This window comes from Oncorhynchus tshawytscha, linkage group LG09 (genome assembly GCF_018296145.1).
Source record: "Oncorhynchus tshawytscha isolate Ot180627B linkage group LG09, Otsh_v2.0, whole genome shotgun sequence".
Taxonomy (NCBI): Eukaryota; Metazoa; Chordata; class Actinopteri; order Salmoniformes; family Salmonidae; genus Oncorhynchus; species Oncorhynchus tshawytscha.
The window spans coordinates 19,182,255-19,326,433 of NC_056437.1; the positions used below are offsets into that span (position 1 = coordinate 19,182,255).

General features: G+C 42.6%; 3 protein-coding genes and 2 pseudogenes across 3 annotated transcripts; 1 reads left to right on the top strand and 4 right to left on the bottom strand.

Moving 5' to 3' along the window:
• The first annotated feature begins 21,619 nt into the window (after positions 1–21,619).
• LOC112259316 (relaxin-3 receptor 1-like) lies at positions 21,620–23,195 on the top strand. Its single transcript, XM_024434031.2, has one exon. It carries the CDS (start codon positions 21,716–21,718, stop codon positions 22,976–22,978), a length of 1,263 nt encoding a protein of 420 aa, XP_024289799.1. The 5' UTR covers positions 21,620–21,715; the 3' UTR covers positions 22,979–23,195.
• Positions 23,196–29,476: 6,281 nt separating this feature from the next.
• Positions 29,477–75,557, bottom strand: LOC112257271 (annotated as a pseudogene).
• A 395-nt stretch (positions 75,558–75,952) lies between these two features.
• On the bottom strand, positions 75,953–87,320 carry LOC112257272 (alpha-methylacyl-CoA racemase-like). The gene is made up of 4 exons (XM_024430767.1): positions 87,314–87,320; positions 86,441–86,578; positions 83,958–84,118; positions 75,953–76,171 (listed from the first exon to the last, which is right to left on the bottom strand). Exons 1-4 carry the CDS (start codon positions 87,318–87,320, stop codon positions 75,953–75,955), a joined length of 525 nt encoding a protein of 174 aa, XP_024286535.1.
• A 28,372-nt stretch (positions 87,321–115,692) lies between these two features.
• On the bottom strand, positions 115,693–121,761 carry LOC112257517 (probetacellulin). Its single transcript, XM_024431145.2, has 6 exons — positions 121,443–121,761; positions 119,802–119,906; positions 118,214–118,340; positions 117,470–117,616; positions 116,829–116,983; positions 115,693–116,168 (listed from the first exon to the last, which is right to left on the bottom strand). The coding sequence occupies exons 1-5, from the start codon at positions 121,480–121,482 to the stop codon at positions 116,833–116,835; spliced, it is 570 nt and encodes a 189-aa protein (XP_024286913.1). The 5' UTR covers positions 121,483–121,761; the 3' UTR covers positions 115,693–116,168; positions 116,829–116,832.
• Positions 121,762–135,859: 14,098 nt separating this feature from the next.
• Positions 135,860–144,179, bottom strand: part of LOC112257516 — a 10,752-nt pseudogene continuing 2,432 nt past the window's right edge.

Sequence of the window (144,179 nt, forward strand, 5' to 3'; positions counted from 1 at the left end):
CATTTCGCTACACCCGCAATAACATCTGTTAAATATGTGTATGTGACCAACACAATTTGATTTGATTTGATTTGAGCTGCTGTTAGAACCCACTGGTCTCGGAGTCCCTCCACAAAGGTGACTATATCGACCTGAAGGGACACCATCTTTATAGACCTCATTATAGACCTGAAGGGACACCATCCATGGCTTGGAGTGAGGCTTGACCTCATGTCCTCCCACGATGGTAACCTCAGAGCAAGCTGTGTCACAGTAGATACAGTACAGCACAGTGCTTTAGAGTAACACAACGTGACAGCGACTGACAGATTGAAAGATGGACATAAAGGTAACTACTTGCTAATTTCCAAACAGAGGCAATCAAGAGGGTGGTTTGCACTAGTGTTCCCCAAAACATTTGATTCTGCTGAATCTCTCCATCCTGTGGCCTGGTAGAGCAGCCCACTGTGTCCATGGAAGAAGGCACCTTGTATGTGTTCAGCACGAGGGGTGAGGGGGCTGAGATAAGACAGGGCTCTGCTTTTACTGTGGTTCTTTTTTTTCTCTTGTGGTTTTGATTTTCAAGTTTGGAAAATACAAACACATAGCCAATATGCTGTTCACACCACCTGCAGACGATGCCTTGGTTTTGACAACTTTGACTTGAAAGATGTTTTCTCAAGACTGTGTTTCTGGTCTCTTTCTGACTGTTACACTGCTTGCAAAAAGTGTGAACTAGCTGGAGAAACGTGTCATGTGTTTTAGCACGTACAGGATTTACAGTGCCCTCCGTAATTACTGGGGCAGTGAAGCATTGTTTGTTATTTTAGCTCTGTACTCCAGCACTTTGTATTTTAAATCATACAATGACTATAAGGTTAAACTGCAGACTGTTAGCTTTACTTTGAGAGTATTTTCATGCATATAGTGTGAACCGTTTAGAAATGACAGAACTTTCTGTACATAGTCCCCCCATTTTCGGGGAGAAAAAGAATTATGGCAAATTCACTTGTGTTTTTTCAAGTATTCAAAAGTTTAGTATTTGGTCCCATATTCCTATATTCCCATAAATCAAGCTTGTGACTCTACCAAGTTATTGGATGCATTCGCTGTTTGTTTTGGTTGGGGGTTTTTTCAGATTATTTTGTGCCCTAGAAATTAATGGATAAATAATGTATTGTGTAATTTTGGAGTCACTTTTATTGTAAATAAGAATGGAACATGTTTCTAAAGAGTTCTACGTGAATGTGGATGCTGCCATGATTACGGAAAGTCCTGAATGAATTGTGAATAATGAGTAGTGAGAAAGATACAAATACATAGATAGCAACTTGTCAAGACGCTGACTGTCCACGTGGTCACTTTTAAATGTTTCTAAAGAGTTCTACATGAATGTGGATGCTACCATGATTACGGATAGTCCTGAATGAATTGTGAATAATGATGAGTGAAAAAGTTACAGACGCACAAATATCATACACCCCCCAAAATGCTATCTTCCCCTGCTATTGCAATGGTGAAAGGTTAGCGTGACTTGAAAGTATGATATTTGTGCATCTGTAACTTTCTCAGTCTTAATTATTCACGATTAATTCAGGACTATCCGTAATCATGGTAGCATCCACATTAATGTAGAAGTGTTTAGAAACATTTAAAAGTGACCACGTGGAGAGTCAGCGTCTTGACAAGTTGCTATCTATGTATTTGTATCTTTCTCACTCATCATAACTGTTTAGAAACATATTATATTCTTATTTACAATAAAAGTGACTCCAAAATGACACAATACATTATTTACCAATGTAAACTGGGTGGTTCAAGGGTGCATCGTGCCTAAACATGTATTTTTACTGCTCTAATTACGTTACTAACCAGTTTATAATAGCAATAAGGCACCTCAGGGGTTTGTGATATATGGACAATTGTCACGCCCTGACCTTAGAGATCCTTTAAATTCTCTATTTGGTAGGTCAGGGTGTGACTAGGGTGGGAAATCTATGTTCATATTTCTTTGTTTTTGGCCGAGTATGGTACCCAATCAGAGGCAGCTGTCTATCGTTGTCTCTGATTGGGGATCATACTTAGGCAGCCCTTTTTCCCACATTTAGGTTGTGGGATCTTGTCTTTTTGTGTTGCTTATGTTGCACTCCTAGCTTTACGTTCGTTGAGTTGTTTATTGTTTTTTGGTGGAACATGTATAATTAAAGAAAATGTACGCCTACCACGCTGCACTGTGGTCTTCATTTAACGACGGACGTAACAGAAGATCCCACCAAAAACGGATCAAGCAGCGTGGCCAGGAGGAGTGGACATGGGAGGACATCCTGGATGGCAAAGGATCCTGGACGTGGGAGGAGATCCTGGCCGGAAGGGATCGCCTCCCATGGGAACAGGTGGAAGCAGCGAGGGAGAAATGGCGACGAGACCAGGAGTCACGGCAATGACGGAAGCCTGAGAGGCAGCTCCAAAAAAAAAATTGGGGGGCACACAGGGAGATTGTCGGAGTCAGGGTTTAGACCTGAGCCAACTCCCCGCGCTTACCGTGGGTAGCGTGTGACCGTTCAGGCACCGTGTTATGCGATGATGCGCACTGTGTCTCCAGTGCGCATTCACAGCCCGGTGTGCTTGTTGCCGGCTCCTTGCATTTGCCGTGCTAGAGTTGGCATTCAGCCAGGACGGATTGAGCCGGGTCAGCGCTCCTGGTCTCCGGTGCGTCTCTTTGGCCCAGGATATCCTGCGCCGGCTCTGTGTACTGTGTCTCCGGTGCGCCTTCACAGCCCAGTGCGTCCTGTGCCTGCTCCCCGCATTTGCCGGGCGAAAGTAAGCATCCAGCCAGGACGGGTTGTGCCAGCTCTACGCTCGAGACCTCCAGTGTGCCTCCACGGTCCAGTGTATCCGGTGACGGTCTCCAGTCCGGAGCCTCCAGTTGATGGTCTCCAGTCCGGAGCCTCCAGTTGACGGTCCCCAGTCCAGAGCCTCCAGTCGACGGTCCCCAGTCCAGAGCCTCCAGTCGACGGTCCCCAGTCCAGAGCCTCCAGGGTCTCCGGTCCCCCAGTCCAGAGTCTCCGGTCCGGAGCCTGCAGCAACGATCCGCAGTCCAGAGCCTCCGGCGATGATCCACGGTTCGGTTCCTCCGGTAACAATTCACGGTCCGGAGTCTCCGGCGACGATCCATGGTCCGGGTCCACAGAAGCAGAGGGGTCAGCGTAGGGAGCGGGGGCTACGTCCCGAACAGGAGCCACCACCGAGGGTAGATGCCCACCTGGACCCTCCCCTACAGGTACAAGTTTGCGGCCAGGCATCCGCACCTTTGCGGGGGGGGTATTGTCACGCCCTGACCTTAGAGATCCTTTAAATTCTCTATTTGGAAGGTCAGGTGTGACTAGGGTGGGAAATCTATGTTTATATTTCTTTGTTTTTGGCCGAGTGTGGTTCCCAATCAGAGGCAGCTGTCTCTCGTTGTCTCTGATTGGGGATCATACTTAGGCAACCTTTTTCCCACATTTAGGTTGTGGGATCTTGTTTTTTTGTGTTGCTTATGTTTCACTCCTAGCTTCACGTTCATTGAGTTGTTTATTGTTTTTTGGTGGAACATTTATAATTTTAAAAAATGTACGCCTACCACGCTGCACCTTGGTCTTCATTTAACGATGGACGTTACACCAATATACCACGGCTAAGAGCTGTGTCCATGCACTCTGCGTTGCATCGTTCGTAAGACCACCCCTTAGTCGTGGTATATTGGCCATATGCCGCACCTCCTCTGAAATGATTGCCCTAATCATACCATGGCATTGTTGAATACTCCTTTCTGATTGCCGTTCTAGAGCATGTATTATTTCCCTATAACACACAGTGTATTTGCATGGTAGAAGTCAAAGGCTATAGTTCATTTTTACATGTTTTGTTTGAGCTGCTTTTAAAAGCAAAAGTCAAATTGAAAACAGTATTGGTATTGTTGAATTTGATTTTCATAATAGCAAACTAGGACTGATGGTTTGGTAAGCCAAACTAGCAAGTCTATGGTTACCACGGCAACTACTGTAGCCATCTAGTAAACTTTCTAGCTACTTCAGTGGATGTTGAACACATTTCTACCAGCAAATGAACACATTTCTAGTGGAAAATGAGTTAAATTATAGCCATGGTATAAAAGGGATAATCAACTCGGGGCTCTCTGCGTTCTCTGGAAAATAATGCAACTCCGTGGAAGGTCAGTTACACACCTTCCACGTTTTTCATTATTTTCCATAAAACAAACACATAGCCCCTCTTTGATTATCCCTTACTTAGTTTCCATTGCGAACCAAATAATCTGCAGCACAACCAAAACAAACTGCAAAGGCATTCAAACCTTTGGAGTATAGAGCCTAAAGAAGAAAACATTCTTCACTGTCCCAAAAATTACAGAGTGCAGTGTATACATTGCATTCGGAAAGTATTCAGACCCCTTGACGTTTTCCACATTTTGTTACGTTACAGCCTTATTCTAAAAAATCTACACACACTACACCATAGTGAAAAGAGAAAACAGGTTTGTAGAATTTTTTCCAAATTATTTAAATAAAAACAGAAACACCTTATTTACATAAGTATTCAGACCCTTTGCTATGAGACTTGAAATTGAGCTCAGGTGCCTCCTGTTTCCATTGATCATCCTTGAGTTTCTACAACTTGATTGGAGTCCACCTGTGGTAAATACAATTGATTGGACATGATTTGGAAAGACACACACCAGTCTGTATAAGGTCCCACAGTTGACAGTGCATGTCAGAACAAAAACCAAGCCATGAGGTCGAAGGAATTGTCCGTAGAGCTCCTTGACAGGATTCTGTTGCGGTACAGATCTGTAGAAGGGTAGCAAAACATTTCTGCAGCATTGAAGGTCCCCAAGAACACAGTGGCCTCCATCATTCTTAGTGGAAGAAGTTTGGAACCACCTAAACTCTTCCTAGAGGTGGCTGCCCGGCCAAACTGAGCAATCTGTGGAGAAGGGCCTTGGTCAGGGAGGTGACCAAGAACCCAATGATCACTCTGACAGAGCTTCAGAGTTCCTCTGTGGAGATGGGAGAATATTCCAGAAGTACAACCATCTCTGCAGCACTTCACCAATCAGGCCTTTATGGTAGAGTGGCCAGATGGAAGTCACTACTCAATAAAAGGCCCATGAAAGCGCGCTTGGAGTTTGCCAAAAGTCACTTAAAGACTCTCAGACTATGAGAAACAAGATTCTCAGGACTGATGAAACCAAGATTCAACTCTTTGGCCTGAATGCTCAGCGTCACATCTGGAGGAAACCTGGCACCATCCCTACGGTGAAGCATGGTGGTGGCAGCATCATGCAGTGGGGATTTTTTTCAGTGGCAAGGACTGGGAGACTAGTTAGGATCAAGGGAAAGATGAGCGGAGTAAAGTACAGAGAGATGCTTGCTGAAAACCTGCTCCAGAGGAAGGTTCACCTTCCAACACGACAACGACCACAAGCACACAGCCAAGACAACGCAGGAGTGGCTTCGGGACAAGTCTCTGAATGTCCTTGAGTGGCCCAGAAAACCCCCGGACTTGAACCCGATCAAAACATCTCTGGAGATACCTGAAAATAGCGGTACAGTGACGCTCCCCATCCAACTTGACAGTGCTTGAGAGGATCTGCAAGAAGAATGGGAGAAACTCCCCAAATAAGGGTGTGCCAATTTTGTAGCTTCATACCCCAGAAGACTCGAGGCTCTAATTGCTGCTATAGGTGCTTCAACAAAGTACAGAGTAAAAGGTCTGAATACTTACATAAATGTGATATTTCAGTTTTTATTTTTAATACATTTGTGAACGATTCTTAACCCAGTTTTTGCTTTGTCATTGTGGGGTATTGTGTGTAGAAAACCATTTAATTCATATTAGAATAAGGTTGTAACTTAACAAAATGTGAGGAAAGTCAAGGGGTCTGAATACTTTCCGAATGCACTGTCTCATTCAGACCAGACTCAAATTGAAATAGTGTACATGATAAATTGATAAAAGTTTGATTTAAGGTGGATTGTCACGCCCTGACCTTAGAGATCGATGCCCACCCAGACCCTCCCCTATAGGTTTAGGTTTTGCGTCCGGAGTCCGCACCTTTGGGTGGATGGTACCGTCACGCCCTGACCTTAGAGATCCTTTTATGTCTCTATTTTGGTTTGGTCAGGGCGTGAGTTGGGGTGGGCATTCTATGTTGTGTGTTCTATGTTTTCTATTTCTGTGTGATTGGCCGGGTGTGATTCTCAATCAGAGGCAGCTGTCTATCGTTGTCTCTGATTGAGAACCATACTTAGGTAGCCTTTTCCCACCTGTGTGGTGTGGGTAATTGTTTTCTGTTTTGTGTCTTTCTGCACCAGATAGAACTGTTTTTTGTTTTGTTCGTGCTCTTCGTTGTTTTTTTGTTAATCAATGTTCAGTTCAAATAATAAAGATGAACCGGTACCACGTTGCACCTTGGTCCTCCACTCCTTCCAACAGCCGTTACATGGATCTTCTGAAACAACACTTGTCTAAGGCTGTTACTTAAGGTTTAACACTGTTGTTTTAATAAATGTAACGACATGTACTCTAAAATGTAATCTACGCAGTGCTGTAAAGTACTTAAGTAAAAATACTTAAGTCATTTTTGGGGGTATCTGTACTTAACTTTACTATTATATTTTTTGACAACTTTTAGTTTTACTCCACTACATTCCTAAAGAACATGATGTACGTTTTACTCCTTACAATTTCCCTGACAGCCCGCAATTGACTCAGCATCGTCAGAGTTAGGGGAGGTTTGAGTTGGTTCAGTCAGGAGTTGATGGACAGTCAGAAGAGAAAATTAAATGGTAGGAGGGACATCCCAGCATCAAGTGGTTTCAGATTTCACATCCTACATCAGACAGGTGCAAAAAATGGGAACCAGGGCTTTCGCTCAATGCAAGCCATTTCGATCTAAGGTGTCCACAGTTTATAGGCTCATCAATTTATTGGTTTATAAGCAGAAATTCAGGTCTGAACCGGTACCAGATTCACGCAGGTCGCATAAACAGGGAACTTTACATTTAAAAGGTGTTAAAAGCTTTTTGAGAAAAGGGCTTTCTCCCCAGTGCACAAAGGAATAAACCCCACCCATTTCCACAATTTATGTTCTTAAAATATTATTTTAAACCTAACTCTAACTCTAACCTTAACCCAAACCTTAACCACACTGTTAACCTTATGCCTAACCGTAAACTTAAATTAAGACCAAAAAGCACATGTTGACTTTTTGGCTGTACAATCTGACTTTTTGGCTATGGAAGCTAGTGGACTCAACCCAGTGCTTGCTTCTCAGTCAGACACAGCAGAGCAGAGATACTTCCTGTCAACACTGTTCACTCAATGTTTATTTTTATTTTTATAACAGAGAGTAATGTACAATTTTCAAGGCAATGCAGTATGAGTTTGAAGATTTGATTTTGTCTCAGAGGATTTTCTAAATCTCTAATGTGTCATGTTAAATATATTGTCTTGCTTAATCCATTGTCGTTCTTGAAATGTTAGCGCTGTGTAAAGACATCAAACATTTAAAGACACAACTCTTACACTGTAAAATGTGGCACTTTTAACAGTTTTTGACACTGACAATCAAACTTAAGTTTAGACCTAGGGCTGAGTTGTTACCTTTCTATCAGTTCAGAGACAGGGGTCTTGTGCAACAGTAGATCACCTTTCATCATATTTCAGAATTCTTTGAAGAAGAGTAGCCCGAAGAAGTATATCTTATCAGCCGCACTACCTGAGATAAAAGTGTCTTGCTTAATCCATTGTTAATTAACTTTGTCTCTGTTTTAGGCCTACCTCATACCTGCATATTATACACATATTCATCTTTATACTTTCTGTGGTGATCTTTTAAACTTCAAGACAGTTGTATTTTTGTTTTCCCATTAGTTCTATCATAGACAAGCAAACAGACAATTAATGGCCAGATTGTTCTTTATGCACTGTCAGAGATGTACAGCACACCATCCAATATGGTTCCTTGGGCACTCAAAGTTGACATCTAAGACATTGTCTACTCAACTGTCCTTGAAAATGTTTCCAGTTGTAGACACGGATATGGACTGTTTTGTTTTTGTGCAATTAGAAATATAATTTCTGTCCTATGTAGTCACACAAACACACACACACACACACACACACACACACACACACACACACACACACACACACACACACACACACACACACACACACACACTTCATTGACAAGGAAAATACTAAGCAACTACAGTTCAGTATGTCTTTGTTCTACTTTAACTACAGATGCTCCGGGTGTATGAACAATGGTTGGCGAAGAAAACTCACTGGAGGAAATGTACTGCAGACAACCTTTATAAAAGATGAAGAAAGTCAATTGCAACTTCTATAACTGTTGCAACTGCTTTTGAACGATTGAAGGGGCCAAATGTTAGTTGCTGTTAGACACAAAAACATGTCAGATGACCTGGGACCAAGAAAACTGCCATATGACAAAGATAATAATAACTGGGGGGGGTGCTTATATTAGTCCTGTTACACACAAGTGTGTAATGGAAAAATTTGCTTTGCATATTTCAACTCCCAGGGGCTCCATTGTACAACACCCCTGGAGCAATTAGGGTTAAGTGCCTTGCTCAAGGGCACAGCAACACATTTTTCTAATCGTCAGCTCCAGTATTTCAACCAGCAACCTTTCAGTTACTGGCCCAACGATCTAACCTCGAGGCTACCTGCCACCAGTATAGAGCGTGAGGTTAACTGTCCAAACAAGGTATAGGGACTATGTGGTGTGTATGAGTAACTTGTGGTCATCAACCCTCTTCCCAACTTCTGAGTTGAAGATGACAGACACATAGAAACTAAGAGTTTACAAAACGTTCACAGTATCTTTCTCTCACTGTTTTATCTGATGACAATAACAGTACAACTAAAATCTCACAGGTGGCACTAGCTGGCATTATACCTTATAAGAAACCTCATAAGAAGCTGATAGCAATACACAAAATAGTGTTAGAGCATTGGGCCAGTAAGTGAAAGTAAACATCTGTTGTGCTGCCTCTGAACAAGGCAGTTATCCCACTGCTCATAGGCTGTCATTGTAAATAAGAATTTGTTCTTAACTGACTTGCCAGGTTAAATAAAAATAAATAAAAAATAGTGTGGGGGGGAGTATATGCATTTTTTCCTAAGGAGAGAACAGGAAGGATAACAGTCCAAAGTTTGGAAGAAGAAGATAAGAGATACATTTGAATGCCCATGGGACACAGCTCCTTTTTTGACTGACCCTATTACCATGATCATCCGTTAGCCTCGAGGTAAAACATTTTTTAGAATAGTCTGAGTGAATTGACTAGGCTGTCGATCAAGAGTCCTAGGGGGGTGGGGTTATTCTTTTTCTTCTGTTTTTGAGAATACCAATTATTTTAATTGGTCCAGTATAAAAACTACTAAGCAGAATACAGATTGGCAGCTGAAGATGTTTCACCTGAATATCTGTTTTCAAAGCAAGCTGCTGTTTTCAAAGCAAGCTGGAACAATTGAAGCAAGGTGACATATTTTTTGTTGCAATGCCTCAAGAGTATGTGACATAGGTTGCCAGGTGACAGTGTCAGAAAATAATGTTGCTGGATGTGATAAATTTTTAGAGGCCATTCTCAAGAGGAAGCGATGATAAATGATAACAAGCATGCTTTCATGTAAGACACCTACACAATGTCCTTCAAACCCTTCTGGGACTGGGATTGCTGTGTGTGTGTGTGTGTGTGTGTGTGTGTGTGTGTGTGTGTGTGTGTGTGTGTGTGTGTGTGTGTGTGTGTGTGTGTGTGTGTGTGTGTGTGCGTGCGTGTGTGTGTGTGTGCGTGTGTGTGTGTGGTGAATAATAATAATAATAAAAAAGCTATTATTTTAACCTGTGTTGTATCACCTGAAATTCATTTAGACTTTCTCTTCACTACTGCCAAATGCGTTACTTAATTGCTAACAAAATATTACAAATTGGGAAAAATGAACAAAAATAATGAGTAATAGGAATAGATCAAGCTAACTACCTCTAGGGTATAATTTTGCCATGGAAATATTATCATTTATATGTGAAATAGTAAATCATGCCTCACACACTGTATTTTGCCTCTAGGTAATTCATATCATGTAAATTATTAATGTAGTTTTCTGTACTCACCTGAATAGAAACAGCAGAGAAAGCACTCTATTCAACTGAAAAAGTTATATTACTTTTTCTCTTCTTCCAAGTCTCTCACTGAAAGTATTTTCAAAACAAACTGTCATCTTCCTAGGGCTCATATCTAGACCCATTGACTTGTGGTTGATTTTGCATAGCGAGTAGAGCAAAAGCACACTGGCAAATCTTCAATTTTACATATCAGCTGGGTGTCTCTCCACAACATGCTCTTAGATGTCCCTGTGTTCAGTGCTGTAGCAGAATTCACTGATTATTCTCATGCTGTCATGACATATTCTTGAATAAATAATGCAGTCTGAAGGAGAAAAAACTTGTTTGATATTTTTACTGCATTAGGCGCTAGTAACACAAGCATTTCGCTGCACCTGCTATAACATCTGCTAAACTATGAACGCGACCAATAAACATTGATTTGATTTAAAGATGAAGGTACGATGTCACCTGAGAATTTAAGTGTTAAAAAGAGTGCAGCATAGAGGAACATAAGGTGATATAACAGAGACTAGGATCAAATTGTCATAAATGTAATACATAGTTTAAAGTTCTAAATCATATTCATGATAACCTTGGGTTGGCATTAGGAAAGAACTCAATTTAAGTGTAACTAAACTTTACAATCTTTCACCTAAGAGGCATTTTTGTAAATGGTTGTATATAACGTACACTCAGGGATGGGGAGTAACAGATTACATGTAATCTGTTACATGTAAGGGATTACAAAAAAACGGTAACTGTAATCCGTTACATTACCAGCAAAAATATTGTAACCAGATTACAGACACTTTTGAAAAACTAGATGATTACTTCAAGGATTACTTTTAAATTCAGAAAGGATGTCTACGGAAAAAAATATTTGACACTTTTCTGTTTTCTCAATGACATTCAAATCAGCATTGGAAAAAAGGGCAATTTTAAGTTTGTTGCACCTGAGCGGGTCTAACCACAAGTCAAAGACCACTACGATGACACACCAAATGTGTTTGATGGATCGCGGGAAAAGAGCAGGAAAAGGCTTTTGTAGGCTACAGTCCAAGCTATGTCTTCCAATGGTACGACTGCTGTCAGCATCCAAAGATTATCCAACTTGAATAAATGCTTGGTGATAAGAATGAAAGCAGAGGTTTAGTCTACGGCGATATGGATATCACTTATTATTGATATACAGTGGCGGATTTAGGTATAGGCGACATGGGCGGCCACCCGGGGCGGCATCTTGCGTGGTGCCCGCACAAAAAAAATCCTAATGGTGGCATTTGCACAATCGGTTTTCTATCGCTCAGGGAGCCATACAAGCTAGAACCGCCGCTGACTACATACAGTAGCGCACTGATGTGAATCACACTGCTGCTCTCTCATTTAACTATTTGCGCATTACTGATTGTGGTTGTTGTGGATGGCTGTTCACAAATCTAAATGTGTTTTTGACCACAATAATTGTTGAATTCAAGAAGTTTAAACTGCCTGTCAATCAATGTTTTGACACCAGTGGACAGCCAGTGAAAAAAATGGGCTCTTGCATCAGCTGCATAGTGCGGTTCCAAGCCTATGGAATAAAAGTGGGACTTTCATGCTCAGTCTAATTCATGCTGATCTAAATAATAATAATCCATCAGCCGAATGGACTCATGCTCAAACTTGCACACTTTTGATAGACTTACAAGAGCAATCCGTAATTGCTACATACATTTTTAGACGTATAAATTATAGATATATAAACATTTATTCTTGAAGAATATAATTTACATATCCCTCTTGAGCTTAGATCAACTTTCACACTCCATGAGAACCCAAAATATAAGCTTGTTTTATTCCAATGTTTGTAAACATTATACATGTAAACAAGCACTGTATAGCCTCATAACATGGTTAAAACAATACTTTTTATATCATGGATGGTCAGTCCTATTAATCTGAAAGTGGTTACATTTCTCCAGGCACATCCCTCAGCTTTTTACCAAAACAGAGGTGGGACAACCGTTTTGTTATTGTTTAATCTCTGGATTTGCCCTCTAAACAGCTGCATATTAACTAGATATCAAAGTTTCACCAACAAAAGGTAAACAATAGGCCTCTAGCAAATGCAGCATTTGGCATTCTTTTTTCACGTGTAAATAGCACTTTTCAGTAGTGCACAATTCATGCCATTCCATGAGCGCAGCATTCATTTTTCGACTTGAATCAATGAGCCCAATCAGTCCTCCATGACAAGAAAATCACAAACAACAGAGTAGGGCTGGCTAATAAGTCCTTAATTTTGGGGTCATGCTCATGTAAAACAATTTGGCGAATCTATACTTCCATATTTCCAAGTCCTATTCTTGAAGATCAAGGGGTATAACAATTATTGGAAGGACTGGAATACTGATAGACTTTGGATTTTAATGTAAAGATTAATCGTATTATTTAATCGTATTATATGTAGTAGAAAGCGATGGGTTAGAAGAAGCCTACTATACATAACCAACCCATAAAGTAAAATATAACATCCATATATGGCCAGCTATGTAAACTTTAACATTGATGTATCCTGCAATAGATGACATTCAATTGGTAACATACATTTTTGTCTTCTTCTAATGCCTCTTAAGGGGAAAGTAATCTAATTACGTTACTGAGTTTGGGTAATCCAAAAGTTACGTTACTGATTACAATTTTGGACAGGTTTTTTTGGACAGGTGAAACTAGTAACTGTAACAGATTACATTTAGAAAGTAACCTACCCAACCCTGTGTACACTTACAGTTTGTGTCACAGTAAAGGCATTATGCTCCACAGGTGACAAGGGGCTTTATGTAAGTAAGAGTGCCAAAGCCCTTATTCTGGCTCCTGTGATGTGAGACCCTCAATAAGTATTGTGGTAAAACAAGAAAATAAAAATGATTTCCTACTAAGCAGAATACAAATTGATTCGACTGAGTATGTGTATTCAAAGCAAGCTAGGACAATTGAAGGAAAGTGACTTATTTTAAGTTGCAATGCCTCAAGAGTATGTGACAGAGGTTGGCAGGTGACAGTGATAGAAAAGAGGATTGCGGGATGTGAACTTTTGTTAGAGGCCATTCTGAAGAGGAGACGATAAACGATAACAAACATGCCTTCAAGTGAGACACTCACACCTACATAATACACAAAGTGTATGTGTGTGTGTGTGTGTGTGTGTGTGTGTGTGTGTGTGTGTGTGTGTGTGTGTGTGTGTGTGTGTGTGTGTGTGTGAACGCAAGAGAGATGTGGGGGTCTTGATATGGCTTTTGGACATGTGTTTCTATAATCGAGGAGCAGGTATCATGCATGTTTTTCACCCCGGGGCTAAATCAAAGCTTTTTATTCAGAGGTGAATATAATCACACTGTGTCGCTCAAAGGTTTTACCAACAAAGCACAGTTCTCTGTTAACCCATATGTTAGCCTTTCGCTTTCTTTTATTTGAAAAACAAATGCTTTCTTCTTCTTTCAACCCTTACTTTTCATCACTGCTCAAAGTATAACAGAAAGGACAAACCACCAATAGCCACGGGAAGTAGGGGTGCTGAAAAATTGTGATATAAAATATATTTACAGTGCATTCGGAGCGTGTACTACAGTTTTTTAGATCACAGCCTTATTCTAAAATGGATTAAATTAATAATGAGGGTAAATGAGCAAGACAAAATACATAAGTGCTTTTGAACGGGGTATGAATCAACTGTTTCCAGTGAGTATCAAGAATGGTCCACCACCCAAAGGACATCCAGCCAACTTGACACAACTGTGGAAAGCATTGGAGTCAACATGGGCCAGCATCCCTGTAGAACGCTTTGACACCTTGTCAATAATAGGAACGTGTTCCAAATGATTGGGATACTCAGCGTATATAAATGGTTTGTATAGACAATATGGACAGATATGAATAGAAAAGGTGTGTACAGCAGTAGTTATATAGGATGAGCCATGACAGAATTCAGTATATTCATAAACAGTGGGTAAAACAGTATGTAAACATTATTAAAGTGACCAGTGTTCAATGACTCTATTTACAGTGCATTCAGGAAGTATTCAGACCCATTACATTCTTGCACATTTTGCTACATTACAGCCTTATTCTAAAATGAATGAATAAGACTGAGTTTTTTTAATAAATTAAAAAACATGTCTAAGCAATCTACACACAATAGCCCATAATGACAAAGCGAAAACAGTTTTTTTTAAATGTACAAATGTCAAAAAATAAATAAAACAGAAATACCTTATTTACATAAGTATTCAGACCCTTTGCTATGAGACTCGAAATTGATCTCAGGTGCATCCTGTTTCCATTGATCATCCTTGAGATGTTTCTACAATTTGATTGGAGTCCACCTGTGGTAAATGCAATTGATTGGACATGATTTGGAAAGGCACTCACCTATCTACAGTGGGGCAAAAAAGTATTTAGTCAGCCACCAATTGTGCAAGTTCTCCCACTTAAAAAGATGAGAGCTGCCTGTAATTTTTGTCATAGGCACACTTCAACTATGACAGACAAAATGAGAAAAAAAAATCCAGAAATTCACATTGTAGGATTTTTAATGAATATATTTGCAAATTATGGTGGAAAATAAGTATTTGGTCAACAACAAAAGTTTATCTCAATACTTTGTTATATACCCTTTGTTGGCAATGACAGAGGTCAAATGTTTTCTGTAAGTCTTCACAAGGTTTTCACACACTGTTGCTGGTATTTTGGCCCGTTCCTCCATGCAGATCTCCTCTAGAGCAGTGATGTTTTGGGGCTGTTGCTGGGCAACACGGACTTTCAACTCCCTCCAAAGATTTTCTATGGGGTTGAGATCTGGAGACTGGCTAGGCCACTCCAGGACCTTGAAATGCTTCTTACGAAGCCACTCCTTCGTTGCCCGGGCGGTGTGTTTGGGATCATTGTCATGCTGAAAGACCCAGCCACATTTCATCTTCAATGCCCTTGCTGATGGAAGGAGGTTTTCACTCAAAATCTCATGATACATGGCCCCATTCATTCTTTCCTTTACATGGATCAGTCGTCCTGGTCCCTTTGCAGAAAAACAGCCCCAAAGCATGATGTTTCCACCCTCATGCTTCACAGTAGGTATTGTGTTCTTTGGATGCAACTCAGCATTCTTTGTCCTCCAAACACGACGAGTTGAGTTTTTACCAAAAAGTTATATTTTGGTTTCATCTGACCATATGACATTCTCCCAATCTTCTTCTGGATTATCCAAATGCTCTCTAGCAAACTTCAGACGGGCCTGGACATGTACTGGCTTAAGCAGGGGGACACGTCTGGCACTTCAGGATTTGAGTCCCTGGCGGCATAGTGTGTTACTGATGGTAGGCTTTGTTACTTTGGTCACAGCTCTCTGCAGGTCATTCACTAGGTCCCCCCGTGTGGTTCTGGGATTTTTGCTCACCGTTCTTGTTATCATTTTGACCCCACGGGGTGAGATCTTGCGTGGAGCCCCAGATCGAGGGAGATTATCAGTGGTCTTGTATGTCTTCCATTTCCTAATAATTGCTCCCACAGTTGATTTCTTCAAACCAAACTTCTTACCTATTGCATATTCAGTCTTCCCAGCCTGGTGCAGGTCTACAATTTTGTTTCTGGTGTCCTTTGACAGCTCTTTGGTCTTGGCCATAGTGGAGTTTGGAGTGTGACTGTTCGAGGTTCTGGACAGGTGTTTTTTATACTGATAACAAGTTCAAACAGGTGCCATTAATACAGGTAATGAGTGGAGGACAGAGGAGTCTCTTACAGAAGATGTTACAGGTCTGTGAGAGCCAGAAATCTTGCTTGTTTGTAGGTGACCAAATACTTATTTTCCACCATAATTTGCAAATAAATTCATTAAAAATCCTACAATGTGATTTTCTGGATTTTTTTTTCTCATTTTGTCTGTCATAGTTGATGTGTACCTATGATGAAAATTACAGGCCTCTCTCATCTTTTTAAGTGGGAGAACTTGCACAATTTGTGGCTGACTAAATACTTTTTTTTGCCCCACTGTATATAAAGTCCCACAGTTGACAATGCATGTCAGAGCAAAAACCAAGCCATGAGGTCAAAGGAATTGTTCGTAGAGCTCAGAGACAGGGTTGTGTCGAGGCAAAGATCTGGGGAAGGGTAACAACAAATTTCTGTAGCATTGAAGGTACCCAAGAACACAGTGCTCTCCATCATTCTTAAATGGAAGAAGTTTGGAACCACCAAGACTCTTCCTAGAGCTGGCTGCCCGGCCAAACTGGGCAATCGGGGGAGAAGGGCCTTGGTCAGGGAGGTGACCAAGAACCCGAAGGTTCCAGAGTTCCTCTGTGGAGATGGGAGAACCTTCAAGAAGGACAGCCATCTCTGCAGCACTCAACCAATCAGGCCTTTATGGTAGTGGCCAGACGGAAGCCACTCCTCAGTAAAAAGCACATGACAGCCTAATTGGAGTTTGCCAAACGGTACCTAAAGGACTCTCAGACCACAAGAAGCATAGGTGGTGGCAGTATCCTGCTGTGGGGGTGTTATATCAGCGACAGAGACTGCGAGACTGGTCAGGATCGAGGGAAAGATGAATGGAGCAGAGTATAGAGAGATCCTTGATGAAAACCTGCTCCAGAGTGCTCAGGACCTCAGACTGGGGCGAAGGTTCATCTTTCAACAGGACAATGACCCTAAGCACACAGCCAAGACAATGCAGGAGTGACTTCGGGACAAGTCTCTGAATGACCTTGAGTTGCCCAGCCAGAGCCCGGACTTTAACCTGATCGGACATCTCTGGAGAGACCTGAAAATAGCTCTGCAGTGACATTTCCCATCAAACCTGACAGAGGTTGAGAGGATATGCAGAGAAGAATGGGAGAAACTCCCCAAATACAGTTGTGCCAAGCTTGTAACTTCATACCCAAGAAGACTCAAGACTGTATTCTCTGCCAAAGGTGCTTCAACAAAATACTGAGTAAAGAGTCTGAATACTTATGTAAATGTGATATTTCATACATTTGCAAAAATTTCTAAAAAGCTGTTTTAGCTTTGTCATTATGGGGTATTGTGTTTAGTTTACATTTTTTTTTACCCATTTTAGAATCAAGCTGTAACATGACAAAATGTGAAAATGTCAAGTGGGCTGATTACTTTCCAAATGCACTGTATATATAATTATTTTTTTATAAATATTTGTTCACAAAAGTAGTGCACTGAGTCTTGTATTAATGGACAGATATAGACCTTGTAGCAGGCCCCCCAAAAATGTTCAGCATCTCTGCTTTGGCAAAAACGGTAGTTGTGTAATTAAGAATAGTATCTTTCAGGATGCAATAGTTTGAATTGTAAGAGTTATTGCCTTGTCACTTTCTCTGCGATTGTCATTCTAATGGAATCCATAATGAACAAAACCCTGTCCTCAAACAATTACATCAAAAGGTGCAAAGTTATGGGCAAAGACACAAAACATCCACCTCAAATTAAATATTTTTCTTCATCAAATAACATTGAAACAACCACCTTTTCTGCAGTATTAATTTACCAGCCTCACAAACCACGTAATGTAAATGTGTATTACTGTATTGTACATTGGATGGTCATCTAGGTTTGGAACCTGTAGACTTTCCATCACCATGAAGAAAAACATGTGCAATACAGTAATTGAGTAGGCCTACAATGAGACATCAAGTGGTTTGTGATGATGTGATGTGATGATGTGGCTCAGATGGTAGAGCATGGTGCTTGCAATGCTAAGGTTGTGGGTTTAATTTCAACAGTGGGGCAGTACGAAAATATATGCATTCACTACTGTAAGTAGAGTGTTTAGTAATAGGAATGAATAGACCATTTCATTTTTTCATAAGTTTCATTTGCATAGTATTTCAAGAAACTGGAAAACCTAGTGGGGAGAACAAGTATTTGATACACTGCCGATTTTGCAGGTTTTCCTACTTACAAAGCATGTAGAGGTCTGTAATTTTTTTTATCATAGGTACACTTCAACTGTGACAGACGGAATCTAAAACAAAAATCCAGAAAATCACATTGTATGATTTTTAAGTAATTAATTTGCATTTTATTGCATGACATAAGTATTTGATCACCTACCAACCAGTAAGAATTCCGGATCTCACAGACCTTTTAGTTTTTCTTTAAGAAGCCCTCCTGTTCTCCACTCATTACCTGTTTGAACTGCACCTGTTTGAACTCGTTACCTGTATAAAAGACACCTGTCCACACACTCAATCAAACAGACTCCAATCTCTCCACAATGGCCAAGACCAGAGAGCTGTGTAAGGGCATCAGGGATAAAATTGTAGACTGGGCTGGGATGGGCTACAGGACAATAGGCAAGCAGCTTGGTGAGAAGGCAACAACTGTTGGTGCAATTATTAGAAAATGGAAGAAGTTCAAGATGACGGTCAATCACCCTCGGTCTGTGGCTCAATGCAAGATCTCACCTCGTGGGGCATCAATGATCATGAGGAAGGTGAGGGATTAGTCCAGAACTACACGGCAGGACCTGGTCAATGACCTGAAGAGAGCTGGGACCACAGTCTCAAAGAAAACCATTAGTAACACACTACGCTGTCATGGATTAAAATCCTGCAGTGAGCGTAAGGTCCCCCCCTGCTCAAGCCAGCGCATGTCCAGGACCGTCTGAAGTTCGCCAATGACCATCTGGATGATGCAGAGGAGGAATGGGAGAAGGTCATGTGGTCTGATGAGACAAAAATAGAGCTTTTTGGTCTAAACTCCACTCGCCGTGTTTGGAGGAAGAAGAAGTATGAGTACAACCATGAAGCATGGAGGTGGAGACATCGTTCTTTGGGGATGCTTTTCTGCAAAGGGGACAGGACGACTGCACCGTATTAAGGGGAGGATGGATGGGGCCATGTATCGCAAGATCTTGGCCAACAACCTCCTTCCACCAGTAAAAGCATTGAAGATGGATCGTGGCTGGGTCTTCCAGCATGACAACGACCCGAAACACACAGCCAGGGCAACTAAGGAGTGGCTCTGTAAGAAGCATCTCAAGGTCCTGGAGTGGCCTAGCCAGTCTCCAGACCTGAACCCAATAGAACATATTTGGAGGGAGCTGAAAGTCCGTATTGCCCAGCGACAGCTCCGAAACCTGAAGGATCTGGAGAAGGTCTGTATGGAGGAGTGGGCCAAAATCCCTGCAGCAGTGTGTGCAAACCTGGTCAAGAACTATAAGGGAACATATGATCTCTGTAATTGCAAACAAAGGTTTCTGTACTAAATGTTAAGTTCTGCTTTTCTGATGTATCAAATGCTTACAGTATGTCATGCAATAAAATGAATGACTTAAAAATCATACAATGTGATTTTCTGGATTTTTGTTTTAAATTCCGTCTGTCACAGTTGAAGTGTACCTATGATAAAAAAAAATACAGACCTCTACATGCTTTGTAAGTAGGAAAACCTGCTGTATATCAAGCAAGTATTTTTATATTCCACAAATATTATTAGATTAACTGTTTTGTACAGATAATTATCAGACTCAAGCCACAAATGCTGGTAAACACTCAAATAGATTTCGTATTTTAAAAAATTACAAAAGTAGTGCACTGGGCCTTTACTAGTCTATATTAGTGGACCAATAGACTTCTTCAGCAGGGGCAAATATTTGTTTTCTGCATCGCAACACCCCCAACTCTAAACTACTTCCTGCTGCTATTAAACCACAAGTATAAAAATAATGGATACATTTTTATAAAGCGTTGAATCATTTAGCATGGAATGTCTTAAAGAAGATGAAAATGTCCGTTGATGGGATTTTATAGTTGTCAGCGTTTGATATCTTCCCTTTTCAAGGCTGTATGACTGCTATCAAATGTCAAAATCATTTCAAAACCTTGCCATCCAGTTTTCCTAAAATCTACTGATCACTTTATCTCATTATATGCATATGATATTTTACTCTATCTAGGCAATGCATATTAACCACTCCCAAACGCTTTGAAGAGCATAGATAAATGCAGCTTCATCTCAAGAAAAGTTATAAAAGGAATCTAAACAAGTCAGCCCTACTGCCTCTCGGGACTTCCTTAGATAAAACAGACAGAAACATTAACAGAACAGTCCAATCAATTCAATCGGACCTCTGTAGATGGAATAATGTAACAGTTGCTTTAACCGGCATAACATCTATTGTCAAAATGAATACGCCACGGCAAAATGACTGTAATTCAATACATGCCATAGATAATTTAGCCTTCAGGTATCAAGATTTTTTTAAACAAATAATTTAATAAAATATTGAATTTCGCCTGAATAAGACATTCATAAATGGCTAAAAAGACAGTCAAAAAATAAATTATAAGAATAAGGTTTTGAAGTGTCTGTCCTATATCTAGGAAATGTTTTGGTTTTCTTGGACACATATTTAAGGTAACATTTAACCCTTTATTTTGTTGCCACAAAACTACCTCCATATTTCCATTTGTTTGTATGGATTGCCTTCAGAAGGAGAGTACCATCGTGTTCGTGAGAATCTCCCCTTTCCATAGTAGGTCATATTAGTTTGTAGCTCAAACGGTTCATACGCTACAGACAGAAGTTGCCATATCAGCTTTACCCACTTCATACGAGTCCCGAGACAGTGTTGGGGATGTGGAGCAGGGCGACGTGCCTGGTAAAACTGATGAGGAGGATAAAGATAATTATTGTTTTATTATCTCACTTCATCAAATCAATCAATTACATTATAAGTAGTAATCCCTTTTGCATCAACAGTTGTCAAAAAGTGGTTTACAGTTGATGATTGAGATAACATTTGTATTTATAATCAAAATAAATGTATGTAATGTACTGAAAAGCCTAACTGGAAGGCATGGCTCTCTCACACAACTGCAGATCACGTGGCAGTGGAATTGAAGCCACAAACTTAAGTTTACCTCATACGTTTTTCAGGTAATATGGAGCTCTCCAGGATTAATGGCAGAGTAATACAATTATGGGTCTATGATATAATGCATGAGCTCAAATGGTTTATGACTCCCTTTTCGTTCCATTAAAGATGTACTGCAGCGGGGAGAAGAGATTTGGATAGATCCATTTGATTTGGATAGATCCATTGTCGCTCATGTTCACAAACTCCCTAAAACCAACACTGCTGCCAGCGCCATAAATGCACATGCGTAAAAAGGCACATTGTCCAATCCCTGCGGCGATGTTTAAATAAGACACGTCCCAGGTAGATCCTTTCAAGTCATACCCCACTTAACACTCAGAGGAAGGGTCCCTTCATTTCTTCATGATGGTATAACCGTTCACACAATATTAATGCTTTTACGCATTATGTTTTATTGATATTTAAAAATTTTAAAAAATAAAAACATGATAATGCTCATCTGGGATCGTGATTCGACCATTTCAAAGCGGATTTGGCATCTAGCAGGTTGTTGTGTGTGTTTCTGCAAGACTCAACCAGAACACCACCCATAACATTGTGAGAGAGACCAAGCTGCAGCAGGTGCGTCTCGACACTTGGGACACCCATAACATCCGAGGCAACTGTCAGGAAAAGAAATGGATTTTCTGAGCGGCAGCGGTGCGGGGCTGAGGTCGGAGATGCATGGGGAACAAAGCGAGGAAGGTTCAGGATTATATCCTGTGGCGGACTTCAACTTCTCGTTCATGCTTAACGAAACGAACCAGTCCTTTGGAGAGTACGCTCACTTGTCTGATTTGGAGAAAAGTTATTTATTCGGGGATGGATCCGCCGTCCTGAGAATAATAATCTCTGTAATTTACTCTGTGGTCTGTACCTTGGGGTTGATAGGAAACATCCTTGTCTTATATCTCATGAAGTCTAAACAAGTATGGAAGAAATCGTCCATTAACCTTTTCGTGACGAGTTTAGCGTTGACTGATTTCCAGTTTGTATTAACTCTTCCTTTTTGGGCAGTGGAGAACGCTTTGGACTTCACCTGGCTTTTTGGAAAAGCCATGTGCAAGATAGTGTCTTACGTGACAGCGATGAATATGTACGCAAGTGTGTTTTTCCTGACTGCTATGAGTGTGGCACGGTACTGGTCGGTTGCATCGGCTCTCAAGAGCAGGCGGCGCCGTCACCGCTGCTGCTCCGCGCGCTTTATGAGCATTGTCATATGGGTTGCTGCTATATCCGCAGCTTTGCCCCATGCGGTGTTCTCCACAACCGCGACTGTCTCCAACGAGGAATTGTGCCTTGTTAAATTTCCAGACACCGTTGACGCACAATTCTGGCTTGGACTTTACCATAGTCAAAAAGTACTGATCGGGTTTCTAATACCGCTGGGGATCATCTCCGTCTGCTACCTGCTGCTTTTGCGCTTCATCACGTCCAGGAATGTGAACACCTCCAGCGCAAAGAGGCGCTCCAAAGTGACAAAATCTGTGACTATAGTGGTTCTGTCATTCTTCCTCTGTTGGTTGCCGAACCAGGCACTAACGGCTTGGGGGATTCTCATAAAACTCAACGTTGTGCATTTCAGTTGGGCATATTACACCACGCAGGCATATGTATTCCCAGTGTCTGTCTGTTTGGCGCACTCTAACAGCTGTCTAAACCCCATATTGTATTGTCTAATGAGAAGAGAGTTCAGAAAGGCTTTGAAAAAACTTTTTTGGCAAATAACTTCTCCATCCGTGACCAACATGAGACCATTTACGGGGACGACCAAGCCAGAGCAAGACGAGCATGGACATGCGTTGGTACCGTTAAGTCCGGCAGAGCCAGCCTTGGTTTTCTATCCACCTGGTGTTGTCATTTACAATGGGAGAAACGATATGCTCCCGAACAGTACGTAGCCTGTCTTAATACAAGCAGCCTACCAAGCTGTCAACGGTGCCAAGTCGATTTATTTGGATGTATTAATGTGTTGATCGATTTATTAATTAATTAAATATGTATACATGTATTTATTTATTTCTATCAACACTATTTTTGTCAATTTTCACATCAGTGAGAAGCGTCATGCCCTGGACTGATTGAAGCCAAAACTTGCCTAGACAGATTCAGAAATATATTGTAGAGACCTTTTCCAATGCCACTCAATCGTGTTACAACTGAATAACGGGCATTTCCCTCTTCGAAATGTGTTTCATAGATGCACATCATTCATGTGTAAAACAAGTCAGTCGGTTAATTTGATGTAAATTGTGGGCTTTAATGTCTATGTGTGGCACATCAAAATAAAGACCTGGATCATCTTGACATACACAGCTTGATAGATTACAACTGTGATGTGGTAAATAAATCTTACACATGCTCCTTGGTTTTACATGACTTGCACTGCCTTTTTACAATTACTGTGATATATCTAACCGGTAGGGAATGTATTCAGTTGTGCAGAATCTATTTAAGTTGCACAAAGATGTTAGAAGTCAGTAATTGAAGTGGAAAAAAACAGTGGGCTATCTTACCCTCTTCTCTCCCCCCACATTTATCTGAATGTTCTGTCCTTCATTGTCTTTCAGAGTTCAATTTAGACGTGCAATGTGTGAGATAGTTATTTCACATCACTTGTAATCATGACTATTATAAGAGCATACACCAGCAGTTAGTCCTTTATTCTGAGCTAATTGCTTCTAGGAAAAATTGGCATGCCAGAGGTGTGCAGTGACCTGTAAAGTTGCTTACGAAAGGTGGGGGGTTGACAGACACCTACTCACTCTGCACCAACTATAAATAGCACTGCAAGGGGCACATCATTGACAATAACCCTCAGGGTAGACCGCATGACAAACTGCATCTCTGTGGATGCATACCACGCGATAAACTGCACAATACAAATCAAAATCAAATCAAATTTTATTTGTCACATACACATGATTAGCAGATGTTAATGCGAGTGTAGCGAAATGCTTGTGCTTCTAGTTCCGACAATGCAGTAATAACGAACAAGTAATCTAACTAACAATTCCCCCCAAAAAACTACTGTCTTATACACAGTGTAAGGGGATAAAGAATATGTACATAAGGATATATGAATGAGTGATGGTACAGAGCAGCATAGGCAAGATACAGTAGATGATATCGAGTACAGTATATACATATGAGATGAGTATGTAAACCAAGTGGCATAGTTAAAGTGGCTAGTGATACATGTATTACATAAGGATGCAGTCGATGATATAGAGTACAGTATCTACGTATGCATATGAGATGAATAATGTAGGGTAAGTAACATTATATAAGGTAGCATTGTTTAAAGTGGCTAGTGATATATTTACATCATTTCCCATCAATTCCCATTATTAAAGTGGCTGGAGTAGAGTCAGTGTCATTGACAGTGTGTTGGCAGTAGCCACTCAATGTTAGTGGTGGCTGTTTAACAGTCTGATGGCCTTGAGATAGAAGCTGTTTTTCAGTCTCTCGGTCCCAGCTTTGATGCACCTGTACTGACCTCGCCTTCTGGATGACAGCAGGGTGAACAGGCAGTGGCTCGGGTGGTTGATGTCCTTGATGATCTTTATGGCCTTCCTGTAGCATCGGGTGGTGTAGGTGTCCTGGAGGGCAGGTAGTTTGCCCCCGGTGATGCGTTGTGCAGACCTCACTACCCTCTGGAGAGCCTTACGGTTGAGGGCGGTGCAGTTGCCATACCAGGCGGTGATACAGCCCGCCAGGATGCTCTCGATTGTGCATCTGTAGAAGTTTGTGAGTGCTTTTGGTGACAAGCCAAATTTCTTCAGCCTCCTGAGGTTGAAGAGGCGCTGCTGCGCCTTCCTCACGATGCTGTCTGTGTGAGTGGACCAATTCAGTTTGTCTGTGATGTGTATGCCGAGGAACTTAAAACTTGCTACCCTCTCCACTACTGTTCCATCGATGTGGATGGGGGTGTTCCCTCTGCTGTTTCCTGAAGTCCACAATCATCTCCTTAGTTTTGTTGACGTTGAGTGTGAGGTTATTTTCCTGACACCACACTCCGAGGGCCCTCACCTCCTCCCTGTAGGCCGTCTCGTCGTTGTTGGTAATCAAGCCTACCACTGTTGTGTCGTCCGCAAACTTGATGATTGAGTTGGAGGCGTGCATGGCCACGCAGTCGTGGGTGAACAGGGAGTACAGGAGAGGGCTCAGAACGCACCCTTGTGGGGCCCCAGTGTTGAGGATCAGCGGGGAGGAGATGTTGTTGCCTACCCTCACCACCTGGGGGCGGCCCGTCAGGAAGTCCAGAACCCAGTTGCACAGGGCGGGGTCGAGACCCAGGGTCTCGAGCTTGATGACGAGCTTGGAGGGTACTATGGTGTTGAATGCCGAGCTGTAGTCGATGAACAGCATTCTCACATAGGTATTCCTCTTGTCCAGATGGGTTAGGGCAGTGTGCAGTGTGGTTGAGATTGCATCGTCTGTGGACCTATTTGGGCGGTAAGCAAATTGGAGTGGGTCTAGGGTGTCAGGTAGGGTGGAGGTGATATGGTCCTTGACTAGTCTCTCAAAGCACTTCATGATGACGGATGTGAGTGCTACGGGCGGTAGTCGTTTAGCTCAGTTACCTTAGCTTTCTTGGGAACAGGAACAATGGTGGCCCTCTTGAAGCATGTGGGAACAGCAGACTGGTATAGGGATTGATTGAATATGTCCGTAAACACACCGGCCAGCTGGTCTGCGCATGCTCTGAGGGCGCGGCTGGGGATGCCGTCTGGGCCTGCAGCCTTGCGAGGGTTAACACGTTTAAATGTCTTACTCACTTCGGCTGCAGTGAAGGAGAGACTGCATGTTTTCGTTGCAGGCCGTGTCAGTGGCACTGTATTGTCCTCAAAGCGGGCAAAAAAGTTATTTAGTCTGCCTGGGAGCAAGACATCCTGGTCCGTGACTGGGCTGGGTTTCTTCCTGTAGTCCGTGATTGACTGTAGACCCTGCCACATGCCTCTTGTGTCTGAGCCGTTGAATTGAGATTCTACTTTGTCTCTGTACTGGCGCTTAGCCTGTTTGATAGCCTTGCGGAGGGAATAGCTGCACTGTTTGTATTCAGCCATGTTACCAGACACCTTGCCCTGATTAAAAGCAGTGGTTCGTGCCTTCAGTTTCACACGAATGCTGCCATCAATCCAAGGTTTCTGGTTAGGGAATGTTTTAATCGTTGCTATGGGAACGACATCTTCAACGCACGTTCTAATGAACTCGCACACCGAATCAGCGTATTCGTCAATGTTGTTGTCTGACGCAATACGAAACATCTCCCAGTCCACGTGATGGAAGCAGTCTTGGAGTGTGGAGTCAGCTTGGTCGGACCAGCGTTGGACAGACCTCAGCGTGGGAGCCTCTTGTTTTAGTTTCTGTCTGTAGGCAGGGATCAACAAAATGGAGTCGTGGGCAGCTTTTCCAAAAGGGGGGTGGGGCAGGGCCTTATATGCGTCGCGGAAGTTAGAGTAACAATGATCCAGGGTCTTTCCACCCCTGGTTGCGCAATCGATATGCTGATAAAATTTAGGGAGTCTTGTTTTCAGATTAGCCTTGTTAAAATCCCCAGCTACAATGAATGCAGCCTCCGGATAAATCGTTTCCAGTTTGCAGAGAGTTAAATAAAGTTCGTTCAGAGCCATCGATGTGTCTGCTTGGGGGGGATATATACGGCTGTGATTATAATCGAAGAGAATTCTCTTGGTAGATAATGCGGTCTACATTTGATTGTGAGGAATTCTAAATCAGGTGAACAGAAGGATTTGAGTTCCTGTATGTTTCTGTCATCACACCATGTCACGTTAGTCATAAGGCATACGCCCCCGCCCCTCTTCTTACCAGAAAGATGTTCGTTTCTGTCCGCGCGATGCGTGGAGAAACCCGCTGGCTGCACCGCTTCGGATTGCGTCTCTCCAGTGAGCCATGTTTCCGTGAAGCAGAGAACGTTGCAGTCTCTGATGTCCCTCTGGAATGCTACCCTTGCTCGGATTTCATCAACCTTGTTGTCAAGAGACTGGACATTGGCGAGAAGAATGCTAGGGAGTGGTGCACGATGTGCCCGTCTCCGGAGTCTGACCAGAAGACCGCTTCGTTTCCCTCTTTTTCTGAGTCGTTTTTTCGGGTCGCTGCATGTAATCCACTCCGTTACACTGGTTGTAAGGCAGAACACAGGATCCGCATCGCGAAAAACATATTCTTGGTCGTACTGATGGTGAGTTGACGCTGATCTTATATTCAGTAGTTCTTCTCGGCTGTATGTAATGAAACCTAAGATGACCTGGGGTACTAGTGTAAGAAATAACACGTAAAAAAACAAAAAACTGCATAGTTTCCTAGGAACGCGAAGCGAGGCGGCCATCTCTGTCGGCGCCGGAAGTTGCAATGCATGCTTCTGTGTAAATCTCTTTCAGAGGAGTTTAACTTCTTAATTTTTATTAATTACATTTCGATTTATGTGCCTGGCAGAATTGATCTGGAGCCACTTGGTTCACGGTTTAGGCTTTAATAGATGGATTGATGTTGGAGAGTAGTCAGGTTGAAAGCCTTGCCTAAGGGCACAACATTAGAATGCTTCATATGTTTTTATCAAGATCTTTTTGAGAACATCTACACCGGAAGAGAGGGAGGTGGAATGGAAATCATTGATCTGCACACAGTTAGTTCTGCCATGCTCAGTAACATATACTGTACAGTTGAAGTCAGATGTCTACATACACTTAGGATGGCGTAAAACTAGTTTTTCAACCACTCCACAAATGTCTTGTTAACAAACTATAGTTATGGCAATTCGGTTAGGACATCTACTTTGTGCATGACAAAAGTAATTTTTCCAACATTTGTTTACAGACAGATTATTTCACTTATAATTCACTGTATCACAATTCCAGTGGGTCAGGAGTTTACATACACTTAGTTGACTGTGCCTTCAGACAGCTTGGAAAATTGCAGAAAATGATGTCATGGCTTTAGAAGCTGCTGATAGGCTAATTGACATAATTTGAATCAATTGGAGGTGTATCTGTGAATGTATTTCCTACCTTCAAACTCAGTGCAAGTAATTTTGCTTGACATCATGGGAAAATCAAAAGAAATTGTAAAAAAAAAAAAATGTAGACCTCCACAAGTCTGGTTCATCCTTGGGAGCAATTTCCAAAGCCTGAAGGTACCACGTTCATCTGTACAAACAATAGTACGCAAGTATAAACACCATGGGACCACGCAGCCGTCATACCGCTCAGGAAGGAGACGGGTTCGGTTTCTCCTAGAGATAAACGTACTTTGGTGCGAAAAGTGCAAATCAGTCCCAGAACAACAGCAAAGGACCTTGTGAAGATGCTGGTGGAAACAGCTACAAAAGTATCTATATCCACAGTAAAACAGGTCCTATGTCAACATAACCTGAAAGGCCACTCAGCAAGGAAGAAGCCACAGCTCCAAAACTGCCATAAAAAAGCCAGACTACAGTTTGCAACTGCACATGGGGACAAAGATCGTACTTTTTGGAGAAATGTCCTCTGGTCTGATTAAACAAAAACAGAACTGTTCGGCCATGAAGACCATTGTTATGTTTGGAGGAAAAGGGGGGAGGCTTGTAAGCCGAAGAACACCGTCCCAACCGTGAAGCACGGCGGTGGCAGCATCATGCTGTGGGGGTTCTTTGCTGCAGGAGAGACTGGTGCACTTCACAAAATAGATGACATCATGAGGAAGGACAATTACGTGGATATATTGAAGCAACATCTCAAGATCTCAGTCAGGAAGTTAAAGCTTGGTTGCAAATGGGTCTTCCAAATGGACAATGACCCAAAGCATACTTCCAAAGTTATGGCAAAATGGCTTAAGGACAACAAAGTCAAGGTATTGGAGTGGCCATCACAAAGCCGTGACCTCAATCCTATAGAAAATTTGTGGGCAGAACTGAAAACGTGTGTGCGAGCAAGGAGGCCTACAAACCTGACTCAGTTACACTAGCTCTGTCAGGAGGAATGGGCCAAAATTCACCCAACTTATTGTGGGAAGCTTGTGGAAGGCTTCCCAAAACATTTGACCCAAGTTAAACAATTTAAATGCAATGTTACCTAATACTAATACTAATTGAGTGTATGTACATTTGATGAAAGAAATTTAAGCTGAAATATGTCATTATGTCTACTATTATTCTGTCATTTCACATTCTTAAAATAAAGTAGTTTTAACTGACCTAAAACAGGGATTTTATACTAGGATTAATGTCAGGAATTGTGAAAACTGAGTTTAAATGTATTTGGCTAAGGTGTACTTAAACTTCAGAATTCAACTGTATAATGCACCGTTTGAAGCCATTTACAAAACCCTTCAAAGGATTTAAAGAATAGAGGGAGGCCAGGTTAATACAGGGTCTTCGTAAATATCTTTATTAAAAGAGATTATTCCACGTATCTGATGTGGAGAGCGATGAACAGACAACCAAGTAAAGACATTGTTGATGTGAAGAGGACCACCACAATCACACTTCTTGCCATGTTGACCAATGACCCAGTCCCGCCCCTACGATGATCTGAGTCAGCTGCATCATACACGTGAGCGCTGCACAATCCATGCCGGTACCTCGATCCTGTCCAGCAAGATTACCTTTCCCCAGGTTCCTCTGCACCTGGTGGGAGGATGGAAAACGTTCAATTTTTATAAGTATAATGTCACAAGAGGAAAAAATTCATTTCAGAAATTCCATAAGAAACACTGTCACACTCAAGTGTGCACACCACACAAATATGCACATATGCACACACACACATGTGCACACATATGCACACACACACATGTGCACACATATGCACACACACACATGTGCACACATATGCACACACACACACACATATGCACACACAACAAAATGTATTCATGGCAAACGTATTCACAGTTCACACTATAAAACATGTAGTGAAAATCATGTGGTAAAACTGAAGGGAATGGGAGACATGGTGACACAATACTTGAATAAGAGTGGCTGGGGAAGAGTCTTGTGAACATGCCTGGTAAGCAGAATTAGAAGCAATGCCTCATCTCCAAATCAATAAACTAGTTAACACAAATCCCCTTCATGTCCTGCTCTATTCTGTAGGTGACACTTCTGCTCCTGCTCCTCCCCTCTGGCATACGACATGGCCAGAATATTAACCACCGGTCCTGGGATTCATCATTACGCACACCTGGCACTCATCATTACGTGCACCTGGGAATCATTATCATTATGATTCACACCTGGACTCCGTTACTTTCATAATTTCCTCCTCTTTATATGTCAGTCCCCATTTCATTCACCAGTTTGCATTGTTCTTGTGTATTGATGTCCTGCCTTATGTTAGTGTCTTGTTCTTGTTGTTTTATTAAAACATTTCATCTGCACCTGTTTCTGACTCACTGCCCCATCAATACAATGGGGAGTAAATAAATTGATAACACAATAGATTACTAGGCAATGGAGCTGAGTTTGAAATAAATCTGTGTAATTGACTAATCTATCAGAGGGGATAGTGGAAAGCAGGCACATTACAAATGTGTGCTCTATGGTAGTGAAATTGAGGATTTTTAAAATGTGTTTATTTATTTAACTAGGCAAACCTGGACAATGCTGGGCCAATTGTGCCCTGCACTATGGGACTCCCAAGCACGGACGGATGTGATACAGCCTGGATTTGAACCAGGGACTGTAGTGACACCTCTTGCACTGAGCTGCAGTGCCTTCGACCGCTGACCACCTGGGAGCAAGGGTAGGAAAACTTTTGCTTTGTCACTTATGGACTTGTTTGGAATCATTCCATCTGTTTTATTATGCAGTATTAGTATTTCCCCAATTTATAGTGAAAGCAGTGATTTAAGGATTATCTCTACTAAAATTAATCAGCCTCGTGCATCGGCAGACTGGACTACAGTTAGTAATTTGGGACTTTATTGCGGTACATTATGTTCTCACGTGGATAATATGGATATTATAAGATAATATTGATAAAATAGTAGACATCTTTAAACTCAGGAGAGTTTTGTTCCAAATCTGAATTTGATCCAAATCATTTAGATTGATTATGCTAATTAAATCTCAAAGAAAATAGATTTTCATTGAGATATATTACCATAATCAATCTAAATGATTTAGATCAAATTCAGATTTGGATCAAAACTGTCCTAAGTTTATAGATATTTTCACTAACCAGTGAAAAGTGCTGTCCAGAGATGTCCTTACTGAAGGTGACAGGAAGGGTTGAATATAAGGTAAAGTGCAGATTGGCCGAAGATAATCTCATTAATCACTTTTTCCATCCAAAGCCAAACCTTTCCCTATTTACATCCTAAACCAAAACACTAATAGAAATGCATTATGTCTTAGCGAAGCCTGTTTCACATCTGGGTAGTTCCATGTCATTTCAGCAAATCATGACACCCACCACTTCAGATTGTTCTGAAATCGTTTCTGTAGTTAGAAAGAGATAAGATTATCATTTCTGAAACGTTATCATTTTGAAATATAATATAAAATGTAATTGGCCATTTTAATAGGATTCATATAACATTCAATAAATATAGTACCTATCATCCAAATTGGGCCAAACGTTTTTTTCTGACAATGAGTAAGACATGAGGAATCCAAAGACATGGTGAAAAGCCATCCACGGACCCCCGCATGCCAATCTCACCCCAACAACAAGTATATATACACTGAACAAAAATATAAACACAACATGTAATCATTTAAAATATTTGACTGAGTTCATAAAAGGAAATCGTCAATTGAAATAAATTCATTAGGCCCAAATCTACGGATTTCACATGACTGGGAAAACATGCAGCGCGACACACACTTCACACAGCATAGTTGATCAGGCTGTTGATTGTGTCCTTTGGAATGTTGTCCCACTCCTTTTCAATGGCTGTGTGAAGTTGCTGGATATTGGGTGGAACATGCTCAATGGGTGACATGTCTGATGAGTATGCAGGCCATGGAAGAAATGGGACATTTTAGCTTCCAGGAATTGAGTACAGATCCTTGCGACATGGGGCCATGCATTATCATACTGAAACATGAGGTGATGGCGGTGGTTGAATGGCACAATAATGGGCCTCAGGATATAGTCACGGTATCTCTGTGCATTCAAATTGCCATCGATAAAATGCAATTGTGTTCATTGTCCGTAGCTTATACCTGCCCATACCATAGCCCCACCACTATTGGGCACTCTGTTCAAAACTTTGACATCAGCAAACCACTCGCCCACACGCTGCCATACACGTGCTCTGCGGTTGTGAGGGCGGTTGGACTTACTACCAAATTCTCTAAAATGGCATTGGAGGTGGCATATGGTAGATAAATTAACATTAAATTATCTGGCAACAGCTCTGGTGGACATTCCTGCAGTCAGCATGCCAATTGCGAGCTCCCTCAAAACTTGAGACATCTGTGGAGTTGTGTTGTGTGACAAAATTGCACATTTTAGAGTAGCCTTTTACTGTACCCCATCACAAGGTGCACCTGTGTAATGATCATGCTGTTTAATTAGCTTTTTGATATGTCACACCTGTCAAGTGGATGGATTATCTTGGCAAAGGAGAAATGCTCACTAACGGGGATGTAAACAAATTTGTGCACAATGAGAGAAATAAGCTTTTGTGCATATGGAACCTTTCTGGAACCTTATATTTTAGCTCATGAAACATGGGACCAACACTTTACATGTTGCGTTTATATTTTTCTTCAGTGTAGTATTAGTTTGCTATGTCTGACAAGTAGTATGGAGCTGTGGCAAATAGTATTGTTTCTTCATCCTATGTCCTGTGTTCTCAGTGAGTTGTGGGATTTGTTTTCCTCTGTTCAGATGACTAATTTCTCTGAACCCCCCATATAACCTGACAGAGCTTGAGAGGATTTGCAGAGACGAATGGGAGAAACTCCCCAAATATAATTTAGGTGTGCCAAGCTTGTAGCGTCATATCCATGAAGACTCGAGGCTGTAATCGCTGCCAAATGTGCTTCAACAAAGTAATGAGTAAAGGGTCTGAATACTTATGTAAATGTGATATTTCATTTTTTTTTAAATAAATGTGCAAAAATATCTAAAAACCTGTTTTTGCTTTGTCATTATGGGGTGTGTAGTTTGATTGTGTGTAGTTTGATGAGGGGGGGAAGTATTGAATCCATTTTAGAGTAAGGTTGTAACGTAACAAAATGTGGAAAAAGTCAAGGGGTCTGAATACCTTCTGAATGCACTGTATGTACAGTTGACTTGTGAAACAACATTTGAAACAGTGGCCAACAAAAGTGTCAGATTTTCACCTAATAGAGGGAACACCACCATCTATTGGTCAGAACCTGGTAATATCAGAATGTGGGGTGGGACAAAAACCTAACAACTTCAATTACTATTTTCTCTGAACATCACCAAATTCACTGAGAATATGTTACATAGGGTGAAGAAACAATACTCTGAGCTGCAGCTCCATACTACTTGTCAGAGATAGAGAACTGATACTATATACTGGTTGTTATGGTAGGATTGACGTGGGGTGTCATTGGGTGGCTTTTCACCATTTCTTTGGATTCCTAACTCATTGTTAGAAAAATCAGATGTTAGGTACTATATTTATTAAATATTATATGAATGCTATATATTAAAATGGCCATTTTGGGTGCAATCAATTAGCTTAATTTCTCAGAATAATGTTGCAGTAATGCTAATCTTATCTGTATCTAACAGAAACGATTTCAGAACAATCTGAAATGGTGGGTGTTGAAATCCTCTTTATTGTACTTTTTGAGCTGGGATGACCCATCTGCGTTAAAGTCAAAGGGTCAATGAGCCACATACATTTTTGGACCACATTTTTGGATTTTTGGACTGGATATGTACCCATTGATTCTTGAAGAATATAACTTACTTATAAATGCCTCATGAGTTTAGTCCATCAGAACACCAAATAACATCTGGTTTTATTTCAACATTTTTGAACAAAGAAAATATAAACGAACACTATATAGCCTTAAAACATGGTTAAAGCAATAATTGTGATATCATGGATAGTCAGTCCTTGCATCCAAAGCTCTGTCTATGAATTTTAGAGTGGTTAAATTTCTCCAGCCCATCCCTCAGCTTTTTACCGAACCAGGGCCTGGGAGACGGCTTTGTCATTGTTTCTACAGCTGACTGCTGATTTAAGGAGAGGAAGAGGTTGTCCTCTCTGTCTGAAGAGAGGGGAGGGTTTTTGGGACGTGTGTCTGTTGTGAAGGTCACACCTGCTCTTAGCTTAGGTCACATACTGACCAACAAATTGTTGATCACTCAGCATTGACAGGCTCAGCAGGTAACGCTGAACTATGGCCAGACTATTATAGTAATGACAATTGGGAGATGAGGGTTGTAAGGACAGAAAGGGGTCGGGGGGGGACCTCCACATTCTATGACCCTCCACATTCTATGACCCTCCACATTCTAAAATTGCATTTTTGTCTCCCCCAGTTTTTCATTGCACTGTGATACCAGAAGTCCCACTGGTGTGCTCTAGGACCATGCAGATGCGACAGAGCAGTCGGATAGGCTGTTTGGCGGTTTCAGCAGGCTGGATAGATTTAGTACCACGCGGACACCACAGAGCATGCAGATAGGCTGCATGAAGGCAAAGATTCTGAAAGACACTCTGCAGCTGCTGTCGCTGTGTGTGTTGAGCATTTTCTCTTAGTTGTAAAAGCGAGCAGAGCAGAAACTGGCAACTCTTTATTTGACTGATGTAGCTGGCAAGGTAACTGCTGAACTAGTAGTGTAACTAACATGTAATTTTAGCTATGGTGATGTTTCATCCTTTCTCGATTGAAGTTCTGTCTGAAGAGAATGAACTACATAGCTAGTTAGTAGCTACCACAGCCAGTGCAGCTTGAGTTATCTGTCTGGTAGCAGTATCTAACAGCTGGGGTGTGTATGAAAATGCTTTGTATCCTTTTTGTCCCGTTTCAACAGAAGGCAATTAACTTGGCTAGTTTTCGTCAGTTGATGTACCCTTAGAGCTAGCAATAAGTTGGCAAACATTAGGTAGCTATCTTATTAACTTTAGCTATTATTTTTGCCTCAATCACACTAGACCTGAATCAAACAATGAAACCAGCAGCCAAATGATTGTAAAGCAATGTAACGTTTTTGATCTTTCGGTTTCCCTAGCTAATTCCCTACTTTTCACACTGACACAGTATAAACAGCTCTACAGGCTATGCTGTCATGGTGCACAGTCAGTCTTAGCAGGATCAGATGGTGACAGGTGTCCCAGCAGGGTCAGACAGCCAGGGAAGAGCAGTCTACGGAGAACAGGTGAATTTTGCAGTATATTATTACAATCAATGAATGTATAAAGTTCCTTCTTGAGTTGATGGGTGGGCTACAGTCTGGGATCTGGGAATAATGCTTATTTCAATTATAGAACCATTGATTATATCATTGGATAAAACAATGTATAAATGTACACCAAGGTAATTATTTGTCATGCCTCATCTGAGCAGGATCAGATGGTGACAGGGGTCTCAGCAGGGCCAGGCAACCAGGCAAGACCAGTCTGTGACGTCGCTGAGGTGAACTTTTGCAGATACAACACTTTATTCTCTCAGTGCAGAAAACACTGGACAAGCCAGAAACTTCAAAGATTGAAACTATTTTAAGGCAGTCTGACAAACCTCAAGTTGATTTCCAAACTGTATTTAAGGTTGATAGAGGCTTTTCCCAATAACACAAAACATGTCAAACTAAAATGTGAGGAAGACCTGGGAGACACTATTGATGATGGTGAGTGGATACAGATATTTTTGAATGCCCAGTCATGTTCATATCATCTCAGACATACATTACTGCAGTTAAGACCATCTATAGAACATACTACAGTATCTGCCAGTGAAACTGAATATCATGCACTCAGAAATGTTATTACGGGCTCCTGAGTGGCGCAGCGGTCTAAGGCACTGCATCTCAGTGCTAGAGGTGTCACTAAAGACACCCTGGTTCAAATCCAGGCTGTTTCACAACCAGCTGTGATTGGGAGTCCCGTAGGGCGGAGCACAATTGGCCCAGCGTCGTCCAGGTTTGGCCGGTGTAGGCCGTCATCGTAGATAAGAATTTGTTCTTAACTGACTTGCCTAGTTAAATAAAGGTTAAATAAAATAAATAAATAAAAAATATCTCTGCTGTAGGTGTAAAACACATAATGGGACACATTTGCATGTTATGATCTTGTGAAGGCTGACTGAATTCTGACAAAGAGGATGTTCTTTTATCTCAGCATGTCTACAGATACGACCTTCTCCCTGTTTTTGTTTGCTTGGAAATGATGATACTGGAGACTGTTATTATAAGAAATTGTGTAACCTAGCATTTATTGCATATTAGAAATGCATTGCCATTAATTGAAAGGTTGGTTGTCCTCCCACAATCTCACGATGGATGGCAGAAATGTCAAGTTAAGCATCACACAAGACCTGTCTGATTTGCGCCTGTCTCAGTGGACTAATCCATTGAAGAAGCCGCAGGGATGACACGGACCAAGAATATGGGGATTGTGGCTCAGATGCACAAGGTACGTCTCTCTCCAGGATGTGCTCACTACCTCCTTTTTGTGCGTATTCATTGTTTCATAACTTCATTGTGTGTGTTGTTTGCTGTCTATCAATTCCCCATTACATATATCACCAGTAGTAGCCTACAGTTACCGTTACTGTCCATCATTTCTAATCTGCAATGTTTGTTTGGTTTTGGTCATTTCTGTTAAAGCATTCAATATAGTATTATCAGGGCCAAAAATGTATTTTTTTTGTCCACCAGCCACTGTGTCAGGTAGATTTAAAAGTCTACCAGCCACTCAGATTTTTACCAGCCAAAATCTTTTTTTTTCAGCAAAAATTACACCAACAAAACAAAACAAAAATGGGTGAGCATGCTTCGTAATGTTTCTAAAACAATAAATGCATTACTAATAAGAAGTAATGTGGTATATTGTTTAACAGATGTTCACCTGTCCCTGTAAGGGTGGGAGATTACCGTGGCAATGCGACTTGAGTCATTCTCCTGTGAGAATGAGTCTGACTGCGTCAAAGATTTGTATAAATAAACCAAGATAGACCCCAGCCTGTCATTTCCAATGGGAACAAATGAATCATCGTGGGCAGAACAAGCAAGGAGGTCCTATTAGCCCATTCTAGCATACATCTGCATATTTCCACTAGGGAACGCCTACTCTGTGAAGTGCACGTGTGCAATAACTAAATTCGCCTTTGCACTCCTAAACAACACATTTTTTTTTTGACAAAGGTTAAATAATTTAAAACGTAGCCAACTCTGTTCATAACAAATTTTAGTTTTGCAAACAGAAAACTAGGGAAGAGTGGGAACTATCGATGAGAACAGTTACAGAATGTTGGCCAAAATCCATCTTCTCCCACTGCCAGCCACTGGGCTTTCTCTCATTACCATATTGGGTAGTGAGTGGAAATGCCAAGCGGATGCTTGGGGCGGCAGGGTAGCCTAGTGGTTAGAGCGTTGGACTAGTAACTGAAAGGTTGCAAGTTCAAATCCCCGAGCTGACAAGGTACAATCTGTCATTCTGCCCCTGAACAGGCAGTTAACCCACTGTTCCTAGGCCATCATTGAAAATAAGAATTTGTTCTTAACTGACTTGCCTAGTTAAATAAAGGTAAAATAAAGGTAAAATAAAATTTAAAAAATGCGTCACATTTACACATCCGGTGAAATATCTGTCTCATTGTTCTATCTGTGGCTGCGTTGTCTTCTCTTCCCTATCAGTTGAAACTCAAACATTGAAAAACAACCTAGCTTGTGAACATAACAATGTAAATAGCCAAGAAACACAAGGACAAAGTCTCATTGCAGTAGACTTTTGTTTCAAGTAAATTATACCAACTGTCATGCCTGTGCACAGAGCTTCTAAAAACAAATATTCACTCAGCTCTTCAAGTGTGGACAGCCCCTAGCCTGTCAGTGTTGCAGCTCGGGGTGGGATAGGCTGTGGGATTTTTCGTTCTTTGACTTTGTGCGATTCATTTACCAAGCATTGGAGCACCTTAAATACTGTAAACTGTTATGGTGAAAACATATTGCTAAGATAGGGAGAGGTCTGTCTGTAATAAAGCGCTGCTCTACTTTCTTGACATTGCTATCAACAAAACCAGACCTACAGGCCATATTTTTCTTGCACCCGGACTACTGTCCAGGCATATGGTAAAGTGCCACAAAGAGGGACATCGGCAAATTACAATTGGCCCTGAACAGAGCAGCACGACTGATCCTTAAATGTACACGGAGAGCTAACATTAATAATATGCATGTGAATCTCTCCTGGCTCAAAGTGGATTTAGAAAAGGGTCTAAAAGGGCCAAGAATGGCCACTTTCAGCATGAATTTCCCAAACATTGTTTGTGTTACAAATGTAAAAAGCAAGTTACACATTCCTCACAATGAAGTTTTTATGTGAGAACTGCGAGAACAATCTGTGATACCCAAAAATATTTTCGGGCCAAGCTGGCGGGTAAATTTCCTCTTTTTTGGAGGGTGATGGGTATTGATTTAGACAGTTTTGGAATAAACTCAAAAGAAATTAGGGTAAAAAGTAATTTGGCATAGATGATATTCAAGTATTCCATGGACACCAACCTACAGTGGGATTACATTTGCTATGTGAATTACAAGTGATTTATGACACTTTGGACAGAAACCAGACTATAGAGGCAATCAATAAAGGTAATTGAAAAGTACCTTTACACCTCCATCAAAAGGAAAAGGGGAGTTCACCTCTCCACTGTGGTAAATGACATGGTGAGCATTCAAGTTTAAAAGGGCAGCTGTTCGCATCACTCCATATTTGAGCTGCAGACAGTTGGTGGATGAATTTTGAAAGAGAGAGAGAGAGAGAGGGGGGGGTACTGACGACCTCTTGCCGATGGTACTCTGAGATGAGGTTGAAGGGTATGGTGTACAAGGTGCTGGACATGACTCCGAAGACAGGATGAGGGTGGTGATGATGTTGGGGATCAGGCTGATCAGACTGATGCCCAGACCAAACACAAAGTATCCCACGAAGTAGAGCCCCTTCAGATCAACGAAGGGCTGCAGCAGCCTCTGGACATCTGAAGACACATCAGACGTAGAAAGAGAGAAGGAAGAGAGGGAGGGAGATTTCATCTTTACACGGTATGTGGATTGGTACTACTTTTTTATTTACAGTATATACTACTGTGTAAGAACACGCAACATGTCTAAGAAGACTGCAGATATAACTAAATAGAGAAGTGATTTCTTACTCAAGGGCACAACAAAAATTCTATCTGCTTGGGATTTGAATAAGCCATTTCTTATCCCTCCATATCTATTTTAGCAAACTGTTGCGATAGTGCTCCTTATTACTTTACTTTCCTCGTGTCAAAAATGTGAATGCCACTGAATAAACAAACATGTCATCATTGGTAATTCAGTTACATGTGATGACGATGGCCTGCTGTTCTGCTTACTGGCATTGGATCTAATGCATGCAAATGTATGTCACTATTCTCCATAGACAGAAGATCAATTTGGTTTGTTCTCCATGCTCTACTTTCAGTGATTGGAGTTTAACTATAAGACAAGTCTTAATTAAATCAATTACCGAACAATAATGAAATTCTAAGCATCTGCTATGCACTTATGCAGTGAATGATTGAATACGTTCTGTGACTTAGCTTAATATGTTATTACCACAGTCGCCAAGCAGGCTCGGAGCAAACTTCTGTGGAAAGTTCCCTGTGTTGGTTGGACATGAGCAGACAAGATATGAACTCATAAGCTTTAGAATGGAGGAGTGAAGTAAGTCTCTTTACAACAAAACAAACATTCGCAAAGGATATTAGCTACTGCTCTATTGTGGACATTGGGTGACTACACATATACCCTTGAGCTAAATCACATGGTGGACATTAGGTGACTACAATTACATTTACGTTTTATATTTTAGTCATTTAGTAGACATTCTTATCCAGAACAACATACAGGAGCAATTAGGGTAAAGTGCCTTGCTCAAGGGCACACCTCCATGCTCACCAAGTCAGCTTAGGGATTCAAACCAGCAACCTTTCAGTTACTGGCCCAATGCTCTTAACCACTAGGCTACCTGTCAATAATGTCTTACTTATGAATGCTGCGACACAACAGGAATAGAGAGCAGAGGAGACAGAGTTGATACAGAGACCCCAGCATCCAATATCCACCCCCTCTCATAGGCTGTAGAGTTATGGTCCGCATACAGGTTGCCCTTATACACAATCTGTCATCACACACAAATAACCATTATTACACACACTAACTGTTTTCTTGAGTTGAAGGAGATGCGGACCAAAACGCAGCGTGGTTGAAGTTCATGGTTTTTAATAAGACAACTAAACATAATACAAAACAACAAACGTGGAAAACCAAAACAGCCCTATCTGGTGCAACAAACACAGAGACAGGAACAATCACCCACAAAACCCAACACCAAACAGGCTACCTAAATATGGTTCCCAATCAGAGACAATGACTAACACCTGCCTCTGATTGAGAACCATATCAGGCCAAACATAGAAATAGACAAACTAGACATGTAACATAAAATGCCCACTCAGATCACACTCTGACCAAACAAAACATAGAAACATACAAAGCAAACTATGGTCAGGGTGTGACACACACTTTATGAAGTATGATGATTATCATAATTATGATAATTACATGCACAATGGAGACAAAGTCACCACCACAGCTGAATACGAATTGAACTAGTTACTTACATAAATGTGGTGTTTGATTCAAAATGTCTCTCCAATCTCTACCCACTCCTCTGACATATAATCAATAAGTGATGGTATGGTGGTTGAGGGTTAAGATAAAAGCCTGTGCCTGCATGAAGTGATGGAGGACGATGATGTATTTATCTTATAATGCATGTGCTGTACAGTAGCTTGTAACAGTTAACAAGTCCCATCCCATTTGTTATTATAGCTGCCAAAGCCTGTGTCAACAACATAAAAAAACATCTGCCACTGCTCTCTATTGATACAGTGAAAGCACGGTATGTTTAGGTCTGACCTGCTGCTTAGTTTGCCTCAGTCTGAACCACTAAATCACCACCACCGTGTGACTGCAGCCTGCGTAACAGCAGTCATCAGCATACAGATCAGATGAGACCTGACCACCATAAAGCCGGTCTGTCAATGTCTTCATTACTGAGCAATTAATAGCTGGGCACACAGAACCAAATCAGCCAAGGCTGTGACGAGAGACTACCCACCAATCAGGGCATGTTGTGATGGTGCTAAATAAATAAACAGGAAGCCTTTTAATGAACACAGTGATGAACCTCGATCGCATAATGGAGTGAAAACATTAAGTTCTCTTATGACCACTGTCAAATAAGGGCAATCATTAGTAGTCTGAGTGATATAATTAGTTTGTCCTTTAATGGTCTCTCTCTCTCCCTCCCTCCCTCTCTCCCTGTCCCATGAAGTCTGTGAAGAAGAGCATGTTGCAGAGGAAGATGGTCCATCCCAGCAAGTGAGTGACACAGAGACAGCGGTAGTGACTGAGTATGTTAATCATAGCCAGGAGACAGGACTTCAGAGTTATCCTCTTCTTCTGCAGGCAGAAACAGGGTAGAGACACACACATGGCAGATCATTAGATCATGAGACTTCTGCTGCAGGCAGACAATAGAGAGACACACACATGGCAGATCATTAGATCATGAGACTTCTGCTGCAGGCAGACAATAGAGAGACACACACATGGCAGATCATTAGATCATGAGACTTCTGCTGCAGACAGACACAATAGAGAGACACACACATGGCAGATCATTAGATCATGAGACTTCTGCTGCAGACAGACACAATAGAGAGACACACACATGGCAGATCATTAGATCATGAGACTTCAGAGGGTCTCACACGGAACAGCAGGGAGTCAGTGAATGTCAAGAACAGAGGAAATTTAAAAAAGAACAAGGAACAGCAGGGTGTCAGATAAAAATAAAGACGTCAGATGAAAGCTAGTAGCTAATGACAGATACACTAGCCTTATGCTGTTAAAAAATATTTTTTAACAAGTCAGGAAGAGAGGGAATTTAAAAAATAAAATATTTAAAGAAATGGGTGAGAAAAAAAAGTAAAACCATGTGCTCTTTATTTAAGCTTGTTCTGGTTTAATATACCATAGTTCTGTGTTCTGTAGGATTCAATGTTTTTCTATTGCTTAAGTGTACACAGATTGTCATGACAGCATACATTTATTCGAATCATCATCCCAAAATACATTCCCCATAAACCTTTACAGGAATGCTTCTGCAAAATCGAAAATGAATATGAGAATCTATATGGTTGCACCAAAGTGCCCTGTCTGGCTACTGTGATAATGGAGAACCTTGCCTGCTATAAGAGTCTCCTTTAGCAAGGATACATAGTAATTACTTCCTGACTCTTTTCATAGATTTTTGAATTACTTCTGCACAGTCATCATTAATTTCCAGCTATATTTACATACTGGGCATACATATCCATCATCATTAAATTACCCTTGTTAAATGCTATGGTGCTGAATTGAATTGTTGAATGCTAGTCTGAGTTTCAATGAATCTCATTCAGAGTACTGGTTTGAATGACTGTCTGAGCCTTAGAGATCATATCATTCATTTAATTCCAGGATGTGAGCTACCTATACATGTAATATAGTATAATGGCCATTTCAATTACTTTATCTTTGTGTACGAGGTGACATTATAACCTTTATTTATTTATTTATTTATTTATTTTCACCTTTATTTAACCAGCTAGGCCAGTTGAAAACAAGTGCTCATTTACAACTGCGAACTGACCAAGATAAAGCAAAGCAGTGCAACAAAAACAACAACACAGAGTTACACTTTTAATGACTGTCTTACACCCTGATGACTGCCTGGTCTCACCAACATCAAGGTATCCATGCATGCAATCCAGCTGCCGCCGGTAACTAAGAATAACTACATGACACTTGCCCTCTAACAATCCTCCCATCTCGCAATGACTGGGGAGTGGTCACCATTGCCACACACCAGAGCTAATTTCAATACTACACATGTAGGATCTTAATTTGACCTGAATTATAACAGCAAAATAATCCTGCAACAAGAGGATTTTAACATGTAGTCCATAATGTTGTTTGATCAGTGGTTAGGCTATTAGCTGGTCAAAATGAGTCTAGACCGTGTGTTAGTGCCAGTGGTGATTTTAGCATCTAAATCTTGGTGGGGCAAACTACCCAAAATGTTTTTTGATGCATGCCAGCAAAGCCGCTACACAACACTAAACAATACATTAATTGTACTAGAACGGTGACAAACGGTGCCCACAAACTGTTAGGGCCTACATAAAGCTGTCCCACAGCAGGGCTTTCTTTTCAGCACCATGGAGTGAATCTTTACCACTGCTACACCTGGCTATCAGCAAAACCTTGTGTGGCAGCAAAACAGATCATTCAGCCTCATTTACCGCCTTTGTAAAAAACATAGCTGATATGGCTGACTTGCTTAAAGAAATGTGGTTTCTACTGACAATTGAGATGTACAAACTATGGCATAAGAGGATGACGAGCAGATAAGAGGCGATCCGTAATTTTGACTAAGACATTAATGAGCGAGCTAGGAAGGACATAGTCAATATAACTATTTATTCAGGACTTTTGAAATGTACAGCGACAGAATTCAGAACACGGGCCATTCTTACAGTATTCTCCCTGTACACCAAGTCAGAATTGCAGGAGAAGTAAAGGGGCATATAAGCAGGAAATAAATGCTCTTAAAATATTAAACGATTACATTTCTCTAACACAGGCTATAGGATGCATGTGCATCACCAAGTCAGAACAGTAGGCTAAGTGATGAGGGGGGAAGATTATTAGGGTGAGGCACATAGGCTTCTAACACTTTACTACACAACATACACACATACCTTGTTTTGCAAGGAGGAATGGGAAAAAATTTCAGTCTCTCGATGTGCACAACTGATAGAGACATACCCCAAGCGACTTACAGCTGTAATCGCAGCAAAAGGTGGCGCTACAAAGTATTAACTTAAGGGGGCTGAACAAATTTGCACGCCCAATTTTTCAGTTTTTGATTTGTTAAATTTTTTTGAAATATCCAATAAATGTCGTTCCACTTCATGATTGTGTCCCACTTGTTGTTGATTCTTCACAAAAAAATACAGTTTTATATCTTTATGTTTGAAGCCTGAAATGTGGCAAAAGGTTGCAAAGTTCAAGGGGGCCGAATAATTTCGCAAGGCACTGTATATTACATAATTTATGCAGCAGCATACAAGACATTTTTGGACTCACCTTGCTGTGCTCACTTGAGCAGGAAGGTGGAGCGGCGGTCCTTGTGGGCAAATTTTGTCATCAAACCTTGTCATCAAAGTCTGTCATTCTCTGGGTTTAAAAGAACATGGTTGAATCATGACTTCAGTGATCTTCAGGTCGGAGATCTAGAAAGAGGCCCGCGTTCCCGAATTGGAATTCTAAGTTGGATGACAATTCAAAACGTATGTCCCCAGTTGGAGCTCGTTCCCAGTTGTCTTTAACTCACTGAATTCTGAGATTTCCCAGTTCCAAGTTTCCAGTCGTTTTGAATGCGGAGAAGTCATGCTGGATTGACAGCATGGCCAATGTATTCAACCTTTTCTGGCCCATGGTGTTGAATGTTTATCCTTTTAAGCCTGGGAAAAAGACCCTTAAACCCAAACGTATACCACACACCCACTCCACTGAATAGCAGGCTAGTGATTGCTTTGCAACACTTGTAGTTAGCCACTGATTCCTTCCAGAAAAACGAATTGTTGAATTTGCGATTTCCAACTTGTTGAGTAATGTTAAATGTCCCATTGCCATAGAGCATCGATACATTTTATATAGAATTTCTGTAATTGAAAAAAAACATTTGCCAGTAGATTGTCGACGTGATTCATGACGATGACTGCTTGTCTGGCTTGCTAGCTAAGATTTTGAATGTATAACGTTGACATGATCTGTCCAATTAAAGCTACGGTAGATATAACGTGATATGACTTCATTTTCTCAGTGGCCAATGACTCGGAGCCTTCTTGGATGCGCACTTCTAAAGTAACTCTATGGTAGCACCCAAGGGGCTTGAATTTTTGAGCTCTCCCTGTAGATTTTGCGGTGACATAGCGTCCCCATGAGTGACAGAACCACCACGGAAAGCACTGAGCTAGGCTGAAACACCTGCATTTTGGAACTGCCTTACTCAAGAAAGCAAAAAAGAGACCATGTTCGTATGCGCCTTTACTAACTCAATGATTTTTTAAAAATAGTTTGCAAACTGATATGTGACACGTATTAATGCCAAAATAACATGCAAAACAGGCAAAGAAATAGAGATATATTTCTTTTAGCTAACAGGTGGGGCTCATAACAGGTGGGGCTCTGCCCTGAATGATGGGCCGCCACTTGTTAGTGCGGGTTTTCATTGAATTTATAAATATTCCAAAGCTCATCTGCAGGACAATTCTCACCACCAAATTAAGATCCTACGTATGTATAATTGTATGAACACAAAAGAGACATTTAAACACATACATGTAGGTCTCACACAGTGATGATACATTTTTATTATGGATACAGACTATTCACAATGGTCCAAAAAGAGACACAGTGAGTTCAGAAAGTATTCACACCCCTTGACATTTCCACATTTTGTTTCGTTACAGCTTAATAAAGGTTTTTCCTCAATCTACACACAATACTCCATAATGCCAAAGTGAAAACAGGTTGAGAATATTTTGCAAATGTATTTTTTTTAAACAGACCCTTTACTCAGTACCTTGTTGAAGCACCTTGGGCAGTGATTACAGCCTTGAGTCTTCTTGGGTATGACACTACAAGCTTGGAATACCTGTATTTATGGAGTATTTAGAGTATTTAGGGAGTTTCCTCTCTTCAGTTCCTCTCAAGCTCTGTCACGTTGGATGGGGAGCATCGCTGAATGGCTATTTTCAGGTCTCTCCAGAGATGTTAGATCGTGTTCAAGTCCGGGCTCTGGCTGGGCCACTCAAGGACATTCAGAGACATGTCCCGAAGCAACTCCTGAGTTGTCTTGGCTGTGTGTTTAAAGTTGTTGTCCTGTTGGAAGGTGAACCTTCGCGGTCTTGAGCACTATGGAGCAGGTTTTCATCAAGGATCTCTCTGTAGTTTGCTCTGTTTATCTTACCTTTGATCCTGACTAGTCTCCCAGTCCCTGATGCTAAAAAACATCCCCACAGCAAGGCAATGTCACCACCATGATGCCACCACCCTCCTGATTCCTGCTTACAAGCAAAAACTAAAGCAGAAAGTATCAGCGACTTGCTCAATATGGAAGTGGTGAGATGACACTGATGCTACGCTACTGGAATGTTTTTCTAGCACACACTGGACTATGTTCCAGGATTCATCCAATGGCATTGAGGAGTATACCACCTCAGTCACCGGCATCATCAATAAGTGCATTGACAACGTTGTCCCCACAGTAAATGTACGTACATATCCCAACCAGATGCCATGGATTAAAGGCAACATCCACAACGAGCTCAAGGCTAGAGCTATCATTTTCAAGGAGCGGGACACAAATCCAGATGCTTATAAGGAATCCTGCTATGCCCTCAGTTGAACCATCAAACAGGCAAAGCGTCAATACAAGATTAAGATTTAATCCTACTACACCGGCTCCGACGCTTGTCGGATGTGGCAGGGCTTGCAAATATTTTGGACTACAAAGGGAAACCCAACCATGAGCTGCCCAGTGACGCAGGCTTAGTAGATGAGCTGAATGGCTTTTATGCTCGCTTCGAGGCAAGCAACACCGAAGCATGCATGAGAGCACCAGGTGTTCCGGATGACTGTGGGATCCCGCTCTCCGTAGACGATGTGAGCAAGACCTTTAAACAGGTCAACGGATAACAAGGATGTGTACTTAGAGCATGTGCAGACCAACTTGCAAGTGTCTTCACTGACATTTTCAACCTCTCCCTGACCAAGTCTGTAATACCTACATGTTTCAAGTGGACCACCATAGTCCCTGTGCCCAAGAAAGTGAAGGTAACCTGCATAAATGACTACCTCCCCGAAGCACTCACATAGGTAGCCATGAAGTGCTTTGAAAGACTGGCTATGACTAACACCATCATCCCTGAACCCTAGACCCAATTCGCATACCGCCCCAACGGAACCACAGAGGACGCAATCTCAATCGCACTCCACACTGCCCTTTCCCACATGGACAAAAGGAACATCTATGTCAGAATGCTGTTCATTGACTACAGCTCAGAGTTCAATGCCATAGCACTCACAAATGTTTTTTTTATTTTTTTTATTGAACCTTTATTTAACTAGGCAGGTCAGTTAAGAACTCATTCTTATTTACAGTGACGGCCTACCAAAAAGCAAAAGGTCTCCTGCGGAGACGGGGGCTGGGATTAAAAATAAATTCAATAAAAATATAGGACAAAACACACATCACATCAAGAGAGACCTAAAACAACAACATAGCATGGCTGCAACACATGACAATACAGCATGGTAGCAACACAACATGGCAGCAGCACAACATTGCAGAAGAACAAAACATGGTACAAACAGTATTGGGCACAGAAAACAGCACAAAAGGCAAGAAGGGAGAGACAACAATATATCACGCAAAGAAGCCACAACCATCAGTAAGTGTGTTCATGATTGAGTTTCACTAAGCTAAGGACCCTGGGACTAAACACCTCTGACCGGACAACAACCTCTCCCTCAACGTGAGCAAGACAAAGGAGCTGATCGTGGATTACAGGAAAAGGGCCAAACAGGACCAAACAGACCTGCATTAACATCGACGGGGCTGTAGTGGTGAAGGTCGAGAGTTAAGTTCCTTGGTGTCCACATAACCAACAAACTATCAAGGTCCAAACACACCTAGAAAGTCATGAAGAGGGCACAACAAATTCTTTTCCCCCTCAGGAGACTGAAAAGATTTGGCATGGGTCACCAGATCCTCGAAAGGTTCTACAGCTGCACTATCGGTTCTACAGCTGCACTATCGAGAGCATCCTGACCGGTTGCATCACCGCCTGGTTTGGTAACCGCTCGGCATCCGACCATAACACGCTATAGAGGGTAGTGCATACGGCCCAGTACATCACTGGCGCCAAGCTTCCTGCCGTTCAGGACCTCTATACTAGGCGTGTCAGAGGAAGGCCCAACAAATTGTCAAAGACTCCAGTCACCCAAGTCATAGACTGTTCTCTCTGCTACCACACAGAAACAGTTACCGGAGCGACAAGTCTAGGTCCAAAAGGCTCCTTAACAGCTTCTACTCCCAAGCAATAAGACTGCTGAACAATTAATTAAACGGCCACCAGAGCTATTTACATTGACACCCACCCCTCCTTGTTTTTACACTGTTACTACTCGCTGTTTATTATCTATGCAGTCACTTCACCCCTATCTACATGTACAAATGACCTCGACCAACATGTACCCCTGCACCTTGACTCAGTACCGGTACCCCATGTATAAAGCCTCAATATTGTTATTTTATTGTGTTACTTATTTTATTTTTGACTTTAGTGTATTTGGTAAATATTTTCTTCTCTATTTCTTGAACTACATTGTTGGTTAACGGCTTGGAAGTAAGCATTTCACGATAAGGTCTACCTAATAATCGTGTTGTATTTGGCGCAATTGACAACTTCAATTTGATTTGATTGATGATACATTTAAAAAAAAATATATAGAATAAGACTGTAATGGTGTCTGAATAGTTTCTGAATGCAGTGTATGCCCACCCAGTCTAATATTGAGTATGGACACAAAATGGCTTTAGAAATGATTTGTGCTCATACAGTAGCTTAAAACTCTAATATTCATTTTGCATTATCAGTATACAACAGTTATTGTTACTGGAGAGAGCCTGGGGTACTGAACCTGCGTGCGAGCAGCTTTTAGTGACTTGTTTATACAGTGCATTCGGAAAGTATTTGGCCCCTTGACTTTTTTCACATTTTGTTACATCGCAGCCTTATTCTAAAATGGATTAAAAATAAACAATTCCTCAGCAATCTACACACAATACCCCATAATGACAACGTGAAAACAGGGTTTTAGAAATGTTGGCAAATGTATAAAAAGTGTATAACAGAAATACCTTATTGACATAAGTTTTCAGCCCTTTGCCATGAGACTCGAAATTCAGCTCAGGTGCATCCTGTTTCCATTGATCATCCTTGAGATGTTTCTTCAACTTTATTGGAGTCCACATGGGGTGAATTAAATTGATTGGACATGATTTGGAAAGGCACACACCTGTCTATGTAAGGTCCCACAGTTGACAGTGCATGTCAGAGCTAAAACCAAGATATGAGGTTGAAGGAATTGTCCGTAGAGCTCCGAGACAGGATTGTGTCGAGGGACAGATCTGGCGAAGGGCACCAAAAAATGTTTGCAGCATTGAAGGTTCCCAAGAACACAGTGGCCTACATCATTCTAAAATGGAGATGTTTGGAACCACCAAGACTCTTCCTAGAGCTAATCACCCTGCCAAACTGAGCAATCAGGGAAGACAGGCCTTGGTTAAGGAGGTGACCAAGGACCTGATGGGCACTCTGACAGAGCTCTAGAGTTCCTCTGTGGAGAAGGGAAAACCTTCCAGAAGGAGAACCATCTTTGCAGAACTCCGCCAATCAGGCCTTTATGGTAGTGGCCAGGCGGAAGCTACTCCTCAGTAAAAGGCACATGACAGCCCACTTGGAGTTTGCCGAAAGCCACCTAAAGACTCTCAGACCATGAGAAACAAGATTCTCTGGTCTGATGAAACCAAGATTGAACTATTTGGCCTGAATGCCAAGTGTCACGTCTGGAGGAAACCTGGCACTATCCCTAGGGTGAAGCATGGTGGTGGCAGCATCATCCTGTGGGGATTTTTCAGGGGCAGGAACTAGGGGACTAGTCAGGTTTGAGGCAAAGTTGAATGGAGCAAAGTACAGAGAGATCCTTGAAGAAAACCTGCACCAGAGCGCTCAGGACCTCAGACTGGGGCGAAGGTACACCTTCCAACAGGACAACGACCCTTAGCACACAGCCAAGACAATGCAGGAGTGGCTTTGGGACAAGTCTATGAATGTACTTCAATGGCTCAGCCAGAGCCCGGACTTGAATCCAATTGAACATCTCTGGAGAGACCTGAAAATAGCTGTGCAGCAATGCTCCTAATCCAACCTGACAGAGCTTGAGAGGATCTGCAGAGAAGAATGGGAGAAACTCCTCAAATATAGGCGTGCCACGCTTGTAGCGTCATTCCCAAGAAGACTTGATGCTGTAATCGCTGTCAAAGGTACTTCAGCAAAGTACTGAGTAAAGGGTCGGAATACTTGTGTAAATGTGATATTCCAGATTTTATTTGTACTATATTAGCAAACATTTCTAAAAAACAGATTTTGCTTTGTCATTATGGGGTATTGTGTGTACATTGATGGATAAAAAATATATATTTTAGAATAAGGCTGTAACGTAACAAAATGTGGATAAAGTCAAGGGGTCTGAATACTTTCCAAAGGCACTGTACTTCCATTCTCGAGTTTCTTTTAGTCACATCGCAGTTATTATATGTTTTTATTTGTATTATTTTACTCTATATTATTATTATTATCACTGCATTGTTAGGAAAGGTGTTCAAGGTAATAATTTCACTGTACTGTTTTACACCCATTGTATCCTGTTCACATGGCAAATAAACATTGACACTTGAAATTTAGTTAGACTAGTTTCACAAAACACAAAGGTCCCACTCAAATCAAATCAAATCAAATCAAAAATCAAATCAAATGTATTTATATAGCCCTTCGTACATCAGCTGATATCTCAAAGTGCTGTACAGAAACCCAGCCTAAAACCCCAAACAGCAAGCAATGCAGGTGTAGAAGCACGGTGGCTAGGAAAAACTCCCTAGAAAGGCCAAAACCTAGGAAGAAACCTAGAGAGGAACCAGGCTATGTGGGGTGGCCAGTCCTCTTCTGGCTGTGCCGGGTGGAGATTATAACAGAACATGGCCAAGATGTTCAAATGTTCATAAATGACCAGCATGGTCGTATAATAATAAGGCAGAACAGTTGAAACTGGAGCAGCAGCACGGCCAGGTGGACTGGGGACAGCAAGGAGTCATCATGTCAGGTAGTCCTGGGGCATGGTCCTAGGGCTCAGGTCCTCCAAGAGAGAGAGAGAGAGAGAGAGAAAGAGAGAATTAGAGAACGCACACTTAGATTCACACAGGACACCGAATAGGACAGGAGAGGTACTCCAGATATAACAAACTGACCCTAGCCCCCCGACACATTAACTACTGCAGCATAAATACTGGAGGCTGAGACAGGAGGGGTCAGGAGACACTGTGGCCCCATCCGAGGACACCCCCAGACAGGGCCAAACAGGAAGGATATAACCCCACCCACTTTGCCAACGCACAGCCCCCACACCACTAGAGGGATATCTTCAACCACCAACTTACCATCCTGAGACAAGGCTGAGTATAGCCCACAAAGAACTCGCCATGGCACAACCCAAGGGGGGGCGCCATCCCAGACAGGATGACCACATCAGTGAATCAACCCACTCAGGTGACACACCCCTTCCAGGGACGGCAAGAGAGAGCCCCAGTAAGCCAGGGACTCAGCCCCTGTAATAGGGTTAGAGGCAGAGAATCCCAGTGGGAAGAGGGGAACTGGCCAGGCAGAGACAGCAAGGGCAGTTCGTTGCTCCAGAGCCTTTCCGTTCACCTTCCCACTCCTGGGCCAGACTACACTCAATCATATGACCCACTGAAGAGATAAGTCTTCAGTAAGGACTTAAAGGTTGAGACCGAGTTTGCGTCTCTGACATGGGTAGGCAGACCGTTCCATAAAAATGGAGCTCTATAGGAGAAAGCCCTGCCTCCAGCTGTTTGCTTAGAAATTCTAGGGACAATTAGGAGGCCTGCCGGAAAGTAGAGCATTGCAGTAGTCTAACCTAGAAGTGACAAAAGCATGGATTAATTTTTCTGCATCATTTTTGGACAGAAAGTTTCTGATTTTTGCAATGTTACGTAGATGGAAAAAAGCTGTCCTTGAAATGGTCTCCTATAATACTCTGTAAATAGTTGGTACGTTATATCTCGTCAGGGGCAAATCAAGAGCTTTTACCCAAGGACATACTCAAGGTAGTCAACCTATTTTCACTATAAAATGTCATAGATGTGCCATTATATATGAACATAAAACACAAACTCACAGCAAATATAGTGTATATATACTGGGTGTACATTAAGATTACTCTCGTGTAATGTCATATTGGAATAAAGGGTCGGGAGACAGGCACAGGAATGCGTAATAGGGGTTTTTATTTCCCAAATTATAGCGTGCCATGTAAAGGCATGGGGACAAAGACCAAACAAGCATCTATACAAAACACAGGGTGGAAACCCAAACAAAATAGTGAGGAATACCTCAAATAAATACACAATCGCACAATGATTATCACCGTGATCATCTCTACAGTATATGTGGCACGAAAGCCAAAACAACATAGCCCAGGTACTCACACGAACCAACGGACATTGGAACAATAATCGACAGGACAATGGTAAACCAAGGGCACACTTATACAATTACTAATCAAAGGGAATAGGGACCAGGTGTGCGTAGTGACAGTTCCCGGAGGGATCCGTGACATGTGATCATGTTCTTCTTAATAAACACTGATGGCACTAAATACGGATGTCTTTCAAAGGATTTTATATTTCACCGGTGTGTGTAGTTTCATAGACAATTGCTTTGTGGTGTTGTCTAAAATACGGTATTCATGGTGGCACGTTTTGTCACATTATTGTTTTGAACATTAATTTCAGGACTGATGCCCAGCTAAGAATTCTACTCAATGCAGTCTTAATGGGTGCTGATGAAGATTCTGTCTAAAGTGCATTACAGTGGCTTGGAAACACGATGATATTTAAAAAGGCAAATAATTAATAGGATAAGTTTTTGCTATCATTGTGATATCGCCAGATTGACATTAAATGCAGTACAACTTTATCTATCTAGCTAAGACTGAGGGGCGAGCGCAGACATTTTTGCTCGCTAATGATAGCATTGCTAACTATTACATATGAACTTTGCTAGTTCATGGCAACATTACCATCTCTCTAAAGTAAACTTGACCACATCATAGTGATGGCAAAATGATCTTGTACTAATTATTTGTCTACTTTAGCAATGTCATTGTGTTTCTAGGTCACTATGGTGTAAATTTTACGAAGCAGATCAGCCCCCATTCAGAAAGACTGCGCATCAACCCTCCGTCAGTCATCAATATGCTGCAGCATCTGTACAACGTTGATAACGATGGCAACAACGCGACATGCAACCCATGAATTGGTATGAAAGTCTGTTTATTATCTATGCATAGCCACTTTATCCCTACCTTCATGTACAAATGATCTCAACTAACCTGTACCCCCACACATTGACTCAGTACCAGTACTCCATGTATATAGCCTCGTTATTGTTATGTAATCTTATTGTGTTCGTTTTTAATTTTTAAAATTGTTTATTTAGCAAATATTTATTAAACTCTATTTCTTGAACTGCATGGTTGGTTAAGGGCTTGTAAGTAAGCATTTCACGGTAAGGTCTACACCTGTATTCTGCGCATGTGACAAATAAAATTTGATTTGAAGTCAGGATTTGATACTGTACACTGTAAAACAAATACAAATAATAATATTCAAAGTACAATTGTAACGCTACCAGCTGCAATAAGATTTTGAGTTTGCTCAACAAATCTTTTTGTTGAGCAAACTCTCAATCCTATTGCAGCTGGTGCCTTACAATTGTAAATTGAATCAACAACTTTTTCGCCCACAGTGTAGAGAATGTCAGCCAGACGAGACTCCTTCCTGTGTCTATGACAGACCTCTTTGTTAGGTTATTTGGAGCTGGATGTGACTGAATTGGCACCCGTCAGGGCAGAGAATGACCGAGGCCGGAGGTCTGGCTCCAACTCTTTGGACATGGAACCATGCAGGGATCCATAGCCACCACTGCTACTGTGTGTGATGAGGCGTGCATTGGGGGGTAACGAGTCCAAACTACAGTTCTTGACCAGGGGTGTCTCTTGGATGCTGAAGAGGTGCACAATGAAGAATACCGTCCAGGTCAGAGCGGAGAAGAAGTAGATGACCTGGTACTCTGACCCCAGCAGTCGGCCCAGGGACGAGTGACCCCAGTCCATGGCTCCCACGAGGTACCCAAAGGCACCCCCTAGCCCTGCAACAGACAACAGGCACAATACCGATTGATTATCAGGTCAGGTGATGGGTGCCCAAGGCCACTAGTCATAGCCCAGGTCCTGTGTGGCTCAGTTGGTAGAGCATGGCGCGGTTCCCACAGGGGACCAGTGTAACTGACAGTTAGACTTAGAGGTTATGTTGTTGTCCTTTGTTTGAATTGTTTACGTGTCTGCTGTGCAGGGGAAATAATAAGACAAGCAGAACTTGTAGCTAATACTAAGTAGCTAATACTGTTGTAACGGGGATCCTTATTGTAGCAACACACTTTTGGAGGGAAGGCAATCCCGCGCTGTGTTAGCTAAGTTTTCATGTCATCGGGTGTAGTTCATAAAGGTTGCAGCGTGTATGTTGGGATGAAGTGTGAAGTTTGATTTCCTCCCTTCTGTAATAAGCAGCCAATTAGGTATTTTTCCTTTATTCATGTGTTTAATATGATACTGTTATAGCGCCGGTTAAACTGTTATGTATGTAAGCACTTCAAAGTTATACCAAGCTAATAAGTCACTCGTAAGATAAGGTTGTAAGAGTGTGCTTAACTGTATTTTTCATTTACTTTATAGTTCTCACGGAAGGTGATAATTCTGACTAAAACTACAGAATAAAGCCGCCAGTTAAAATCAAGGAACAGTTGTGCTCGTGGTTACTGAAGGGAGCTATAACCAGTATGAAAATGTATGCACTCACTACTGTAAATTGTTCTGGATAAGAGTGTCTGCTAAATTATGTAAATGTAAGCAATCATCAGATAGTGAGTACACTATCTTCATGGAAATTTTCAAAATCACCTCAGGCAATGTTTATAAATACAGTACAATTCCTGGATTGCATATGATTATCTGAAAAAACATTTACCTGTGGTGGTTGTACCATGTGCTGTATTAATACCGACAAGGTCTGATTTATAAAAGAATGCTTCTTACATCTGAACGTAAAGCTCATGTCACAATCCAATGTTGAGGCTGGGTTATCTCAGAGAACCTGAGAGTAATGATAAATATGTTTTGTCACGTAGTATGTGTGATCCTGGACACAGAACAAGTGGCTTGTTCTGTTAGACATATCCCAATAATATGGACATATGTTCCCTCAATTCTTACACCAGTACCCTACAATGAGAAACCTGTAAATCAATCTTTCTCATAAATTTTGCAGCACTTTTGAGTGTGTCAAACTAGGATTGGATGTCAAGTGTCTGCCTGCATTAAGTCTGGGCACACAATATGTTCCCTAAATGTTGCATCCTACCTATAAGAAACCTGCTTGCAAATTAAACGTTCTCATAAATTACGCATTTTGTGTACCACGCATACTCCCTGACTATAATATCAAAAACCCTCTCTAGAGCCATATATAGAGAAAGACATGGTAGGCTATATATGTATGTAATGTATATATAGTATCACTGGCCCCATCTAGGGAACTTTCAATAAATTCCCTGGTTTCCCAGAAATCCTGGTTGGAGAATTCTAGATTTCCTTTTAATTCCAATCTGAATCTGAAAATCCTCCAACTGGGATTTCAGGAAAACCATGGCATTTATTGAATGTTCCTGGAATTTTGCAACCCTAGCCCCATCCTTCCATTATGGTAAACTGTATGGAATTGCAGAGAAACTAGTACAACTTTATCCATTTTGTATCCATCCAAAGAAGCAGTTTAGAAAAAGTCATATCTGCATTACCATCTTTTTTTTATTTTTAAGTCTCAAACAACCGAGCAACAGCATACATTTCAGAAAATAATTGCCTGTTTCAAATAAACACAGAGTCTACATGAATTGTTTACAGGTTTACCATTAATTACCATGAATTTTTGAGGTTGTATTTGATTTGTTACATTAAATAATTGAGTAATGACAACAACAACATAAAATGGTGGCAATCATCCGTTTTTATCGCCAGTAAGAAACTGCTGGCCAATGGCTGCTAACAGCTGAGAAAGGGAAAGGGGATACCTAGTCAGTTGTACAACTGGATGCATTCAACTGAAATGTGTCTTGAACTGCTAGCTACAGTACCTGCCTAGAATAAAAAACAGTCAACAACTTTGGGAGTACAGACCCTTATAAATCGGCCGAAAATGCAGTCATAGATGAGAATAATTATTCTGTCAAGGAATTCATGTTTCACAGTATTCTAATTTGATGGTTGGAGATACAGTGCGAGTTAGAATTAATGGATATAAAACCAAAACCATAAATCCCATTAACATTCCACATGCTTAAAAATAATACATTTCACTAATCTCTAAAAACATCTAGAGATGGAAACAACTCTAGTTCTAAAATAATAATCAATAGATACTTCAAAGCTCTTGGACATGGCCTTTTTCAACACAACATGAAATGTTTTGGTTTCTTTATTTGTATATTTCCATGCATTTATCCACTAATTGACTCGAGTTGTCACCTCTAAATTCACAAGCTAATACATTTTTGTGAGTTGTGAGGGTAGTCAAAACGAAGGTCAAGGAATATTTTTTGTTCAGGCCGTGTAACTGCGAAGCTAATGAACAACACAAAAGACAAATATCATTACAACCATCCTCTCTGTATGAAGAAAACACACACACCTCCACATACCAGAGCTAAGGTGACTAGCAGGTCATGTGCCACCCCTCTCTCAATTCCAAACCATGACTGAGTATCTGCTGGATTAGAGCCTACCATACACAAACTCACACCACCCTGTGCCGGTTTCCCTGCCATCAATGAGTCCGCCTGCTCTCTCGCTAGTACACTGAAATACCTCCTCACATGCTTGTTCACTCACGCAATCACTGACTGACTGACTGAGTGAGCTCTGAGGGTCGTGTACTGTTTACTCATGACTAAAATGACTTCTAAAATGTCAAAATAATCACATTAACTCCATGATAACTTAAAGGAAAAATCATATTTTTTCATTAGTCCACTGTTAATATAGACCAACAGGTTTTCAAGAAGCAAAGTGTCACTTGCCACACCATCATGATGATGCAAAACACCCCTCTCGGGAGTGAGAGAAAGCTCGGGAGTGAGAGAAAGCTCGGGAGTGAGAGTAAGCTCGGGAGTGAGAGTAAGCTCGGGAGTGAGAGGACTCATTGTAAATAAGAATGTGTTCTCTTCTACACCGGGCTGATCTACAAAGCATTACGGGAGTGAGAGAAAGCTCGGGAGTGAGAGAAAGCTCGGGAGTGAGAGAAAGCTCGGGAGTGAGAGGAAGCTCAGGCAGGTAGGTAGATCTACCAAATCCTGGCTGGCTGGTGGTTTCAGCAGATCCTGGCTGACTGGCAGATCCTGGCTGACTGGCAGATCCTGGCTGACTGGCCGATCTGGCGGATCCTGGCCGACTGGCGGATCCCGGCTGACTGGCGGATCTGGAAGAGTCTGGCCGACTGGCGGATCTGGAAGAGTCTGGCAGATCTGGAAGAGTCTGGCTGACTGGCAGATCTGGAAGAGTCTGGCTAACTGGCAGATCTGGAAGAGTCTGGCTGACTGGCAGATCTGGAAGAGTCTGGCTGACTGGCGGATCTGGAAGAGTCTGGCTGACTGGCGGATCTGGAAGAGTCTGGCTGACTGGCGGATCTGGAAGAGTCTGGCTGACTGGCGGATCTGGAAGAGTCTGGCTGACTGGCGGATCTGGAAGAGTCTGGCTGACTGGCAGATCTGGAAGAGTCTGGCTGACTGGCGGATCTGGAAGAGTCTGGCTGACTGGCGGATCTGGAAGATTCTGGCTGACTGGCGGATCTGGAAGAGTCTGGCTGACTGGCGGATCTGGAAGAGTCTGGCTGACTGGCGGATCTGGAAGAGTCTGGCTGACTGGCGGATCTGGAAGAGTCTGGCTGACTGGCGGATCTGGAAGAGTCTGGCTGACTGGCGGATCTGGAAGAGTCTGGCTGACTGGCGGATCTGGAAGAGTCTGGCTGACTGGCGGATCTGGAAGAGTCTGGCTGACTGGCGGATCTGGAAGAGTCTGGCTGACTGGCAGATCCTGGCAGACTGAAAGATCTGGCTGCTCCATGCTGACTGGCGGCTCTGGCTGCTCCATGCTGACTGGCGGCTCTGGCTGCTCCATGTAGGCTGACAGCTCTGGCGGCTTCTTACAGATTGGCAGCTCTGGCGGCTCCGTGCATACTGGCAGCTCCTTGCAGACTGGCAGCTCCTTACAGACTGGCAGCTCCTTACAGACTGGCAGCTCCTTGCAGACTGACAGCTCCTTGCAGACTGACAGCTCCGTGCAGACTGACAGCTCCTTGCAGACTGACAGCTCCGTGCAGACTGGCAGCTCCTTGCAGACTGGCAGCTCGGGCTGCTTCATGCAGACTGACATCTCTGGCTGCTCCATGCAGACTGACATCTCTGGCTGCTCCATGCAGACTGGCAGCTCTGGCTGCTCCATGCAGACTGGCAGCTCTGGCTGCTCCATGCAGACTGACATCTCTGGCTGCTCCATGCAGACTGACAGCTCTGGCTGCTCCATGCAGACTGACAGCTCTGGCTGCTCCATGCAGCCTGGCAGCTCTGGCTGCTCCATGCAGCCTGGCAGCTCTGGCTGCTCCATGCAGCCTGGCAGCTCTGGCTGCTCCATGCAGCCTGGCAGCTCTGGCTGCTCCATGCAGCCTGGCAGCTCTGGCTGCTCCATGCAGGCTGGCAGCTCTGGCTGCTCCATGCAGGCTGGCAGCTCTGGCTGCTCCATGCAGGCAGGAGACTCCAGCAGCGCTGTAGAGGAGGAAGGCTCTGGCAGCGCTGAACAGGCGGGAGACTCCGACAGCGCAGGAGAGGCGAGGCGCACTGTAGGCCTGATGCGTGGTGCTGGTACTGGTGGTACTGGACCGAGGACACACACAGGAAGCCTGGTGCGGGGAGCTGCTACCGGAGGGCTGGGGTGTGGAGGTGGTACTGGATAGACCGGACCGTGCAGGCGCACTGGAGCTCTTGAGCGCCGAGCCTGCCCAACCTTACCTGGCTCGATGCCCACTCTAGCCCGGCCGATACGAGGAGCTGGAATATACCGCACTGGGCTATGCACCCGCACTGGGGACATCGTGCGCACCACTGCATAACACGGTGCCTGCCCTTTCTCTCTAGTCCCCCGGTAAGCACAGGGAGTTTGCGCAGGTCTCCTACCTGGCGTAGCCATACTCCCTGTGAGCCCCCCCCCAAGAAATTTTTGGGGCTGACTCCCGGGCTTCCTTGCCAACCGTGTTCCCTCGTATCGCCGGCTCCTCTCTCCGGCTGCCTCTGCTCTCCTAAGTGCCTCCACCTGTTCCCATGGAAGGCGATCCCTTCCCGCCAGGATCTCCTCCCATGTGTAGCAACCCTTGCCATCCAATATATCGTCCCATGTCCAATCCTCATTGCGCCGCTGTTGCTGCCTTTGTTGCTTCTCCTGCGGCTCCTGCCTGTTGACACGCTGCTTGGTCCGTTTGTGGTGGGTGATTCTGTTACGGTTTTCTATGTGTGAAGGAGAGTCAGACCAAACTGCAGCGTGTAGATTGCGATCCATATTTAATAACGAACGTAAAACACGAATCAAATAACAAACACTAACAAAAACAATAAACGTAACGAAAACAGCCTATACTTGTGTAACCTTACACATAGACAGGAACAAGGACACTAAGGACAATCACCCACGACAAACTCAAAGAATATGGCAGCCTAAATATGGTTCCCAATCAGAGACAACGATAAACACCTGCCTCTGATTGAGAACCACTCCAGACAGCCATAGACCTTTGCTAGATAACCCCACTAGCTACAATCCCGATACATACACACCAAAACCCCAAGACAAAACACACCACAATACAAAAACCCCATGCCACACCCTGGCCTGACCCAATACATGAAGAAAAACACAAAATACTTAGACCAGGGCGTGACACCGTGCACATCATTTTCGTGACAGTGTCAGACAACCCATCTATTGGGCTTGTCACTGGTACGTCCTGTTTGAGTTTTTTTCTTGTAAGCAGGAATCAGGAGGATAGAGTTTTGGTTAGATTTGCCAATGAGAGGCTGAGGGAGAGGTTTGTACGCGTTTCTGTGTGTGGTGTAAAGGTGATCTAGAGTTTTTTGCCTCTAGTTGCACAGGTGACATGCTGGCAGAAATGAGGTAAAATGGAATTCAGTTTCCCTGCATTTAAAGGTGTTCCAAATATTTGGTATACTCAGTGTAGACAGCTAATATAAACTCAGCAAACAAAATAAACATCCTCTCACTGTCACCTGCGTTTATTTTCAGCAAACTAACATGTGTAAATATTTGTATGAACATAAGATTCAACAACTGAGACATAAACTGAACAAGTTCCACAGACTGACAAAAATTGAATGTGTAAAATTAACAGTCAGTATCTGATGTGGCCACCAGCTGCATTAAAACGTCTTATGGCTGCAGGAGCATTATTGAGTAGCTTGGATGAAAGGTGCCCAGACGTGCCCAGAGTAAACGGCCTGCTCCTCAGTCCCAGTTGATAATATATGCATATTATTAGTAGTATTGGATAGAAAACACTCTGAAGTTTCTAAAACTGTTTGAATGATGTCTGTGAGTATAACAGAACTCATATGGCAGGCAAAAACCTGAGAATAAATCCAAACAGGAAGTGAGAAATCTGAGGTTGGTTGATTTTCAACCCAGGCCCTATTGAATTCACAGTGGGATATGGATGAAGTTGCAATTCCTAGGGCTTCCAGTAGATGTCACCGTCTTTAGAAACTTGAATGAGGCTTCTACTGTGTTGTGGGGCTGAATGAGAAGGGAATGATTCAGGTTACTGGCAGAGAGCCATTTCCTGGTCACACGCATGCTCCTCTACACACAAAGGAATTCTCCGGTTGGAACTTTATTGAAGATTTATGATACAAACATCCTACAGATTGATTCTATACTTAGTTTGGAATGTTTCTAAGACCTGTAATATCACTTTTTTAAGTTTTTGTCCGAAGTGATGCCTGACCTGCACGAGCGTTTGGATTTGTGTACCTAATGCCCTAACAAAAGTAGCTACTTGGACATAAATAATGGACATTATCGAACAAATCAAGCATTTATTGTGGAACTGCGATTCCTGGGAGTGTATTCTGATGAAGATTATCAAAGGTAAGGGAATTTAGAATTGAATTTCTGATTTCTGTTGACTCCAACATGGCGGAAAATTGTATTTGTTTTCTGAGTGCCGTCTCAGATTATTGTATGGTTTGATTTTTCCGTAAAGTTGTTTTGAAATCTGACACAGCGGTTGCATTAAGGAGAGGTATATCTATTTCCATGTCTAACACTTGAATTTTCATCGACATTTATAATGAGTATTTCTGCAAAATAATGTGGCTCTCTGCAATAACACCGGATGTTTTTGGAACTAGTGAACGTAACGCGCCAATGTAAACACAGATATTTTTATATAAATATGAACTTTATCAAACAAAACATACATGTATTGTGTAACATGAAGTCCTATGAGTGTCGTCTGATGAAGAGCATCAAATGTTAGTGATTCATTTTATCTCTATTTGTGCTTTTTGTGACTTGTCTCTTTGGCAGGAAAAATGACTGAGTTTTTCTTTGGCTTGGTGGTGACCTAACATAATCGTTTGTGGTGCTTTCGCTGTAAAGCCTATTTGAAATCGGACACTGTGGTGGGATTAACAACAAGATTACCTTTAAAACGGTATAAGATACATGTATGTTTGAGGAATTGTAATTATGAAATTTCTGTTGTTTTGAATTTGGCGCCCTGCACTTTTACTGGCTGTTGTCATATCAATCCCGTTAACGGGATTGCAGCCCTAAGAAGTTTTAAGTACTGCAGTGCATCTCCTCCTCATTTGCCAGTTCTTGCTGTGAGATGTTACCCCACTCTTACACCAAGGCACCTGCAAGTTCCCGGACATTTCTGGGGGGAATGGCCCTAGCCTTCACCCTCCGATCCAACAGGTCCCAGACGTGCTCAATGGGATTGAGATCCAAGCTCTTTGCTGGCCATGGCAGAACACTGATATTCCTGTCTTGCAGGAAATCACGCACAGAACGAGCAGTATGGCTGGTGGCATTGTCATGCTGGAGGGTCATGTCAGGATGAGCCTGCAGGAAGGGTAACACATGAGGGAGGAGGATGTCTTCCCTGTAACGCACAGCGTTGAGATTGCCTGCAATGACAACAAGCTCAGTCCGATGATGCTGTGACACACCACCCCAGACCATGACGGACCCTCCACCTCCAAATCGATCCCACTTCAGAGTACAGGCCTTGGTGTAACGCTCATTCCATCGACGATAAACATGAATTTGACCATCACCCCCGGTGAGAGAAAACCGCGACTCGTCAGTGAAGAGCACTTTTTGCCAGTCCTGTCTGGTCCAGCGATGGTGGGTTTGTGCCCATAGGCGACGTTGTTGCCGGTGATGTCTGGTGAGGACCTGCCTTACAACAGGCCTACAAGCCCTCAGTCCAGCCTCTCTCAGCCTATTGCAGACAGTCTGAGCACTGATAGAGCTACATTTTTATGGAATGGTCTGCCTATCCATGTGAGAGACTCAGTCTCAACCTTTAAGTCTTTATTGAAGACTCATCTCTTCAGTAGGTCCTATGATTGAGTGTAGTCTGGCCCAGGAGTGTGAAGATGAACGGAAAGGCACTGGAGCAATGAACCGCCCTTGCTGTCTCTGCCTGGCCGGTTCCCCTCTCTCCACTGGGATTCTCTGCCTCTAACCCTATTACGGGTGCTGAGTCACTGGTTTACTGGTTCTTTTCCATGCCGTCCCTAGGAGGGATGCGTCACTTGAGTGAGTTGAGTCATTGACGTGATCTTCCTGTCCGGGTTGGCGCCCCCCCTCGGGTTTGTGCCATTGGGGAGATCTTCGTGGGCTATACTTAGCCTTCTCTCAGGGTAGTAGGTTGAAGTTATCCCTCTAGTGGTGTGGGGGCTGTGCTTTGGCAAAGTGGGTGGGATTATATCCTGCCTGTTTGTCCCTGTCCGGGGGTATCGTCGGATGGGGCCACAGTGTCTCCCGACCCCTCCATTCTCAGCCTCCAGTATTTATGTTGCAGTAGTTTATGTGTCGGGGAGCTAGGGTCAGTCTGTTACTTCTGGAGTATTTGTCCTGTCTTATCCGGTGTCCTGTCTGAATTTAAGTATGCTCCCTCTAATTGTCTCTCTCTTTTTCTCTCTTTCCCTCTCTCTTCTCTTGGTGGACCAGAGCCCTAGGACCATGCCTCAGGACTACCTGGCCTGATGACTCGTTGCTGTCCCCAGTCCACCTGGTCATGCTGCTGCTCCAGTTTCAACTGTTCTGCCTACGGCTATGGAACCATGACCTGTTCACTGGACGTGCTACCTTGTCCCGGACCTGTTGTTTTGGACTCTCTCTCTACCGGACCTGCTGTCTCTAACTCTGAGTGATGGGCTATGAAAAGTCAACTGACATTTATTCCTGAGGTGCTGACCAGTTGCACCCTCTACAACCACTGTGATTATTATTATTATCTGACCCAACTGGTTGTCTTTGAAAGTTTGAACATCTTGGCCATGTTCTAATATAATCTCCACCCGGCACAGCCAGAAGAGGACTGGCCACCCCTCATAGCCTGGTTCCTCTATGTTTCTTCCTAGGTTCCAGACTTTCTAGGGAGTTTTACCTAGCCACCGTGCTTCTACATCTGCATTGCTTGCTGTTTGGGTTTTTTGGCTGGGTTTCTGTACAGCACTTTCTGACATCGGCTGATGTAAAAAGGGCTTAATAAATACATTTGATTGATTGATTGTTCTTAACTGACTTGCCTAGTTAAATAAAGGTTAAATATATATATATTTTTAAATATAATGCAAAACACACCATCATGATGATGCAAAACACACCATCATATGATGCAAATGTTGCGTTTACACACTGAAGGTAGGTAAGGAGTCAAACGCAGGAGAGCAGAGATGTCAGTGTAGCGTATATTTTAATAAGGGCAAGTCCTATAAAACGGTACAGTACAATACACCAAAACCATGCCCAAGACAATGGGAACTAACAGTACTCCCGTAAGGCACAAAACCACAACGCACCTTACTATAATAAACACACGCGAAATACACTGAGGAAAGCCTCCACGAGAAACAAGAAAATAATCCTGCACAAACCTAAGCGGGGAAACAGGGGTAAATATACACACAGAAAATAAAGCAAATAAAAACCAGGTGTGAATGAACCAAAGACAAAACAAATGGAAAAGGAAACTTGGATAGGTGATTAGCTAGTAGGCCGGCGACGTCAACTGCCGAGCACCGCCCGAACAGGGAAGTCGTGACAGTACCCCCCGACGCACGGCTCCTGCAGCACGCCGATGCTGGCCTCGATGGCAACCCGGAGGACGAGGCGCAGGGCGATCCGGGTGGAGGTGGTGAAACTCCCTCAGAAGAGATGGGTCTAATACGTCCTCCACCGGCACCCAGCATCTCTCTGTACCCCTCCCAATCCATGACGTACTGAAGGCCCCCCACCCGACGCCTTGAGTTCAGTATGAACCGAACTGCATACGCCGGGGCCCCCTCGATGTCCAGGGGGGGGCGGAGGGACCTCCCGCACCTCAGCTTCTTGAAGCGAACCAGCCACCACCGGCCTGAGAGACACATGAAATGAGGGGTTAATACAGTAATATGGGGGGGCTGTAACCTGTAACACACCTCGTTTATTCTCCTCAGGACTTTAAATGGCCGCACAAACCGCGGACCCAGCTACCGGCAGGGCAGGCAGAGGGGCAGGTTTTGGGTCAAGAGCCAGACCCGGTCCCCCGGTGCAAACACCAGGGCCTCACTGTGGTGACGGTCAGCGCTTGCCTTCTGCCGCCCTTCAGCCCATTTCAGGCACCCGAGGTCTCCTTCGAGAGCCTCACCCATTCGTCCAGTACAGGAGTTTCGGTCTGGCTCTGATGCCATGGTACCAGAACCGGCTGATACCCCAACACACACTGGAAGGGCGATAAGTTAGTAGAGGAGTGGCGGAGTGAGTTCTGGGCCATCTCTGCCCATGGAATGAACGTTGCCCACTCCCCTGGCCGGTCCTGGCAATACGACCGCAGAAACCTACCCACATCCTGGTTTACTCTCTCCACTTGCCAATTACTCTCAGGGTGAAAACCTGGGGTAAGGCTGACCAAGACCCCCAGGTGCTCCATGAATGCCTTCCAAACCTTGGACATGAACTGGGGACTCCGATCAGAAACTATGTCCTCAGGCACCCCGTAGTGCCAGAAGACGTGTGTAAACAGGGCCTCCACAGTCTGTAGGGCCGTAGGGAGACCGGGCAAAGGGAGGAGACGACAGGACTTGGAAAACCAATCCACAACGACCAGGATCGTGGTGTTGCCCTGTGACGGAGGAAGATCGGTCAGGAAGTCCAACGACAGGTGTGGCCAAGGCCGCTGTGGAACGGGAAGGGGTTGTATTTTCCCTCGGGGCAGCTGCCTAGGAGCCTTGCACTGGGCACACACCGAGCAGGAGGAAACATAAACCCTCACGTCCTTGGCCAAGTGGACCACCACTACTTCAAATTCCATCAACACAGACTACTCCACCCTGAAACCATATACTCCACCCTGAAACCATATAATTGTATGAAATTGATTAGTCAGTAAAATCATAATTAATAATGATGGGTGTAGTTTTAGTCAGTAAAACAATATATCTGTACAAATGTGTCTCTACAGTATCTTACTAATCCTGTCTAGGACACACGTTCCGCTAACGGAACCCCCCTCCCCCCAACATTCCGCTGAAAAGGCAGCGTGGGAAATTCAAAAATACTTTTTGAAATATTTAACTTTCACACATTAACAAGTCCAATACAGCAAATGAAAGATGAACATCTTGTTAATCCTACCGATCGTGTCCGATTTTAAAATGTTTTACAGCGAAAACACAACATATATTTATGTTAGATCACCACCATATCCAAAATAACACGCAGCCATTTTTCCCAGCCAAAGATAGTCACAAAAGCAGAATTAGAGATAAAATTAATCACTAACCTTTGATAATCTTCATCAGATGACACTCATATGACATCATGTTACACAATACATTTATGTTTTGTTCGATAATATGCATATTTATATCCACAAATCTCTGTTTACATTGACGCCATGTTCAGAAATGCCTCCAAAATATCCGGAGTAATTACAGAAAGCTACGCCAGATAACAGAAATACTCATCATAAACTTTGACGAAAGATACATGTTTTACATATAATTAAAGATACACTGGTTCTTAATGCAACCGCTGTATCAGATTTTTTTTAACGTTACGAAAAAAGCTTACCATGCAATAATCTAAAATGGCGCTAAGACGTAACAATATTTCTCCGCCATGTTGGAGTCAACAGAAATATGAAATGACATCATAAATATTCCCTTACCTTTGATGATCTTTCATCAGAATGCAGTGCAAGGAGTCCTAGTTCCACAATAAATCGTTGTTTTGTTCCATAATGTCCATTAGTAGTGTCCAATTAGCTGTTTTTGCTAGCACGGTTAGTTCACATGTCCAAAAGCTGGTGCTGGTCCAGGCGAACTCAGACAAAAACTTCAAAAAGTTATATTCCAGGTCGAATAAACTGGTCAAACTAAGTAGAGAATCAATCTTCATGATGTTATTTTCATATATATCCAATAACGTTCCAACCGGAGCATTCATTTTTGTCTACAGAGTCATGGAACGCAGGCGATATCAACAGTAATGTGCGCAACCAGGAACTGGCATTCTGACAGACCCCTGACTCATTCCCCTCCCATCCGGTCATACATCACACTAGAGGCTTCATTCCACATTCTACTGACTGTTGACATCTAGTGGAAGGCGTAGGAAGTGCGAACATATCCATATCTTGTTTGGATGTGAATAGGCGATGACTTGAAATTCGACCAGCCCCAGAATTTCCACTTCCTGTTTGGAAATTTGCCTGCCCTATGAATTCTGTTATACACACATACATAATTCAAACCGTTTTAGAAACTTCAGTGTTTTCTATCCAATAGTAAAAATATTATGCATATATTAGCATCTAGGGCAGAGTAGGCTGCAGTTCACTATGGGCACGCAATTCATCCAAAGTGAAAATGCTGCCCCCTATCCCTAACAGGTTTTAAACACAGACTGCCTGAGCAAGATTCGGTGCCGACCCTGGCTAGGGGCCACTGAGAGATTTGGAAGTATGTGCGCCGCTATAAAATGGATGTCTTTGTATTGTGGACTTCAGAAACATTTGACTATTGTAGACTGGGCCTCCGTCTGTTACAAATCCTGGTTTGCAGACTGAGTAGTTTAATTGAATTGGTTTATGAACATTGAGAACATAATTCTCATAACACCTAGTTAAATGAAGGTATAAAAATATAAAAATATAAAAATCAACTGAGTCCACTTACTCGCTCGCTAGTATACTCAAATACCTCCTCACATGCTTGTTCACTGACTGACTGACTGTGCGAGCTCTGAGTGTTGTCTGCGTGTTACTAAATAGGTGCTTCAAACCTTAGAGCACATTGTAAGGTCTTTACATCACATTGAATGTGCACTCAGTGCTGAATGGGCAGATGATACAAAACACCCCATCATGATGATGCAAAACACCCCATCGTGATGATACAAAACACCCCATCGTGATGATGCAAAACACCCCATCGTGATGATGCAAAACACCCCATCATGATGATGCAAAACACCCCATCTGTTAGGCGGAGCGACACAGGGGAACCCAAGAGCAGACTCGGATGAGAAAACAGGGATGAATGAACCAAGGTATGTATTGTAACACAGGGAGATATGGAGTGCAGATCCGGGGAAGCTTGGATGAGTGGTAGGAAACTAGATGTGGAGGCTGAGGTTGGAGTGAGCTGGGTTGGAACAGGGTAAACAGGTCCAGAGAGGAATCCAATGGAGTGGTGGTGTGGTGAATCCAGAACAGGGTAGCAGGGTGGTGAGATGTGGAACAGGAGACAGGAGCCAGAGTGGCAAAACTGCAGTGAGAGGATAAACAGCGTTGGGTAGGGAAACAGACACAGCAGGGTAACAGGATCTTGAATAATCATAAATAGCTAGAATCATAAACAGTGAAGGTGGATTGATTCTGATTTAGCAGAGATTACAATCTGGCAGAGTGGAAGTGGCAGGACTGAGCATTTGTAGAGGTCTTGATTATGGAACGGGATGCAGCTGGTGAGGATCCGCTCTGGCTCCAGCACACCTGTCTCCAACCACACAATCACAAACATACAGAAAGGGATGGGGAGAGAGAGAGTGTGTACTGGAGGAGTGGCTGCAGGTCAAGGAGACACCGGTTGTCCACTAGAGGCTGTGGCAGGAGCAGATGTGACACCATCATGATGGTGCAAAACACACCATCCTGATGATGCAAAACACACCATCATGATGATGCAAAACTATGGAACGCCGTTTGGGTCTTTGCATGTCAAAAAAGATACACGTGAAATGTATTAATTTGCATCACTGTCAATGACATACTTTTGAAGACAAAACGGAAAGTCACTATTGTGGCTAATCCTTATTGTGGCTAGCTTCACATAGATGGGTCCGACCCCCATTAATCAAATAAGAACGGTTTGTAAATTAGGAATATTTTAGATGATGACACCAAGCTATATAGTTACTGAAACAGATGGTCGTTTTGCAATGTTTTTGAGGAAGAACATTGTCTAGCATTTTATGACCAGCACTGTAGGTGCGCGAGACAACATTACCAGCATCATAGCATACGTATCGATGAATCGTTGTGACATATGAAATGCGAGTGATTGTGTAATCAATGTGTAATAACTACATAAAACATGTATGAACGAATTAAATTATTATAATATGTGGAGTCATATTCAGGTCCTGATTGGTCAACAAGCTTATTTGACACGTCAAATAGTGTTATTTGACATGTATCTTTTTTGACACGCAAAGACCCAAACGGCATTCCATACATCACACACCATCAAGAAACGTCCCCTTTTCAGGACCCTGTCTTTCAAAGATATTTGGATTTTTATGAATTAACTTCACAGATCTTCATTGTAAAGGGCTTAGACTCTGTTTCCCATGCTTGTTCAATGACCCATAAACAATTAATGAACATGCACCTGTGGAACGGTCGATAAGACACTAACAGCTTACAGACGGTAGGCAACTAAGGTCACAGTTATGAAAACTTAGGAAACTAAAGAGGCCTTTCTACTGACTCTGAAAAACACCAAAAGAAAGATGCCCAGTGTCCCTGCTCATCTGCGTGAACGTGCCTTGGGCATGCTGCAAGGAGGCATGAGGACTGTGGCCAGGGCAATAAATTGGAATATCTGTACTGTGTGATGCCTAAGACAGCGCTACAGGGTGACAGGACGGACAGCCGATCATCCTCGCAGTGGCAGACCACATGTAACAACACCTGCACAGGATCGGTATATCCTAACATCACACCCACGGGACAGGTACAGGATGGCTGAGAGAGGCTGGACTGAGGCAGGAAATCTCAATACTGTGCCTTACAGGGAAGACATCCTCTTCCCTCATGTGGTACCCTTACTGCAGGCTCATCCTGACATGACCCTCCAGCATGACAATGCCACCAGCCATACTGCTCGTTCTGTGCGTGATTTCCTGCAAGACAGGAATGTCAGTGTTCTGCCAAGGGCAGCAAAGAGCCCGGATCTCAATCCCATTGAGAACGTCTGGGACCTGTTGGATCGGAGGGTGAGGGCTAGGGCCATTCCCCCCAGAAATGTCCTGGGACTTGCAGGTGCCTTGGTGGAAGAGTGGGGTAACATCTCACAGCAAGAACTGGCAAATCTGGTGCAGTCCATGAGGAGGAGATGCACTGCAGTACTTAATGCAGCTGGTGGCCACACCAGATACTGACTGTTACTTTTGATTTTGAACCCCCCCCACCCATTTGTCCAGGGACACATTATTCAATTTCTGTTAGTCACATGTCTGTGTAACTTGTACAGTTTATTTGTCTCAGTTGTTGAATCTTGTTATGTTCATACAAATATATACATGTTAAGTTTGATGAATATAAACGTAGTTGACAGTACTTCTTTTTTTGCTGAGTTTATGATGCAAAACACACCATCATAATGATGCAAAACACACCATCATGATGATGCAAAACACACCATCATATGATACAAAACACACCATCATGATACTGAAGTGACACTTTGCATCTTGAAAAGTTAACTGCTGACAGGCAAAACATTGTGAGAGTGTACTAAAGAAATAAAACACCAAAAGATTTGAGTGGTACTTTTCTTTAACAATAAATAATCAAACTACACTGAACAAAAAAACACAACATGCAACAATTTCAAAGATTTTACTGAGTTACAGTTCATATAAGGAAATCAGTCAATTTAAATAAATTCATTAGAGCCCAATCTATAGTTTTCACATGACTGGGCAGGGGCACAGCCATTGGTGGGCTTGGGAGGGCATAGGCCCACCCACTTGGGAGCCAGGCCCACCCACTGCTGAGCCTGGCCCAGAAAATCAGAAGAGTTTTTTCCCCACAAAAAGGGCTTCATTACAGACAGAAATACTCCTCAGTTTCATCAGCTGCCCGCGTGGCTGGTCTCAGATGATCCCGCAGGTGAAGAAGCCGGATGTGGAGGTCCTGGGCTGGCGTCATTACACGTGCTCTGCGGTTGTGGGCCGGGTGGACGTACTGCCAAATTTTTAAAAATGACGTTGGAGGCAGTTTATGCTAGACACATTAAAATTTAATTATTTGACAACAGCTGTGGTGGACATTCCTGCAGTCAGCATGCTAATTGCATGCTCCCTCAAAACTTGAGACATCTGTGGCATTGAGTTATGTGACAAAACTACACATTTTACAGTGGCCTTTTATTGCCCCCAGCACAAGGTGCACATGTGTAATGATCATGCTGTTTAAATCAGCTTCTTGATATGCCACACCTGTTAGGTGGATTGATTATCTTGGCAAAGGAGAAATGCTCACTAACAGGGATGTGAACAAATTTGTGCGCAAAAGCTGAGAGAAATAAGCTTTTTGTGCATTAAGAAACATGGTGCCAACACTTCACATGTTGTGTTTGTATTTTTGTTCAGTATAAATACATATCAAAGTAAACCTATATCAATCCAGACAGCATATATATCAGCCAATCAACCCAACACCAGGTTCTGACAAAGTGGGAGGGAGGCTACTGCATGTCATCAGCCATTGCTTACTAGTGAGAAGGGTGTGGTAGTGCAGTCCTCTTTCTTTGTTTATGTACGAGCAGACATCGAAGACGTAAGCCTTGACTGGCCCACTGATGAAGTTTGTTGCAAAGTCAAATAGCACCACTCCAAAAATGACTATGGTGATGGCCCATAGATCGTAGTTTTCACCTGGATTCACTGGGTCAGTCTACAGTATGTCATGGAAAGAGCAGGTGTTCCTAATGTTTTGTACCCTCAGTGTATATTACAGGGATTGAGGTAAACAGTGTGTCAGTAGATTTGTTAACACCTTGATATCACGTAAATACATTTGATCATCATTATAATTACTGTTTTATCAAGAGAATGATTGGGGCTAATACAACCATTCATTCACCACATAGGAGGGAAGAGTTTGTTTTGAAACCACATGCATTATGTTGGAACAAAATGTAAAGGCCATTTTAAAATCCAAACTCCATTAGAAATAGTTTTCAATTTGCATTTCAAAAAAATCAACTCAATCTGAAAAACAACACATTGCCAGCATGACTGTCTGGCTAGAAAAACAACTCCTAATCAATTTTATGCTAATACCCCCCATCTAAAACTGCATAAATATTAATATTAGTCATCACAAGAGATATTTAGTGTTCATGCTCATCAAAAATAAATACTGTAGCGAATCAGATTGTCATAATCATGTTGTGCACAGTAGAGCACAAATAAACAGAATAATATCCTTTATCTTGGGAGAGAAACAAGTGCCTGACAGATTACAATGGCAATAAAACCTACACAGCGGTATTCAAGTTTTGGTGATTACAAATCACAGTTGGGTGTTGTGTTGAAGTCTTATGTCAGATGCATTGTGGCTTAGGTTAGATCTCAAAGAAATACAAGAACTTTCATCAAAGCTTAGTTTCATCCACTGTAGGAAAGTCACAATATATTGTACTGTAGCTAACACATAATGGCCCAGTGACATTATGATTATATCCCAGATCCCAATTTACTATATCACAGATCCCATTTTACAACAGTGTTGAAGAATGATCCTTGCTATATGGGATCATTGGTACATCTCTACCCAATTTAAGTTTACATTTTAATTGGTTATGGTAAGTGTTAAGGTTAGGGTAAGGGTATGGACATCCCAAGGGTTAGGGTAAGGAAATCCCAAGGATCCAGAATAGCACTAACTGTTGAAGAATGGAGATAATCATCTTAACAAAAGTACTGGAAATGGTCACACTTTTTATTGTATTATTACAGAGAAGGTGAAATCCGGCATAACGGAAAACTATTTTGAGGATATCAACCAACAAAGTAGGCATACACTGAAAACAAAAAGGTGTAGTGTGTTACTAATGGTTTTCTTTGAGACTGTGGTCCCAGCTCTCTTCAGGTCATTGAACAGGTCCTGCCGTGTAGTTCTGGGCTGATCCCTCACCTTTCTCATGATCATTGATGCCCCACGAGGTGAGATCTTGCATGGAGCCCCAGACCGAGAGTGATTGACCGTCATCTTGAACTTCTTCTATTTTCGAATAATTGCGCCAACAGTTGTTGCCTTCTCACCAAGCTGCTTGCCTTTTGTCCTGTAGCCCATCCCATCCTTGTGCAGGTCTACAATTTTATCCCTGATGTCCTTACACAGCTCTCTGGTCTTGGCCATTGTGGAGAGGTTGGAGTCTGTTTGATTGTGTGGACAGGTGTCTTTTATACAGGTAACGAGTTCAAACAGGTGCAGTTAATAGAGGTAATGAGTGGAGAATAGGAGGGCTCCTTAAAGAAAAACTAAAAGGTCTGTGAGAGCCGGAATTCTTACTGGTTGGTAGGTGATCAAATACTTATTGCATGCAATAAAATGCTAATTAATTACTTAAAAATCATACAATGTGATTTTCTGGATTTTTGTTTTAGATTCCGTCTCTCACAGTTGAAGTGTACCTATGATAAAAATTACAGACCTCTACATACTTTGTAAGTAGGAAAACCTGCAAAATCAGCAGTGTATCAAATACTTGTTCTCCCCACTGTACATGGACGTGAAAATTAACAACGATATACAGTTTCTGAAAAGAGGTATGGGCCAAACATGTACGTCTCAGTATTTGCAGGTGTAAGGATATGCCATCTTTTGCATTCCTATTCTTTGCAGGTATTGAGAGACTCCAGTTCCTCTCAGGATTTTGTCCACATCTCAGTGAGGTGGTTTCTATAATTGTTATTGTTCAAGGTCACTATTGAGCTTTCTGGAATAATTGCTGAACATCTTGTGCAATCAACTTGGTGGAGGGAAATGGCCCAGTGGAAATAACAGGAACATTTAACCTTCTGTCGAGACACACTTAGGAAACCCTCTCATTACGGGTTATGAAACACATTAAACTGCCAGACAAACAGCATAGGCAAAATCCCAGAAGAAAACCTGGTTCAATCTGCTTTCCAACAAAATGCATTATACGGGTTGATTTCTGTATTTTTTAAGTTACATACTGTATCGTGAATATGTTGGGACTCTGTCAACAATGAACTAGTGAAACAAATACCTAAAGATTGTTTTTGGGTGGAATTTTCCATCAAAATCATTTTCTCTGAGAAAATGTATTAGTATTAAAAAAAATCTAAATGTTTTTAGCATACAAAATAGCTCAGTATTTGTATTACTTATTTTATACACAGTATTTTTTGCTCAATAATTTCAGAGGTGATAGTACATTTTCTATAAAACAGCCCATTAGGCGAAAGACATGGGAATATGAGCCCTGAAAGTATTTTGGTTTCTCATACCCAAGCTGCCCGACTCCATAACCACTATTAACAAAACAAAGACTAGTTCTAGAACAGTATGTCTGATAGCCATGGGCTCTCACCTGATACGACTGCATCTCCATTAAGAAAAAAAGGTTATTCACTTTATAATAAATCATAATACTGTATTTCTCCTGACACTAACTAGCTCGTCCTGCCACAGTCATGTGAGATGTTGAGGCAATTCACAGAGTTTCTCATGGGAGCCCTGCCCTCCACCCCTCTCCTGTCCCCCTGTCGCCCCCATCAGAGGAAGCTGAGGAGGCGTCAGAGGGGCTCAACCCGGGGAGGCAGTCAGATGCTTAGAGTCAGACAGATTAAAAGGCCACATTCTCACCAGACCTAGAGTCCTTGGGACACTAACGTAGTCACATTGCGTTCCAGAGTTAAGCATACCAATGAGTGAGGCCTACATACTGTTAGCAGTTGATGTTACTCTTCAATAACACAGACCCCAAAGCAAATCAGGGGGAGGAAAATAGGTTTACTCAAAGAGTACAAATCATGCGGTAGGTAGATGTTCATTCTCCCCTGTCCTCAGTGATTCTCTTCAGAGTGATTCTCTTCAGAGTGATTCTCTCCACAGAATAAAGGGACAGGATGTACTTTATAATCCAGCCTTAGCCTGTGGTTGACCAATTAGAAATCCTTGCAATAAAACTGGGCCAATGGATAAATAACAAGTATCCTTTTTCAGGTTCAGTGTATAAACAATTTGGACCAATGAAAACTTGCCATGTATATATGAGTCCCAGACTGAAATCCTCCCATGTCTCTGACCCATTGATATTACAGAAAAAACATTTCCATTGATCGTTAGTACTCTATTGACCTCTCGTCCTCTGAGTTGTGTATTTATCTTTGAAATATTCTTACAATACAGTCACTTGTTTGAGGGGACAATAGATAGACTACTTTGGGGGGAGGAAGTGAACATTCTTAACTAACCATTGATGAGTTATGCTAGAGGCATTTGAAAACAGTATAATTGTGAACTGTACATCAAACACACAAACTCTACGGTCTTTGACTTACCTTTATGGATGAAGCGAACATTCTTATCAAGGTGGTTCATCAGGTCATTATCTTGTGTCAGATACAGTAAGAGACCAGTAATGCGTAGGAGTGACACCACCCGTCGGAAGTCAATTCCATCAGGCTACAGTAGATAAATGATGCTAGTTGCACTTGAAACAGTGAGATTGTGTACAAACACACCATATCTATGGTAATTTAGTTTCCTTGATGACCTGTTTGGCATGTCAAAACTGATAATGTTCAGAAAAAAATGTATTCAAGGTCAGTATTTACTATGCAATTATATTAAATGGCATGGTTTATAATGTCACCATAGCAGCACCCACCTGTAGCACGCGCTCCAGCAGGTATATCTCTCTGGTCACCCCCAAAACCAATTCTTCCTTTGGCCGCCTCTCCTTCCAGTTCTCTGCTGCCAATGACTGGAACAAACTACAACTGTACTTTGGCTGCGTTACACTCAATAATTCCAGCTAAGAGCAACTGTTTTACCTCTGCTGGTTTGAATCCAGACTCCTCTAGAACGGGACGTGTGTGTTCCCCTATGAAGGTGTCCCGGGCCAGGCAGGGGTCAGCAGGGGTGCGGGACAGGACAGGTGCGGGGCTTGGGGTCACCTCTCGCTGGGCGTCCCTGTGGAAGTAGGCCCTCTCCTGGTTGTGGGGTGGGAGGTCACCTCGTCAACAGAGAGAATGGGAGTCACACAGGCGTCTGTCCCATCGAACACGCAACCACACTCCTACCTGAGTCTTAGTGGCAGACTGCTAAGTGAAGATCTGCATCAGCTCTGGCCAATCACAGATGCACATCTGGGGAGGAAGATTGATAGCATCCAATCCCAGGCCTATGAAAAGTGATATGCAACTGATAAGATATGAGGAACACAAATATATGTATGCAGTAGAGCTGGGGTGTCAAACTGGCAACTCTAATGAACTAGAGTATCCTTTGCAACGAAGGTAACTCTGGGTCTTCCTTTCCTGTGGCGGTCTTCATAAGAGCCAGTTTCATCATAGCACTTGATGATTTTTGCACTTGAAGAAACTTTCAAAGTTTTGAAATTGACTGACCTTCATGTCTTACAGTGGTGATGGTCTGTCATTTCTCTTTGCTTATTTGAGCTGTTATTACCATAATATGGACTTGGTCTTTTACCAAATAGGGCTATCTTCTGTATACCAACCCTACCTTGTCACAACACAACTGATTGGTTCAAACGGATTAAGGATAGAAATTCCGCAAATGAACTTTTAACAAGGCACACCTGTTAATTGAACTGCATTCCAGGTGACTACTTCTTGAAGCTGGTTGAGAGAATGCCAAGAGTGTGCAAAGCTGTCATCAAGGCCAAGGGTGGCTACTTTGAAGAATCTCAAATATATTTGATTTGTTTAGCACTTTTTTTGGTTACTACATGATTCCATGTGTGTTATTGTATAGTTTTGATGTTTTCACTATTATTCTACAATGCATAAAATAGCAAAAATAAAGAAAAACCCTGGAATGAGTAGTTGTGTCCAAACCTTTGACTGGTACTGTATGTCTCGTGTCTGAGCCATTGAATTGCGACTCCACTTTGTCTCTGTACTGACGGTTTGCCTGTTTATTACATTACGGAGGGCATAACTGCACTGTTTGTATTTGACCATATTTCCAGTCACTTGTGGTTAATTGTGGTAGTTCGCGCCTTCAGTTTTGCGCAAATGCTGCCATCTATCCACGTTTTTGGTTTGGGTAGGTTTTAATAGTCCCAGTAGGAACAACATTCCCTATACACTTCCTGAGGAACTCAGTCACCGTATCAGTGCATACGTCAATGTTATTCTCAGAGGCAACCCAGAACATATCCCAGTCCACGTGAGCAGAACAATCTTGAAGGATGGATTCCAAATTGGTCAGACCAGCATTGAATAGACCTTAGCACGGGTACTTCCTGTTTGAAAAAAATAAGTGAGTTTCTGTACGTTATCACAATCTCACCATGAGTAGTTAATCATGAAACATACTCCACCGCCTTTCTTCTTCCCGGAGAGTTCTTTATTCCTGTCTGCACGATGTACTGAGAACCCAGTTGGCTGTATGGACAGGGACAGTATATCTGGAGGGAGCCATGATTTTAGCAGCTGAGGAGAGAGAGGAAGGACAGCTGTGAAAACAACAGCTGGAAAATGAGTCAGAAGCCCAGTAGCATTTGGATGTATTTTAATAATGTAGACAATGTTAGGGCACAGTGTAGAATTTGCCAAAATAAAATCTCATATATGGCACAACCTACACCGGCATTGGCGAACTGTGCACCCAACTATGAAGCTAGCTGTAGCAGAGCTTCGAGAAACGAGCGGGCTTGCTAGTGATAGTGGTGGAGCCAGCACCTCCACACGTGGAGATGTATCCACTCAGTCAAGTAAGTAGGCCTACTCCACGACCCACAGCAACGCAGTCTTCTATGGACCAGTTTATGCCAATGTCTGCAGAAAAACAAGCCCAAATTGATATTGCATTGGCTAAAATGATTGCCACCGATTTCCAGTCATTTCCGATCGTGGAGGACAGATGTTTTAGAACTTATAGAAATAGTCTAAATCCAAGCAGGAAAACCCTTTCAAAATCACTTATTCCACAACTGTACGAGAGCACACAGACTTCAGTGTGGGAAAGAGTCCAAAAAGCTACTGCAGTTTGCCTTACCACTGACTGCTGGACATCAAGGGTAACCACTTGATGTGGTTACATGTCACTTCATTTAAGATTTTTCGATGTCTAGCTGTCTTCTGGACTGCTTTGAGTTCAGTGACAGACACACCTCAGAGAACTTGGCAGAGGAACTGTTGAGAGTGGCCAGAAAATGGCAAGTAGATGGAAAAGTGGTCTGTTGTGTTAGTGACAATGCAGCTAACATAACCAAAGTCATGGACATTTTTAAATGGACCCATCATCCATGTCTTGCCCACACAATCAACATGATAGTAAGAGATGCTCTGGAGGTGATGAAGCCCACTGTGGACAAAGTGAAAGCAGCTGTGGAATACTTCCACAGGAGCACAGTAGGTGCTGAAAACAAAAGTCTACACAACGCCAGAGCTGTGGTCTAAACAAGACATGGTGGAATTCAACATTTTATATGTTGAAGCAGTTTCTTGAGTCAAAGGATGCCATCATCTCTACCCTGGCCATTGTCAATGCACCTGTTGATGCTCTGACACAAGAGGAATGGGAGGTGGAGGAGGTGTGCAGAGTCCTGGAACCCTTTGAGCAGGTCACTGTGGAGATCAATGGACAGAGGTACAGTAAGCAGTTATTACTACATCTTTATTTAATCCAGTATTTTATATGTATATGAGCAGTAGATGAGAATGTAGTATCAGTAGACAAAACATGAACCTGAACAAATAAGTTACTGTTCTCTCTTTTCAGCTATGTGACAGCCTCAAAAATGATACTCCTGTGTAAGGGTCTGCAGCGAATCACAGCCAGCCGCCAGAGAGAAGCAAATGTAACCACAGAACATGTGACAGAGTTGGACACCCTATGTTCATCAATGGACAGAAAGTTCCACAGAATGGAATATAATCACGTGCTATCAGAAACCGCTGCACTTGACCCCAGATTCAAGATGTTAGCCTTCAGTGACACCAGAGTGATTGATGAGGCTCTTCAAAGAATAACCTCAGCAGCAGGGAGGGACAGTACCATCAGTCAGCTGGCTCAGGCACCAGGGCAACAGGAAGAAGAGGGATCAGATGGAGCAGAAGCACCAGCAGTAGTGCCACAAACGTCTGCTGTTTGGATGCTGTTTGACGAGAGAGCAACTGGGGATGCAGCACGAAGGAATCCCTCAGCAGATGCCATAATGGAGGTCCGATCCTATTTTGAGGAGCCCCTCCTCCAAAGATCTGCAGATCCTCTGAGCTGGTGGAAGAACAAGGCCTCTGTCTCCCGATTGCTTACTAAAGTCATGACAGGGAGACTCTGCATAGTGGCCACATCCGTTCCCTCTGAGAGGGTCTTCTCGAAAACGGGACAAATAATTACTGAGAGAAGAAACCGCATCAGCCCCTCGAAAGTGAGGCAGCCTGCATTTCTGAATGCAAATCTCTCATGAAAGCAAAATATGGTCAGCATTGCTGTGTGCTGCTGGTTATAACATGGCAATAAAGAAGAGAGAGAAAAGAGGGGCCGTTTAATGTTTTAAGTGGGATGCTGCAGTTTTGCACATTGTTATATATTTTTCTTTGATATGGTGCTATATTCTATTATTATGTTGTTCGGACTGCATTCCGTTTGTTTATAAACATTCAAAAAGTTATACTTTAAATGCACATGTGTAATAGCATCCTTTTTTACATGTTTTTATATTTGTGGGATGCTGCATTTTCTATTTTTTTTTTGTTTTCTTTGTTGTGGTGCAATATTCAATTATGCTGTTCAGATAGTATTTGTTTTGAATGGTTAGATTTATATGCATTTTGTTTATACACATTAAAAAGTTACACTTTAAATTCAAATGTTTAATAGCATTCTTTTCCATAACAAACCAATGCATTTTTAAATACATTGTGGTTAAGGTAGAGTGTGATTTAATTTAATTATTTAATTAGAATTGTTTTAACACTAATCATAGTCAAACTATTGCAAACTGTTTGACTTGAATAAATACAAAACATATATTTTTTAAAGAGCCGTTTGGGAGCCAAAAGAGCCGTCTCTTTTTGGTGAGCTGGGCCAAACGAGCCGGGTCACTGAAAAGAGCCAGAATGCCCATCACTGGGGCTAATTGCCTTGCCAACCAACAATGTGACTGTCTTGGCCCCTCACTGAGGCATTTATCAGCAGATTAAGTGTACTTCTTACTGACAAAAGAGCAGTCATCTACATCACAGGCATGAATAGGAAGTAGCTGACTGCATACCTAAGGTTTGCATACCTACATATGTAGTTTACATAAATTATAATCTCAGTGAGATTGGAATGGTAAAACATGATGTGGTTATTAAATCCTTGAATATGGGAGCTACAATATTATGATTCTTCCCGTAACTAAAACCGTGATTTTTTTTGCATTTGCAGATATCTTCACAGCATGGTATTAACATTAAAAGTGTGATCTCTATCTTTGGAAAAGTGCCCACAATCCCTGGAGGAAAACGAAAGTACAAGCCTTAAGCAAAACGTAATGTTGTTTACAGCGATCATGGAGGGGAGGTTAATATATTCATTGAAAAATAAAAACGGGACTTCAGGCGGCATAGCCTCTATGGCTCTAACAACATATAAAATATGACAGTGAGCTGCGGCAAAAGTCAATAAAACCAAACCTTGAGCACATCCTACATCCCACCTAATCTACGTACAAGATTTGACTGGCATTTGAAGACGTGCTCCGGTTCTTTGGCAACTAAGAAATTATTTTTAAACATATCGCTTTGGGCTGGATTTATTTTTATTTATTTTTTATTTCACCTTTATTTAACCAGGTAGGCTAGTTGAGAACAAGTTCTCATTTGCAACTGCGACCTGGCCCAGATAAAGCATAGCAGTGTGAACAGACAACACAGAGTAACACATGGAGTAAACAATTAACAAGTCAATAACACAGTAGAAAAAAAAGAGAGTCTATGTACATTGTGTGCAAAAGGCATGAGGAGGTAGGCGAATAATTATAATTTTGCAGATTATCACTGGAGTGATAAATGATCAGATGGTCATGTACAGGTAGAGATATTGGTGTGCAAAAGAGCAGAAAAGTAAATAAATATATACAGTATGGGGATGAGGTAGGTCAAATTGGGTGGGCTATTTACCGATAGACTATGTACAGCTGCAGCGATCGGTTAGCTGCTCAGATAGCAGATGTTTGAAGTTGCTGAGGGAGATAAAAGTCTCCAACTTCAGCGATTTTTGCAATTCGTTCCAGTCACAGGCAGCAGAGAACTGGAAGGAAAGGCGGCCAAATGAGGTGTTGGCTTTAAGGATGATCAGTAAGATACACCTGCTGGAGCGCGTGCTACGGGTGGGTGTTGCCATCGTGACCAGTGAACTGAGATAAGGCGGAGCTTTACCTAGCATGGACTTGTAGATGACCTGGAGCCAGTGGGTCTCGTGACGAATATGTAGCGAGGGCCAGCCGACTAGAGCATACAGGTCGCAGTGGTGGGTGGTATAAGGTGCTTTAGTAACAAAACGGATGGCACTGTGATAAACTGCATCCAGTTTGCTGAGTAGAGTATTGGAAGCTATTTTGTAGATGACATCGCCAAAGTCGAGGATCGGTAGGATAGTCAGTTTTACTACGTAAGTTTGGCAGCGTGAGTGAAGGAGACTTTGTTTTGCGGAATAGAAAGCCGATTCTAGATTTGATTTTAGATTGGAGATGTTTGATATGAGTCTGGAAGGAGAGTTTACAGTCTAGCCAGACACCTAGGTACTTATAGATGTCCACATATTCTAGGTCGGAACTATCCAGGGTGGTGATTTTTAGCCAATGTGTAGTTCATACATGCATAATCATTGAGCAGAATGAATGACATACCTCAATTAGCCATGAAATCCCTAGTTTAAAAGCGGCTGTTTTCTTGAAGCTGTGCCACACAATTTTTTCTATATTTCTCCCCACGTGGGCCAGCACCCTAGCAATTGAAGTTCAGGTTTCAGGAGCAGAGAAAAAAGTTTGGAAGTTTCAAATCAAATCAAATGTTATTTGTCACATACACATGGTTAGCAGATGTTAATGCTTGTGCTTCTAGTTCCGACAATGCAGTAATAACCAACGAGTAATCTAGCTAACAATTCCAAAACTACTACCTTATACACACAAGTGTAAAGGGATAAAGAATATTTACATAAAGATATATGAATGAGTGATGGTACAGAGCGGCATAGGCAAGATGCAGTAGATGGTATCGAGTACAGTATATACATATGAGATGAGTATGTAAACAAAGTGGCATAGTTCGTCCTCAAACTTGATGATTGAGTTGGAGGCGTGCGTGGCCACGCAGTCGTGGGTGAACAGGGAGTACAGGAGAGGGCTCAGAACGCACCCTTGTGGGGCCCCAGTGTTGAGGATCAGCGGGGTGGAGATGTTGTTACCTACCCTCACCACCTGGGGGCGGCCCGTCAGGAAGTCCAGTACCCAGTTGCACAGGGCGGGGTCGAGACCCAGGGTCTATGGTGTTAAATGCTGAGCTGTAGTCGATGAACAGCATTCTCACGTAGGTATTCCTCTTGTCCAGATGGGTTAGGGCAGTGTGCAGTGTGGTTGAGATTGCATCGTCTGTGGACCTATTTGGGCAGTAAGCAAATTGGAGTGGGTCTAGGGTGTCAGGTAGGGTGGAGGTGATATGGTCCTTGACTAGTCTCTCAAAGCACTTCATGATGACGGAGGTGAGTGCTACGGGGTGGTAGTCGTTTAGCTCAGTTACCTTAGCTTTCTTGGGAACAGGAACAATGGTGGCCCTCTTGAAGCATGTGGGAACAGCAGACTGGGATAGGGATCGATTGAATATGTCTGTAAACACACCAGCCAGCTGGTCTGCGCATGCTCTGAGGGCGCGGCTGGGGATGTCGTCTGGGCCTGCAGCCTTGCGAGGGTTAACACGTTTAAATGTTTTACTCACCTCGGCTGCAGTGAAGGAGAGTCCACATGTTTTGGTTGCGGGCCGTGTCAGTGGCACTGTATTGTCCTCAAAGCGGGCAAAAAAGTTATTTAGTCTGCCTGGGAGCAAGGCATCCTGGTCCGTGACTGGGCTGGTTTTCTTTTTGTAATCCGTGATTGACTGTAGACCCTGCCACATACCTCTTGTGTCTGAGCCGTTGAATTGCGATTCTACTTTGTCTCTATACTGACGCTTAGCTTGTTTGATTGCCTTGCGGAGGGAATGGCTACACTGTTTGTATTCGGTCATGTTACTGGTAACCTTGCCCTGATTAAAAGCAGTGGTTCACGCTTTCAGTTTCACGCGAATGCTGCTATCAATCCACGGTTTCTGGTTTGGGAATGTTTTAATCGTTGTTATGGGAACGACATCTTCAACGCAAGTTCTAATGAGTCGCTCACCGAATCAGCGTATTCGTCAATGTTGTTGTCTGACGCAATACGAAACATATCCCAGTCCACGTGATGGAAGCAGTCTTGGAGCGTGGAATCAGAAGTTTCTGTTGTTGTTTAGGGCCCTGGTTCAGAGTTTTCTTCTATTAAATAAACATTATATCCTACGGCATTCTTTAGGCAAAAAACAATATGCTGCAACGTACAAACCAGTATGTCTATCATCTTGTGATATGCATTGTACAGATGTACCTGGAGCTACAGAGCATTATTTCACTATTGGTCTTTAGAAAGCATTTACTGTAGGTGTACTGAGAACAGCACCGTGGGTGTAGAAGTGGACTGAGGGTCGTGATCTGATCAGACCTCAACTGGGCTGATCTCATTCTCACCATGCTGGCATCAATGACCTGCCCTCTGCCCAACCTGGTCCTCTCCAGCAGGACCAGGACCACCCCGAAGGCACACGTCAGAACCTCGCCCGGAAAGTCTGCCACCAGGTTCAGAGGAGTGTAGGGCTTCTCATGGCTCCGGCCCAACATGGAGAACAAGCCTGACACAGGAGGAGGGGAATACATGTAGTAAGCAAGGCAGAATTGGAAGGAAATTCCTTTATGTCTGTATGGACAATGGTACAGTACATAGAAAGGAAGCTGTAAATTATCTAAAACAAACATCTAGTCTAATGGAAAGTGATTAGCTACATAATAAACCATAGTCATTGAATTTATAGCCTTCAATTATATACCCGATGATAATTGAAATATGATACAGTATTAATAACAATAGGTTTGAATTAGCTTTTGTCCATCATTATTTTTTCTCCAAACTATGTCAAATTGGTTGTTGATCATTGATAGACAACCATTTTCAGGTCTTGCCATAGATGTTCAAGTAGATTTAAGACAAAACTCTAACTAGGCCACTCAGGAACATTCACTGTCTTCTTGGTAAGCAACTCCAGTGTAGATTTGGTCTCATGTTTTAGGTTAGTGTCCTGCTGAAAGGTGAATTCCTCTCCCAGTGTCTGGTGGAAAGCAGGCAAACAGGTTTTCCTCTGGGATTTTGCCAGTGCTTATCTCCATTCAGTTTTTTTTATCCTGAAACACTCCCCAGTCCTGAACAATTACAAGCATACGCATAACATGATGCAGCCACCACTATGCTTGAAAACATGTAGAGTGGTACTCAGTTGTAAATACACGTTGGGTCCTTGAAAAGTGTTATATAAGTCCCATGTATTATTATTCAGGAATGTGTTGCATTAGATTTGTCCCAAACATAACACTTTGTATTTAGGACCAAAAGTGAATTGCTTAGCCACACTTTTTTGCAGTATTACTTTAGTGGCTTTAGTGCAGGATGAATGTTTTTGAATATTTTTTTATTCTGTACAGGCTTCCTTCTTTTCCCTCCGTCATTTAGGTTTGTATGGTGGAGTAACTATACAGTTGTTGATCCATCCTCAGTTTTCTCCTATCACGGCCATTAAACTCTGTAACTGTTTTAAAGTCACCATTGGCCTCATCGTGAAATCCCTGAGCCATTTCCTTCCTCTCCGGCAACTGAGTTAGGAAGGATGCCTGTGTCTTTGTCGTGAGTGTGTGTATTAATACACCACCCAAAGTGTAATTAATAACTTCACCATGCTCAAATGAATATTCAATGCCTGCTTTATTTTTACCCATCTACCAATAGATGCGCTTCTTTGCGAGGCATTGGGAAACTTCTTTGGTCTTTGTGGTTGAATCTGTGTTTGGAACTCGCTGCTCGACTGAGGTACCTTACATATAATTGTACGTGTGGAGTACAGCGATGATGTAGTCATTCAAAAATCATGTTAAACACTATTATTGCACACAGAGTGAGTCCATGCAACATATTGTGACACAGTTTTACTCCTGAACTTACAGTGCATTCAGAAAGTATTCCGACCCCTTCAAATTTTCCACATTTTGTTACATTACAGCCTTATTCTAAAATTGAGTAACTAAACACATTTTCCTCATCAATCTACATACAAGGCCGCAGAATGGCAAAGTGAAAACAGGTTTTTAGACATTTTAGCATAAAGTATTCAGCCCTTTGCTATGAGACTCAAAATAGAGCTCAGGCGCATCATGTTTCCATTGATCCTCCTTGAGCTGTTTCTACCACTTGATTGGAGTCCACCTGTGGTAAATCCAGTTGATTGGACATGATTTGGAAATGCACACACCTGTATATATAAAAGGTCCCACAGATCCCAGTGTATATCAGAGCAAAAATCAAGCCATGAGGTCAAAGGAATTATCCTTAGAGCGCCGAGACAGGATTGTGTCGAGGCACGGATCTGGGGAAGGGTACCAAAACATTTCTGCAGGTGCCCAATAACACAGTGGCCTCCATCATTCTTACATGGAAAATGTTTTGAACCACCAAGACTCTTCCTAGAGCTGAGGAATCAGGGGACAAGGGGTTGAATACTTATTGACTCAAGACATTAACTTTTCATTTTTAATTAATTAGTATATATACATATGTTTTAAAGCAATTTAATCCATTTTAAATCCAGACTGTAATGACAAAATGTGGAAAAAGTAAGGGGGTGTGAATACTTTCTGAGGGTACTGTAACAGGCTTTTAAAATTCAATATTGGTACACAAGTTCTACTGAAAATATCAAAGGGACGCAAAAAGGTACTCTATTCGTGGAACGACCCAGATGGTTGCCATCGAGACTATTCAATTATTATAGAGCTATCAATCGTAAGTAATATGCCATTGAATGGTCTGTTTTTCCTATATTTGATTTTCAACTGAAGCCACATCTTATGTCACTGATGGAAAGTCAAGAGAAATAATATGAATTTTATTCCAGTGAAGTTGTTTCTACCTGACATGACGAGGTAGTTGATGTCATGGCCAGCAGCCTTGGCTCCACTCAAGCCGTAGCCAGTGAGGCATGAGTAGAACAGACAAGGGTTCTCCTTCAGTAGCTCCTCTGGACCCATGTCCAGCTTCTCCATAACTCCTACACAGAAACACAGTTAATGGAGAGGTACAGACTTTAGATACATTCAAAAAAAGGAATACAAGTACTGAGAAGCAACATGAAAGTGTACCATTAGTCAGGTTCGACCTATTCAGAACCAAACACCCACACCACATGCCCAGAAACAGAAGACAACGCATCACTAAGTAATGTAGTCATGTAGATGAGGTTGGGCCAGGGACACTGTCTATTTCTATAGACCCTGCACTCATAACCATCAAATAGACAGACCACTGCAAACCCTGGGGAAAATGCCACCAGCTAACTGGGAAACTAACTACAGCTAACCAAGCAGTCTCCATATAAACCCTTTCTCAGACTCAAAACAACCAAGATGCAGAAAGCTTAGCCTTTTTTTATGCCAAAGGAGAAGAGAAACTTAATTATTTGGAACCCGGCACAGTAGTAGACCAGACGAGTGCAATTGATTTCACTCTGGGTTTAATTGCAGGGTTTGGTAATGGCCACTTTGACACAAATGATAGGGAAACTACATTCATTATTGGACAAATATGATTCAGAAAAAATGCAAAGGCTTTCTACACAAAAATAAAGAGCTAAGTTTGCTCACTTGATTAGCAGGGAGGACTCTGATTCCAAGGTCAAAAAAAGTAGATGGACGGTCACGTGATGTTACATCCCCTGAATCAGAAGTGAGTATTCAATCTATTGCTCTTCCTGATAGACTCTTTAGTACCCATCACTCTGGCTGACTGTCCATCATGCCCTGTGTCTACAGCGTTAGTGGATTCCGGCGCTGCCGGTAACTTTATGGATTAGACCCTTGTCTCTGCTCTCAATATTACTACCTACCCGCTCTTCTCTCCTTTTCAGGTTCAAGGTCTCGACTGTCGGCCTCTAGGATCCGGAACCATCACACTCATCACCCAACCACTCACCCTCACCGTGGAGCCCAATCACCAGGAAAACATCCCCTTCATCACGAGCGCACCAGTTCACAAGATCATCCACAGCCTACCTTGACTTCTGCATCATAACCCTATTCACCCTACCAGAGAACTGGAAGGAAAGGCAACCAAAGGAGGAATTGGCTTTGGGGGTGACCAGTGAGATATACCTGCTGGAGCGCGTGCTACGAGTGGGTGCTGCTCCTGTGACCAGTGAGCTGAGATAAGGCAGGGCTTTACTTTGCAGAGACTTGTAGATAACCTGTAGTCAGTGGGTTTGGCGACGAGTATGAAGCGAGGGCCAACCAACGAGAGCATACAGGTCGCAGTGGTGGGTAGTGTATGGGGCTTTGGTGACAAAACGGACGGCACTGTGATAGACTGCATCCAATTTCTTGAGTAGAGTGCTGGAGGCTATTTTACAGATGACATCGCCAAAGTCGAGAATCGGTAGGATGGTCAGTTTTACGAGGGTGTGTTTGGCAGCATGAGTGAAGGACGCTTTGTTGCGATATAGGAAGCTGATTCTAGATTTAATTTTTTGATTGGAGATGCTTAATGTGAGTCTGGAAGGAGAGTTTACAGTCTAACCAGACACCTAGTTATTTGTAGTTGTCCACGTATTCTAAGTCAGAACCATCCAGAGCAGTGATGCTGGACGGGTGGGCAGGTGCGGGCAGTGATCGATTGAATAGCATGCATTTAGTTTTACTTGGATTTAAGAGCAGTTGGAGGCCACGGAAGGAGAGTTGTATGGCATTGAAGCTCGTCTGGAGGTTAGTTAACACAATGTCCAAAGAGGGGCCAGAAGTATACAGAATGGTGTCGTCTGCGTAGAGGTGGATCAGAGAATCACCAGCATCAAGAGCGACATCATTGATGTATACAGAGAAGAGAGTCGGCCCGAGAATTGAACCCTGTGGCACCCCCATAGAGACTGCCAGATTTCCGGACAATAGGCCCTCCGATTTGACACACTGAACTCTATCAGATAAGTAGTTGGTGAACCAGGCGAGGCAATCGTTTGAGAAACCAAGGCTGTCGAGTCTGCCAATAAGAATGTGGTGATTGACAGAGTCGAAAGCCTTAGCCAGGTCGATGAATACGGCTGCACAGTAATGTCTCTTATCGATAGCGGTTATGATATTGTTTAGGACCTTGAGCGTGGCTGAGGTGCACCCATGACCAGCTCTGAAACCAGATTGCATAGCGGAGAAGGTATAGTGGGATTCGAAATGGTCGGTAATCTGTTTGTTATCTTGGCTTTCGAAGACCTTAGAACGGCAGGGTAGGATAAATATAGGTCTGTAGCAGTTTGGGTCTAGAGTGTCACCCCCTTTGAAGAGGGGGATGACCACGGCAGCTTTCCAATCTTTCAGAATCTCAGACGATACAATAGAGAGGTTGAACAGGCTAGTAATAGGGGTTGCAACAATTTCGGCATATAATTTTAGAAAGAGAGGGTCCAGATTGTTTAGCCCGGCTGATTTATAAGGGGTCCAGATTTTGCAGCTCTTTTAGAACATCAGCTATCTGGATTTGGGTGAAGGAGAAATGGTGGGGGCTTGGGCGGGTTGCTGTGGAGGGTGCCGGGCAGTTGACCGGGGTAGGGGTAGCCAGGTGGAAAGCATGGCCAGCTGTAGAGAAATGCTTATTGAAATTCTCAATTGTAGTGGATTTATCGGTGGTAACAGTGTTTCCTAGCCTCAGAGCAGTGGACAGCTGGGAGGAGGTGCTCTTGTTCTCCATGGACTTTACAGTGTCCCAGAACTTTTTTGAGTTTTTACTACAGGATACAAATTTCTGTTTGAAAAAGTTAGCCTTAGCTTTCCTAACTGCCTGTGTATATTGGTTACTTATTTCCCTGAAAAGTTGTATATCAAGGGTTTATTTGATGCTAATGCAGAACACCACAGGATGTTTTTGTGCTGGTCAAGGGCAGACAGGTCTGGAGTGAACCAAGGACTATATCTATTCCTGGTTCTACGTTTTTTGAATGGAGCATGCTTGTTTAAGATGGTGAGGAAGGCACTTTTAAAGAATAACCAGGCATCCTCTACTGACGGGATGAGGTCAATGTCATTCCAGGATACCCCGGCCAGGTCGATTAGAAAGGCCTGTTCGCTGAAGTGTTTTAGGGAGCGTTTGACAGTAATGAGGGGTGGTTGTTTGATCGCAGACCCATTACGGATACAGGCAATTGGGCAGAGATCTTGATTGAAAACAGCAGAGGTTTATTTGGAGGGCGAGTTAGTTAGGATGAAAACTATGAGGTTGCCTGGTTATTCTATATAGCAGACATTGAATATATCCCTTTGAGCAGGATGAAGTTATTAATTTCACTTTGGATGGTGTATCAATACACCCAGTCACTACAAAGATACAGGCATCCTTCCTAACTCAGTTGCCAGAAAGGAAGGAAACCACTCAGGGATTTCACCATGAGGCCAATATAACTTTAAAGCAGTTACAGAGTTTAATGGCTGAGAAAATTGAGAATGGATCAACAATATTGTAGTTAATACTTAAGTAAATTAGATATTTCTGTATTACATTTTTTTTAAATAAATGTACAAAAATGTCAAAAAACATTTTTTTCACTTTGTCATTATGAGGTACAGTATTGTGTGCAAATGAGAAAAAACATATATTGAATACATTTTTAATGAAGCTGTAACACAATAAAATGTGCAATAAGTAAAGGAGAAGGAATGCTTTCTGAAGGCACTGTATATTAAATTAAGTGCCCTTTAATATAGAACACAGGGAAAATTCAATAAATCAGATTTTAGCCCCATTTAGCCCAAAAATGTTATTTCACCATCGTTGTAAAGACCTAGTTACTTTGTTGCTTTCACAGTCATTTCTGAAAATTGTTATTTATTTCACAGTGGTTGAATAATTAAAGTGGTATGATTACTTTCTGAAGGCACTGTCAACAAACAGTTATTTATGTAATAAACTGCTTTTGTGCATGTGCCCTGTAGTTTAGATACTTTGTAATTGTGAAGTTAAGCAGCATCAAACCTTCATATTATATTATGTTACATGTCAAGTGATTTGATGTTTTCTTCTGCGCTCTCCTAGCAACAATGGGAAATCCAGTCAATCATTTAAAATAGTGTTCACCTCTGATCTCACTGTGCTTTACTGCCTGGATGAGATAAAATGCAATGAATAAACATGATGATTGATGTCATTTTGGTACTATTAGTGGTAATGGAGGGCTTTTAAAACCTCGCAGAGGCCTGGGTGAAAGTAGATTTAATTTCATCATTTTTTTATACTACAAAAATTACAGTGTAGACTACTCTGCTGACACTGACAAACAGATCAATAAAAACAATGTTGCCTGATCCATATAATCGGCCTACGAAAAGGGGCAACATAAATACAATATGACGCCAGTGGCGAATTCAGAATGTAAATCTTGGTGGGGCAAAAACAAAACAAGTGGGATGGATGCCAACTAAGCCACTACACAACACTAAACAATACATTATTTGCACTATAGCGGTGACAAACGATGCCCACCAACTGTTAGGGCCTACATAAAGCTGTCCCAAAATCTTACCACTGCTACACCTGGCTATCAGCTGAGCCTGGTCTGGCAGCGAAACAGTTCATTCAGCCTCATTTACTGCATTTAAAAAAAACATAGCTGATATGGCTGACTTGCTTAAACGAATGTGGTTTCTAATGACAATTGAGGTGTACAAACTATGGCATAATGTAACGTGTACGTCCGGACCCAAGTACAGGGAGTGAATAATTTAATTAATAAATTAACATAGACCAAAACAAGAAAAGCATACAGACATGAAACACGAACAAGGTCAATAACACCTGGGGAAAGAACCTAAGGGAGTGACAGATATAGAGAAGGTAATCAGGAAGGTGATGGAGTCCAGGTGAGTCTGATGACCCGCTGGTACGCGTAACGATGGTGACAGGTGTGCGTAGTAATCAGCAGACTGGCGACTTCGAGCGCTGGAGAGGGAGTATACGTGACACATAAGGTGACGACAAGCGGATTAGAGTCAAACCGTAATTTCGATTAAGACATTAATAAGTGAGTTAGGACGGACATAGTCAATATAACTATTTGATTAGCACTTTTGAAATGTACAGCGACAGAATTCAGAACATGGGCCATTCTTACAGTGTTCTCCCTGTACACAAAGTTAGAACCGTAGGATAATAAAGGGGGCATATAAACAGACAATGAAAGCTCTTACAGTATTCAATGATTACAATTCTCTAAAGTCAGAACAGTAGGTGAAATAAAGAGGGGTAAATAGACCAAATTATTAGGGTGAGGCACATGGGCTACTAACATCTTACTACACAACATACACTTAGTATTACTTTCTTAAAAACAGTATATATATCTCCCTGGCATATTACATAATTTGTGCAGCAGCATACAATACATTTTTGGACTCACCTTGTTGTGCTGTGCTCACTTGAACAGGAAGATGGCGTCGGTCCTTCATGGAAAGTTTTTGTCAAAACAACTGAGAACTCAGAAAAAAACATGGTCGAATCATGATGACGTCATTGATCTTCAGGTCATAGCTCTAGAAAGAGGCCAGATTTACAATTCCGAGTTGGATGACCATTCAAAACATATTTTCCCATTTATTCCCGTCTTCCCAGGTGTTTTGAACTTACTGAAGTCAAGTTTTTTGCAGTTCCCATTTAACAGTTGTTTTGAGCCTGGCACAAATTGACAGCATGCCAATGTTGAATGTTTATAATTTTGGTTTCTGACGGTTTGACCACGGGGCAGGGGTTTCCAGTACCTGGTTGACTGGGAGGGTTATGGCCCAGAAGAGAGGTGCTGGGTCCCCGCTAGATTCATCCACCGTTGGCACCACGGTCAACCAGGTATGCGCCCAGGTACGACGCCAGGTGGCGGGGGGGTACTGGCACACCCTGATCTGTTTCACCTCTTTGTGACCCTCCTCCAAGTGTCGCCCATCAACCCCATTATCCCCTGTGTATTTATACCTGTGTTCTATGTTTGTCTGTTGCCAGTTCATCTTGTTTGTCAAGCATTTTTTGTGTCAGCTCCTGCTTTTCCCCAGTCTGTTTTTTCTCGTCCTCCTGGTTTTTGACCCTTGCCTGTCCTGACCCTGTACCCACCCACCTGACCACTGTCTGCTCCTGACCCTGAGCCTGCCTGCCGTCCTGTACCTTTGCTCCACCTCTGGATACCCAACCTCTCCCTGACCTGACCCTGAGACCCAGTGTCATAACTTGAGAGAGAAATGTATACATGCTGTGGATACACGTGACAGCTACCCAATTTGTTCCCATTTGTTATATACTGTATATTATGTGCTTGTGTACATGTCTACATCAGTCATTTGTAACCAGTTTTCATCAAGAATCTCTCTGTACTTTGCTCCGTTCATCTTTCCCTCGATCCAGACTAGTCCTCCAGTCCCTCCGTTGAAAAACATCCCCACAGCATGATGCTGCCACCACCATGCTTCACCGTAGGAATGGTGCCAGGTTTCCTCCAGACGTGACGCTTGGCATTGAAGCCAAAGAGTAAAATCTTGGCTTCATCAGACCAGAGCTTGGAGATTTTGGCTAACTCCAAGCAGGCTGTCATGTGCCTTTTACTGAGGACTGGCTTCCGTCTGGCCACTACCATAAAGGCCTGCTTGGTGGAGTGCTGCAGAGATGGTTTCATTGAGTCCTCAGGTCCCCTAACCATTACCCAAAGCAACAAAATAAAGTGGCTTAAAACAACAGGTGAATAAATCGGACTTGTTGCTGATACTAGACCATAATATAAAATAATATAACTTGAATTCAATCAAAATCAAGGTATTGGATTCAATCAAATGTGTGGAGCATAAAAAATCCTGATTGTTGGATTGATAAAGGCAAACCTTTCACTTGCATTTATAGAATCATACAGTGACAGTCATTGCAGAGACAGACCTGCTGTGACAGACCTGCTGTTATTCAATAAAACTTACACTGAGTATACAAAACATTATGAACACCTGCTCTTTCCATGACATTGACTGACCAGGTGAATCCAGGTGAAAAGTTCAACATGAGACAGCATCCCTGTGGAAGACCTTTGAAACTTTGTAGAGTCCATGCCCTGACGAATTGAGGCTGTTCTGAGGGCAAAAGGGGGTGTAACTGAATACTAGGTAGGTGTTCTTAATATTTTGTACACTTAATGTATATACAGTGCCTTGCAAAACTATTCACCCCCTTGGCGTTTTTCCTATTTTATTTGGATTTCATGTAATAGACATACACTAAACAGTCCAAATTGGTGAAGTGAAATGAAAAAAATGACTTATTTAATAAAATAAATAAATAATAATAACAGAAAAGTGGTGCGTGCATATGTATTCACCCCATTTGCTATGAAGCCCCTAAAAAAGATCTGGTGCAACCAATTACTTTCAGACGTTACGATATTAATTTTAAAAAGTCCACCTTTGTGCAATCTAAGTGTCACATGATCTGTCACATGATCTCCGTATATATATCCCTGTTCTGAAAGGCCCCAGAGTCTGCAACACCACTAAGCAAGGGGCACCAACAAGCATGCGGCACAATGAAAACCAAGGAGCTCTCCAAACAGGTCAGGGACAAAGTTGTGGAGAAGTACCAATCAGGGATGGGTTATAAAAAAATATCAGAAACCTTGAACATCCCACGGAGCTCCATTAAATCCATTATTAAAAAATGAAAAGAATATGGCACCACAACAAACCTGCCAAGAGAGGGCTGCCCACCAAATCTCATGGACCAGGCAAGGAGGGCATTAATCAGAGGCAACAAAGAGACCAAAGATAACCCTGAAGGAGCTGCAAAGCTCCACCGCAGAGATTGACGTATCTGTCCATAGGACCACTTTAAGCCGTACACTCCACAGAGCTGGGCTCGGAAGAGTGGCCCGAAAAAAGCCATTGCTTAATTTCATTGGGATTGGGGGTAGCATTGGGAAGTTTGAATGAAAAGCGTGTCCAGAGTATACTGCCTGTTTCTCAGGCCCAGAAGCTAGGATATGCATATAATTAGTCGATTTGGATAGAAAACACTCTAAAGTTTCCAAAACTGTTAAAATAATGTTTGTGAGTATAACATAACTCATATGGCAGGCAAAAACCTGAGAAAAATCCAACCAGGAAGTGGGAAATCTGAGGTATGTAGTTTTTTTAAGTGATTGCCTATCCAATATCCTGTGACTATGGGGTCAGATTGCACTTCCTAAGGCTTCCACTAGATGTCAACAGTATTTATAAAGTTGTTTCAGGCTTCTATTGTGAAAAGGGAGAGAATTAGACCACTCTAAGCAGGTGGCTCAGCTGAAAGCCTTTAGTTGTTTATCGTGTGCCGCTGTGAGCGCGAGCTACGTTCCCTTTCCTTTCTAATGACAAGTTGTCCGGTTGGAATATTATTAAAGATTTATGATAAAACATCCTAAAGATTGATTATATACATCATTTGACATGTTGCCACTAACTGTAAAGGAACTTTATAAAACTTTTCATCTGGACTTTGCTTGCGCTTTGTGCATTTGGATTACTGGACTAAACGCGCAAACAAAAAGGAGGTATTTGGACATAAAGATGAACTTTATCGAACAAAACGAACATTTATTGTCTAACATGGAGACCTGGGAGTGCCATCAGATGAAGATCATCAAAGGTAAGTGATTCATTATAATGATATTTCTGACTTATGTGACACCTCTCCTTTTTTGGAAAATGTCTGTATGGTTTTCTGTGGCTATGCGCTGACCTAACATAATCGCATGGTATGCTTTCGCTGTAAAGCCTTTTTGATATTGAACACTGTGGCTTGATTAACAGGAAGTTTATCTTTAAAATGGTGTATGATACTTGTATGTTTGAGGAATTTTAATTATGACATTTCTATTGTTTGAATTTGGCGCCCTGCAATTTCACTGGCTGTTGGCCAGGTAGGGTGCTAGCGTCCCACTGTTCCCAGAGAAGTTAAAGAAGAAAATATGCAAACACGTTTGGAAGAGCGTACTCTGGAAGGTTGAGACTAAAATTGAGCTTTTTGGCCATCAAGGAAAACGCTATGTCTGTCACAAACCCAACACCTCTCATCACCCTGAGAATTCCATCCCCAATGTGAAGCATGGTGGTGGCAGCATCATGTTGTGGGGAGGTTTTTCATGCAGGGACTGGGAAACTGGTCAGAATTGAAAGAATGATGGATGGCGCTAAATACAGGGAATTCTTAAGGGAAACCAGTTTCAGTCTTCCAGAGATTTGAGACTGGGACGGAGGTTCACCTTCCGGTAGGACAATAACCCTAAGCATACTGCTAAAGCAACACTCTGGTGGTTTAAGGGGGAGCATTTAAATGTCTTGGAAGCCCAGACCTCAATCCAATTGAGAATCTGTGGTATGACTTAAAGATTGCTGTACATCAGCAGGAACCCATCCAACTTGAAGGAGCTGGAGCAGTTTTGCCTTGAAGAATGGGTAAAAATCCCAGTGGCTAGATGTGCCAAGCTTATGGAAACATATCCCAAGAGACTTGCAGCTGTAATTGCTGCAAGAGGTGTCTCTACAAAGTATTGACTTTGGGGAGGTGAATAGTTATGCACGCTCAAGTTTTCAATTTTTTGTCTTATTTCTTGTTTGTTTCACAATAAAAAAATATTTTGCGTCTTCAAAGTGGTAGGCATATTGTGTAAATCAAATGATTCAAACTGTCACGACTTCTACCGAAGGTGGCTCTTCTCCCTGTTAGTGTGGCACTCGGCAGTCGGCGTTGCCGGTCTACTAGCCATCACCGATCCCTTTTTCCTTTTCTTTCTTTTGTCTTTGGTTCTTTTTCACACCTGGTTTCATTTGCTACGACGGTGGAGAGTCCAGACAAAGTCTCCACCGTGCGCATTCCCTCAGAATATGCCGATTTGGCTATCGCCTTCTGTAAAAAGAGGGCGACCCAATTACCACCTCTTCGACGAGGGGATTGTGCGATAAATCTCCTGGTAGGCGCTGCACTTCCCAGGAGTCACGTGTATCCCCTGTCACATGAGTAGACGGTGGCTATGGAGACATACATATCTGAATCTCTGGGGCAGGTGTACATTCGCTCCTCCATATCACCTGCCTCCTTGAGTTTATTTTTTGTGAAAAAGAAGGAGGGAGGGCTGCGTCCGTGCATTGACTATAGAGGTCTAAATTCCATCACGGTGGGGTACCCGCTACCTCTCATTGCCATGGCGATTGAGTCATTTCACGGAGCACGCTTTTTCACAAAACTGGATTTCAGGAGTGCATATAACTGCGTATCCGGGAGGGAGATGAGTGGAAGACAGCGTTTATTACCACATCCGGCCATTATGAGTACCTCGTCATGCCGTACGGGTTGAAGAATTCTCCAGCAGTCTTCCAATCTTTTGTAGACGAGATTCTGAGGGACCTGCACGGGCAGGGTGTGGTGGTTTATATCGATGATATTCTGGTCTATCCCGCTACACGCGCCGCGCATGTGTCTCTGGTGCGCAAGTTACTTGGGCGAATGTTGGAGGATGACCTGTACGTCAAGGCTGAGAAACGCTTGTACTTCAAACAGGCGGTCTCCTTCCTTGGGTATTGCATTTCCACATCAGGGTTGGTGATGGAGTGTGACCGCATTGCAGCCGTGCGTAATTGGCCGACTCCAACCACGGTAAAGGAGGTGCAGTGTTTAGGGTTTGCCAATTACTACCGGAGGTTCATCCGGGGTTTTGGGCAGGTGGCTGCTCCCATTACGTCACTGCTGAAGGGGGGGCCGGTGTGTCTGGGGTGGTCGGCTTAGGAGGACAGGGCTTTTGGTCGCCTGAAGGCTCTTTTCACCTCGGCTCCCGTGCTAGCGCATCCGAATCCCTCTTTGACATTCATGGTGGAGGTGGACGCGTTTGAGGCTGGGATTGGAGATGGGATTGGAGCCGTGCTCTCACAGCGCTCGGGTACCCCACCAAAGTTCCGCCCCTGTGCTTTCTTTTCGCAGAAGCTCAGCCCGGCGAAGCGAAACTATGACGTGGGGGATTGGGATTTGCTGGCTGTCGTCAGGGCCCTGAAGGTGTGGAGACATTGGCTTGACACCCTTTTCTCATCTGGACTGACCACAGTAATCTAGAGTACATTCGGGCAGCAAGGAGACTGAACCCTCGGCAGGCAAGGTGGGCCATGTTTTTCACCCGATTTAGGTTCACCATCTCCTATAGACAAGGCTCCCAGAACACTAAGGCAGACGCACTGTCCCGACGATATGATACGGAGGAGCGGGCCATCGATCCTACTCCCATCCTCCCGGCCTCTTGTCTGGTGGTACCGGTGAGGTGGGAGGTGTATGCAGACATCGAGTGAGCATGTAGAGCCTACTCCACCACAGTGTCCAGCTGGACGGGTGTACGTTCCGCTGGAGGTTCGAGACAGGCTGATTTGGTGGGCTTACACGTCTTAGTGGGAAGTACTGGTGGTCCACTTTAGCCAAGGACGTGAGTGTTTATGTGTCCTCCTGCTCGGTGTGCACTCAGTGCAAGGCTCCTAGGCATCTGCCCAGAGGCAGGCACAACCCCTTTCCGTTCCACAGTGGCCTTGGTCACACCTGTCGGTTGACTTCCTGACCGATCTGCCTCCGTTACAGGGCAACACCACGATCCTGGTCGTTGTGGATCGGTTTTCTAAGTCCTGTCGTCTCCTCCCTTTGCCAGGTCTCCCTACGGCCCTACAGACTGCAGAGGCCCTGTTTACTCACGTCTTCTGGCACTACAGGGTGCCTGAGGACATTGTTTCTGATCGGGTTCCCCAGTTCATGTCCAGGGTGTGGAAGGCGTTCATGGAACGTTTGGGGGTCTCGGTCAGAGTGTATTGGGCAGGTGGAGAGAGTGAACCAGGATGTGGGTAGGTTTCTGCAGTCGTATTGCCAGGACCGGCCAGGGGAGTGGGCGAAATATATCCCCTGGGCAGAGATGGCCCAGAACTCACTCCGCCACTCCTCTACAAATCTATCGTCCTTCCAGTGCGTGTTGGGCTATCCGCCAGTGCCGGGACCATGGCATCAGAGCCAGACCGAGGCTCCTGTGGTGGAAGATTGGGTGAGGCGCTCAAGGATGACCTGGGAGGCCGCCCACGGGTACCTTAAACGGGCCGAGGGGCGGCAGAAAGCAAGTGCTGACCGCCACCACAGCGAGGCCCCGGTGTTCGCACCGGGGGACCGGGTCTGGCTCTCGACCCGAAACCTGCCCCTCCGCCTGCCCTGCCGGAAGCTAGGTCCGCGGTTTGTGGGGGCGTTTAGAGTCCTGAGGAGAATAAACAAAGTGTGTTATAGGTTACATCTCCCCCTTATTCCCGTATTAACCCCTCGTTTCATGTGTCTCTCCTCAGGCCGGTGGTGGCTGGTCCGCTTCAGGAAGCTGAGGTGCGGGAGGTCCCTCCGCCCCCCCTGGACATCGAGGGGGCGACGGCATATGCAGTTCGGTCCATACTGGACTCGAGGCGTCGGGTGGGGGGCCTTCAGTACCTCGTGGATTGGGAGGGGTAGGGTCCGGTGGAGAGATGCTGGGTGCCGGTGGAGGACGTATTGGAACCACCTATGCTGAGGGAGTTTCACCGCCTCCATCCGGATCACTGTGTGCCTCGTCTTCCGGGTCGTCTTCGAGGCCCGGCGTCAGGGTGCTGCGGGAGCCTCGCGTCAGGGGGGAGGGGGGGGGGTACTGTCACGACTTCTACCAAAGGTGGCTCTTTTTCACACCATGTTTCATTTGCGTTAATTTCTGTGTGTATAATTGTAACCGGTTGCCTGCCTAAGTTTGTGCGGGATTAGTTTTTTTATTGCGATGTGCTCGGTTGGATTTACCATTATCTGTTTTCACGGTTACGTAAAGTGTATGAGTGTCGGAACTTTGTTTGTTCCTCCGGGTTCTCTGTTAACGAGGGCGTTGTCCTTTTCGATTGTGTCATTCCTGTGTTGGTGGACTGTCTTATTAAAACACGCTTCACAGACATCCCTGCTCTCCTTCACCTGACTCCTACACCTACCACCTAGACGCACCTTATCACACAAACCCCCCAATAAATGCTCTTAATTCCAGGTTGTAAGGCAACAAAATAGAAAAAATGCCAAGAGGGGTGAATACTTTCGCAAGCCACTGTATGTATTTGTTAGGGGTTCACGTTACCATTTAAATAGTTGGTCCAGTCAAAACAATGATTTTCATCATATCAGATAAAATGAGTTTCACCATGTCAAAAAAAAGTACAAACCGTTTTCCATATTTTTGTAACTAAAGGGCTCTCTCCAGTCCCCATTCACAATATCACAATATTTAAATTGACAGTTTCCAGCCCAGGAGAGGATTCTTTACCCTGAAGTTCAAGGTTGTGTGTGGTGCTGCAGCTGGCTTATCTTTGCTGTAGAGGTCTTAGATAATGCTAAGCGACCACAAGGAGAGCGCAGGACTTTGAAGAAATCACATGCTACTGTATATCAGAAGGGTTTTTAGCACCCTCAACAACTCATTTCCCACAAAGAATTGGGCCTGAAATAGTGTGCAGTGATGCATTCTGATTATGGTAAGCTTTTCAGAGATTGCCATGGGCTGTCGAAAACGAGTGCTGATTTCGATTAATTTCTGTGGAAATCTGAGACATACAGATACGTAAATAGCATCCATAATTTGATTTTGTTTTTAGATGTACAGTGTAAACAAACTCCTCCAAAAAGCACTCAGCCCCATAGTGCAGGTTCTTCAATGTATGGAAAGGGGCATTACATGTGGGTGACATGAACAAAGAAAACCAACTATTTCTAAGCCATGGTCTGACGTACCTTTCTGTATTTTTGTATAATGGAGGTTGTTGACATTTTTAAGATTTAATTTTGGTTAAAGGTGGTTGGATCCACTTGATGTTAATCCACAATACCAGGTCCTCTCCTTTCTATGAAACCAAAGGTTTCTCCCTTGCTACACACACATCTTCCTATAAGCACGCAGGGCATTTTTATTGTTCAGTCAAATAAACCTGCAGAGGATTTGTATTAGAGCGGACTCCAGAGATTGCTTTCTTGTATCTTTGCAGACCAGCGATTATCAGTGAGAGTGGATATTTCCCCCCAGAAGTATGAAGATTGAATTGATAGCAGCACATTTACATACCAACAGTGCATAGGAATACAGCATTACTAGATCTTTCTAACAAACTAACATGCATGGTACACAACATGTAGTATTGTTTACAGTATGTATGGCTATTTATCATGTCCAAACTATGAACAAAACAATGTTCTAGCAGATACTACAGTCATCAATCATCATCACGGCATCAATTACCTTTTCCTATCATATCTGCTCCCAAATAATCAGAAAGGGCTTAAAGGACGATACCATTTTCTTGTTAGAAGCTTATGAAAACAAACAAACTTGGCAGAGGATCCAGGCACCAACCTAGGAGTGTAATCTACTGTGTGCTTCGAATACAGTACCTGACAAAATATGAAGGTTTCTCTATGCACCGTTCCACTTCTCAAACCCATGATTTACAGTAATTTGTTCAAAGCTTTCAATGCATAAAGCAGAAAAGACAGGTCATAGAAACAAAGAAACAAAGAAAGTTAGCAGACAGGTGGTACATTGGGGACATCGAGGCGACGCAGACAGTCCTGTACGTGACGGTTCAATAACACTGAGAATTGTGCCCACTGCAGGGATGTGTTCCTATCAATTAATTGAGGATCACTACTACTGTTCATTGTCCAGAACACTGCCCTACAAAGGCAAAACGAAGTAACTACATTTTGTTTTACAGCAAAATATGAAGTATTTTTCTGTCGAGACACAGCAATTTCCGATATTCCATGATATATTCTGTTTATTCTTGTGTCAGGAAACTAAATATCACATTAATCAGATAAAATACACGATATATACAAAAGTAAGGGAACACCCCTTCAAATTAGTGGGTTTCAACTATTATTTTTTAAATATTTTTTGTTGTTGTTGAATTTTACCCCCAATTTCGTGGTATCCAATTGTTAGTAGCTACTATCTTGTCTCATCGCTACAACTCCAGGACCAACTCCTACACAACCCAGCCAAGCCGCACTGCTTCTTAACACAGCGCGCATCCAACCTGGAAGCCAGCCGCACCAATGTGTCAGAGAAACACCGTGCACCTGGCAACCTTGGTTAGCGCGAACTGTGCACGGCCCGCCACAGGAGTCGCTGGTGCGCGATGAGACAAGGATATCCCTACCGGCCAAAGCCTCCCTAACCCGGACAACGCTAGGCCAATTGTGCGTCGCCCCACAGACCTCCCGGTCACGGCAGAGCCTGGGCACAAACCCAGAGTCTCTTGTGGCACAGCTGGCACTGCAGTACAGCACCCATGACCACTGCGCCACCTGAAACTGGGTTTGACAATTTCAAACACACATGTTGCTGACAGGTGTATTAAAATTGAGCACACCGACATGAAATCCCCATACACAATCATTGGCAGTAGAATGGCCTTACTGAAGACCTCAGTGACTTTCAACGTGGCACCGTCATAGGATTCCACCTTTCCAACAAGTTATTTTGTACAATTTCTCTGCCCTGCTAGAGCTGCCCCGGTCAACCGTAAGTGCTGAAGTGGAAACTTCTAGGAGCAACAACCTCTCAGCCGTGAAGAGGTAGGCCACACAAGCTCACAAAATGGGACAGCCGAGTGCTGAAGCGTGTGGCACATAAAAATCTTCTGTCCTCAGTTGCAACACTCACTACCGAGTTCCAAACTGCTTCTGGAAACTACGTCAGCACAATAACTGTTCGTGGGGAGCTTCATGAAATGGGTTTTCACGGCTGGAGTGGTGTAAAGTTTGCCTCGATTGGACTCTGGAGCAGTGGAAATGCGTTCTCTGGAGTGATGAATCACACTTTACCATCTGGCAGTCCGAAGGAAGAATCTGGGTTTGGCGGATGCCAGGAGAACGCTACCTGCCCCAAGGCATAGTGCCAACTGTAAAGTTTGGTGGAGGAGGAATATTGGTCTTGGGCTTTTTATCATGGTTCGAGCTAGGCCTCTTAGTTCCAGTGAAGGGAAATCTTAATGCTATAGCATACAATTACATTTTAGACGACTCTGTGCTTCCCACTTCGTGGCAACAGTTTGGGAAAGGCCCTTTCCTGTTTCAAGATGACAATACCCCTATGCACAAAGTGAGGTCAATAGAGATCAAGATCGGTGTGGAAGGACTAGCCTGTGCAGAGCCCTAACCTCAACCCAATCGAACACCTCTGGGATAAATTGGAACGCCGACTGCAAGCCAGGCCTAATCACCCAACATCAGTGCTCAACCTCACTAATGCTCTTGTGGCTGAATGGAAGAAAGTCTCTGTAGCAATGTTCCAACATCTAGTGGAAAGCCTTCCCAGAAGAATGGAGGCTGTTATAGCATCAAAGGGGGGACCAAAATACTTTGCAGCTCTAGGTAGAAAAGTTGACACACAGGTTTACATGGAATCACATTCACCTCATGAAAGCCTGTTACATCATAGAGCTTGATGGTTTTTGTGCTGCTCAAAGTTCTTGAAATGTTCCGCATTGGATGACCTTCATGTCTTAAAGTAATGATATACTTTAATTTCTCCTTGCTTATTTGAGCTGTTCTTGCCATAATATGTACTTGGTCTTTTACCAAATAGGGCTATCTTCTGTATACCACCCTATCTTGTCACAACACAACTGGTTGGCTCAAATGCATTAAGAAGGAATGAAATTCCACAACTTCACTTTGAACAAGGCATACCTGTTAATTGAAATGCATTCCACCTCATGAAGCTGGTTGAGAGAATGCCAAGAGTGTGCAAAGCTGTCCTCAAGACAAAGGGTGGCTACGTTGAAGAATCTCAAACCTAAAATATATTTTAATTTTGATTTGTTTAACACTTTTTTAGTTACTACTTGATTCCATATGTGTTATTTCATAGTTTTGATGTCTTCACTATTATTCTGCAATGTAGGAAATAGTCCAAATAAAGACTTATGACTGGTACTGTATATAAATAAGGTATTTCAGATTTTTTTTTAAATATATTGGCAACATTTTGTAAAAACCTGTTTTCACTTTGTTATTATGGGTTGTTGTGTGTATATTGATGAGGAAAAACATGATTTAATCCAGTCTAGAATAAGGCTGTAACGTAACAAAATGTGAAAAAGTCAAGGGGTCTGGGATGGGATGGTGTTCTTCGGCTTGCAAGCCTACCCCTTTTTCCTCCAAACATAACGATGGTCATTATGGCCAAACAGTTCTATTTTTGTTTCATCAGACCAGAGGACATTTCTCCAAAAAGTATGATCTTTGTCTCCATGTGCAGTTGCAAACCGTTTTTTTATGGTGGTTTTGGAGCAGTGTCTTCTTCCTTGCTTAGTGGCTTGTCAGGTTATATCGATATAGGATCCGTTTTACTGTGGATACAGATACTTTTGTACCTGTTTCCTCTAGCATCTTCACAAGTTCTTTTGCTGTTGTTCTGGGATTGATTTGCACTTTTCGCACCAAAGTACGTTCATCTCTAGGAGACAGAACGCATCTCCTTCCAGAGCGGTATAACGGCTGCGTGGTCCCATGGTGTTTATACTTGCGTACTATTGTTTGTACAGATGAAAGAGGTACCTTCAGGCGTTTGATTTTCCCATGATGTCAAGCAGAGGCACTGAGTTTGAAGGTAGGCTTTGAAATAAATCCAAAGGTACACCTCCAATTGACTCAAATTATGTCAATTAGCCTATCTGAAGCTTCTAAAGCCACATTTCCAAGCTGTTTAGTCAAAGGCACAGTCAACTTAGTGTATGTAAACTTCTGACCCACTGGAATTGTGATACAGTGTGACTTAGAAGTGAAATAATTTGTCTGTTAACAATTGTTGGAAAAATTACTTGTGTCATGCACAAAGTAGATGTCCTCACCGACTTGCCAAAACTATAGTTTGTAAGCAAGAAATTTGTGGAGTGGTTGAAAAACGAGTTTTAATGACTCCAACCTAAGTGTATGTAAACTTCCGACTTCAACTGTAGCTTTGTAAATGTTACAAAGTGAATATTGATGGGGTAACAAAATATGGTATCTTATTGTATATATGTAACCACTTCCCAATGAGTTAGTGGTGTAACAGGCTTAAAAATAGATAATTAGGCCCTCCCAAGTGGCGCAGCGTTCTAAGGCACTGTAGTGTTTGAAGTGTCACCACAGACCCTGTAAAAATGATACAATGTGATTTTCTGGATTTAAAAAAAAAGACTCCGTCTCTCACAGTTGACGTGTACCTATGATAAAAAATTACAGACCTCTACATGCTTTGTAAGTAGGAAAACCTGCAAAATCGGCAGTGTATCAAATACTTGTTCTTCCCACTGCATGTATAAGGGCACATGGCGAGACCAAAATGCAGACACAGGAGGCAGATGGTTGAGCTCCAATATTATTATACCAAAAGGGGTAGGCAAAAGGCAGGACAGGAACAGGCAAGAGTTCATAAACCAGGTCAGAGTCCAAACAGTACCAGGCGATAGGCAGGCTCCAGGACAGACAGGGGTTCAGTGAACAGGTCCGAGTCCAAACAGTATAAGGGGATAGGCAGGCTCGAGGTCAGAACAGGCAGAGTGGTCAGGCAGGCGGATACGGCATCAGGATAGGCAAGGGTCAAAACCAGGAGGGCTAGGAAAAAACAGAGACTGGGAAAAATTGGAGCTAGGAGAAACGCTGGTTGACTTGGCAAAACAAGACGAACTGGCACAGAGAACACCGGGATAAATGCAACGGGTACTATTGGAGAAAAACAGGAGACACCTGGAGGTGGTGGAGACAATTACATAGACAGGTGAAACAGATCAGGGTGTGCTCCAATACCATCATTATGTTTTCTGATGACACGACGGTTGTAGGTCTGATCACCAATGATGATGAGCCTCCTGTAGGGAGGAGGTCAGAAACCTGGCAGTGTGGTGCCAAGGCAACATCCTTTCCTTCAATGTCACCAAGACAAAGGAGTTGATCATGAACTACAGGAAACGGAGGGCCGAGCATGCCCCCATTCACATTGATGGGGCTGTAGTCGAGCGAGTCAAGAGCTTCGATCTCCTCGGTGTCCACATCACTAAGGATCTATCATGGTCCCCACACACCAACACAATCATGAATTGGGCATGACAATGCCTCTTCCCCCTCAAGAGGATGAAAAGATTTGGCATGGGCCCTCAGATACTCAAAACATTCCACAGCTGCACCCTTGAGAGCATCTTGACTGGCTGCATCACCACGTGGTATGGCAACAGATTGGCATCTGACCGCAAGTGCTACAGAGGGCAGTGTCTATGCGCCCAGCACATCACTGAGGCCGGTGTCCTTACCATCCATACAAGGCGGTGTCAAAGAAAGGCCCTAAAAATTGTCAAAGACTCCAGCCACCCAAGTCATAGACTGTTCTCTCTGATACTGCAAGGCAACCAGTACTGATGCATCAAGTCTGTAACCAATAGGACCCTGAACAGTTTCTACCCCCAAGCTATAACTGCTAAATAGTTAGTTACCTGGACTATCTGCATTGACTCTTTTTGAACAAACTTTTTTTTACTTATTACATTCGCTGCTGCTACTATTTATTATCTTTCCTGATGCCTAGTCACTCTTCCCTACCTATATGTACATACAGTGCATTTGGAAAGCATTCAGACCCCTTGACTTTTTCCACATTTTGTTTCATTACAGCCTTATTCTAAAATGGACTAAAAAGTTTTTTTCTCCTTGATCGATCTACACACAATACCCCAAAATGACAAAGAAAAAAGACGTTTTTAGACATTTTTGCAAATGTATTAAACAATTCTAACTGAAATATCACATTTACAAGTATTCAGACCCTTTACTCAGTACTTTGTTGAAACACCTTTGGCAGCGATTACAGCCTTGAGTCTTCTTGGGTATGACACTATAAGCTTGGCACACCTGTATTTGGGGAGTTTCTCCCATTCCTCTCCACAGATCCTATCAAGCAATGTCAGGTTGGATGGGGATGCCTTTTACTGAGGACTGGCTTCGGTCTGGCCACTAACATAAAGGCCTGATTGGTGGAGTGCTGCAGAGATGGTTGTCATTCTGGAAGGTTCTCCCATCTCCACAGAGGAACTCTGGACCTCTGTCAGAGTGACCATCGGGTGACCATGGTCACATCCCTGACCAAGTCCCTTCTCCCCTGATTGCTCAGTTTTGCCAGGCGGTGAGCTCTAGGAAGAGTCTTGGTAGTTCCAAACTTCCATTGAAGAATAATGGAGGCCACTGTGTTCTTGGGAACCTTCAATGCTGCAGATATTTGTTGGTACACCTTCCCTAGATCTGTGCCTCGACACAATCTTGTCTCGGAGCTCTATGGACAATTCCTTCGACCTCTTGGTGTGGTTTTTGCTCTGACATGCACTCAACTGTGGGACCTTACATAGACAAGTGTGTGCCTTTTCAAATCATGTCCAATCAATTGAATTGGACTCTAATCAAGTTGTAGAAACTTCTCAAGGATGATCAATGGAAACAGGATGCACTCGAGATCATTTTTGAGTCTCATCGCAGTGTCTGAATACTTATGTAAATACTTTTTAAAATATTTTTTTATCTAAAAAAGTTTTCACTTTGTCATTTTGGGGTGTAGATTGATGAGGAAGGTTTTATTTGATCAATTTTAGAATAAGGCTTTAATGTAACAAAATGTGGAAAAAGTTAAGGGGTTTATTATTGTTGTATTATTTATTTCTCTGCATTGTTTGCAATGGCCCTTAAGTAAGCATTTCACTGTTAGTCCACACCTGTTTACGAAGCATGTGACAAATAAAATGTTATTTGATTTAATAAAAAAAATTAAAAAATCTCCCTCAGGGGATCATGTCTCAAAAAATAGTTTATGACATTAGTCTGTGGTCACAATGGCTATACAGAGTAGATGGAAATATGTGGTTTTGTAGCTACCTGGCCACTAAACAAGATCAGTAAATGCAGGGTAAGCCCAACAAATATGGTGGATGATGTGTTATCAGTTATCAGTGAAGTTTCTTGTCTGCTTCTTCAACAGACACCCATAATTGCACAGAAAGTGTTCCACATTACGCAGCTGCATTTTCACAGAGCCCTTTGAACTATGCCGTAATTTTAGGAGATAACGTTCATTATGGGTTCGTAACAACCAAACAATGGGAGAGGTGTTTTGTCCATTAAAGAAGAGTACTGTAGACCACTTAAGGCTTTTACATTTAATCAAATCAAATCCAATTGTATTGGTCACATACATGTGCTTCTAGCTCTGACAGTGCAGTAATATCTAACAAAATACACAACATATACCCAATACACACAAATCTAGGTTGGAATGAATTAAGACTATACACATATGGATGAGCGATGTCAGAGCAGAATGGACTAAGATACAGTAGAATAGTATAGAATACAGTATATCCATATGAGATGAGTAATGCCAGATATGTAAACATTATTAAAGTGGCAGTGTTCCATTCCTTAAAATGGCCAGGGATTTCTAGTCTATGCCTATAGGCAGCAGCCTCTGTGCTAGTGATGGCTGTTAAATAGTCTGATAGCCTTGAGATAGAAGCTGTTTTTCAGTCCCTCGGGTTCCAGCTTTGATGCACCTGTATTGACCTCACCTTCTGGATGATAGTAGGTGGAACAGGCAGTGGCTCTGGTGGTTGATGTCCTTGATGATCTTTTTGGCCTTCCTGTGACATCGGGTGCTGTAGGTGTCCTGGGGGGCGGATAGTTTGCCCATGGTAATGCGTTGGGCAGACCGCACCACCCTCTGGAGAGCCTTGCAGTTGCGGACGGTGCAGTTGCCGTACCAGGCAGTGATACAGCCCGACAGGATGCTTTCAATTGTGCATCTGTAAAAGTTTGAGGGTTTTAGGTGACAAACCAAATTTCTTTAGCCTTCTGAGGTTGAAGAGGTTCTGTTCTTCACCACACTGTCTGTGTGGATGGTCCATTTCAGTTTGTCAGTGATGTGTACGCCAAGGAACTTAAAGCTTTCCACCTTCTCCACTGCGGTCCCATCGATGTGGATAGGGGGGTGCACCCTCTGCTGTTTCCTGAAGTCCACGAGCATCTCCTTTGTTTTGTTGACATTGAGTGAGAGGTTGTTTTCCAGGCACCACACTCCCCTCCTCCCTGTTGGCTGTCTCGTCATCATTGGCAATCAAGCCTACTACTGTTGTTCCTTATGTAGTCCGTGATTGTCTGTAGTCCCTGCCACATACGTCTCGTGTCTGAGCCGTTGAATTGTGACTCCACTTAATCTCTTTACTGACGTTTGGCTTGTTTGATTGCCTTGTGGAGTGAATAACTACACTGTTTATATTCTGCCATATTCCCAGTCACCTTGCCATGGTTAAATGCTGTGGTTCGCACTTTCAGTTTTGTGCAAAACCATCTATCCACAGTTTCTGGTTAGGGTAGGTATTAATAGTCACAGTGGGTACTACATCTCCTATACACTTCCTTATAAACTCAGTCACCGTATCCATGTATGCGTCTAGTTTATTTTTGCAAGCTACCCGGAACATTTCCCAGTCCACGTGATCAAAACAATCCTGATGCGTGGATTCCGATTGGTCAGTTCAAAGTTGAATAGTTCTTAGCACGGGTACTTCCTGTTTGAGTTTCTGCCTATAGGAAGGTAGGAGCAAGATGGAGCCGTTGTCAGATTTGCTGAGAGGACGGGGGAGGGCCTTGTTAGCATTCCGAAAGTTTGAATAGCAATGGTTGAGAGTCTTAGCAGCACGAGTAGTACAGTTGATATGTTGATAATACTTCGGCAGCCTAGTCCTCAAATTTGCTTAGTTAAAATCCCCAGCTACAATCAATGCCGCTTCAGGATATGTGGTTTCCAGTTTGCATAAAGTCCAGTGAAGTTCTTTCAGGGCCGTCGTGGTATTGGCTTGAGGGGGGATGTAAACAGCCGTGGCAATGACAGAGGAGAATTCTCTTGGAAGATAATATGGTCGGCATTTGATCGTCGGGTGAACAAAAGACTTGAGTTCCTGTGTGTTCCTAGAATTACACCATGAGTTGTTAATCATGAAACACACCCTCCGCCATTTTGCTTCACGTAGAGATATTTATTCCTGTCTGTGCTATGTACTGAGAATCATGCTGGCTTCACCGACAGATTATCCCGAGAAAGCCATGTTTCCATGAAACAAAGTATGTTGCAGGCCCCGATGTTTTGCTGGAAAGAAATCCTTGCCCTAAGCTTATCAACTTCGTTATCCAAAGACTGAACATTAGCGAGTAATATACTCGGAAGCGGTAGATGGTGTGCGCGCCTCCTAAGTCGAACCAACAGGTCACCTCGAGTGCCTCTCCTCCGCAGACGATGTTTTGGGTCAGCCTCTGGAATAAGTTGCTCTGGGGAGAGTGAACAAAGGATCTGCTCCAGGGAAGTCACATTCCTGGTCGTAATGCTGGTAGTTCTGGTGAGTTACCGCCGCTCTAATATCCAATAGTTCTTCCCGGCTGCATGTAATGACACAAAACATTTCCTGAGAAAATTATGTAAAAAATAGTACATAAAAAAACAAAATACTGCAAAGTTTCCTAAGAGCTAGTCACAATGCTGCCATCGCCATCGGCGCCATCTTACATTATCCACCAGTCTGAGGCCAGAACACGGCTGGCAGCACTAGATTATAACTTCGTCAGGCAGAATGCAGATGGCACCAAGATGTAAATCCCCACTCTATTTGAAGTCCATAGGTTAGAGAAGGACGTTTTGAACAATATAACTTCTCAAGTCTGCTCCACACACCTGTTCACACTCACACAAGGCCAGCATCCCAGAGTCGCCTCTTCACTGTTGACTTTGAGACTGGTGTTTTGCGGGTACAATTTAATGAAGCTGCCAGGTGAGGACTTGAGGCATCTGTTTCTCAAACTAGACACTCTAATGTACTTGTCCTCTTGCTCAGTTGTACACCGGGGCCTCCCACTCCTCTTTCTCTTCTGGTTAGAGCCAGTTTGCTCTGTTCTGTGAGAGGAGTAGTACACAGCGTTGTACGAGATCTTCAGTTTCTTGGCAATTTCTCGCATGGAATAGCCTTCATTTCTCAGAACAAGAATAGACTGAGTTTCAGAAGAAAGGTCTTTGTTTCTGGCCATTTTGAGCCTGTAATCGAACCCAAAAATGCTGATGCTCCAGATACTCAACTAGTCTAAAGAAGGCCAGATTTATTGCTTCTTTAATCAGAACAACCGTTTTCAGCTGTGCTAACGTAATTGCAAAAGGGTTTTCTAATGATCAATTAGCCTTTTAAAATTATAAACTTGGATTAGCTAACACAACATGCCATTGGAACACAGGAGTAATGGTTGCTGATCAATGGCCTCTGTACGCCTATGTAAATATTCCACTAAAAATCAGCCGTAAATAGTCATTTACAACATTAACAATGTCTAAAATGTATTTCTGATCAATTTGATGTTATTTTAATGGACTTTTTTTTCTTCTTTTCTTTCAAAAACAAGGACATTTCAAAGTGACCCCAAACTTTTGAACAGTAGTGTAGGTAGGGGTAAAGTGAGTATACATAGTTAATAAACAGCGAGTAGCAGCAGAGTTTTAAAAAAAGGGGGGGGGGTTCAGTGCATTTGATTAGCTGTTCAGCAGTTTTATGGCTCGGGGGTAGAAGCTGTTAAGAAGCCTTTTGGACCTAGACTTGGTGCTCCGGTACCGCTTGCCACAGTCTTTGACTTGGGTGACTGGAGTCTGAAATTTTTTTGGGCCTTCCTCTGACACTGCCTGGTATAGAGCAGTGGTGTGAAGTACTTAAGTAAAATTACTTTAAAGTACTACTTAAGTAGTTTTGGGGGGTTTACTTTACTTTTAACAACTTTTACCTTTACTTCACTACATTACAAAGAAAATATTGTACCTTTTACATTTTCCCTGACACTGAAAAGTACTTAGAATGCTTAACAGCACAAGAAAATGGTCCAATTCACACACTTATCAACAGAATATGGTTTGTCATCCCTACTGCCTCTGATCTGGCGGACTCATTAAACACACATGCTTTGTTTGTAAATTATGTCTAAATGTTGGAGTTTGCCGTGGCTATCAGTAAACATAAAAAAACAAGAAAATGGTGCCATCTGGTTTGCTTAATAAGGAATTTGAAATGATTTATACTTTTGCTTTTGATACTTAAGTACATTTTAGCGATTTACATTTACTTTTGATACTAAAGTATATTTAAAACCAAATACTTTTAGAATTTTACTCAAGTAGTATTTTACTGGGTGTCTTTCACTTTTACTTGAGTCATTTTCTATTGAAGTATCTTTACTTTCGCTCAAGTATGATAATTGGGTACTTTTTCCACCGCTGGTTGTGATGCACAAAAGACGCTGCTGAATGTGGTAGCAAGGTGGCCTGGCGGAAAGCACGACTTGTTCATTCTGCAGAACAGAAATTTTGTCCTGTAAGCCTCCAGACAGGAGCTGTTGAGGATGAATGACTTATTGGTGAGTGTTGCTTACTCATTTTATTTATATTTGCCATTGCTAAAGGACAGATCGAAATTGACTGAGTGGTTCAAAATAGGGGAGGGTGGTGAAACTTTTTAAAAATTTGCTTTGGGGAGGGTTGTGTGGATTTTTGGGGGCACAGGGGATGGTAGTGCATTTTCTCCCTTGTTTGCATTTGCTCTTCTGCTTGTATTTTCACTATAAACAATGGCTTACTTATGATCTTGATCAAGGCACAAGGCGAGACCCAGATGCAGACACATGAGGCAGATGGTTGGAGTCTTACTGTCACGACTACCGCCGAATTAGGTCCCTCTCCTTGTTCGTTCGGCGGTCGAAGTCGCCGACCTTCTAGCCATCGCTGATCCTCTTTTCATTTTCCTTTGGTTTGGTTTTGTCTTGTCTTGTATCACACCTAGTTTCAATCGCATTCATTACATGTTGTGTATTTAACCCTCTGTTCCCCCTCATTGTCCTTATCAGTGATTGTTTTGTTTTTAAGCATTGTGCAAGATATGTTCTGGTGTGCGACGGGTTTTGTATCCACTTGTTTTATTTTGTATATTTTGGTTGTCAGAGTTTTTGAGCACTTATTAAACTGCTCCGTTTATACCAAGTTCGATCTCCTGCGCCTGAGTTTACACACCCTTACAGAATCACCGACCCAACAATGGAGTCAGCAGGAGCAGGTACCCCGGTAATAGGGGTGGAGGAGCGCGTCCGAGAGCATGCAGCAATGCTTCACCATCTTGGCACCACCATGGACCACGTTGTCCGAACAATGGACCGCTGGGAGAGACGGGGAGTTCTTCCAGCTCAAAAAAGCCCCTGCTGTTTTCCAGAACCTAGTCAATGATGTGATGGGACACTTCATTTTTGTCTATTTAGATGACATCCTGATTTTTTTCCAAGGACTCTTGAAAAGTCTTACCAGCAACATGTCTCACCAGCAACATGTTCTTCAACGGCTGTTGGAGAATAAGGTTTTTGTTAAAGCTGAAAAATGTGAGTTCCATGCTGCCTCAATGTCTTTCCTGGGTTATAGTATTTCACAGGGACAGTTACGTATGGACCCCGCCAAGGTCATGACAGTCAGTGACCTGAAGCAACTATAACGTTTCCTGGGGATTGCACATTTTTACAGACGTTTCATCCGCAACTACAGCCATCTGGCTGCACCTCTCACCACCCCCTCCTCTGTGCCACTGGATTCCTAAGGCAGAGGCAGCATTCCTGGAACTCAAGCGTCGCTTCACCTCCGCTCCAGTCCTCACTCAGCCCGACCCAGGACTCCAGTTCATCGTGGAGGTGGACACCTCTGACACCGGGGTAGATGCTGTTCTGTCTCACCGTTTTCCCCATCTGATCAGAAGGTCCACCCGTGTGCATTCTTTTCCCGTCAGCTCTCACTTGCAGAGGAATTTTGACATCGGAAACCGGGAACTCCTGGCAGTTAAGCTGGATCTTGAGGAATGGCGTCACTGGCTGGAGGGCTTTGTCCCCCCTTCATCGTGTGGACTGATCATAAAAACCTGTCCTACATCCAGATCGCCAAACTTCTGAACTCCCGGCAAGCCAGGTGGACCTTGTTCTTTGGTAGATTCAAGTTCACACTCCCTTATCGCTCCACTAAACCAACTTCCGGGCTGCTGCTCCCTATTCACATATCCAGTTGCCCCTGGTCACACATAGCTCTGGACTTCGTCACTGGCCTTCCCCTATCTAACGGTAACGCAGTCATCCTCACCGTTATTAACAGGTTTTCCAAAGTGGCTCACTTCATTCCCCTCTCCAAGCTCCCATCCTCCAGGGAGACTGCAGACCTTCTAGGATCCCATGTGTTTCGCCTGCATGGCATTCCCACTAACATCGTTTCCGACAGGGGGCCCCAGTTTACCTCCCAGGTATGGAGCTCCTTCTGTTCAGCTCTTGGTATCAGTGTCAGTCTTCAGGATATAACCAGACTAATGGCCAGACTGAACGGGCCAACCAAGAGATGGAGACTTCCCTACGCTGTGTAACATATGTTAACCCTTCCTCTCGGAGTGCTCAGCTACCTTGGGTTGAATATGCCCACAAAATCCTCACCCTCAGGTATGTCACCTTTCAAGGTTGCTCTGGGTTACCAAACCCCCCCCCACCCCGTTCCCCGCCCAAGAGGTTGAGGTTGCGCCGTTGTCTTCGTACCTGGAGTAAGGCTCAGGCTGCCCTTCTTCGTGCCTCCAACAGGACCCAGTCCCAAGCCAACCATCGCCGGGTCTCAGCCCAAGTCTACACCCCAGGTCAAAAGGTATGGCTCTCATCAAAGGACCTGCCATTGAAGGTGGCATCGAATAAACTTTCCCCCTGATTCATTGGTCCCCTTGAAATTGACCCTGTCATTAACCCCTCTGCTGTGCACTTTAAACTCCCTGCCTCTCTCAGGATCCATCCTACCTTCCATGTATCCCTGATTAAACCTGTCTGTTCCGGTCCCCTGTCTCCTCCTGCAGCAGCTCCTCCACCCCCTTGGCTGGCAGTACCTAGTGGACTCGGAAGGATACTGGGAAGGGGGGTGTACTGTTACATCTGCTCCTGCCTCGCCCTCTACTGCTCATCCTGTTTCTCCTTGACCTGCCGCCACTTCCCCAGTGCTCTCTCCCTTTCCCTCGCTCTCGCTCTTTCTGTGGTTGTGTGGGCAGAGACGGGTGTGCTGGAGTCAGAGCAGATCCCCACCAGCTGCAACCTGTTCCATAATCAAGACCTCTACAAATACTCAGTCCTGCCACTTCCACACTGCCAGATCGTAATCTCTGCTCAGTCAGTCTACCTTTCTAACCGTTTGTTACTACCTAGATCCTGTTGTGCTTGTTTTCCTTGCCTAACAAGGTTTTCCTCTCCGCTACAGTTCTGCCCACTCTGACTCTGGTCCCTGTCTCCAGTCCCACGTCTCCTCATCCTGCTACTCTGCCCTGGATTCCCCACTCTACTGATCCCTTTGATTCCCCTCCGGACCGGCTTACCCTGTCCCAACCCCTCTCGCTCCAGCCTCAGCCTCCGTACCTGCTTTCCTGCAACCCGCCAGAGCTTCCCCTGGCCTGCACTCCATCTTCCCCCTGTTTCAATAAATACATTGGGTTCTTCATCCCAGTCTCCTCTTCTGAGTCTGCTCTTGGGTTTCCCTGTTCCACTCCGCGTAACTGCCACAACTTTGGTTGTACTCAATCTCTGAAACTAGCACCTCTAATTCAGTCTTGGAAAAAACATTTTTTTTGGTTGCACTGTTGTATATCATTACTGCGTTGTATATTCCCCACAGGTTTTAAAGAGCTGATTTTGACCATATATGGATAATTAGGGGTGTTTCGAAATGCAAATAGCCAAGGTTATGCACAAACACTGAGGATTAGAACAATTGGTATTTATCAATGGTTAACTCCTACCAGTGTGCGTATGACGCTGGTAGGATTGTTTGATAAATCACACCTTTTCAAGTGTACGAACAGTATGTTATATCATTTACCAGTATTAGACCTAGTATAATCTGTCCCACATAGCGGCCTACATGGCATGAGTCCTCATTATGACACGTATCACATCCAGGAGTAAACATACTTGGACTTTTAGCTTGAATACATGTTAATCATTTAATCCATGCCCAAATAAGAGTAGGTTACATTACACGACAGTTCATAAAAAGGCCTACTCCTTCAGAGCCCAGAGTCCATCAAAATATCCTCTAAATTATGGTTTTACTTGAACTTATTGTGATTTGATGACCTTGTATATTTTGCTTACACAAATGAGTCTGAGAAACTATCACATTATCACATTTTCCAAATACACAGTTGTTGCTGTTCTATTGATCCATCTACATGGTGACCATAAAGGTTGTATGAGTTCCAAAGGAGCTGGTCCAGTCTTTCTTGTGTTCTCCTACATTTCTGCACAGAACAGTCCATACTGTAGACTGTGGTTGGCAGTGAGAAGCAGCTGAAGAGTAAACATCCACAGTGCTGTTAGAGCACTCTCTCTCTCTTCCCAAGAGGCACTTACAACCAAGGCCCTCATCCCGTCCGGCAGGAGAATAGCATTTATAGTCCCCGTCGCTGAAAGATAGAAGCAACGGCTGTTACTGTACAAATGAAATGTGTTTTTAACACACAATTACAGAGCAGCTTTTGTATAGCCACCAAAAAAGCAGTGAAAGGGAGATAGCCCATGTTTAAAATGATCGCACATCCCCGGTCATATCCAGCCTCTGAACACTACCTTAACAGTGCCACATCCATCATAATGCCTTGAGTCTTGTTAGGTCTGTCTGTTTTCGTGATCCCCTTTTTTAGAGAAAGCCAGGCAGGCACATTGAGGGACCTGCTGTACCTCTGCTTTGATCTGACGGTTACAGTCAAATTCAGACCGTAAAACACCATGCAACCAGCCTGGCCAACACAGAAAATGGGCTATGTAGGCTGTCTGATATATATCAATGTGTTCAAAGATTGGCTTAGGCAGTGCCAAGCACTAGGTTTTACTCCCATTCAGGGCCTCTCTTCAGATGTGCTGAATTATAATGGGATGCTTGGCTTGATCCAACTGGGGAATATCACCTTCCAACAGCAACAAAAGAGGACTAGTCTGTTTTTCCATTGTATTTTACAATACAACTGTAGTTAAAACAGGCAGAGATGCTGTGTGTATTGACACAATGGCAAAGGTCATAAGTCAGAAAATCTTCAAATACCTCTGTACATACATATAGTACATACCTAGTCATACTGCATTGGTGTCTGAGGTTTCTACTGAATCTGATGAAGCTACATGCATTCCATTTGTGTTCATCATCATAATCATATTGAGCTTCTCTGTTCCATTCCTTGTCTCCTCTTTCCTTCCCCTCTTCCGTCTGCAAAGTTTATGTCGACTGAGACAGAAAAATAACATTAGAAAGTAGATTTGTGATTTTAAAATGCATCGTTTGATATTTATTCTATCATGTGAGTATGGTATCATCGGTGTTGAATCTCACTTGAGTTATTCACCAATACATTCTCCCAGTATCACAGCGGTTAAGCATCTGATGTATTTTTGAGCACAGAAGACTCTTTTGTTAAACTGACGCTTAGCACTCTTGTTTCACTTTTGGGTAAAAATGAGAAGGGAGTGCAGAGCAGATACAGTTCATAAAACCCAATGAAAACCAAAGATAACATGGCCACAAGCGTTACATGATTTATTTTCCATTCACGGGACACACAGATTCCTTACATCCCATCCCAGGGTTAGTATGACAAGGCTGTGAGGTGATGAGTCTGTATGTCCAACTCTCACAAACACACACACACATGGAAGGTTACAACATAAAGTAAATCTGGCTGTTTGATGCTTTAAGAATGTGTATTTTACTCACTGTGCACAGATGCAGATGAATGTGATGAGCAGTATGAGGAAGACCAATACTGCTATCACACAGGCTACGATGATCTGCCTCTTGTCACCTAGACGCGAGGCCAGATCAACATACTCACACCTGGACCCAATGTACCCTCTCTCACATCTAAAACAGAGCAAATATACCATACACCCACTGTGATAAAAATATGCACAACAAGTTTGTTTATTGGTTCTATCTCTTTATCTCTTGTTGCCAAAAGAAAAACAAAGAAGTAACTTGAAGTACATGGGCTATGAGTTAACAAGCAGATGTTGAGCTATCAGATCTGCTATTCTAGCTGTTCCAAAACTAGCTGTCCCAAATGAGCTTGTCTTGCTGATTGTGATTCTATGATGCTTGTGAGGCTTGATGAAATGCAGTAAGACCATGTTAAACCAATAATTTATCTGCCTTGTTGTTTTGATTTAAGTATAACCCGGGGGTCACAGTGAACAAGGTTAGTACAATCATTAGGATCAACAAGTGATTTGTCTTACAAAGTGTTTTAAAAGTGTTTTACTTCTATTAGGAACTTGAACTTCATACTTGTAATAATTCTGCTACAATGATCAAAATAGACACAAAGATGTTTTTTAATAAATTTTTACGGCAGAGATTGTTGTATGTAGCATGTCCTTGGCTTGAGACCTTCTGCCATGGATATATACAGATAAAGTATTGGGGCCCACAGTAAAGATCGGGTCGGGTGAGATGATTTACCTGCATGAAGGAGTATTCTGTTCCTTTACAAAGCGACACGACCCATGGATACAGTATTGCCTTAACTCCTTTGGACATTTGGTGAAATGGCCGCTCTTTTTGGCTTGAGTTGCAGTTTCTATTGAGTCTATGGAGAGTGCAAATAGAAACATATGGGGGAAAGGGGGATTATAGAGTAACTATTTTGCCATATAATATCCTTCTGATAAGAAGATTGCATTGCAAAGGTGATGTAGAATAAGATATGAGTTTGAAGTGAGAAGCTCCGGTTTTCCCTTAGTAATCCGACACAGGGTGGCCAGTATCACCTGTCATATAAATAAGCTCCTGGCAATATGATCTGAGGAAGGACTAGGAACTGAACTGTCACCACGAGGACAGGACTGGTGTGGGATAATAATGTGTCAATTATATGTAATGAAATGTTGTCAAAGTAAAAGAAAAGTGAGTAAAAAACAACCTTCTCAGCCAAATTTGGTTGTTGTCAAACATAATTGATTTGGCCACTGTTAGTAAAGAAGGGATACCTAGAGTTGTATTACATACTCCTCTTTTCCCATCCAGTGAGTCATGGCGAACTTGGGCCGGTAAAATAATAATGAGGCTTCGTTCCCATCACAGAGAGGGAGAAAAACCCAATTGTAGTGTGAAACATTAGAGCATGCCTTTAAAATTAAATTGACCCATATTGAATAGTAGCCAAACTGGTTACAAACTAGCAACAGGTGTAAATTGATCGAGGTATTTAGTTAAGTAGCTGTATGTGCAGCCAGTGATCCCACTATACTTCACCGGGATAAGTGAGCAGCTGGGAAATGCTGCTGCTGTTTGATCAACAGAACATAAGAGGTATATGGCAGAGGGAACCAGGAACTACTTCACCGTAATAAAATGCACATCACTGCATCACTCTTCTTCTCCATGTGGGTAAATACAATAGTATGATCAGTAGTTGATTAGCCCTTTTAGGTGTGAGGGTTGTCACCAAACAGCAACTGACAACTCCTGAACAGTGGATGCCCCAACTAAGGTGGCTTCAACTGACACATGATGTCAGACTGACGTCCATAAAAGGCACGTCTAAATTGCATCAGAGGAACCTAACCCAGGGCACATAACAAGCTGGTGGTACACTTCACAATAACACTCACAGGGGAGGTAATGACTGCATGGTCACTGGTAACAAGAAGGCTTTAATGTGCACTATGGTCTCTTTTGGGGCTGGTAGGTGACACCACCTCCTGTTACTTCAGGGCCGGGTGGAGATTTAGAAGCATTTGATATTCCAACTGTTTGAATGAATGACTGTGAATGACGTACTCCTGACGCATGGCCTTCAATTTAACAACAGAGCACGAATACATATAAGAATAGAATAAGAATGTTTTTGAAGGACTTTTTACAAACGTCACAAACACATTACTTTTCTAATCCAACAAGTTTCTTCTAAACCTGGCTAATTCTAAAGTCAAAATGACTCAAAAATGTTAACACGTGCATGTCAGATGATTTAAAAAAAATGTAAACAAACTTTTATGACATGATTATCCCTCCATAAGTTTATGTTTCTCTGGGGAAAACAATCTACCTTTGAAGTTGTTTGTGTTGCCTTGGTGATGGAGGGACACAGTGTTGTTCACCAGCTGCTCAGTTGTATTCCATTCAGCCAGAGAGTATTTACACAGGGCCAAAGCTATGACCAGAAAACAAACAGAGCTGGTCACACAATCCACAAACATCAAGTCAAATCCTTACAATTCCACCAACATTGGTTTTAGAATCTGAAAGGAAAAGCACAGAGCAGTGCAATAGATTATGGAGCTTAATGTGATTGACGATTTGACAGTAATACCTCCTAGCTCAGGCTTTGGGTGTCTGGGATTTCGAACACCATGATAACCTTTCTAAAGATAGTCTTTGCATTCAATCCAACAACACTGTCAGTTTTTCATAATATTCAAAACAACACCCAGCCATGATACAAATGTGGTGAATGGGATAAGTGATCTATGAAAACAACAGATGTGGTTATTAATAGTCTATTCTATTGGTTTGGGTGATCTTGGCATGTGCTTGGGGAACTCTATTTGTAAATAGAGAGAGGGTTATGGGGTGGTGGATCATTTGCTGATCATCTGACACACCAGCATGCTAATTGTTGCTGTCAATCACAGTATAGGCAGGTACATAGGAGTATTAAGTTAACAGTACACTACACTCCAGTATCTAAAGTCAGTGTTGCAGACTCCTTTAAAGCACAGATAGATTAATCAAAGTACCTAGACAGGGGAAATCATTTCAAAATTGGGCAGTCCTGTAAGGTTCTGCTTTTCTTTTCTTTGTCAACCTTGTGATCTTTTCTTTCTGTTCTGGAACGTAGCCCTGTCTTTCATTTTTGTTCATTGATTTCACCTGTGTTCATTTCTCACCTGGTCTCATCAGCTCCCTATTTAGTTCAGTTCTTTCTGTTTGTATGATTGTGAGGTATTGTTTGTTTTTTGACTGCCTACCTGTCTTTGACCATTGCCTGCGTGTAACCGCAATTCCTGCTGCGCTCTGCGCGTGAATCTACACCTTTTCCCCTGAGTATTCATTACAAGTCCATTCATTTTTGTTGGCATATCTTTTGTTATAAAAACCATACAACTTTCTACTTCACTGAGTTGCACAAATAAATATCATATACATGGTTTGTATTGTCTCTTCTGGTGAAAAGAGGCCAACAGAGACCTGAGCCATATACCCAATTGCTGTAAGCCCACACAGGCCTCCTATCCAATTTTAACATTACAGTAGGCCTATAATACGTACATAATATTTTGAATAAAGGAAAACTAGTAAAGTTAAGAAAGAACATGTTAATAATACCTGAAATATATTCATATAAAATTAAATACAATGTTCTTTGTTTATCAAACAGTACTAATTCAGTTAATAACCAGTCTATAGGCAATTCTATTTAGATACAGTGAGTAAATCAGCGTTTCCCAAACTTGGTTCCCGGGACCCCAAGGGGTGCACGTTTTAGTTTTTTGCCTGAGCACTACACAGCTGATTCAAATAATCAACTATCATCAAGCTTTGATTATTTGAATCAACTGTGTAGAACTAGGGCAAATAACAAAACGTGCACCCATTGGGGTCCCCGGGACCAAGTTTGGGAAATGCTGGAGTAAATAAAGTGAGGCTGAAGAGTTGTTCAACTTAATCATAGAACGGTGTCTCTTACCTGTTACCATTCCTACATACAGACTGTATGCCTTTGCCATGTCCGTGGGCAAGTTATGTACTTTTCCAGGTGGATAAATATAGTTTTAAAAGCAGATTGAGTTCATTTTATCCAATCCTCTTAAAAGATCACCAAAATATCTTCTTAGTAGGACACTCTGCGTCCCAACTAATGTAGTCCAGCAAAATCGCGCACTGGTGAACTACAGTAGGCTAGAGATTGCGCAGTCTAGAGGTTTGAAAGGGTGAAATGGAATCTGAACCCATTGCTGCCACACCCATCTATCTATGTATGTGTGAGTGCACTTGACCATTGCAGTTTATTATGGCATGCAGCTTAAACTGGAAAATGGCTACTAGGCTATTAAATGTGTAATCCATAGATGTGCGCACAGCCTAATGCAAAAAGTTCTTAGAATAATATTAACATATGACAGAAGATTAATCTCCTTCAGAACATCATTTGAACATCATTCACATTGTTACAGAGTTGGCCTGTAAACAAAAATGTAAACAATTAAAGAATATTTCAAGGATCATCCCATGATATTTGCATATACAAATATAGCAAATATGGATTTCACTAAAATATACATCGTTTCACCTGCATCAGCACATTTTAGTGACCTCTACTCTGAACTGTTTGTAAACGGCAGATGAGACCATGGGCCAGTCTAGAGCTGTGACCAGAGAGTTGGTTTGTGTTCATTGGCAAGCATGCCTCACTATTCCCCAGGAGGAAGAGGTGATGTGAGTCTGGCCAGGTCTACCTGTGTGCTCTTTCATTTCTTACCTTCAGACTACTCTCTATTGAGGCCTACTCAGTGCACAATGAGCCCTCTGCTAAAATATGAACTCAAGTATAGGTAGTCTATGGACATCAATGCTGCAAGGCCAGGCAATAAGTAGTGGAAATTGGAAATCATATGCAGGGGTAGAGTCATCCCTCGAAGGTACAATTCCAGGTGGTTCCTTGATATATGTAACCCTGCCAATATGCCCGTAAACATGTGCAGACCAGCTGGCTGAAGTGTTTATGGACAAATTCAAACTCTCCATATCCCAGTCTGTTGTCCCCAATTGCTTCAAGATATACACAATTGTTTCTCTACCCAGGAAAGCGAAGGTAACTGAAGTAAATGACTATCGCTCTCAAAGCACTGCATCATGAAGTGCTTTGAGAGGCTAGTTAAGGACCATATGACCTCCACCTTACCTGACACCCAAGAGATCCACGGACGCAATAGCCATTGCACTGCCCTATCCCACCTGGACAAGAGAAATACCTATGTAAAAATGCTGTTCATCGACTACAACTCAGCCTTCATCACTATAGTGTCCTCCAAGCTCATCACTAAGCTCAAGGCCCTGGGTCTGAACCCCGCCCTATGCAACTGTGTCCTGGACATCCTGTCAGGCCGACCCCAAGTTGTGAAGGTAGGCAACAACACCTCCACCACACTGATCCTCATCACGGGGGCATGCTCAGCCCCTCCTGTACTCTCTGATATGATTGCTTGGCCATGCACCTTTTATTTGTATTTTTTTTAAATTGTGACGGCGCCGGAGGGGAAGGCTGCCGTCTTATCGGCTCTTAACCAACTAGGATATATTTTTTTTTTGTTGCTTTGTTCGTAACTTGTTTTGTACATAATGTGGCTGCTACAGTCTCTTATGACCGAAAAGAGCTTCTGGACATCAGAACTGCGATTGCTCACCTCAAACTGGATGAAGAGTTCTTCTTCAATGAGTCGGATGGGAGGGATAAAATACAGACACCCGACCAGACCCAGATCCCCGTTAACAACGAAATTAAAAACATACAGCTGGCGGGTTATACACTCTATTGGCAGGACAGAACAGCAGCCTCTTTATTGCAATAATTATTCAATATTAAATAAAGATAATTGTTTGAAGAAATGACCATCTCTCTCTGTACAGAATTTCCACGACAACATACCACCACAGACTGATGCTGGCGTTAAAAAAACGCACTCAATGAGCTGCATACCGCCATAAGCAAACAGGAAATTGCTCATCCAGAGGCGGCGCTCCTAGTGCCTGGGGACTTTAATGCAGGGAAACTTAAATCAGTTTTACTTCATTTCTATCAGCATGTCAAATATGCAACCAGAGGGACAAAAATTCTAGACCACCTGTACTCCACACACAGAGACACGTACAAAGCTCTCCCTCACTCCCCATTTGACAAATCTGACCATAATTATATCCTCCTGATTCCAGCTTACAAGCAAAAATTAAGGCAGGAAGCACCAGTGACTCTGTCTGTAAAAAAGTGGTCAGATGAAGCAGATGCTAAGTTACGGGACTGTTTTGCTGGCACAGATTGGAATATGTTCCGGGATTCTTCTGAGGGCATTGAGGAGTGCACAGAGGACGTTGTCCCCACAGTGACTGTACGTACATACCCCAACCAGAAGCCATGGTTTACGGTCAACACTCGCACTGAGCTAAATTGTAGAGCTACTGCTTTCAAGGAGCAGGACTCTAACCTGGAAGCTTATAAGAAATCCTGCTATTCCCTCCGACGAACCATCAAACAGGCAAAGCGTCAATACAGAACTAAAATTAAATCCTATGAAACCGGCTCTGATACTCGTCGGATGTGGCAAAGCCTGCAAACTATTACAGACTACAAAGGGGAGCACAGCCGAGAGCTGCCCATTGACACAAACCTACCAGACGAACTTCTATGCTAGTGTAGCCAATGCGAAATGGCTAGCTAGTTAGCGGTGGTGCGCGCTGGTAGCGTTTCAATCGGTGACGTCACTCGCTCTGAGACCTTGAAGTAGTGGTTCCCCTTGCTCCTCAAGGGCTGCGGCTTTTGTGGAGCGATGGGTAACGATGCTTCGAGGGTGACTGTCTGTGTGCAGAGCGTCCCTGGTTCGCGCCCAGGTCGGGGCGAGGGGACGGACGTAAAGTCTATACTGTTACACTCGCTTCGAGGCCAGTAACACTGAAACAGCTTTCCGCAGCTGATGTGAATAAGACCTTTAAACTGTCTTGGTGTGCTTGGACCATGTTAGTTTGTTGGCCAAGGAACTTGAAGCTCTCAACCTGCTCCACTACAGCCCTACCGATGAGAATGGGGGTGTGCTCGGTCCTCCTTTTCCTGTAGTCCATAATCATCTCCTTTGTCACAAGGCCGCAGGGCCAGACGGATTACCAGGAGGTCTAGTCCAAACATGTGCTGACTGACAAGTGTCTTCACTGACATTTTCAACCTCTCCCTGTCTGAGTCTGTAATACCAACATGTTTCAAGCATACCACCATAGTTCCTGTGCCCAAGAACACTAAGGTAACCTGCCTAAATGACTACCGACCTGTAGCACTCACATCTGTAGCCATGAAATGCATTGAAAGGCTAGTCATGGCTCAAATCAACACCATTATCCCATAAACCCTAGACCCACTCCAATTTGCATTCCGCACCAACAGGTCCACAGATGATGCAATCTCTATTGCACTCCACACTGCCCTTTCACACTTGGACAAAAGGAACACCTATGTGAGAATACAATTAATTGACTACAGCTCAGCGTTCAACACCATAGTGCCCTCAAAGCTCATCACTAAGCTAAGGGGCCTGGGACTAAACACCTCCCTCTGCAACTACATCCTGGACTTCATGACGGGCCGCCCCCAGGTGGTAAGGGTAGGTAACAACACATCCACCATGCTGATCATCAACACGTGGGCCCCCAGGGGTGTGTGCTCAGTCCCCTCCTGTACTCCCTGTTCACTCATGACTGCATGGCCAGGCACAACACCAACACCATCATTAAGTTTGCTGATGACACAACAGTGGTAGGTAGACCTGATCACCGACAATGATGAGACCGCCTATAGAGAGGTCAGAGACCTGACCGTGTGGTGCAAGACAACATCCTCTCCCACAAACATCATCAAGACAAAGGAGATGATTATGGACTACAGGAAAAGGAGGACCGACCACGCTCCCATCGGTAGGGCTGTAGTGGAGCAGGTTGAGAGCTTCAAGTTCCTTGGCGTCCACATCACCAACAAACTAACATGGTCCATGCACACCAAGACAGTCATGAAGAGGGCACGACAAAACCTATTCCCCCTCAGGAGACTGAAAAGATTTGGAATGGGTCCTCAGATCCTCAAAAGGTCTTACAGCTGCACCATTGAGAGCATCCTGATGGGTCACTGACTGGCATGGCAACTGCTCGGCCTCCAACTGCAAGGCAGCAGGTAGCCTAGTGGTTAGAGTGTTGGACTAGTAACCAAAAGGTTGCAAGATCAAATCCTTGAGCTGACTAGGTAAAAATCTGTCATTCTGCCCCTAAACAAGGCAGTTAACCCACTGTTCCTAGGCAGTCATTGAACATAAGAATTGTTCTTAACTGACTTGCTTAGTTAAATAAATGTTTTAAAAAGGCACTGCAGAGGGTAGTGCGTACAGCCCGGTACATCACCGGGGCCAAGCTTCCTGACATCCAGGACCTATATACCATCAGGCCCTAAAAATGTTCAAAGACTCCAGCTACCCTAGTCATAGACTGTTCTCTCTGCTACCGCACAGCAAGCGGTACCGGAGTGCCAAGTCTAGGTCCAAGAGGCTCCTATATAGCCTCTTAAGACTCCTGAACAGCTAATCAAATGACTACCCAGACTAATAAAACGGCTACCCCCCCGGGAACGCTGCTGTTGCTCTCTGTTATTATCTATGCATAGCCACTTTAATAACTCTACCTACATGTACATATTACCTCAACACCGGTACACTGGTACCCCCTGTATATAGTCCCACTTTTGTAATGTACTGCTGCTCTTTAATCATTTGTTATTCTTCTCTCTTACTTTTTTGAGGTATTTTCTTAAAACTGCATTGTAGGTTAAGGGTTGTAAGTAAGCATTTCACTGTTGTATTTGGCGCATGTGACAAATAGAATTTGATTTGAAATCATTACTTTTGCTGACGACACAACAGTAGTAGGCCTGATTACCAACAACAATGAGACTACAGGGAGCAAGTGAGAGCCCCGGTGGAGTGGTGCCAGGAAAATAACCTCTCCCTCAACGTCAACAAAACAAAGGAGCTGATCGTGGACTACAGGAGACAGCAGAGAGAGCACGTCCCCATCCAACGCGACAAGTTCCTTGGCGTGCACATCACTGACAACGTGAAATGGTCCCTTCAAACAGACAGCATGGTGAAGAAGGCGCAATAGCGCTTCTTCAACCTCAGGAGAATAAATTTGGCATAGGCCCTCTGAGACCATCACAAACTTCTACAGATGCACCACTGAGAGCCTCCTGTCGGGCTGTATCACCACCTGGAACAGAAATGAAACCTTCCGTAACCTCAGCGCTCTCCAGAGGGTGGTGTGGTCAGCTCAACTACCTGCCCTACAGGACATCTACAGCACCCGGTATCACAACAAGGTCAAGAAGATCAAGGACCTCAGCCACCTGAGCCCCGGCCTGTTCAACCCGCTACCATCTAGAAGGCAGAGCCAGTACAAGTGCATCAAAGCTGGGGCTGAGAGACTGAGAAACAGCTTCTATCTCCAGGACAACAGACTGTTAAATAGTCACCACTAGCCAGCCTTCGCCCAGTACCCTGCCCTGAAACTTAGTCACCATTCTAGCCGGCTGCCACCCAGTACTTTGCCCTGCAACTTGAGACTGCTGCCCTATGTACATAGAGTCATTAAACACTGGTCACTTTAAATACTGTTTACATACTGTATTCTAGTCATGGCTCATCCTCATATATAACTTTGTATTTTATTCTTCTGGATTATGTGTGTAATGTTTTTTTATTGCTAGGTATTACTGCACTGAGCTAGAAGTACAAGTATTTCACTGCACCTGCAATAACATCTGCAAACCTGTGTATGCGACCAATAAACTTTGATTTGATAACTACACAGAGGTGGCACCACAGGTCCCAGAGTGGTCAGGACATTTTTGTCTCCTGATGGCAACTAGGTATAACTCTTGAACACAAAAACCATACATAAATGCCCCCTAGCCTACCAATCATGCTTCTCTCAATCCCTAAAACTGAAACTAAATCATATATACATATTTTAAATGTAACCTTTATTTAACTAGGCAAGTCAGTTAAGAACAAATTCTTATTTACAATGACGGTCTACCGCGGCCAAACCAGGATGACGCTTGGCCAATTCTGCGTCACCCTATGGGACTCCAAATCACGGCCAGATGTGATACAGCCTGGATTCGAACCAGGGACTGTAGTGACTTCTCTTGCACTGAGATGCTGCGCCACTAAAAACAAAATACAGATTTTTATCAAACTTACACTAAATAAAAATGTCACGTTCGTCGTATACATAATGAGCGGATCAAGGTGCAGCGTGAGTGGAGTTCCACATATTTATTCAAGTGAACCTTCAAAAAACAACAAAGAATAAACAAACGTGCAGTTCGTAGCGCACATAGCACTAAACCAAAATGAAACAATATCCCACAAACGCAGGTGGGAAAAGGACTAAACTAAGTATGATCACTAATTAGAGGCAACGATCATCAGTTGCCTCCAATTGGGAGCCATACTCACACCAACATAGAAATACTAGACTAGAACACCCCCTAGTCACGCTCTGACCTATTGCACCATAGAGAACCCCAAGGGCTCTCGGTCTGGGCGTGACAAAACAATGAGCAAATCAGATCTGAAAACTTACTGAAACTGTGCCGAATTTCAAACAAAAAATCTTAAAACTAATAGAAATAAAAACTAATATAAAAACATCAAATTATTTTAGCCTTGGATAAGACTGATACAGCATGTCAGTTCACTAATGCTTATTAGTAGGCTGCTACAACATTTCTGTAGTTTTTTTCTTGTGTCTGTCGAGAGTTACTTTCCCGTTTGATAAAACAATACCAGAAGAAAGTGGAGAGCACGCTGCTTTCAGTTGACGTGCGCCATGCCAGAGATACTGTATACAATCACGACATGGTCTGGTCTCCTGCCTAACAATGGGAGTCATTGTCCATTTGGAAGACCCATTTGAGACCAAGCTTTAACTTCCTGACTGATGTCTTGAGATGTTGCCTCAATATATACACATCATTTTGCTTTCTCACGATGCCATCTATTTTGTGAAGTGCACCCGCAATATGATGCTGTCACCCCCGTGCTTCATGGTTTCTGAGGTCTTGGCTGATTTCTTTTGATTTTCCCATGTCAAGCAAAGAGTCACTGAGTTTGAAGGTAGGCCCTGAAATACATCCACAGGCACACCTCCGATTGACTCAAATTATGTCAATTAGCCTATCAGACTAAGCCATGACATAATTTTCTGGAATTTTCCAAGCTGTTTAAAGGCACAGTCAATTTAGTGTATGTAAACTTCTGATCTACTGGAATTGTGATACAGTGAATTATAAGTGAAATAACCTGTCTGTAAACACTTGTTGGAAAAATCACTTGTGTCATGCACACAGTAGATGTCCTAACCGACTTGCCAAAACTATAGTTTAACAAGAAATTTGTGGAGTGGTTGAAAAACGAGTGTATGTAAACTTCCGACTTCAGCTGTATGCAAGAGGTTAATAAAATGAGTGTCAATTCACATCTACCTGTTTTTACTCATAATAATGGTATGTTGTTAACTAGATCATCTGAAATGGCTGTAGGCAAAAGGATCAGCACTGCAGCAGTCACACAATGCAGTGACTGTCAGACTCCTGACAGTTGGCCTGCTTTAGAGTAGCAGCCTATTCCCAGAAAGGGTTATAGCACCACAAGGTGGCCACATTGTGCTGTTGCTGCTTCTTTTCACAAGGGAAGTATTTTTGGCATTTTTTTTTGTAAAGGGGTGAGAGAAAAATATTTCTCTCTGTGCTAATACAGAAGTTGTAAAGGCCCAGTGCACTACTCTTGTGAAAAGAAAAAAAATCCAGTGCTGCAGACGGCTATATTGTTCCACTAATACAGAAGTTGTAAAGGCCCAGTGCACTATTTTTGTAAAATAAAAATATATACAGTACCAGTCAAAAGTTTGGACACACCTACTCATTCCAAGCTTTTTCTTTATTTTCACTATTTTCTACATTGTATAATAATAGGGAAGGCAGCAAAACTATATGGAATCATGTAGTAACCAAGAAAGTGTTAAATAAATCTAAATATATTATATATATGAGATTCTTTAAAGTAGCCACTCTTTGTCTCGATTACAGCTTGATTGATTAAAGCTTTGCACACTCTTGGCATTCTCTCAACAAGCTATATATATATACACACACACACAATATTGAACAATCATATCCTATTTACTTTTCATAAGTTCTTTGAGTGGGGCAGAAGCGATTGATGAATGCACCTGGCACCAGTCAGTTTAACTTTCCTTTCTCACCTAGCATACAGTGATGGATCAGATGTCACGTGTTGCTGCTTTTGACTTTGACACACAGACACTGAACAAACACAGGGTTAGTTTACCATTCTGCTTGGGATGTTTGGCACGTGGGCTTGGCACGTGGGCTTGTCACAAGGGGAAAGAGGAACTGTTTGTAAAGGCTTGCACTAACCAGACTTCACATGAGTCTGTCAGATGAAGGATGTACTTTTCAGTCTGAACACCGTAGAATATGTCAATTTGTTTTATTTTCATTCTTCAATCACAAACATTTTAATAATACATACACTACCGGTCAAAAGTTTTAGTACACCTACTCATTCAAGGGTTTTTCTTTATTTTTACTATTTTCCGCACATTGGCTAACCGGGCTATCTGCATTGTGTCCCGTCACCCACCACCCGTCAACCCTTCCTTTTCGCTACTGCTGCTCTCTGTTCATCATATATGCAGTCATTTAAACCATATCTACATGTACATACTACCTCAATCAGCCCGACTAACCGGTGTCTGTACGTAGCCTCGCTACTTTTATAGCCTCGCTACTGTATATACCCTCGCTACTGTTATTTTTCACTGTCTTTTTACTGTTATTTGTATTTCTTTACTTACCTATTGTTCAACTAATACCTTTTTTGCACTATTGATTAGAGCCTCTAAGTAAGCATTTCACTGTTGTATTCGGCGCACGTGAAAAATAAACTTTGATTTGATTTCTACATTGTAGAATAATAGTGAAGATATCTAAACTCTGAAATAACACACATGGAATCATGTAGAAACCAAATAAGTGTTAAAAAATATCAAAATATATTTTATATTTGAGATTCTTCAAATAGCCACCCTTTGCCTTGATGACAGCTTTGCGCACTCTAGGCATTCTCTCAACCAGTTTCATGAGGTAATCACCTGGAATGCATTTCAATTAATAGAAATACCTTATTTACATAAGTATTCAGACCTTTGGTAAATTCAATTGATTGGACATGATTTGGAAAGGCACACACCTGTCTATATACAGTTGACAGTGCATGTCAGAACAAAAACCAAGCCATGAGGTCAAAATAATTGTCCGTAGAGGTCTGAGACAGGATTGTGTCAAGGCACAGATCTGGGGAAGTGTACCAAAAGATCTCTGCAGCATTGAAGGTCACCAAGAACACAGTGTCATCCATCATTCTAAAATTGAAGAAGTTTGGAACCACCAAGACTCTTTCAAGAGCTCGCAATTGGGTGAGAAGAGCCTTGGACAGGGAGGTGACCAAGAACCCAATGGTCACTCTGAAAGAGCATTAGAGTTCCTCTGTGGAGTTGGGAGAAACTTCCAGAAGGACAACCATATCTGCAGCACTCCACCAATCAGGTCTTTATGGTAGATTGGCCAGACAGAAGCCACTCTTCAGTAAAAGGCAAATGACAGCCCGCTTGGAGTTTGCCAAAGGCACCAAAAGAATCAGGTCATGAGAAACAAGATTCTCTGGCCTGAATGCCAAGCGTCATGTCTGGAGGTAACCTGGCACCATCTCTGCGGTGTAGCATGGTGGTGGCAGCATCATGCGTTGGGGATGTTTTCAGCTGCAGGGACTGGGAGACTAGTCAGGATCGAAGCGAAGATGAACAGAGCAAAGTACATAGAGCATGAAGACATTCTCCAGAGCGCTTTGGACCTCAGATTGGAGCGAAGGTTCACCTTCCAGCAGGAGAACAACCCTAAGCTCACAGCCAAGACAACACAGTAGTGGCTTTGCGACAAGTATCTGAATGTCTTTGAGTGGCCCAGCAAGGGCCCAGACTTGAACCCGATCGAACATCTCTGGAGAGACCTGAAAATAGCTGTGCATCTATATATAAACTGACAAACATTTATAAAAACCTGTTTTTGTTTTGTCATTATGGGGTATTTTCTGTAGATTTGAGGGACAAAAAACATTTAATCAAGTTCAGAATAAGTCTGTAAAATAACAAAATGTGGAAAAAGTCAAGGGGTCTGAGTACTTTCCGAAGGCAATGTAGCTACTATAACTAATGCGTTAGTAAACCCGCTATAATCAGTGTACAGTCAGCAGCAAGCAGTTTCGCAGTATTGCCCCTGTGGCAATAAATTAATAAAACCAAAAGCATACCTTGACTTGGAAGAGTTCCAGTGTTGGACAGCCATAGCCAGCTAGGTAACATAGCATCCCTTTCTGTTTGAGCTGGGTGTTTGAGTAGTCTAAACTACCAAGCAGCATTCCCTAGTTAAGTATGTTTAAGTGAAAAACAATACAAAATCTCTGTCTCTTGATTCTCCTTCATTTTTGAATAAATTCATTTGTTAAACTATTGTGTTTTCTCTCTTCGAGACAACTATCCATCCTGCCATGCCTTTCTAAAATCTTCGAAAGCCAAGTGAATAAACAGATCACCAACCAGTTCGAATCCCACCGTACCCTCTCCACTATGCAATCTGGTTTTCGCACTGGTCATGAGTGCACCTCAGCCATGCTCAAGGTCCTAAACGATATCATAACTGCCATCGATAAAAGACAGTACTGTGCAGCTGTCTTCATTGATCTGGCCATGGCTTTCGACTCTGTCAATCACCGCATTCTTATCGGCAGACTCAATAGCCTTGGCTTCTCAAATGACTGCCTCGTCTGGTTCACCAACTACTTTTCAGATAGAGTTCAGTGTGTTAAATCGGAGGGCCTGTTGTCCGGACCTCTGGCAGTCTCTATGGGGGTGCCATAGGGTTCAATTGTTGGACCGACTCTTTTCTCTGTATATATCAATGATGTCGCTCTTGCTGCTGGTGATTCTCTGATCCACCTCTACGCAGACGACACCATTCTGTATACTTCTGGCCCTTCTTTGGACACTGTGTTAACAAACCTCCAGACGAGGTTCATTGCCATATAACTGTCCTTCCGTGGCCTCCAACTGCTTTTAAATGCAAGTAAAACTAAATGCATGCTCTTCAACCGATCACTGCCCGCACCTGCCCGCCTGTCTAGCATCACTTCTCCGGATGGTTCTGACTTAGAATATGTGGACAACTACAAATACCTAGTTGTCTTGTTAGACTGTAAACTCTCCTTCCAGACTCATATTAAGCATCTCCAATCCAAAATTACATCTAGAATCATCTTCCTATTTCGCAACAAAGCATCCTTCACTTATGCTGTCAAACACACCTTCGTGAAACTGACTATCCTACCGATCCTTGACTTCGGCGATATCATTTACAAAATAGCCTACAACACTCTACTCAGCAGACTGGATGCAGTCTATCACAGTGCCATCCGTTTTGTCACCAAAGCCCAAAATACTACCCACCACTGCGACCTGTACGCTCTCGTTGGCTAGCCCTCGCTTCATACTCGTCGCCAAACCCACTGGCTCCAGGTCATCTACAAGTCTTTGCTAGGTAAAGCCGCGCCTTATCTCAGCTCACTGGTCACCATAGCAGCACCCACCAATAGCACGAGCTCCAGCAGGTATATCTCACTAGTCACCCCCAAAGCCAATTCCTCCTTTAGCTGCCTTTCCTTCCAGTTCTCTGCTGCCAATGACTGGAACAAACTGCAAAAATCACTGAAGCTGGAGACTCATATCTCCCTCACTAACTTTAAGCATCAGCTGTCAGAGCAGCTTACAGATCATTGCACCTGTACATAGCCCACTTGTAAATAGGCCATCCAACTACCTCCTCCCAATATCGTTATGCATTTATATTTTGCTTTTTGCACCCAAGTGTCTCTACTTGCACATTCATGTTCTGCACATCTTTCACTCCCGTGTTTAATTGCTAACTTGTAATTACTTCGCCACTACGGCCTATTTATTGCCTTAACTCCCTAATCTTACCTCATATGCACACACTGTATATAGACTTTTCTATTGTGTTATTGACTGTACGTTTGTTTATTCCATGTGTAACTCTGTGTTGTTGTTTGTGTCGCACTGCTTTGCTTTATCTTGTCCAGGTCGCAGTTGTAAATGAAAACTTGTTCTCAACTGGCCTACCTGGTTAAATAAAGGTGAAATAATAAAATAGTAGATTCATGCTCTGATCCTTTGATTGGGTGGGCATGCTGCAAGTACTCCGATAGGTTGGAGGACGTCCTCCGGAAGTTGTCATAATTACTGTGTAAGTCTATGGAAGGGAGTGAGAACCACGCGCCTCCTTGGTTATGTAATGAAGTCAATGTAACCAGAGGATAACAGAAACTAGCTGTCCTCTGTCTACACCATGGTGCTACCCTACAGAGTGCTGTTGAGGCTACTGTAGACCTTCATTGCAAAACGGTGTGTTTAAATAAATTATTTGGTGACGTGAATATATTTTGTATAGTTTTATGTGAAAAGGTTCACTTTAATGCTTTACTATTTTTATGAAAATCACTGACGATGGTCCTCCTCTTGCTTCTCTGAGGAACCTCCACTGCTACAAGCGCGTACTGATGATACAAGCAAACAAGTTTACAGCCGAGGTGGTAAGAGGCAGATAACTTTTAATACTGTAAACCTTTTTAAATGTACGATATAAAGATTACTTTTGTGGACAATTTGGAGCATCCGCAGGTCAGGTGTACAGCAGGCTAGATAAACCCAGTACCACACTTACAGGCTGTGTGTTACCCTCTGTTTATTGTTTGACAATAAGTAATGTGAATACCCCTAATACTTAATGTCTGTGATTCATTTTAGGTGAAATAGATGTTGCAGTCATCTACCCCGACCCAGCAGGATACATGGACTATAAAATACCTGTTACATTATCACACACACAAGGAGGAACAGGAGGAGTATCAACGTCCATGTTAGTGATGTCAGACAGGAGCTGGTGATTCTACTGCCTGTTCTGTGTATAAAGTCTGCATTAATGACCCTCACTGATTCAAATTAAGTTCAATAATGGTATTAAGAGAATATTAAACAAAGAATATGAACTTTATAGCATGACACGCTTTGAATTCATTACTGCATTTATTTTCTCTTCAAAAATAATTTCGTACAAAGATATTAAAAACAAAAAGTTTATAATAGAGTTGTATCCCAGTGTACCAAAATAGAAAATTGCAAAATTATTAAGTGTAAACAGAATGTAAACAAGTTGTGTTTAGTGTCAGGGTTTTGGGATCAAATATGAAACATACTTGTACATTCATTAAGTATTGCCTAAACAACATTGGAATATATATATATATATATATATATTCCATATATATATATATATATATATATAGTTGAAGTCATATAAGTTTACATATATATATACATTTACATACATTTACATACATTTTCAAATTCCTGACATTTAATCCTAGTAAAGATTCACGGTTTTAGGTCAGTTAGGATCACCGCTTTAGTTTAAGAATGTGAAATGTCAGAATAATAGTAGAGTGACTGATTTATTTCAGCTTTTATTTCTTTCATCACATTCCCAGTGGGTCAGAAGTTTACATACACTCAATCAGTACTTGGTAGCATTGCCTTTAAATTGTTGAAATTGGGTCAATTCGTTTCAGGTAGCCTTCCACAAGCTTCCCAAAATAAGTTGGGTGAATGTTGGTCCATTTCCTCCTGACAGAGCTGGTGTAACTGAGTCAGGTTTGTAGGCCTCCTTGCTCGCACATGCTTTTTCAGTTCCATCCACAATTTTTCTATGGGATTGAGGTCAGGGCTTTGTGATGGCCACTCCAATACCTTGACTTTGTTGTTCGTAAGCCATTTTGCCACAACTTTGGAAGTATGCTTGGGGTCATTGTCCATTTGGAAGACCCATTTTCGACCAAACTTTAACTTTCTGACTGATGTCTTGAGATGTTGCTTCAATATATCCACATCATTTTCCTTCCTTCAATGCCATCTAGTTTTGAAGTGCACCAGTCCCTCCTGCAGCAAAGCACCCCCACAACATGCTGCTGCCACCCCCGTGCTTCACGGTTGGGATGGTGTTATTCGTCTTGCAAGCCTTACCCTTTTTCCTCCAAACATTACGAAGGTCATTATGACCAAACAGTTCTATTTTTGTTTCATCAGACCAGAGGACATTTCTCCAAAAAGTACTATCTTTGTCCTCATGTGCAGTTGCAAACTGTAGTCTGACTTTTTTATGGCAGGTTTTGGAGCAGTTGCTTCTTCCTTGCTGATCGGCCTTTAAGGTTATGTTGTTTTACTATGGATAGAGATAATTTTTTGGATCATTGGCATTTTTTCAGGAATTAAAAAGACATGAGGAGAATAAACAAGAATTTCTCTTACAGGAAGTGGATCGAGGTTATCATCTACCAGGTGGTAAGTCCCAGATCCAATCAAAACCTGCCTGATTACAACATCTAAACCAAGTTTTGCACCAAGGCCCAGTTTATCCAGCCACCTGTAATCATTAAAGAGTTATTTTACACCACAAATATAGTACTGCAGGGGTAGGCCACCCTGGTCCTGGAGTGCCGCAGGCACTTCATGTTTTTGATTTAACCAACCAGGAGGACCAGGTGTGTTGAATTTAGAAAATCACTGAACTGATCAATTAGCTCAGTTGATCAGGTGTGGTGCCTAGTTGAAACAAAATCCTGCAGTACCTGCAGCATTCCAGGAACAGGGTTGCCTACCCCTGCAGTACTGTTTCAAGACACTATAACATTTTTTGGGACAATAATGAGATTCAGCCACATATCATCTGATCTAGAAACAATCAACCATATTCATGCTCAATGAGAACACGCATTTTTGTGGCATTCCTTTAAAATAATTTGGCACGCGAGACTACTATTGTAAGTCTTCCTGGAACAGGGCATGGTTGAAAGATTGATCATGAGATGCATGCTGACAGGTGATCTGTAAATTCAATGAAATCCACATTCCCAAATAGCAAAGATTCCCTTCCATGAGAGTAGACCAAAAACATAATTGACTCAACTGCTGCTAGTGCACTAAGCGTGCAAAGCTAGGCTGTCTATAGTCTCTCTTCCCACAGTGGAGCGCCATGAGTCTGGCCAGCATGAGTAGGCTGCCTGTTACAACATCCAGACTAAGTCAGACTAAAATTATCACTCCGGCTCACGTGGTATCAGGGTATGATTCTGAATGGGTCTATCTTTCTGTCCTCACAGACACACACACTCACATGAATCCAGCGACAAATGTGTCAGACAGCCCCTTAGCCCCGCCTCCATAGGCAGAACTAGTCTCTCCAAGCCACACCTTCTTCCCAGGGGATGACAGATCAACGGTCTGAGGATACAAGACACAGGACAACCAGTTAATTGCCTTTGCTGAAATATAAAACATACACGTTTTTATTTCCTGTGAAATTGCTGTGCACTGGCACTCATCTATAAAATGAAAAATATCTTATATACTATGATTAGACACGTACTTCCACATCTTTTCATTACCTCCATGACTTCATGTGTTTTCAGGGCTAAGTGTTTAGCACCTCAGGGTCTAGGAAATCTTTTAAAGATGTGTGTCTTCCGTTGACATAGTAACTAATAAAAATACAGAGTAGTCGATTAAAGATCAGTTCTTCAAATCAAAGTGACATGACAGAAACATACAGTACCAGTCCAAAATTTGGACACACCTACACATTCAAGGGTTTTTCTTTATTTTTTTATACATTGTAGAATAATAGTGAAGACATCAAAACTATTAAATAACACACATGGAATCAAGTAGCAACCAAAAAAAAAAAGTGTAAAACCAATCAAAATATATTTTATATTTGAGATTCTTCATAGCAGCCAACCTTTGCCTTGACAGCTTTGCACACTCTTGGTATTCTCTCAACCAGCTTTATGAGGTAGTCACCTGGAATGCATTTCAATGAACGTGTGACTTGTTAAAATTTACTTTGTGGAATTCCTTTCCTTCTTAATGCATTTGAGCCGATCTTTTGTGTTGTGACAAGGTAGGGGTGGTATACCGAAGATAGCCCTATTTGGTAAAAGACCAAGTCCATATTATGGCAAGAACAGCTCAAAGGAGCAAAGAGAAATGACAGTCAAATCAAATCAAATTTTATTTGTCACATACACATGGTTAGCAGATGTTAATGCGAGTGTAGCGAGCTTCTAGTTCCGACCATGCAGTAATATCTAACAAGTAATCTAACAATTTCATAACAACTACCTTATACACACAAGTGTAAAGGAATTAATAAGAATATATACACAAAAATATATGAATGAGCGATGGCCGAACGGCATAGGCAAGATGCAGTAGATGGTATAGAGTACAGTATATACATATGAGATGAGTAATGTAGGGTATGTAAACATTATGTAAAGTGGCATTGTTTAAAGTGGCTAGTGATACATTTATTACATCCATTTTTCATTATTAAAGTGGCTCGAGACGAGTCAGTATGTTAGCAGCAGCCACTCAATGTTAGTGATGGCTGTTTAACAGTCTGATGGCCTTGAGATAGAAGCTGTTTTTCAGTCTCTCAGTCCCCGCTTTGATGCACCTGTATTGACCTCACCTTCTGGATGATAGCGGGGTGAACAGGCAGTGGCTCGGGTGGTTGTTGTCCTTGATAATCTTTTTGGCCTTCCTGTGACATCGGGTGGTGTAGGTGTCCTGGAGGGCAGGTAGACCAAGAAGGAGAGTGAAGGAGTGCTGCATCGGATGACCTGGCCTCCACAATCAACCGACCTCAACCCAATTGAGACGGTTTGGGATGAGTTAGACCGCAGAGTGAAGCAAAAGCAGCCAACAAGTGCTCAGCATATGTGGGAACTCCATCAAGACTGTTGGAACAGCATTCCAGGTGAAGCTGGTTTAAAGAATGCCAAGAGTGTGCAAAGCTGCCATCAAGGCAAAGGGTGGCTACTTTGAAGAATCTAAAATATATTTGGATTTGTTTAACACTTTTTTGGTTACTACATGATTCCATATGTTATTTCATAGTTTTGATGTCTTCACTACTATTCTACAATGTAGAAAATAGTAAAAAATGAAGACAAACCCTTGAATATGAAGGTGTGTTCAGACTTTTGACTGGTGCTGTATATGTATCATTAAAATGTTTGGAATTAAACAATGGAAGAAAAAAAAAGTTACTATGGTGTTCCGACTGAAAAGTACATCCCTCATCTGACAGACTCATGTGAAGTCTGGTTAGTGCAAGCCTTTACAAACAGTTCCTCTTTCCCCTTGTGACAACCCCACGTGCCCAACCTTACAAGCACACTAATAAACTAACCCTGTGTTTGTTCAGTGTCTGTGTCAAAGTGAAAAGCAGCAACATGTGACATCTGATCCATCACTGTGTGCCAGGTGAGGACAGACAGTTCAACTTACTGGTGCCAGGTGCATGCGTCAATTGCTTCTGCCCCACTTTCCAAGAACCTATGAAAAGTAAATAGGATATGATTGTTCAATATTTTTTATATACAGCTCTGGAAAAAATGAAGAGACCACTGCAAAAGTATCAGTTTCTCTGGTTTTATTATTTATAGGTATGTGTTTGGGTAAAATGAACATTATTTTTTATTCTATAAACTAGTGACATCATTTCTCCCAAATAAAAATGGTCATTTAGAACATTGCTGTTATTTTGACCAGTTGTCATTTTCTGCAAATAAATGCTCTAAATGACAATATTTTTATTCGGAATTTGGGTGAAATGTTGTCAGTAGTTTATAGAATAAAACAAAAAATAATAATTTTACCCAAACAAATACCTATAAATAGTAAAACCAGAGAAACTGATAATTTTGATATATCAGTCAAAATTTTGAACACACCTACTTATTCAAGGGTTTTCTTATTTGTTTACTAGTTTCTACATTGTAGAATAATAGTGAAGCCATAAACTATGAAATAACACATATGGAAACATGTATAAAGCAAAAAAGTGTTAAACAAATCAAAATATATTTCTAGCCACCCTTTGCTTTGATGACACCTTTGCACACTCTTGGCATTATCTCAACCAGATTCCCCTGGAATGCCATTTCAGCAGTCTTGAAGGAGTCCCCAAATATGCTGAGCACTTGTTAGCTGCTTTTCCTTCACTCTGCGGTACAACTCATCCCAAACCATCTCAATTAGGTTGAGGTCGGTTGATTGTGGAGGCCAGGTCATCTGATGCAGCATTCCATCACTCTCCTTCTTGGTCAAATAGCCTTTACAAAGCCAGGAGGTGTGTTGGGTCATTGTCCTGTTGAAAAACAAATGATAGTCCCACTAAGTGCAAACCAGGTGGAATGGCGATTCCCTGCAGAATGATGTGGGAGCCATGCTGGTTAAGTATGCCTTGAATTAGAAATAAATCACAAACAGTGTCACCAGCAAAGCACCATCACACCTCCTCCTCCATGCTTCACGGTGGGAACCACACATGCAGAGATCATCCGTTCACTTACTCTGCGTCACAAAGACACGGCGGTTGGAACCAAAAATATAAAATTTGGACTCATCAGACCAAAGGACAGATTGCCACCGGTCTAATGTCCATTGCTCATGATTCTTGGCCCAAGCAAGTCTTCTTATTGGTGTCCTTTAGTTGTGGTTTCTTTGCAGCAATTTTACATTGAGGCCTGATACACGCAGTCTCCTCTGAACAGTTGATGTTGAGATCTGTCTGTTACTTGAACTCTGTGAACCATTTATTTGGGCTGCAATCTGAGGTGCAGTTAACTCTGCTGAACTCTGGGTCTTCCTTTCCTGTGGTGGTCCTTATGAGAGCCAGTTTCATCATAGCGCTTCATGGTATTTGCGACTGCACTTGAAGAAACTTTCAAAGTTCTTGAAATTGTCTGTATTGACTGACCTTAATTTCTTAAAGTAATGATGGACTGTTGTTTCTCTTTGCTTATTTGAGCTGTTCTTGCCATAATATGGACTTGATCTTTTACCAAAAAAAGTCTATCTTCTGTATGCTCAAAACAACTGATTGGCACAAACACAATAAGAAAGAAAGAAGGTGACTACCTCATGAAACTGGTTGAGAGAATGCCAAGAGTGTGCAAAGCTGTCATCAAGGCAAAGGGTGGCTACTTTGAAGAATCTCAAATATAAAATATATTTTGATTTGTTTAACACTTTTTAGGTTACTACATGATTCTATGTTATTTCATAGTTTTGATGTCTTAACTATTATTCTTCAATGTAGAAAAAAGTAAAAATAAAGAAAAAGCTTGGAATGAGTAGGTGTGTTCAAACTTTTGACTGGTACTGTATATACTGTACTGTATATATAAATAAATAAATAAAATCCCACATGATTTGTGGTTGTGTGAGAATAATCTAATGACCCAACATTAACCAGCTCTGAGACCACTGGAGAAACAGTGGAGGGGTGATATTTTTTTTTTTTATACAATGTATGGGACAAACTATTTTTTTATAAAAAATAAAAAAAGTAGTTCTCCCAATAGGGAAAAGAGCCTGAGAATGTTTGATTTACTTTGTGCCGTTGAGATGAGAGACTAATGAGTTGGTGCTATAATTAACAGTTTAGGTTTGAACCACAGTCTTGGGTATAGACATGCTGTAGCCAGAGGAAAATGAGAGAAGCAGTAATATAACTCTGACCCTATTGTATAATACGACTGTGAAAAGATAGAAAACGCCCATAAACTGGACAAACCAGTCTAAATCAAGTGGCCTATTATTCAGGGATTAGTCTCTTACTGCATTGGCAGTGATATTCAGTCATGAATATAGACAGGTATGCACGTCATGTCATAATTCAATTGTAGAATATCCTTTTAATTAATAATAATTCATACTTTCTTTGTCTTAGTCGTTTTCCAGTTAACAACGACTTTTCATGTTTGGGAAAATATGTTTCTTACTTTGACTAAGGAGACTTCCAATACTATTGCCTTAGCTAGTACACCAGCATGTCAAATATGACTATATTGGGGCTACTTATGTATAGGCTACATAAAAGGGACAAACTCTCACCCCTCCATTAAGTCTCTCCGGTGGTCTCGAGGTTGGCTAATGTCTGGTCCATAGTCTAGAGTCTAGTGTCATGGTAAAGTTTGGATTCCCGCAGAATCCCCCTGAGTTGAATGAAGTCTTGGCCCAGCTGGTATCCGTTCACCCAGATCCCTGCCTTCTTCTCATAACTGTTGGGCTCTGATATGAATGGAGACAGGATTTTTAGAGGACCAGAATGGACATAAGTCAGACTTTTTGATGGTATCCTTGAGGAGTTGTAATATGTGTTGCCATTGCATTGGTGTGAAGCTGACATAAACTCAGAAAAAAAGAAACATCCCTTTTTCAGGACCCTGCCTTTCAAAGATACTTTGTAAAAATCAAAATAACTTCACAGATCCTCATTGTAAAGGGTTTAAACACTGCTTCCCATGCTTGCTCAATGAACCATAAACAATTTATGAACATGCACCTGCGGAACGGTCATTAAGACACTAACAGCTTACAGACGGTATGCAATTAAGGTCACAGTTATGAAAACTTAGGACACTAAAGAGGCCTTTCTACTGAATCTGAAAAACACCAAAAGAAAAATGCCCAGGGTCCCTGTTTATCTGCATGAACGTGCCTTAAGCATGCTGCAAGGAGGCATGAGGACTGCAGATGTGGCCAGGGCAATAAATTGTCATGTCTGTACTGTGAGACGCATAAGACAGCACTACAGGTAGACAGGACGGACAGCTGATCGTCTTCGCAGTGGCAGACCACGTGTAACAACACCTGCACAGGATCGGTACATCCAAACATCACACCTGCGGGACAGGTACATGATGGCAACAACTGCCCGAGTTACACCAGGAACGCACAATCCCTCCATCAGTGCTAAGACTGTCCTCAATAGGCTGAGAGAGGCTGGACTCGGGGCTTGTAGGCCTGTTGTAAGGCAGGTCCTCACCAGACATCACTGGCAACAATGTCGCCTATGGGTACAAACCCACAGTCGCTGGACCAGACAGGACTGGCAAAAAGTGCTCTTCACTGACGAGTCACGGTTTTGTCTCACCAGGGGTGATGGTCGGATTCGCGTTTATCGAAGGAATGAGCGTTACACCAAGGCCTGTACTCTGGAGTGGGATTGATTTGGAGGTGAAGGGTTTGTCATGGTCTGGGGCGGTGTGTCACAGCATCATCGGACTGAGCTTGTTGTCATTTTAGGCAGTCTCAACAATGTGCGTTACATCCCCCTCCCTCATGTGGTACCCTCCTGCAGGCTCATCCTGACAATGCCACCAGCCATACTGCTCGTTCTGCACATGATTTCCTGCAAGACAGGAATGTCACTGTCCAGTCATGGCCAGCGAAGAGCCCGGATCTCAATCCCATTGAGTACATCTGGGACCTGTTGGATCGGAAGATGAGGGCTTGGGCCATTCCCCCCATTGTCTGGGAACTTGCAGGTGCCTTGGTGGAAGAGTGGGGTAACATCTCACAGCAAGAACTGGCAAATCTGGTGCAGTCCATGAGGAGGAGATGCACTGCAGTACCTAATGCAGCTGGTAGCCACACCAAATACTGAGTGTTACTTTTGACTTTGACCCCCCTTTGTTCAGGGACACAATAATCCATTTCTGTTAGTCACATCTGTGGAACTTGTTCAGTTTATGTCTCAGTTGTTGAAACTTATGTTCATACAAATATTTACTTGAAAATAAAAGAGAGCAGCACACTCTAGGAGCTCAGATGCAAAAATGTATTTACCAACGTTTCGACAGCCAAGCTGTCTTCATCAGGGTATAATCACAAACACTGTGGGATGACTCGTTTATGTAGTGTCAAAAGACACAGGTGTCTGTAATCATGGCCAAGAGTGGCCTAATATCATTGGTTAATTATCAAATATTAAAATGTCATACAAAGAACAGCATACAAACAACAAATGGATAACATACGATCATAGATTAATTTTACTACACAAGCTTACAAACAATTACAATGGCAAAGTCACAATAATCACAAGAATGGCTTCAGATCAAAGTCTACGTTGTGACTGAAGGGCGCAAGGGTCTTTTAAGTTAAAGATCCAGGCAGCCTCTCGTTTTAACAAATTATCAAGGTTACCCCCTCTCCTAGGGAGGGTGACATGTTCGATGCCAATATAACGCAGAGACGAAATCGAGTGGCCTGCCTCCAAGAAGTGGGCCGCAACTGGATAAGTACAAATATACAAATATTTACACATTAAGTTTGCTGAAAATAAAACGCAGCTGACAGTGAGAGGACATTAATGTTTTTGCTTAGTTTATTTAATTGTTTAGTCAATTCAATCAATGAACCAAACTGTAATTGTTACCATTGCCCAGCTCCCAGGCCATGCTGTACTGTTTGGATTCACAGTACTGTATGAGGGTCCTGGCATTGCTGCTGTCCCAGGAGTTGCCAGTGGTCCTGAGCAGCTCGTTGAGCCCAA

What these genes read in the sequence shown, in the direction of transcription:
- LOC112259316 (XM_024434031.2), top strand. Translation starts at nt 21,716, where the DNA reads ATGGATTTTCTGAGCGGCAGCGGTGCGGGGCTGAGGTCGGAGATGCAT.
- LOC112257272 (XM_024430767.1), bottom strand. An exon ending in CAACTACCTCGTCATGTCAG is followed by an intron (nt 84,119 to 86,440) that starts GTAGAAACAACT and finishes CTCCTGTGTCAG; the next exon opens with GCTTGTTCTCCATGTTGGGC. An exon ending in AGGTCATTGATGCCAGCATG is followed by an intron (nt 76,172 to 83,957) that starts GTGAGAATGAGA and finishes CCCCACAACCAG; the next exon opens with GAGAGGGCCTACTTCCACAG.
- LOC112257517 (XM_024431145.2), bottom strand. Translation starts at nt 121,482, where the DNA reads ATGGCAAAGGCATACAGTCTGTATGTAGGAATGGTAACAG. An exon ending in GTATGTAGGAATGGTAACAG is followed by an intron (nt 119,907 to 121,442) that starts GTAAGAGACACC and finishes TTCTGGTCATAG; the next exon opens with CTTTGGCCCTGTGTAAATAC. An exon ending in TTCATCTGCATCTGTGCACA is followed by an intron (nt 116,984 to 117,469) that starts GTGAGTAAAATA and finishes TTTCTGTCTCAG; the next exon opens with TCGACATAAACTTTGCAGAC.